The 144,179-nt window shown below is 36.8% G+C and overlaps 1 protein-coding gene across 4 annotated transcripts; it reads left to right on the plus strand.

Annotated features, from left to right (window-relative positions):
• Positions 1–38,102: 38,102 nt before the first annotated feature.
• GABRG2 (gamma-aminobutyric acid type A receptor subunit gamma2) lies at positions 38,103–103,916 on the plus strand (the record flags this gene model as incomplete). Of its 4 annotated transcripts, XM_080353232.1 has the most annotated exons (10): positions 38,103–38,209; positions 60,394–60,542; positions 62,119–62,186; positions 63,227–63,447; positions 67,027–67,109; positions 67,810–67,947; positions 98,090–98,242; positions 100,085–100,290; positions 102,125–102,148; positions 103,641–103,916. In XM_080353232.1, the coding sequence occupies 10 exons, from the start codon at positions 38,103–38,105 to the stop codon at positions 103,914–103,916; spliced, it is 1,425 nt and encodes a 474-aa protein (XP_080209358.1). The 4 variants fall into 4 exon arrangements, with proteins under 4 accessions (XP_080209358.1, XP_080209360.1, XP_080209359.1 ...); XM_080353233.1 differs by lacking the exon at positions 38,103–38,209 and having other exon boundaries at positions 60,407–60,542; positions 98,093–98,242; XM_080353234.1 differs by lacking the exons at positions 38,103–38,209; positions 102,125–102,148 and having other exon boundaries at positions 60,401–60,542.
• Between the last annotated feature and the right edge of the window lie 40,263 nt (positions 103,917–144,179).

The following is a 144,179-nucleotide window of genomic DNA, read 5'->3' on the forward strand; positions in this document are numbered from 1 at the left end:
TATATTTGAAACACCAAAAAACATCAGTTTGTTTTGCCAAATCCAGTCTTGAACTTAATTTGTAAAATAAAACTGGCAAACCTCCTCTAGCTTAAGAAAATGGAAGTAGGATCCGACCAAAAAAACCGAAGATTTGGCAAGAAGAGAAAGTTTTTACTTCGGGGAGGGGGGGATATATATATATATATATAAATAAAACACATATACTCTCTGGCATTATAACAAACTGCCAAAGAACAGATGAGCTTCTAAAATACCAGTCTTTTTGCATCATATTCCCCAAAGCCCCCAGATTAAACCAGGAACTTTACAGTGTAGTACTCCAGAAGGATCTATTGATAGAGTTTGCCAAAGACTTTTTTGAGACACACTTTTGTTTATGTATGCCTCGTTCTTTTGTAAGCCTGTTGTTTCTAAAACTAAGGAAGCTGGTTTGAGAAGGGGTAAATCAATACGATTTGACAATAGCTGCTTTTATTATATAAACAGCAGTATCTGCTAAATCACATGTGAGCTGCTAACTGACATCAGCATCAGAAACAGGTTTGCTCAGGCCAGTGGCACCATGCAGAGCTGTTGGGAATGCCCAAGAACAGGGTCAAGATACAAACGAATGTGACATATTTCAAAATGACAACATTTCATATTTTAACCTAAGGTTCCATCACACTTAATGTAAAACCTTGCTTTGCAATGTATAGCTTTTCTTCCTACTTATTTAAAAGATAATCTTCCCAACATCTAAACAAACAATAGAACAGAATTTGGTATGACCTAACCTTGAGCTTTGTGCACAGCCTGAGTAGCCTACATCTTGCATTACACCGGCTGTACTTGTTCTTCAGTCACAAATTCCTGCTTCATTTATGAAAAACTGAAATCATCATGCTCTCTGTTGCCAGCCAAGCTGCTGGATGTGTGCGGAACTGGCTTTCTGTCAGCCAACTCCCTGATGCTCGTTTGAGCTTTCAAGACAGTCAGCAAGCAAAAAGCCCACAATGTGCCACGAGAGGAATAGACATGCAGTTTGTCTTCAGAGGGTTATAATTTCCCTGTGGGCTCAAGAGGAGACTGACAAAACTTGCTTTAACTGACAAAGCCACTGACTTAGCAGTCTGAATGCGAGTCGGAAGACAAAGATGTATTGGATGGGTGTATGCAAAAATATATGCCTTATACGTATTCTGTCTCATTCCAAGTTCTCCATTTCTAAAAGTTTTGTTCAAGAATCTGATAAAACTCAGTTTGAAAGCCTACACACCTTTTTGGTCATCCCAAGTTGCTCACTGTGAAAGATGAAATCTAGGGACTCCCACTCAGAGCTCTGCCTAAATAGAGTCTTAGCAAAAACACTTTGTCACTAGAACACATCAGTCTTATAGAATTGAGGATTGATAAGATGTTGTGCTGTGGAATAACTGATAGATGTATATGTATCTGGAAATATGAAGACGAGGCATGCTCATGAAAGTCCACCACAAACATTTAGAGAATAAATCAACTCCTAAAAACTAAGGCAAACTAGAATGATGTTGTGCTGCTTTCTAGGCCAACACACAGTTAAAGAGTTCCAGCTTTAGACAGCCTAAATAAGTGGAAGGAAAGGGTAGTGTGTGAACAGATGAACAGAAAACTGAGTGATTAGGACAGGTCTCAACAGATCAAGTGAAATGTAAGAAGTCAGTGCATGGTGCCTTCATCCTCATTCACTGCTCTACAAACTAGATGGTCTTTTACACTGCGGACGAAACCTAGCAATAAAACCAAGAAGTCTGACAGGCTGACTCAAGCAACAAGTTCAGCAGCTTTCCAGTATGCTTTCAGTCCTCTTTTTCAGGCACTATCCACTATGGCAGAAACAAAAATAATCAGCTGACAGTTATGTCAAAAATTTCTGTCCTCACACCTCACATTCAGAGGTTGCGGGTGAATCAGGGCTCCTTTAAAGAGAAGCGGGGTACAAGGGGGAGTCATCTGCAAAATGGATAGAAGTAGAACAAAAATGACATGAAACAAAAGTGCAAATCTAATCACAACAGGAGTAAATGGTAAGCTGCATACTTGTGAAAAGAGCTGACACAGACTTGGAGTCTTTAAAAGGTTCAGTGCTTTTGCTTTTTTTGTATCATTTGTAATGATACAATTATTTCAAGTAAAACTGTTTCTATAGTTATGAAACTTGCAATTTCTTCTATCAGCTTTTTTTTTTTTTTTGGAGAATCACTTGGATCATTTGATCTGTGTTCCTATGTTTAAAACAGTGTATTGTACTGCCTTTTACAACCCAAGCCCACCTCATCTTTTTCTTGCTCACATTTCTAGCATATTAAAAGAGAAAGAAGACAAGTTCAGTAGAAATCACACTGCACAAAATATTTTGGCAAAAGATTTTGTCTGACATACTTGGAGTCAAAGTTTTATTTCCACTACATTGAAAACTGAAACAATGGCCAGCCTGATTCCAGCCACTATTTATAAAATGATACAGCAGTGACATTAAATGTTGTTTATTGTCATGCAGGAAGTGATTATACAGCAGATATGTTGTCCTGACACCACTTGTGGGAATTGGAAGATTTTGCTTGTCTCAGCTCCTTTCCAATTGAATTCTGTTCTTTATAGAACAGAAAAGCCTAGAGCCAGCCTGTCTGCAGTCAGAGTGCTAGTTGAGGAAAGACACCGTTACCTACAGGGTACAATGGAAAAGATAATATTTTATTTAAAGAATGTTAACTGTTGTTGGAATAGTCTTCAACATCCATGTTCTCATGATTGCACAGTTCTAAACGCAAAGCCTGCAGTGACATCTGTGTAAAATAAATCTTTTTTCCCCCAAAACTACCCTGTAAGCTTCTAAGAATCAGTTCTACAAGTGCTTTGAAAATTAGGAGAAATATTAGTAACTGATGCTTGGTGAAGAGGTGACAAAGGGAGAAGAAAGGCAGACTATCAAGTCAAAAGTGCAGACTACAAAAAGGACTTTGGCCAAATGGAGAACAGAATAGCACAAAGGAAACTACACTAATAAGTAATCATAAAACAATATTCCTTTTCATGCTGCTCAGTAGAAGATACAAAGATTGCTGTAGTATGAACTTTCAAATGGTACATGGTAATTAAGTACCAATGATAGTTTGTAAGTAATAGGTCCACTCGATATGATTAGTTTTTTTAAATTAAACTCATCTACTGCTTTATTCTAGAGTTGGTTGAAGTGACCATTTCAGTACTTGAATTGGACATACTAATTGTAGCAAATATTAGTTTAATTCTTTCTTTTAAATTAATAGATGAATTAATTGAACTTACATCTAGGCTATATAAATTTGCTCATTAGAAATTATTTAACTAATGCTTTATGTACCATAATTACACTGAATAAAAAGGTAAATGTTTAAGTTCATCACCTAGACACACCCTAGACATATTGACTCTGTAAAGAGAATGACATAAATGTAACCTAATTCTGTTAGAAGTAGACTTCTCCTAAAATGACTCAAGAGGAAGCTTATGTGCCTTTCAAATTAGGATGATTAAAATCAAATAAATTCTACTGTAAATCATTTCCTCCATGAACAGAGATTGAAGAACAGAGAACCTTTCTCTTTGAGAGATCTAGTAAGCTGTAAAGCCTAAGACTTGCTATGAAAAACCACTAAGGAAATGCGTACTAGTTGTACCACACCCTGGTTCAATGCTAGAAAAATTATACTTCATGACTATCCTTGGCTGCATTTCTGACTCGGATAGCGAAGAATCTATTATCAGTACTTGTCAAAGACCCAGAGTTGTGGTTGCTGAAAAGCAACATGCTGATGGAACAGCATAATCTGCCTTGTCTGGATTTAGTCCTTCCTCCAACTTGTCCTCCAATTTACTTATTAAAATATCAGACCATTAGGGAGCCAACTGGGCGCTAGTATACTGCTGTAACTCACTCAGCTCTCTGGATTTCAAAGAAAGTGAAAATAGAATTGGGACTGCCGTGTCTTAGCCGAAAATTACCAGCTGTCTTCAAACTCTGACGTTAGCAACATATGCCATTTTTATTTATCACGGCCACCCTTCTGGAATATGCAAGAACTAAACATATGTACACATTTTGGCCAGGGAGTTAAAAACATCCATGGAAAAAGTTAGTGAACAGATTTGGCTTGTGTTAAATCTGCTTTTTACATTGCACAGCTCTCAATATGCAAATTAGTTAGTGATTATCTAAATAATGATATACATCACAGAATTCCGAAAGGGGTGGAGTATATCAATATAAAGCCATACACACTTTTTGACAGCCTTCAGCACAGAGACATCAGTATGAGCAGCTTTGTGATGATGTCCATCTGTTAAAATAGCCCCTCAGAGATGCTCACAGCTGGATGGGAAACAGCAGTCCCCAGGGAGCTTTTATTTACACCTGTGATTGAAGTGCCCAGCAGTAACATTGTGATAGAAAACTGCTTTTGCCATAACCACCATCTGTTTGTTTGCCAAGTGTAGTTCCACTGATTCAAACGCCCCCTAAAACTTACCATAATTCTTTTGTACAAAATATGAAAGTCTTTAGTCACAGCTTGTAGAAATCACTAAATGATAATTCATTAGATTACAATAACTATTTATTTTAACAAGCTGTGATTATTTCAAATCTGTTTCAAGGTGATTTTGCTCTATATTAAAAAGAAAGAAAACAAAAAATAGAATACAAGCCTAACAGTCTCTCCCTATCAACCTGCTACAGGCTGCTGTACCCAGCCAGCCCATTATTTTATTGGTGACAGCTCAAATTAAAACACATTCATCTGTTTGTTGAGAACATTTTGTCAGCTTAGATTAAGATTCTGTTTTGTCATTCTTACCCAGACCAGTGAGTAGAGGCATGCATTCAGCTGAGGAGGTGAAATAGGACTGGATCTATAGGACTGCAATCTAGAAGACTTTATTATATGCTAAATATTGAATTTAGCCCAGCCTTCTTTTCATTGTGTAAATGGTCACTGCATACAGATTTGACTCTACAAAACGTGTAGCTTTGCACTTCAATTACTGCATGCTAATGTAGTCAGAAAGAAGATGCATTTGTGGTCAGCTTAGTATGTCTTTCCACTCAGACACCCACTCAAAGGGAAATTGCAACAGCTTTTGCACACACTTCAAGAGCATTAGGACACTTTTTCCCAGGTATCCAAGTACAGATTTCACTCTGTAAAAACATTTGCAGAAGAAACTCGTACTTCTCTCCGAAATCTTCCAAACAAGGTTATTTCAGGTAAACACATACCAAAGCCTTTTGGTAACATGGTGTGACCACTCAAATTAGGAAACACAGAGTAACAAATGCAGGGAAATTCCCCTGTATCCATTTTTTTCCTTCTCCCCTTTTTGCTTCTTTGTCTTTTCTCTCTTTCTGTCGGTTCCATGAGGAGGAGCTCTTGCAGTATTTGGCCTAGATGGGATTCTGGCTTATCTAGTAACATTTAAACTAACAATTATCCAGTAGAAAGGCACATACTCAGCTTTAAAAGTCTGAGTGAATATATTTCAACAAGTGTGACTTCAACTATACAGCTTTCATCAATATTACCCACAGACAATAGTTTGACCAGCAAAAAGCAAAAGCCCACTGCTAATATTCTAATGTTTCATGGCATATGCACCCCTTCAGTCATTCCCACAACATATCAGCCTTGAAGAAGCAACATACATATATATATATATATGCTATGAACATAAATGCTAGATAATAAAATATATGTAGGGTTTCTCATGAGCCACACCCTTCGTGTGACCACAGTGAAAATGTATCTTCGCAAAAAAGTAATGACACATCCTGGCATTGCAACAAATACTCTGGTACTGTATCACCCAGTTCCTGGTGGGTTTGCTAACTCTATTGTATTCCTTGCCTGAATTGGCAAAGTTCAATGGACAACAATATAAAGGTGGTTTTGAGATATGAAATGGAATCCACCCAGCTTTTAAAAAAAAAAAAAAGCACAGGAACATATGTTTAAAGACTAATTCCTGCACACACAAACCATAGCACATGGGATCACTACACACTGGATGTAGTGATAGATGAGACAACATTCAGTATCAGGACAGATGATTTCAGCACTACTGAATTTAGCAGACTTAATTAAGCAATGGGTACCACTACCCAGTATATCATCATCTACTTATTTGACTGACACAAAATCTGATTCTTCATGAAGAAGGAAAAACCCCCAAAATATGTCAGTTCTGACTGACAGGTTATGGAAAAGTTGACTGTAAAGTGAAAGCTTCTTGTATTTGAGCAACCTGGTCTAGTGGAAGGTGTCCCTGCTCATGGCAGGGAGGTTGAAACTAGATGACCTTTAAGGTCCCTTCCAACCCAAACTGTTCTATGATTCTATGATTTGGTGAAACGGAAGAAAAAATAGGTCAAGAAAGGTACAAGATAATGAAAGCAATTTGTGAGGCAAATTAGTTTCTAGTCACGTTCTGGATAACTTGACTAAGTGCTCTGGGTAAAAGATAAAGTAGATTACAGCAACCAGATGCCAGAGGAAGAGAGGGGAGAAGAACCTTACTGATTGCATAGATAAGAAAAGCCTGTCTTATAAATCCTTGTTCAGGATAATCAACATGATACCCTAGATATGAAGGCCTAGATGCAAGTCTGAGCAAAAAAATTATGCACAGGAGACAAATGAAAAAATGGTAGTCTTTGGGAATGGAGACAGCAAAAGGAAAAACATGTAAGTTTTCTTCTATGGAAATGGATTCACCTGCAAGAATGAGACAGAAAAACATGTCATGAATATACATTGAGCAGGTGGAATCATGTCTCACTGTCACTCTAGAGGTGGGTTGAAACCCTTGTGCTTGTAAATAAGAACCTCCAGAAATATGGCACACAGCTAGAAAAATAAAATAGCAAAAATTTGAGGAAATATGAAAAAGATGCCAAGGAAATGAGTGACAGCAGATTGAAAGTCAAGAGAACATGACACTGACAAATAGCATGATAAATTTTTCTTGGAAGGAAACAGAAGTAAATCAAAAAGATGTTTTGCTCTATGACATTCCCAGGCTAATCTACTAGGATGCTTATTTATGCTGACTTTAGGAGAAGTTGCCTTGTAACTGGCTTAATTTTTTTCATGCTCTTTTTAATTTTTGCAGAACAACACTAATCCCAAGCCAGATCATCTAATTTATGCAAAAATCTAATCAAAGACTTTGACTTGAAGTTCTTTTGTGATACCAAACATTTTATGCTGTTCTTTTATAGTAAACAGTGATGTAAATTGTATCATCAGTCCCAGAGTGTACACTGGCAGTATCAGAATTTATTCTGGTAGACCCATGTATGAGCTACTTACATCTATACAAAATGAGCAGACTTGCTCATGATAAATACACAGAAACCTTCAAAGTAATTATCTCAAAATATTTCATTAATCCTAAGCATTTGTAAGAAATAATGGTTTGATTATTCTATCGAGTGCTTGTCCCAAGGGACATTCATTGCACATGAAATGTTAAGGGCTTGCAGTGATAGGCCAAGCTTCAAACAAAAATCTCTTCACCCAAATGGATAGTCACAGAAGTTATTAACATACACTCGTATTTTGTTATCTCACATTCCTGAAAACACAGCAAAAACACCCTATATGGCTGCCTCAGCATTTGGTAGGAAGGTTTCCAGAATATAGTTAATGTTTTAAGTCCAAAATATCCCTGATAAAATTTGCTTCACTAATTCAGTGGGAGATTCCAGAAGGCTAAGCTAATATCAGTGTAAAGACATTATTAGTCAAATTAAACGAGAACTGAAGAACTGAGTTTCATGAATGTCTGTTTGAACACTTGGTCCCTTGAAAAATATTTTGACATCCTGAGAGTGTTTTATAGCAACAAAAGAACATGTCGGTAAATTCAATTTTGGGGTTAAAATAAAAGAGAAAACAATGATACTCCAATAGAATTTTATGAACAATTGAATCCCATTATAACAAAAATCTAGAAAGGCTTAGACACAAACACCTAAAACCACACAACACCTTGAAATCTCTAAAACATCCCATTTATGACATTTAGAATTAGATTTCAAATTGCTGGACTCATTCTTGAAAATGAATGTGAAGTTCTTCAGACATTGAGATGTTTTTATAAAAGCAATGTTAACTGTTCTAGTAGCTATGAAAAATCCTTCATAAAGGAGTTCAGTGGGTTCAGATCAGATTCAGCTAATGAGTTGCTTCTTCAATGGCCAGTATAATCTGTAGCCATGAATGACAGCTCAGGATGAATTCTTTGACCCTGCCTATATTACTGTGTATTTCCCTCAGCCTGAACTTGACCCTTGTGGCAACACGTAAAGTTTTAGACAGTGTAATTCCATGATAATGGCCAGTTTATACACATACTAGATTTAAAACAGCATGATAGAAAAGTTTGGTCTCATATATATATATATATGTTACTGCAGAGTCCAGTAAAGACTATGTGCATGCGGAGACAAAAAGCAGAGTTACGGCATAGACACAAGTAGAAAGCAGTCAAAAAGGAAAACAGGCACCACTTTACACATTTTGAAGACAATCATGATTAAAACATACCCAGAATGCAAGTTTTCAATTGAGAAGATATCATGTACTTTTCAGAAATTCAAAACAAGAATTTTGAATACAAAATACTTATTAAAAATAAGCCAATTTAATTATGTGAATGCATAAAAAGGCCTAATATTTAATCAAATATTCCTAAAACTGTTTGTAATTGGAACATTCCAGTTCCAATTGTTTTCAAATGCCATTCCAACAGATGCATTATTAAACTTTGAAGTGTCTTCCTTCTACCTTGCATAGAGCACTTGGCAAGCCACTTGGATACTGAATTTCCTTCACAGTGAATCTATTTAATTACTGTAGCACTGGTGGGTAATGCTGCTGTTGTAGAGCCTTATAATTATTTTAAAGATTTAAATATGCTTTTCCATGAGGCCTCAGAAAACCCTGGTAAGATAGAGACTGTCACGTCCACTTTACAGATGACTAAGGCAGAAGTAGTTTACTGTTCTATTAAAACTAACCAGTGAGTTCAAGTTGGAACTACACCTGATCTCAGTGATCTTAATCCCACACCTCCACTGCCAACCAGTCTTCCAGGAAAACAACATTAAAACAGCTCAGTATTTCTTGTAGTGCTGCTTCATACAGTAGAATACAATCACTTACAATTCTTTCAAACATCCTACTTAAGAGCTTCTTGCAGTGAAAAGGTTGGACCTTAAACATGTCATGGTGAGATACCTCCCTCAATGAAGTTACACTTGAAAGTGAGTGCAAAACTAGGAGTGGGAGCAGAAAGGGTGTTGATTTAAATGGAAGTTCCACCCATGATGTTTACATCAAGAGTGACAGCAAAATTACTGAGTGATTTCAACATTCATACATTTGAATAGCTTCAGGGTAGTCAGTATAACAGAAACAGCGCTTGTGCTAGACAGTTTGTACGCAGATAGTAGAGTTCAAGTGATTCCTAAATCGACCTCAGACTTATTTTTTCTGTAATTAAATTAATTTTTTTATGTAGAAGAAAATGGATTTGCGATATAATATATTTTACAAGAGCCTGGAAAGGTTGTTAAAACTACAAACCACTATTCTTTGCTCATAATATATTTCAAACAAACTACAGTAAATCAACCACCCATTAAACTCTGAAGTAAAATTTCCCTTATTTTTCTGCTAAATCCTTGAAATAGCATCACAAGCTCAATGTGCATTGGTTTTTCCATTTCCATGATACTTCCATGATATTTTTCCATTTCCCATTTCTTTAACAAATATATTTGCCCATTGTGTTTTTCAAACCACCAGCTACAAAATTCTCCAATATTTTCTTTCTAAGCATTCTTTGATTTGCCATACTAATGCTAAAACTCAGGTTTTTTACTTTAAGATTTATAACTTGTCAGCTGAAAGGGAAAATTATTTTAGAAGTGTTACAGAGGGAGTTCTTAGCCATTATTATCCAACTGGATATTCCTTGCTGAGCAAAGAACTTTCTATTAAAAGTTACCTTAAACTTAGTATTGAGAACCATTTTATTCCCTGAACAAAAAGCTCACTTCTCTCCTTGTCTCCATTATTTTAAAAGCATTTAGCAGTACCAAGTGTAGCTGTCGAGGGTTTGGCTAGACCCATCCCAGGCTGGATCCAGCTGCTCAGCCCCACAGGGCAGCACTGAGCCGATCAGCAGAGCCCCAGGGGACAAGCCAGGCACTGGGGCACTGACAGGAAGGATCGGGCAGTGTTTTAATTGTCTTTCTCACTACCTACATCTCTTTTAATTGGCAAAGCAGACTCAACTTGGGGAAGGCTAATTCATTGCCATCCTATTTCAGGTCCCTTCCAGCTGACAAGGAGAGAGTGAGTGGCTGTGTTGACACATGGCTGCCGGCCACGGTCAGCCTGCCACAGCAGGTCAGACCTTCTGCTGCTGGACTGCACATGGGGCTGTGGCTGCACACCATGGCACAGCCACATCATGTCTTGCTTTATTTGGTCTTTTTAAATTCTGTCAGTGAGTGTAAACTACTGCTCACAACAAGTAATGCTTTAACATACAAAAAGAGTGAGATTTTTTAGGAGGTCAAAATAATTCCACTTGCTTTCTACGAGTCAAAGGAGAGAAAAAGAAAGCAGTCATAAAACCTGCTTTTAAGAGCTGCAGTCAGACTTCTCATATAACATAGAATGAAATGGTTTCAACCAGCTTTATAAGGCTTTTTAACTAATACCTTAACTATAATGCCCGTATGTCTTCTGAATGCACATGCTATCAAGCTTTCCAACATGCAAATCTACTGCTATGATAATGACCACTTCGGTTCAACCTGCTGGCTGCTGCTCAAGTATTATAAGTAGCCCTGAGTAGCCTCAGGTCCATAGGAAAAATGTCACTTTACATAGGAAAAATGTGCTAGTTTCTCAAAATAGCAGTTAAAAGTCTACCAATACCATATTTTGCAAACTAATGCCAAAGAAACAGTAATTCTGCTGGCAGTTTTTTCCAGAGATATGCTACTACTGAACCTGCTCTCATCAACAAGTCACAGTAAACTAGGCGATTTTTTAAAAAAGAAGATTAAAGGCAGGTTTCTGAGAAACTAGTGACAACATATCACTTTCTAGTCCAGATCAGAAATATCAGCTGCACTCTATATAAAGGGAGAGAATAAACCTAAAGAATTAAAAAAGAGAAAACTTCTCACTGTAGCCTCCTGTAGTTTTTCCATTACACAACTACAAATACCATATGAATAGAATGACAACTGACATTTAAACACTTTGTTCTAAGAGCCTCCAGCCAAGTTTCCCAGAGCCCCACACTACATTCACAGCACTCACCTCTCCTCTTGACAGCTACACCCAGATGTCCATTTACTAAGGAGGTTGTTCTGGTACTGGTCTTTTATACACTCTGATGGTTCACCAAAGTGTATGCACCTGAGTATGCTCTCTCTTTCACTGAGGGTACTGTCAACCATTGCAGACATGATCTCCTGATTAGATACTGCTAATTAGAGGACAGCCTCTGCATTTCCCACAACTATTTCTACAAACCAGAACTCGACAGAAAGTAGTTATGTTGCAAATGACCAGAGGCTGCATTTCAAAGGTATTTAGGAGTCTGAACATAGATATGTATTTAGTGCACATTCCAAAGCACTTTTCCCCACCTGCTGCACCATAAACTATGTTACTACTAAAATCAAGGACTGATGTGTGGCTAACTGCAAACAAGTGATACTAATTAAGGGTCCTTTTCAAGACCTCAGAAGCAAAAACAAAGCTCCTTTATTTTATATTGACCATATAATTCAACAATAAGTGGCAAGTACTGATTAAATTCAATTCAATTCAAGTGACAGTGAAAGGGAAGAAGTAGTTACAATGTAACTACTCTCTACTCTCTCTACTTTTCCTTTTGGGGAATTCTATCCTCTCCCTGTTTTGAATCTGAATATCCCTGTCCCCTCTAATGATAGTTTGTCTAGGGAACTTGACTTCTTTTTCTTCTTTAATAAAATCTACATGCAAGAGATTAAAAAGAATTTCAGTTGGTCAAATTCAAGATAGACTTACATGTAGAAAAAGCAACTCTGATTTCACTATAGCTTTATTTGCTTATAGCGCTTCAGCATTTGGCTCACAGTAATGTTTCAGGGTAAAACACACATGGAGAAAGGCCATATTATCCTCTGCAAAACTAAAAATCTCTGTCATCTATGTTTTACGAGAGAATAAAATGAGATGACTGCTATTGATATTTTCAGCATCAGCATCCTCATGGCACGCAGCTAGAGACTTCCAGAGCTAATCTAAGAAGTTGTTAAACTTTCACTGGCAAGAGAATACAAGGAGCAATCTGAAGATAGAGTTCATTTTGGTATTAAGGGAATGCTACCATTGATGTTTCTTTACTGTTTCCACATTAGTACCAAATAAATAAATAAATAGCAATTGTAAATAGAGCAAAACCTATGTACTTCTGAAATGTATTAAGAAATGACTTCTTGGGAAATGTGGTAAAGGCAAAGCCTGATAAAACTAAAAGTAAATATTCAAACTTGCCTTGGCATATAATCTTTAATAAATTTTATTTCAGCAGGTGAGGAGCAAATCAAAAGTGGAAGGCTTGAAAATTTATTCTCAGCACAGCAGATCCAGTGCTGTGTCTTCTAATTTGTGGGTGTTTTATTACAAGCCTTTCAACGGACTCAGATGCAGAAGAGAGTCCACTGTAAGAAGAAAGTTATACCAAACCTATTTGGGTCCAGAATAAGGTTTCTCTTTTCCATGTGCTTAGCATAGCAATAATAACTGAGCAGTATATTTGTCCCATACTGTTCATGACTGGAACTAACCATGAATTGCAATTGTAGACTTTAAAGAATAAATTTTCAAGACAAAATAATTTCTTCCTATAATACTTAATCATTTTTCCCTCCTTGAAGTTTTTAGCATAAAATATTATTTCTTAAATCCTTAAACATAAAAATCCATTTCTTGAATGTTTCTCAGCCTTACTGAACTTATTCCTTAAACAGGACAAAAAAGTATTTTTCCCCCTAAGTCTTTTGATTAAGTTCAGTGAATAATTTCACCTAAAAGACCCTAGAGGACTACTTATGCAAGTTTTCTTATAAATATGTACTATTTAGTTATTAGTACTTGTAACTTTGGTCTATATAAGAATTATTGGGAAAAGTTCCAAAGCACAAGCAGTCACTGGACAAAAACAATTCATCAGGAAGTGACCTTTAATATCTAACTATAATCCCCCCTCGGGAAGCTAAACTTCAGTTTAAAAGTTAAAGAAAAATGGATTAAAATTCAAATAATTGTCTTATTGCATGCATGGCTTTATTCTACCAAGAACATTTTTTGCCAAAGGAATGAATGAATAAGGCAGGCACAGAAATCAAAATGATCTTTTTGTATGTCTGTTATTCAACAGTGTGGAATGTTCTCTCATCAAGGTCACCTAACTGTTGTATATCATTGCTGAAGGGGAACATTAATTAAAATCACTGATGATGAATACTGCATCTTTAGATGTTAATAAATGAAACTAAATGCTTGTTAGATTTTCCAGAAGTCAATCACAGCTTTAAATTAAATATCACACTAAATACCCCAAACTGGCACACAGTGCTTCACTAAGACCAGCACTAGAATACAAATTCAACAGAATGGTAGATTAATGCATCATTCTGAGCAGAATTTTTTTACTTATTTTTCTTTTTTCATTTGGATAACTCTATTTCATTTTTTTCCTTTTATATTATAGATTCATCAGCATTATCAATGTTTTCCATCAATCACGTATCTAATGAATGGTATGTCCCTGTTACCCTTGGGTACAATACTGTCACGTGGGTTATGATATTGCTATGGAACACCATACAGTTTCCATTTATTCCCTCTGCCTTTAGAAAAACTAATTTTAGAGCCAGCACATTTTTCCCTCTTATCTCTTTTTATTAGAGTCAGCGTTGCAGGATTCTTCTGGTTACTCATATTTTTTTTTTTCCTAAGATATGAGACATTCAATGGAGTTAATCTAATTCAACTATTCAGTTTTTCATTTGGTACTTTATTGTGATAAATCCAGGATTTAATTTTCAAGAGTGTAAACAGGTTTCTCGTGCTTACTGTCAGGTGTATGAGCACAACTAGCGTACCAGGGAATGACAACCACACTTAACTAAGCAACATGCTCTAACATAAATAAAACCACCAGACTTGAATACTACAAAGATTTTGAGGTTGTGTCTGTTCCCACCAGTAATATGTAGTGCCTTTCACGCTGGGACTGCTTCACTCCAGTTTTGCTGTCTAGATTCCAGAAGAAAAGGCCAGCAGTTAGGTTATTTAGTTTATACTTTGAGGAGTCTGCTTTCAGCTACGTTCTCTGCTGTTGACTTCCTAGTGGCTGAAGGCAAGACACTGGCTGTAAATATCCAGTATTAGACTGCTGTCTAGCTCCTATCATTTCAACACATCACTAGACTAAGATGATAGTATCTATGATTATGGAGCTAAGCTTGAAAATGTCCTGTTTTTCCTGTGACAGACAGTACATCCCATCTGCACATGCAATTTATTAGTTTTGGAGCACCAGTGAATGTTGCAGGTAGTTACTTTCCCGGTTTGGTGGGTTTTGGGTTTTTATTCCTATGTTATGATAGCATCTGGGACCTAAAGAAAAATCTTAATCCCAAACCCAAAGCAGTGAAAGTGCGTAACAGAAGACAGATTCTGCCTTAACAGGGAGATATCATGCCTTGAAATGCTTTTACCAAGCTTTTAGAGCTTTAACTGCGTCACATTCTTAGATATCCTAAGTAACTTCAAGTGCATCACTTCATTCATTGAGGTTACTATGCAATGAAATAAAAATAGGGTCTATTTCTAATTTCCCTTCCTTCCCAGCTCTAAATAGTGGCTCTAAATCAGGGAGGCTCACCTTCTTCCTTAATGTGCCTTATCTCTTGGCTATTCAGCCTCCCTTCTTATTTTGTTAGTTGCTATTTTTTTCATTTTATCCTGATAATATAATTTTAGCCTTTTATTCCCTCTTCATCTTAATGAGAAAAGGAAGTATCACTTATCTAGTGGTATCAAAGAGCAAACAGTTAATTTACCTGTAATTTAAAGAGCAGAGTAACTAAGTATCTAACTTTACGTTTGCCTTCTTTGTATATCAAGTCCCAAGTTCACACAAGATTGAAGATCCTCTGAGTGCAGTAGAGCTGGGCAGGTACTCAGGCAATTGCTAAAAGAGAGAACAGCTCTATAGGATATAGTGGAACTACACTTTCTATGACCTGGACTTCCTTCAGTGCATTCTCTAAATCATTTCTGTTTCAAAACCCCTAGTTAAAGAAAATTTCAGCTAGAAAACGTCACTAGTGTTCATTACAATAATGAATTGGAATTTTTAAGAAAGTACTCAGGAGTAAACTCTGAGGCAACTGAAGTTAATGAGTTTTGCCAATTCCTTCCATAGCTGTGTTCAATTCTTACAAGTTTGGACAACAGGAGTTGATAAATTAAAAAAAAAAAAAAAAGGCGGCGGGGGGGGGAAGGAGGAACTGAGGGCAGCAAAAATAAGGTCATTTTTCACATAGAGCATTTTTTTTCTCCCTGTCCTATGCATGGTCACCTGGTCCACTTTTTGGGACACTGTAATTGTCCTTGCACATATGTATGTTTTTCTTATTGAACTGCAAACCTCATATCTTGTAAATGTCAGGTGAATTATATGCTACTGAATTTCAGAATCAGTTGGAAAAGACCTTTCAGATCATCAAATCCAACCGTTTACCTAACACTTACAAGTCCAGCACTAAACCATATCCCTAAGAACCACATCTCTGTGTCTTTCAAACTCCTCCAGGGATGGTGACTCCACCACTTCCCTGCGCAGCCTGTTCCAGTGCCTGACAACCCTTTCCATGAAGAGAATTTTCCCAACACCCAATCTAAACCTTCCCTGGCACAACTTGAGGCCACTTCCTCCCCGTCCTGTCACTTGCTACTTGGGAGAAGAGACCAACCACCTCCATGCTACAACCTCCTTTCAGGTAGTTGTAGAGAGTGACAAGGTCTCCCTTCAGCCTCCTTTTCTCCAGGCTGAACAGCCTCAGTTTCCTCAGCTGCTCCTCATCAGACTTGTGCTCCAGACCCCTCACCAGCTTTGCTGTTCTTTTTGAACTCACTCCAGCACCTCAATGTCTTTCTTGTAGTGCGGGGCCCAAAACTGGACACAGGATTTGAAATCTGGCCTCATCAGTGCCAAATACAGGGGAACAATTACTTCCCTAGTCCTGCTGTCGACACTGTTCTTTCCGTGTGCTGGGATGTTGTTTGCCTTCTTGGCCACCAGGACACACACTGGCTCATATTCAGCCATTGTCAGCCAACACCTCCAGGTCCTTTTCCACTAGGTCCTTTTCCACTAGGTCCTTTTCCTTTTCCAGCTGCTCTTCCCTGAGCCTGTAAGCACTGCCTGGGGTTGTTGTGACCCAAGTGCAGGACCCGGCACTTGGTCTTGTTAAATCTCATACAATTGACCTCAGCCTAACAATCCAGCTGGTCCAGATCCCTCTGTATGGCCATCCTAGCCTCCAACAGATCAACGCTCCCACCCAACTTGGTGTCATCTGCAAACTTACTGAGGGTGCACTCAATCCCCTCATCCAGATCATTGATACAGACATTAAACAGAACTGGCCCTAGTACTGAGCCCTGGGGAGCACCACTCGTGACCAGCCACCAAGTGGATTTAACTCCATTCACCGCAAGACTTTGGGCCCAGTCATTCAGCCAGTTTTTTACTCAGTAGACTATGGCCATTCAAGCCAGGAGCAGCTGTGGGATATAGTGTCAAAGGCTTTACTGAAGTCTAAGTAGAAAATAGCCACAGCCTTTTCCTCATGCACTAGGTGGATCACCTTGTCATAGAAGAGATCAGGTTGTACCAGCCAGGCCCAGCTCAACTCCTTTGCTTACTCTCAGCTAGAGGTCTCCTAATGACTCAGAACTGGAAAGTCATTGTACATTTCACATATCCTGTCTTGCCATCTACCAGAAGCTCAAACTATTCCCATGAATTCCTGCCCAAGGACAGGGCAAAGCAATAAGGACACATCAAATCTCTTAATTTACCCACTTACTGCATAGGAAAAAAGAAAGCAAGACAGACCTCAAACTGTTCATAAATAGAAATTTGATAGAGACAAATGAATGTGATTTTCAATAAATTATATAAGCCCCCAGATAAGTCACTGACCATCTGGCACTTGGCAACATAATAACTCATGAAACTACTTTGGTGAATCTGTGGATTGAAATATTACATTCTTTTTCTCTTTTGCTTTTAACTGACTCATGAAGCTGAACAGCTTACAAATTCCGTCACAACAAATGGAATAATGACTCCTATCCTCTTCACCTTCTTAAATTCATTTTTTTAATAGTACTTTTCAGCAATCCACAGTGACATGTTGTAGGTGGGCTAGTAGCTCAGAATAACTTTTACATACCTTCTGATTTCATGATGCATTTGAAATAGAAGCCTGTAGGAGGGAAAACCCTTTGCTGATACATTATTTGCAGGTCATGCTGTATATGCCCCTATATAACTGCAAGATGGCAATGTTAACAGTGCTAAAATTAGGGATAACATTTAGAAAAAAAATCTGCATAAGAGTTTTAGCAGTTTCAGCTTTCCAGAATATCATGTGCTTGGCAGTTGATACCAAGAATACAGAAGATAATTTTAAACATAATCTAAAATTGAATTTGTGCTACAAAAAGAACAATCAAGAAACATACTGCTGTAGACGTCTGAACAATAATACTATGTTCCCAGTGAACAGAACAGAATTTTAAATATGTATATATTTCTCTAATTTGTAAAAGAACTGATGAAGTTAGATATTGTCTAGTCAGTTCTGAAGACAAAGACTTAATAAAGCACTTAGAATTGGTAGAAATTTTCTTTGATGAGTATGACAGCACTTGTCATTTTGGAAATTCCTTCCAACAATTTTGGAGTCTTCCAAAAGCTTTTGTTAAAACACATTCTTAAAAATAACATCAAAGCGTGTGAAAAGAAAAAAGAACAAATGTTGAGGAAGCCACAGAAAAACATATTGTAATTGAAATGTACAAACAAGAATACAGATGTGCAGACTAATAGATAATTTAGGATCATGTGATGTAAAAGAAAAATCTCACTGATAAGTAGAATACATCACTTTTTTCTCTAAATTCATCAATTTTTATGTATTTATAGCATTATATAGTTTTTTCTTTCAATTCTTAATCAGGTGGCTGAATTGCTATCCTGTGTGCAAGCCTTTGACACAGCAAAGCCAGAATTCCTTCCTGCTGTACCGCTGGGCTGGGAGAGCCCTGCTCAGCCTGCCAGTCCTCGCTTGCCTGCTCACAGTCTGGACTTGCCCTTCCCAGGGAGGCATCTCATCCAGCTTCCCTCAAGGATTCACAATATGACACGTAGCCGGCTCCTTGGCCACCACCTGCAGATACTGAAAGTTCATACTGTTGTCAGGATTACAATTGTTTATGTAAATGTTTGTGTAACACGTGGCTGGTATGTTAGAGATCCAGAAAAGGTGTAACAAAGCACATTGAAGTTAAACTCCTGGTAGTGCAAGTAAGGACAGAATGTTACTCCACATGTTCCATTGTGGGTTTTTTTTAGTAGGCAGTACCTCATGTAAGCCTATTATTTTAATATAAATACTGAATGACAGAAACAAACCTAACTTTATGAATACTGCAAATTTTATTGATAGAGGCACAAACATTCAGGATTTAGAGTTCTGAAAACCTAGTACAAACATCTTCCTAGTGTTTTTGTATGTAGCTTGCACTCATATGATAGCAATCAGTTCTCAAATTGACTCGAGAATTCGAAATAACTTCCTTGTATAAAACCAGAAATTCTAGCCTTTCCAGCAAAGAAAATAAACATCTACACAACAGAAATACAGTGCCTAAGGATTATAAAATGTATACCAATGAAGATGTGAATATAGTTCCCTACTAATAAAATGTCTCTGCTTTCCTTCAATGACTAAGTCTCTACCTGTCAACTTAATAAGTAGAATCTATCACTGTAGCAGCTAAAGCCCTATATTTGCAGAAAGTAAAATTCAACACTTGTGCATCAAAGGAAAACAACTCGATCCATGCTTGAAAAGTCCCTCAAACTGAGCTGCAGCCATTTCTTACACAGAGCTATCACTAGGAGGGTTAAGAAACCATCTGTTTTGTGTTTAATGAAAATTAGTTATATAATGTTTCATTAAAGATGTCATAATAACAAATACTTCTTAGGTTTTCTTAATATCTTAAATCACATAGAACAAGAGGAGTAACGAGATAGACTTTCCTTATTGAATGGCATTTAGAGATAGTGTGAATAACATTTGAGTGGGAGGCCTGAGTGAAAAGAATAATGCTATTTGCTCATATGAGGCTTGTAGAATTTCTTCTAAAAACTCAGATACCACCTGATGTCACCATGATAGTTGATAACTTCAAAAGAAACCCACAGGACCAATTGAATCAGCATAGTCACCTTCCTTTTCTTCCCATTTTACTAGCAAAAATACTCATTCATGGTTGTTGTCACGATTGCCTCTGGGAGTAAAATAGTTCCTCAAATAAAAACATGAAGAAAGATATATTACAAGTGATAGAAATATTTAAGCAGCAGATAAAGAAGGAAGTAAAACTCCAGACTAATTTTCTTACACCTGGCACAGATGTACCAAGTACAGAACTTCTGTCCTTATGTCCTGATTTGTATTCTTCATGAAAATCAGAAAATTACGTGCTTGTTGTGAAGATCAGCTCGTTTAATCATCAGGATAACTTGTAAGTGTCACTTAATAATGCTACCAAACTGATAGAGGAAATGATGATTTGATTATAAGTGGCAAATCTGCTACTCCTGTAATGATGTCATAGTTTCATGAAGAGGATCCAGCTTGATTCTGAGCTAAAGAGAGCACTACTGAGATCCTGTGCACAAGAAGAAAACACAATTTGTTGACTAACTTTCTCTAGGACTTAGAAGCCTAATAGATTTAAATTCTTGCTAGTTAATTTATCTGTATTACAATAGCACTCACAGCTGAGAACAGAAATGGCACATGTAGTTTATGCATACCTCAAGAACTGGTTATTTCTTCTGAAATCTTAGAACATACTTTGGAAAAAAAAGAAAAGCATGCTTTAAAGCCATGTTTTACAGACAGGGAAATGAGACATACGAAGTCTATGGCAGAAGAGGCAGCACCCAAGTTATCTACCTACTTGGATATGATTTCCTTCATCTGTTAGTCTTGGATCAAGCCTAGAAGTAGAACATCCTTTCTTCCTATTGATTAGTAAAATAAACTGTTATTTACCAGATACTTTCACAGAAGGTAGATGATCGAAGTTCCATTAATTTTTCTAGTTTTATCTGATTCAGGCTGGGGATTAGAAATAAAGATATTGATGGCAACACTGCACATCTACTCTTCCTTAGTAATTGTTTAAAAGAATATACAACAATCAATAACGTCACACAGGGAAATGGTGAGTGAATGCCATACTCCATGTTACCCACAACGCACAGGTCAGAAAGCTTTCCTAGGGGCTGGAATTTGAGATCCCTTATGCAGTAGCAGGAATTGAACCTAAATGTACTTAGACTTCGTGGTTTGTTTTTGTTTTTCCCCTGAGGGGAGAGGAAGGATCTTCCCTGTGCTTTTGGCAATTTGTGAATCTAACTCTTCATTGCCTTTGCTGTTGCTTCAAATGTTTGATAATTAGAAAAAAAAAAGTCAGGTTAGACTAAGATTTTATTTGGACTAATTCAAATTTTCTTTCATCTAAACTGAAACCATCACTTATTTATATGGTTTTAGTACTAAAACCTGTATACAAAGGAGTTCTCTGTACATTGCTGAAAAACATAAGTCAAAGAGCAGAAACATAATCTGAAAGTAGGATAGATGAACAGGGAAAAAAATACTGTAAATTATTTAGTAGAATAATGTTTTATATCGACTCACATGTTCCTTTGTATTCATTGTGAATGTTTCATGTTCATATTGATTTAAAGTTAGCTCATAAAGTATTCTGATGCCTATAATTCCTACCAATAGTTTGTGCTGGGTTTTTTTGTCTTAAAGCATATGACTTGTCATGAAAATTGCTGTACAGAATTTCTATTCCCAATGCATATAAACTACAAGTTCATTTATATTATTATTTTTTTAAAATTGTGATTCACCTAGGGTACTTTGAAATATTTTGAAACTTTCTGTTCTTACCCTCCTGCATAATATCAGCCATTTACGTCATAATTTCTAAGGGAGCTCAAGTGAGAATGGTAAGTAATAATGAGGAAAAATAGATCAGCTCTTTGCTAAGCTCCATTATACTAGCCCAAAATGAAAAATCCTTGTAGCTGATCCATGTGTCTCCCTTGTTCTCATTATTGAACCTTATTTTGAAAATACTGGAGAATAACTTATTTCTAATGAAACTGAACTAATACAAAGGGAAAATAAAAAATATGGGAGTGAAAATAAAGTTAAAAGTCAGGTAGGAATTCGAAAGCAATTAGAGAAGTAAAATGTTACCAGTGTTATGCTATCAGTATGCAAGAAAATGTAAAGATTTGTTACATTACCCTCACTTTTCTTGCTCATAGTAGACAGACTAATCATCAACTAATACATACAGAGCTATACATGTTTACTGTCATTCTGTTTACAAACCTTAAATGTATTTATACGATAAATACAATAAATATATTTACAGCTGTATGATATACTTTGAGTTGATGCAAGCCCACAAGAAAAGAATAAACAGCTCAATTTGGCAGCAGTGATATTCCTTGCTATAGCAGGTACATGATGTATATGCACACAGCAAAATGTTTGAAAAGTATCCAGAAACACAGAAAGTGCTCAGTAGAAGGAAATGTTCACAGCATGCTTCCTACCTAGTTTTATTTTGCCAGTTTTCTCATAAGGGCTGTTCAATCAAGGCAAAAAAAACCGTAATTAAAATTAAAGAATAGAGAGTATGGCTCCTAAATTTTAAGAAAATTTCTAAAAGATCATTGAATATTATTTTTGTATCATGATAGGAGTGGTCTGTTACAATCAAGCAGTCTTCTCAAAAAGCAAGATAAAACTACAGTAGCTAACACAATTTAGACAGTTACTGTATGGATGATAACTCACCATTTAAAGGCCTTTTTCCACTCAGACCACTTCTAGGTTCAGTAATATATAGGCAGACTCTTCACCTTGCCTTGAGGCTACTTTATTTTATTTCCACAGGAGTTTTTCTCCCTATGATAGGATTAACATACATTGCCAGGTCAGCACAGCCAGAAAGAAGTTGATGGGAACATTTCTATCAAAACCTGTTATATTTAACAGATAGCGTTATTTACAGATGGTTCAATTGCTACGGGAAAATTATCGACTGACTCTTGCCTTCAGCTTTTTCTCTCTGCCACTAGCTTAAATAAGAATTATTTTGCAACAAAATAAAACTGTCATCCCTGGAAATGAGTCATTCACGTTATTGTGAGCAGCTGGATATCAAAGAATAGTTGACTATATGTATTTGTCTTAATTATCTTTCTCCTTCTAGTGTTACAAAACTATATAAAGAATAAAATAAAATAAATATGGCACAAAGCCTAATAAATCAGGTCAGTCATGAAAACACATTTAAGCCCTACACTAGTTCATTTTGGAAATAATTTTTTATAGATTCACCTGGAATTTGTGGAAATGTGATCACTCATTTGATGAGCAGACATCTGGAATTGATACAAGCATTTTTAAGCTAAGGTAAGACAAGTTAATAACAACCTCACTTCCTTTAACCTACTCTGAGACATCACTGGTAAAGAAGAGATCGAAAGAGTACAGTATTGTCCAAGAAACTGAGGGTAAGCATAGAAAGAAAGCTTTCCAAAAAGCTGCAGAGAGGAAGAAAACCCTTTGTTTGAGCCTAGGCAGAACTGTGTACTTTTAAAGGTTAATTTCCTGGGGCTTTTCTTCCTATTATGCCTTGATGCAACATAAATCCCCTCAAAATTACTGGTGTGTTTGATTTTATCAGAGTCACTATTTAAAAAAAAATTCTTGGCTGGTCTTTAAACAACAGAATATTCACAGCAAGATTTAGGAAGTAATTTAGAATTTATTGAAGGAATATAATCCAGTAAGGCTAGAAAAGTCATTGAATGCGTGTGAAAGTATAGCTCTTAAACTGAATTTAGCAGCAGTACTCTGTCAGTGAACAGGCACACAGGCCAACTAAATGTCTACAAGAAAGATTATGGAGACTGTGAAAGATGTCTAAAAACTGCTTGAAAATCTGAAAAATCCTGCCATTACTGTGTCAAAGCTTCTGAACACTAGAGGTTCAGCTCAAGTGAGGATCTGACTGCAGACCAAGTATAACACAGCTTTAATTTATAATGTACTTTATTTTGGTCCTTAATGTATCTATCAAATGAAGCAATGAACTAAACAGCACCTAGATAAACCCCTTTGTCTATGTTTTGTCTGAATCACACTCTCATCAATGTTTGCCTATGGTTTTAAACAAATATCGCTGGCACAAATGGAAGTAAATCCAAAGGAAACAATTGTCATTTTTTTTTTTCCTGGTACAGACAAAGCTGCTAAAAGAAGAGAGACTGTTTCTTCATGCAGCTAAGTCTGTTAATCATGAGCCTCATTCACAGCCCTCTTTAAAATCATGTTATCTAAAGAAATTATGTCATTTAATTATCCATTATCTGTTTGAAGATATACAATAACATTATATTAAACATCATTACAAAAATAAAATATAAAATGACATAAATCAATCATGTATGCATTCATTCTCATTGCACAGATGAACATGACCCACCGTATTTGCTCACAGAAGAGCTCTGATTTCTATGACATTTTGACCAGCATATTGTAAATGACATTCTTTAAATGGCAAAGACATCCAAAGGTAAAGGAAAATGGCTATTTGTAATGTAGGAGAGCATTACTTTGTTCAGAGCTATGAATATAATGAAACTATCTGATTTTCCATATGAAATAAGCACAGTCATAAAGAAGTTTATTACTATATTCTGAACAGCTGCTCAGGGCTTATCTAATTGGAAAGATGCATTGTAGCCAAGCTAAATGGCACAGTGAAAAGTGTTTAATACTTGTATTAAAATTGCTTTAGACAGGCATAGAGAGATACAATGTCTTAAATCAATAAGTAAGAAAAGTTTCTTAGCTAATAAATTTATGAAGAACATCTAAATTCAGTACTAAATTTTACCATCTAAGAATGTAACTCATATTGTGTTTGAGCCTTCAGTATTCAATAAAATGCTCAATCTTTGGTAGGTAAAAGCATATTTTAGAAATTCTTTTCCACTTTACTTTTTCCTCACCCTCTGTTCATAATTATATCTTCAGTGTATTTGTCCAGATTCAGAAAAGGATTCAAGTGCTTGAAGGAGACTTTCATATTAAGTGTAGGTAGATACATTTTGATGTATGACACCAGACACTGAGCCTCTGTGTCACGAGATTCTGTCAGTGAGAGATGCTGATGCTCCTGATTCTGCTTTTACTCCCAGTACCTGTTTTGACCATGTTGATCAGTTCTGTACTCAGTCTTCCTAAAGACCATGAGAAGTTGTACACTTCATGTTCTGCTCCCAGTTTCATCCTGGCTAACCATGCTGGTAAATGTTTTTGGATCATACGTAATGAAGAGTCTTTTGATAAATTTCAGATATGACTTATTTCTCCTTTAACCTAAGCAGACCTGCATTTTTCACTTAAAAACAAACAAACAAACAAACAAACTCTTAAGCATTCATTTCTGTTACAGGTTCAGGGCCCTCTTCTACCTAAATAAATTCAAACCTACATTGCATACCTCCAAAGTGCGTGTCCTAACCAGTTACCTACAAACTAAGTACTTCAAAATACTTAAATGTTTTGGATTGGAAGGTTTTCAGGCATGATACAATGATTAACCGCTATCCCAGACCATTTTGAGAATCAGTGCATTGCTGGTACTACTCTTTACATTTTAAACATGACCTGTGTTCTTTAATCTTATATGTATAGCTGTTTTTTAACACAATGCAAATACAATGAGGATCTGTCCAGTTTCCATATTACATAATGACACCAAAAAACCCTTTTGTCTAGTCCCAAACACTATGTTGAATAACCTCTCATGGTGCAGAATTTGTGAGTTTACTCTGTTTTTCTTATCACACAATAAAATAAGAAGTGCTGCCTGAATTCAATGGGAAGTTTCTTGGCAATGTTACAAAATTTGGGGTAGTAACTGAGCTCCTAAATATAAGAGTTTAATATTGGAAAAATCAAACATGAAGTGTGGTAGACAGCTTCAAGCCAGAAACTAGAGACACTCCTCTTTCCTTTGGAGACATATTGTGGCAGAGTCTCTCTGATGGATATCACTTGAATTTGCAAATGACTCGTGCAGATCTGATCATGTAAAACAATAAATATTTTCTTTCAAATATATGCAAACATCTTAAAAAGCCACAAAGATGAGATACTCATCATTACCGTAGGTATGCTTGCAAATCTCATTTCATGAATTGATCAGTTTCATATAGAAACCAGCACTATTTAGCAGTGTAATTTCAGTTTTCATATCCATACAAGGCAGAGAGAATAACGAGAATTATTAAAGCTATCTATTCACTTTATCACTGTAGATGAGCTTAGATAAGAAAGTATCAACAGAATATTTCCACTTTTTAAAAGGTTGCTATTTACCTTTTATCTTTTTGGTTTCCCTCCTACCACTTTATGTAATATAATATCTAAAAAAGCAGACTTAGGCCATCTGTTCTTATGCCTATTTTCAGCACACTTTTTTGGTTTTTTTCTGTTTCATTCCTCTAGTCTAACTCGTTTTAGCAGTACTGGATCTCATTCTGTAACATTTTGCTACAGGGAAAATCCATGTTTATTTCCATACAAATTAATAGACCAAATCAAACAATGAATATGCAAATTCTGGGAATAGGAAGAGTTTCGAAAAAGAGAGCTGTGAAAAAGAGAAAAGACAAAAAGAAGAAAACTGTCTACTTATAATGACAAAACCGAAATGTTAGAGAGCAGCTGTAATGAATGTGACAATGCGAAACAATTATTATAATTAGCCTCTAGACACTATAAAGGAATATACAAGACACTGCCCAGATCAACAAACAGAATAAAGAAAATATGATTTAATTACACTAAAAAAATGAATGGGGACAGAACTAGAACTCTGTGAAGTTTTCTAGATCAATAGTTTATTCACAGCCAAAAGGAGAACAGAAATGATGAGAAATATTTGCATATATGGACGGAATTTCAAGCAGAAAAAAGGGATAGAAGGACAAGAACAAGTGGTAAGAAAACTAGCCTAAGCTTGGCTGGCATTACCTTTGGGATCCTGACACCAGCAATTTCCCAGCTGCTTAAGCAAATTTCTGTCCTTACTTTGAAGGAATTTAAAAGAACCAGGCTTGTTAGTGTGATCTGACAGAACACATTTCAAAATTCAGTTAAAACATTCATAAATAAAATGGAAGGAAGTAACTAAGCAAACATGTTATTATGTATAAATAACTCTGAGCCCTTGTGCAGTAATTTGTATATTTAAAAGAGCCTAATTTATTTGTTTTCCCAGGATTTCCCTTCACAGATGCTGCAAAGAGATTTGTTTCTCTTCTTTCTGCAGGATTGTGACTGCAATGTCCATTAGGGAGGATTATTTTGAGAAATAGTCTCCCCATCTGTTGCCTCTTTTAAACAGTGTTAAGTAGTATTTTTCCTCCCTGGAAAAACTGTCCACATGTTCCATTAGGGCTGTGCAGCAGCAGCCTGGAATGAGCACCTGGGAAATGCAACTGAGTGGAGCAGTCCCAAAGAACAATGTTTGTTTACATGAAAGTAAGAACGGTCTTACATTCCAGTAGAAAATTACGCTCATAAAAACAACGAGTGCATCCATTAAGACACTGTAACCTGTGGCTTAAATCCCTTCATATCTCAGCAAGGCATTCTGCCTGCAGGAAATGCTGCTTTCTGTTCTCCTCTGCCTGTCTGGGTACTTCCAAGCCAAACTCTGGGCACTAGGGTCACCTTATGCATTTCAAGAGTGGAAAGAAAGAAATTTCACGTGTAAAATAATATTTCAGGGCCAGTAGGATAATCAGTTCTAAACCAAATTAAAATTTCTGAATTTTTATTTCCCACATCTCCACTGAGGTCTGTGAAATTTCAGTTTTGAATCTAGACTTGTGAGTTTTGCCACACCTCTCTATGTTTTTCCTAGAATCTGTTCCATAGACCCCAATTAATAACACATAAGTAAATGTTTTGCTGTTGGTTGTGCAAACATGCTACCTTAGAGTCATAAATGTTGCTTCTGTTATTCCTCAGTATTGCTCGGAAATTATACCAGGCTTAGTTAAGAAGCAATTCTGAAAAAAACCAACAATTTCATTTCCTTTTGAATTCTAGTTTAAATAATGGTGCAGGCACCTGCTTCTCAACACGCAGATGTAAAAGCAGCAGGTCGGCCTTTATTCCTGGATTCGCTCTGGCATCACTGTTGTTGACATCATCTGACAAAGACCAAAGTGTACAGTCTATCAGTTTCTTGGCTTGTTCTTTGAGAAAAGTATGAACAACTAAATCTATATAAGCTGAATGAAAAACATGAAAAGTTTCAGGAAAACAAATCTTCATGTATAGCTTCTGAGACACTATTCTAAAGAAAGAGGAGTGTGAAAGCCCCTTTCTCATGGCTTCTTGAGGTATCAATTCACTAGTGGATTCTCTGCTTCCATAGGCTGAAGGAATGGGCCAGCAGGAATACTGGGAAATTCAGCAAGAACACATATAAAGTGCTGCATACGGGATGAACTAACCCCCCACACAGGTGAGGGCTGAGGACTGACCAGCAGGGAAGCAGGAAGAAACAGGAGTAACTGTGTCCCGGCAGTGATGAATGTAATTAGCAAGAGGTCATCTTGCACCATTACCTAGCCCCCATGAGACCAGAGCAGGAGCAGTGTGTCTTTTTTGGGGACCCCAAGTCAAGAAAGTTATTGCTAAACTTGAGTGAGTCCCCAGAGGGCCATAGTATGGCTGCCCATGGAGCAGCTCCCCAGAACCCCCAGGGAGGTGGTTCAGAAGGCAGAGCCAGAGAAAACAGTCATTAATCAAAATGGGGTAAAAAAATAACTCACTATGAGCGTAATTAAGGATTGCAATTGATTGCCAAGAAAAGTTGTGAAACCTCTATCCTTGAACCTTTTCTAGAGTTGGCCAGCAAAGTCTGGTTTAAAGTGAGTGAGAGTTGACACGGCTTTTGAGGAGGAGGCTGGATGTCAGACCCCATGTGGCCCTTGCCTGCCTGTCCTCTGACTCTCTGAGAACATCCCCACAATGTACTCAGGCCTCAGGGTGCAGCCTGACAATAAGCCACATTTTTCTCTGACAGGTTTTTAGAGAGATTTTCTGTCCTCAGTCCCAGTTCTGAGAGCTTTATAGTGCTGAAAAGAGTCAAATACTAAATTCCTACCATTTCTGTACTTCCTGTCACTATACGGCCACAAAGCAGCTTCTCAAGCTTCATTTCATCTGAGAAAATACACTGTGGTAGGCAGTGAAGGACAAAGATGTGAGTATAAGCCTTCACAGTAGGGGAAATGTTTCTTTCAGTATACATCTAACTTACTAAGTGGTATATTTGTATGATACAGAACTATATGACTTCATTTTCCCTTGATAACACACTGTTCAAAATATATTATGAAGTTTATATTTTGGGGCAATAGGATTCTTAAAACCATAGAGAAACATTGAAACAGAAATCTGTCAACATAGGTAAAAGCTGGGATCTAGTCAGCAACTGAGATCACCACACAATCTCCATTTCAGTGGAGAAGGGATGATTCAGATCTCTCTGTTTGTTGTCACTATATGGTCCATGTCATTTACAGGCACAAAAGAGGACACTATAAGAGAATGATGCTACTCTTTAACGTTTACAAAACAATCACACAAAAAAGACAAGCAGGCAAAAAAACAGGAAAAAAAGGAATAAAAGCCTTACAGGTCTCTTGCAGTCCCAGCAATTTGAAGACATTTTCTATGCAGTTACAGTTTTGAGTATGTTGTAAGTAATACAAGTCCAAATAACATGAAAAGTAATAAGGTTCGAGTTTTTATTAGGAATGTTTTTCTGAAAGTCATTACTTAGCAGTGGACTTTCATGTTGGAAAACTGATCTTGACAGACAGAGATGAAAAGAGTCTATAAACTTATAACATCTTTGGAAGTCACTTTTTTCCCGTCATTTTCTTTTGATCTTATAAGCAATACTCCTAATTTCCCATTACATGTTCTCCATTTGCTTTTTAACTCATATACCTCATTTCTCATCACCTTTAACATGTGTGGTTTTCCTCATTTTTTTTTCTCTAAATAACAAAAAATGCATGCCTTTGTTTTTTTTGTGGCATCAAATATTTTCATTGCCCTTTAACCTATTAAGTGAATGAATTTCTATCAGTTCTTGCAGAAAAAAAAAAAAAAGATATGTAGGAGACCACCTTTTTAACTTTTGTGTTTAACAGCTTAACTGAACAATTGTCTGTTTGGTTTCAGCCCATTATTTAATTTATACATAGCACTTTTCTATCAGCCGTAGAAAGCAACACTGAAGTGACCTCATATACATGATTGACCTCAGCAAGCAGTTCCAGTGCTCTTGGATTCCTACCATAAGTAGGAATTTCGAATTATCCAAAGATAATTAATCTGTGATAAATCTCAATCATCCTTCAAAACAGAAACAGCAGCTATTCCCTTCCTCTTTCCACCAGTACATATTTGAAAAGTTGGCATCATTCATCTCAGACTAAACTGCATTTACTCAGTTTTTTCACTTCTACTTTGAAAACATTTTTCAGGCGTTCTGGCCATTCTTTCTGAACATTCTGAAATTCATCATATTTTATCAGATCCATTTCTATTTTTTTAAGGTCTAACTCTACTTCCTACCATGTCCAACTCCTCTTGCCTCTGGCTTGGCATCCTTAATGAGTATAGTAAGGATTTTATTCATACAGATCATTAATTAATATCTTTAGTAATAAAAGGTCCAGAATAAACACCTGAAGAATCCTACTCAGTACATGCCAGCATTTTAAAAGAAAATTGTTGAAAACAACTGAGAACAAATTTCTAGAACTAAATCATATATCCCTAGTTTGCTCATGAGAATATCATACACAATATCAAAAGTCCAGAGTAAAAAATGTGCATTCCCTGCCTGCAAGCACACGTCGACTGTTACCAGGTAACATTTCCAATGTGTATTTGCATCCACTGTATTGGATGTGATCTTTCAAAACGCTGCAAGTTTGTTTACAGACATCAAAAGAGCTTAAACTGAACAGAAAACAGGGCCATATTATGAGACTTCTTCTTCAGTATTATATAAAGGCAGAAAACATGAACAAAAGATAAGCCCACCTTATAACTCAAACATGAAAAACAGATGTTTAATACTGTATTGATAACTATTTATACTGTCGTGTATCCTTACTCTTGCATAATTGATATAATACTTTAGAAAATTGACTGCGTTTTTCTGCAGGGGAAAAAAAAAAGTTCTTTATGCCTACTACTTCCATTAATGTTTTGGAGGAAGATATCAAAATTCATTTGTAATGGTTATACAGAATGGACATAACATTCTCTTGGCAAGGCTGCCTGTAAGACTTTGCCAGCACAGGCTGCACAGCTCAGCAACTCCACACTCCCTCCTGATGTGGCCATTCCCGCTCCACTCACCTGCACAAAACCTGTGCCCAAACCTGTTCTTACACAAACAGCAGGAAGATTTTCCTCACATTTACTTGGGAGGGAGATGCTGCCGTGCTGATGGAAACAGACTTTGAATCTTGCAGTCACAGGAAATACTGATACATCAAAATAGAACTGAAGATTATGTAAACTGTCTAAAGGAAATACTGAGTCTGGCATGGAAATGCAGAGCTTTTTGCTCTGTATTAGTGAACACTAAGTAAAATGTCAAATCTACATTGTATGTCAAGTCAGATTTTCTATACAAAAGGGATGACAACCACAGAAAAAGTCAATGAGGCTGGGTCTGATAGAAAGAGTGGCATGCTCTGAATGTTTGCTATAATACACATGATGGAGACAGGAGTCTTAAAATACTCTCTGATGAACAAAGTCAGGTTTTCTACTGCTTTTACTTTTAGATCTTACTTTCTTGGTATGAGAGAAAATCAGAAACAGCAAAAATATCTTTACTGAGAAAACATAATTACAATTGTGAAAACTGACTTCCTGAGGTTAAACTATTTTCTGTCAAGGGGTAGCCTTTTCTTGCATTGATTTGCGAAGACCTGGACTTAGGTAACCACGATGTCGAAGACAGCAGTTAAACATGCTCTTAATTATCATAAAAGTTCAGGAGACTGGAGCTCGGGCTTCATTCTAAACACACATTTCAAGTTGCTTCGTGTGGCCTCTTGTCAAGAATTTGCAGACTTTTCTTCTGAAAACTATATACCTATTTGTGTAAAAACTGATAAAATGCTTCCTTCTGAAAGAAGTAATCACTCCTAAGATAGCGGAGATATTTCCTTGTGCAGAAAACAAGTACCTGGTGTTGATGTTGTTCTTGTTGCATTATAGACTGGGGAAAACTAATAAACGAATGAACCATGTTTTTCTAGTCTATGAGAACTTTCATTCTTCCTGTGGGAATAAAACTAATATTATAGATGTGCAGAGAATAAATAAACAGATTTAGCATCTTCAAGAGTGTTACTTTTTTGGTAAGAGTAAATAAGAAAAGTTCTTAAATTTTTAATTTTCCAAAAGCATAAAAAATCATGCTTTATAAAGAACACAAAAAGACAGAACTGAACAACTAAAGGAAAAAAAGTAGGATCCTGTTCCTCACTTTATGACTCAACTATACCTTAACATAAAATAGAGTGATAGTGGACAGTGAACGTTTTCAATATAATTGCAAACTAGCCATTAGCGGTATGAAATAACTGAATGTTGATAGCTCTCTGCTATATATACAGTACTTCAGAAAATTAACAAATCATTTACAGAACACATTAATCCTTCTCATTGTGAGTATACACAAATTAAAATATACTTGCAAGCATACTGGTCCATCAAATGTGCTGCTTCTTAGATGTTTTCAAGAACACCTGTTTGGCTTCATTCCAATACACATATATCCAAGTACCATAACATAGTCATTGGAAAGTATCCTTTCAAAATTATTTCCTCAAATTTCTAATGTGTCTTTCCCTTTGGCACTCAGTGTTGCTTCTGTACACATTTTATTTCTTCCTCTCTCATCAGTAAATAGAGAATATATGTAGTTACACGTTTACTTATGCCATGCAGGTACTGAAAGGTAACTTCCAAAACAAGTATGCAGTGGGTTGAATGATCACTGATCGTAATCGTACTTCAAAACAACTGAACTAAACTTGTCCCACTGAAAGTACATACTATGTGAATAGGGTTCCCTTTTTCCTCCATATGAAGATTCTGGCATCATCCCAGAGGGGACAGCAGCACTGTCTCTCTGCTGTCCCTCACTTTTTACTCTCAGGAGCATGAGGAGGACAACTCTACCATTCTCCTGTCCCCCTATTCAGTGCTGGAATGCAGGATGCAGAACCTGCCTACCTGGGATGCTTTCAAAAGTCATCGATCTTAAACGCAGAGATTTAGCAGAAGGTGTGTGGAGAAAGCTATGGTTTGAACACAGGGTTTTGACATAAGATCTTTATACAGTATCAACACACTCAAAATACTGTGCACAAGAAATCCTGCTAAAGAATTTATAGGAATACATATCAAAATATTGCTCCTGCAAATCATGCCTTTTTGAAACTCCTGTGGAGGAGACATTTCTCATAGGCATTAATAAAACTGCTCAGAAAATAATCATTATTCTGCTCCTCAGAAAGCATCTTAGTGCGGTGATTTAATTACATAAGAGTTCAGTGCAGTGGAAATGGGTCCTCTAGATACTGTTCCAGGATAAGAATGCTTGCTCGGGTCAGGGCAGGGAGATGGGGAATGCAGTTTGCTGAAGGAGGTTTATGAGGAGAGAATCTTAGATGTTTACAGCATAACATCACATTTGTGAAGTCTGTGGCTGGCAGGAGCTTGTACATCTAAGTACAGCAAGAGAGCTCTTAGCCAAAAACTTGTTTTCTTTACTGTTTTAGTGCAAGATCAAAGCATATAAACAAACACAGTATTTTGGGTTTGTGTTTTGGTTGTATTTAGGCTACCAGCTTTTTTTCTGTAAGTCAAATACTCAGAGAGTGCTTGCTTAGAATAGAAACCTGATGAAACTGTTTAAATAAAAATCTTTCTGAAAAAAAAAAAAAGTTCGCTTTGCTTAAAAGCCTGAAATACCACTATATATACTTAGAAAAGAATTTCCATTTTTTCATTGCTAAGCTCTAAGATAATTCTTTAAAAATCATTTCCCAAGCAGCACAAGATTTTGGCTTTTAAAATAATACAGTAGATTGAATCCTCTAAGAAGCTGACTTCAGCTTGATAGATTTCTTGAAAGAATTTTTATTTTCACCTTTTTAGTCTTATTTTTTTTCTTTTATTACGACAGCTCAAGTGAATCATCTGAATTCTAATAAATAGCACCAAAACAATGCTTAAATGATATTTTTTCAGTCAAATAATAAAATCCATCTGGAGTCCTACTTTGCCAATCTAGAACATCCATATTCTACACCAATGATAAGCAATTTGTCTGACTCCTTCACCCAATATGTACAAGGGAAAAATAGCAGTGAGATTCAATATTAAGAAGCAACTATTTTTAGTTATATAACAATAAACAATTAGTTTTAAGTTGCATTTGCCAAAATACACAGATCCGTATTTGGATACATGGTGCACTGTAGTTCATCTACTTAGTACTGATATGAATGTAAAAATATGTGCATTTGCAATAATGTTCAGTTAGACTTGACTAAAAAACTCTTTGACAGGTCCAGACTCCTTGTCCATTAAGAAGTCAATAACAATCTCTAAACTATTATTTTAATCTAGCATTACAGACATAATTTCTATTCAGTCCACCTCCATATCACTCCTTCACAAAATCTCCGTATTTTATGCACATGAATTATCAGAGAACTAGACATCTAGGTCTTCTAACTGGAAAGTCCACCAACAGTCCCATGACTTGTCAGTAAGTAGTCAGACCTGGCAACTCCTGCTCTAGTACAGAATTTATTTATCAGTGAGATAATAAACTAATATGCTAATAGAAAAACACACACCTCCCATACACAGCCACAAAAACATACGTATACTACTAAACATACCAAACCATGAGCTACCTGTCTTCTAGGAGTTTTGGAAGACACTCATTTTTAGCTGTTTCCACTTTAAAAAAAAATAAAATTATACCCTTACTTATGAGCAGAAAATGTATTAGAAGATAGGCCACAGGAAAAGTGCTACATTGTATCAAATCCTAGAATGCCATCTAAGAAATGTTTTATATTGGATGCTATTTTCCTCACAAGTCTAGTATTTGTATATTTCTCCAGGGCTAGAATATGCTAGGACAACACTGGAGGAAAACAAAATGTTATCAATGTCATTACTACTACTATAAAATATATGTTTATGTATAGCTTTAAGCAAGATATTTTTGAAAACACGCAGATTCATGCAGTTCAAAATGCCTTTTTTCATAAGTAAGATATTTTATTTCTGGCTAAAAGTAATTTGATAGATTTAATTTATTTTTCTTAGTACTAAAACAATGCTTGCTATGCAATTAGCAGTCTCCTAAATCATCACTAGGCAATTTAGCTACCTAGGCGTTTCCTTCTTCAGCATTTAAGAAACTGTCCCCAACCCATAAAAAACAGTTACCTCTTATCCAAATCTTATGCCATTTGAGAGATAGTGAAATTAGCATTTTATTTTTGTTTTTTGTCTAAAGCAACATAAGGAATTAGAAGCTGAAACAGAAAGAAGCTCCAGATTACCTGGTGATATACTGACATTGGCAGCGTCCTTTTTTCTACTTTATCTATCCTTTATGATACTTTATTTTTTTTTTGCATTTGCTTTTTTGCCTATATCTTTTGTCTTCATTGTTAATGTATGATGTAAAATTTGATAAACGAGAAAAAGCAATTTTAGAGTAAGGAAAAGCCATCTATTTTGGGGCTTAAAGATCCAGACACATCGGAAAATGAATGGCAGCTGAGAACCTCCTTGTAAATGGACAAGCTGTCTGCCAAAGTACGTAAGATACTCTTGGGAATGTTATTCTGGTCTGATATAGAATGCATGTTTTTGGAACAATCACTTCTGTGTTCAATTATTCTTTATAAGACATTTTTTCCATAAAAAACTGTTAAGTCATTTCTTGTGAAGATACCACATTTGTGCTCAGGGGCAAATTACTACGTGGGATTGGTTTATCACACAAAAGGTGTCAGGAAAACATTTCACACTCGGCAGTGTTCTCATGCAAATTTGGTCCTTTGTGATAATTTATTATGACGGAATTCTAAACCATCACTGTCTGATCTGAGCTTGTGGGCACAAGAAGCAGAACTCTGTGCTTCAAAGACAACATGTGTTCAAATAGAAAACAGCCTATTAGGTTTTTGTTTTCTGTAGCAATTTTATCTGCTACATGTAAACAACTTTTTTTTCCCAGCAAATGTTATCATCATAACCAGAGATTATAACATTAAAACATATTAAGCATAAAACCTGGTTTTGTTTTCTTTTCCTTCAGGCCAAGGTTGCAAAGGACTGCAAGGACAATTTCATATTTGAAATTATTTACAGTCAAAATTGCTATTACTTGAATATTGATGGATAAATTTTATGTATTGTGGTCAAATATTTTGATATCTAAATGATGTTAGCTGTGATATCTACCATCTAGGAACACTGAAAAACTGACCATATCAGAGATCGAAGGCCCTAATTCCCACTACCTTAGTGCCTAAATGTCAACTGCACACATCAGAAAATGAAATTAAGTAGATCTGAAATGAAAAATTGATCATGAAATGATCACGTAATTTTTAATACGCAGAACAAACTACATAATCTTCAGTGTATAGTTGTCCATCAAATCCCATTGATATCCAGTTAACAATGTGAATAGAAGGTGCAGCTAATAAAATACTTACAGGACTAATATTATCAATGGGCTATTATAGTTAAATATGTCATGTTTGGAAACGAAATTTGTTTGATGGCTGAAGGCTGGATGTGGGGTGTTTTTTGAGAATCTGCGACGGCAACTACTTTATCCATTTTGGATGGATAAATTTCATTCTGCATTTGGACACTGATATTTACCAGATTGCTCTGCGTATTGGCAGGTTTGAGCAGGCTCCAGACATCAAATTTGGTTCAGACTAGACTCAGTCCAGAGGGAATTTTTGATGCTTTTATTCTATTAGGAGCATTTCATTTTCTCTCAATTTAAGTGTTCTTTAGAAGAATTATTTCTTTATTTCCCCCTTGAGTTTTAGAAAAGATGAGCTTGGAACTGAAACAGTGTCAGCTCACATGTCCCAGTTCCTGGTAATGATGTTTGCGCACCAATCCCACAGTTTATAAACAGCATTGGGGAGGCTTGATGCTATCTATATTTGCTTTGGTTTTCAGCAGAAAAAATTTGGGAAATAAAAAATTGGTTACTGTAGGTCATGGTGCAAGTATCTATTTTAGACTGAGGTGCTCTTACTTTGGGAAATCATGAGATTCCCTGAATTTTTACTTCACTAGGAGCTGCTAAAGTACAATTTTGGACTAAGGAATTTGGGATTTTGGTTCCAAAATTTGGCTACGTCCAGCTTTTATAGCCATCTAGTGCTTCCCCTCTGGCCAGGAAGTATTTCCTGTGTCTGTGTAGCCTGGTTATATTAGGGGGAGGGGAGATAAAAACCTTGCATGTTCCCCCTAATTCTATCACACTCTAAATCGCCTCATTCATACTGACTCCACCAATGCTGCTTTCCCCATTTCCTGAGTTACTTAGCAACAACCATCCCTCCCTTTTCCACTCCCCCATCCATCCTTTCATTTTTTTTTCCTTTGCAATCACGATTTCCAGGCTGTTTAGAAAAATGAGGATGCTCAGCAGCACAGGGCAAGCTTTTCCTTCCAACCTCCCTTTTTATGCCTGCCAAATCCTTCTTGCCTCCCAAATGAAAAGCAAGGCTGCCTGCATATGTGTAATCAAAGGTTAAAAAGCACCCCGGCTGACACCACGCATGTGTTAATCTGTGCTGCAGCAGAGTGCATCATTTCCACTTTGACCTCAGAGTTAATCTGCATTCAGGCAGAAGATCCATAGCTTTATTCTTTTTCTTTTTCTTTTTTTTTTTTTCTTTTTTTTTTCTCTCCTCTCATTTGCTCTTTCTATTGCTTTATCGGGTTTTGTTGCATGTGTGTGAGTGGTTCTGTAAATGTGTGCATGTATTTCTCCTTTCCTTGACTGTTTTTATTCTCCGAGTGTCTGCGGTTTTGTTGGTTTGGGGTTTTTCCCTTTGTTTTTTTTTTTTTCTCTCCCAATTATATTATTCCCCTAGATTTGGAAGCTGTTGCCTGCTGCCTGAGCTGACGTTTCTGATTATATCTGCAAAGGGCTTGTGCAGATCTAATTTCTGTCCCCCTGCATATTAATTCCCGCAGCTGGGCGCAATGTATCATCCCACTGACGGGACCTGGTAGGGAGTGGGGGAGAACCACTACCAAAAAAAATTAAAGAAGGAGACGGATCCATCTGCAACCCAGAGGAAAGGGGAAAAAAACTGGTGGGGGGGTTGGAGAAAAAGAGATGATTCCTCCAAATCCGACAAGCCTGGGGAGCACTGCATTCTTGAATCCTGCATTTTCTCTCAAAATGATGGTGTGGGCACTTCTGTTCCTCTCGCTCATCCAGTGGTAAGATGTGCTTTCTGATTCTGTTTGGGGGGGTGGGGGGTGAGGGAGGGCTGGGGGGCGAAGAATCTGTTTGCAAATTTGCAGAGCTGCGGTGAGAATGCCGGAGGCTTGGATGGTGGCATTACATTCACCTATCTCCTGGCTGCTGAGATCTTACAATGTTTTATTTCTCTTACGTTGTTGTCGCTCTGAAATGGACAGGGAGGATGAGCAGCGGGTGTGTATGATGGTGGTATATGCCGGGCGTTTCACAGAATTTGATGCCATATTAATGAAGCCTTTTATCTCTGAATTACTGTTTGCTACAGTGCATGGAGTTATAGTACAGCTGTGTTTTGTGGGCAGAATGTCAGTGCATTTGCGCTTGTTTTCACCTCAGCAGCCACATCATGGCTGTGCCCGGGCTACGGGCTCCCCGGTGCCTGAGGTTTGTTCCTCTGTCGGAGCTGGGGAAGGATCGAGGACCAAGGACGGGGCTGCAGGTCCCTGCATAAGGAGGCAGCGAGCTGCTGCCTGCATTTCCCAGCTACCGAAATGCTTTTAATGCCGATGGAACAAGCAAAGGGATGCAATAGTGTTCGCTGAACATACGAGATGAATGTTTACAATGGCATTTACCCCACCTCACTGACACATGTGCTGCTTGAAGACAACCTGTGCATGCTGCGTATGTGTATTGTATTTATAAATGTAAAGAGCTAAAAATCTTAACAGCAAAGGAGGAAGGAGTTTGTATGTGGATGAGTAGAAAGTGGAGGGGAGGAGTGAGTATTGCTGCAGTGCCAAGCATTACGCTGAACCAGACATTCCTGCAAAAATTTGTGGACTGTGCATTTAACAGGTTAGATGAGAAAGTAGTACTGCATTGCAAAGTACCTGGCCTGGCCTTTGGGAACAGCCCCTTCTCACAGCTGCATAAGCCCTGTTGTCATTGATCCATTAAAGAAGTTAGTGAACACTCTCTTTTCTACTATTAGTGCTGCATGCATCCAGCTCCTCATTTAAATTCACCTTCTTTATCTCCCGTTCTTTTACCTGGACACTACCATACTAAAAGGGGGCTCTGTTTGCCTTTTTGATTGTTTGTTTAAGAAAAATCAGACACTGAAGCTGCAGTGGTAGGATTTTAGTTCTAGGCAAAATAAAAGGCAAAAATTATTGGCCAAGGAAATGAAAAGTTGCTGAGTTTTAGAGTAACTTTCTTCTCATAAAAAAAAAGGACTCTGAAGAATTCCTGTGAAAAGAAACTTAAAATGGTTGAAAATGGAGTAGAAAGTGAAATAAAATTTGGTGTACCTACCATGAGGCTTTGTTATTGGGAGTACGACATGTAAGGTATCTCGGATTCTTACAGAATAATTTCACATTACTATGTGAAAACAGTGATGAAAAATGAGCTTTTACAGGATTTCATGAACACAGAGTCTCAGATTATTTTGACATAAAACTTCCACTAAAATAATCCCAGATATCTATCTGAACACTCTTCCTTTTTTTTCACTCATCTTTCAGAATAACATACCCTGGGAAGAATTTTGCCTAAATTATTTCGTAAGTTTTAAAATAAACTCTTAATAATGCAAATTAAAGTTTTATCTCAGCAAAAGGTTCTATTTTCTCTTCAGAGCCATCTCATGGCCAAGATGGTTTCCTGACAGCTTCCTGACTTCACACTTTCAAAGAATAAATAATAGACAGAGAAACAATATTAAAAAGCTACAAGTAGAGCTGAAAGTTATCCTTACTGCTTTATAAAAATATTTTAAATGAGTCAACCTGAAAATATTATTTTAATTCTAATAATCAGGACACTTTTCTCCTCCTGTTGTGGCAGAAACCTTACTATTAGCTTTGGAAACTCATGAACCAAGACAGAGTTATAAAAGTTAAACTTGGATACTGTTTATTTATAGCCAGGATGAAAGATTTTCTTTGTTAAAAACCCATCAAACACTTCAGAAGCAGGGAATATCATTGTATTATGTGTCACCTGTCTCAGACACTGAATTCTTAAAGGCCAATGCATAACTCCATGTTATGCATATGAATAAAGGTGTTGACATCAATCAGAATACACACAAAAGTTTAAGTATTTGCAGAATCTGATCAAAGTAATTGAACACACGAAAACTGATTACCAATACTGTGCAGAAGTTTTCCCCCATTAATAAAAAAAATTATTATGTAGAGAAAAAAAATTGTTGCACAATCATTGATATTTAGAAGAATAGAGAAAGAAGAGGAAAGTTAAGGCATCATTCAGGTATTAATGAAAGCAGCTAAAATTTTGGCATTGACTTCAGCAAACCATGATTTGAACGAATTAAGAACCAATGACCTATTACAGCACTGTGGGATTTTATTTGGACAGTAATTTTATGTCTCAGTTTTATTACATGCACACAGTACACCCTTACAATTGTGCACACTAACATTTTAGGAAGTGCTTTCTTCAAATTTGATTTTTGACATTCAGAACTGCACTGCAAACTTCTTGCATAAAGTTCCCCATCATCACCTGTGTCAGACTAGTGTAACAGCTTTGTGCAGTCCCTCAGACTGACTGACGCCGTGTTTCAGTGAAAATGAATCAAACCAACCCCCAGATTTCTGAAAACTATTCATCAAAATCTTGGGGTTTAGAAACACTTTAAAAATGTAAATAAAATAGTTTAATATTTGCACATCTCAATATGAAGTTTAATCAAAACTATTTTTTTTATTACACTTATTGAACACATAATAGGTAATTAACACATTACATGTAATAGAGCTCACTCACCAGCAAAGTTTCAAATAGATTTAAAGCTATACTCTGCACGCTATTTACATACAGGTTGTATTAGTTAGTTTTGCATAGTCCTTAGCTTTACAAATTGTCAGCAAAAATCACATCAACACAGTGCAAAGTAATGTCCAGATGTCAAATTCTGGACACCAGCTGCTTTTATTTTTTTACTCATTAGTGCCCAAGTAGTGTCATGGCAATGTTTTTATGCTGCAACTAGACACCTAAAACTGGAAACTATCAAGACTGATCAGAAAAAAGCATAAATAAAGCAATCACTTTAGCACCAAGAGAGTTTGGTGCATATGTGAATATATGTATCTTCACTAGTAAATTACTGAATGTGGGAGTAAATAGTTTTTTTTTTTTTCTTGTAAAGCACTATCAGTGTCAGTTGGGTTCTTGCACCATGTGATAAGTGATATAATAACAATGATGAAAAGGGGTATGAATATCCCTGAGCTGAACAGTCATTCAGAACTATGGTAAAGGTTGTTACCATCAGTTTGGTATTAATCCTGCAGCTATAGTTATTAGTACACTCACTTTCAATAGTTTCACACAGTGTATAGCACTAATATTAAGTCAGAGGCCCCATTGAAGTCACTTGGAGTATTATTGGAATAAGGAGTTGCTCAGCAAGAGACAATATCTCAACTAACAAGGAATGGTCCCCTTTAAAGAAGTATCAGAACAGGAGATGTGAATCTAGGTGCTTTAAATGATGACTTTATCCTTTTCTATGATACTATGTAACTGAATATTTAGTGCTGATTGCTCTATACACCATAGTCTTTGTTTCAGCAGGGCTGAGGCTCCATGGACACAGGACCTGCCCTCTACCTGGTCAGGGTTAGTAAGGCCAGTGACACTGCCTCTGAGTTTCCCAGCTGGGATGCTGGGACACAAACTTGGAACAACTACTATTGGAATAAAGAGACTAAAAATCCAGTGATCTAAAGTAGATTTGAACAATTAAAAAAAAAATAAATCACCATCTCATCATTAATAACTTGATGGGGCAAAAAAGATTACAGACACTGTTTCCCTACTTGCAAGCATATAATAATTCAGAGATGTGAATTAAGCCTTTTAACTAACTTCTGCTTTAATGACTATACCACCTAACCATAACCTGCACCACAAAATCCATGTATTCCAAAATACTCCAGCGACTACGCAAAGTCTTTCAGAAAGTCTGAATCCTCAAAAATCTGAGAAGTGAAATTTGTTAATACAAAACTCTAAAAACTAACTACAGTAAAATTAGCCGAGGAAATGAATCTACACTTTGAAGTTAGCATTTCCCATATGATTCCTAATACATTTCTTCTTCATGGCTATCCAAATCATGCTTTTTGGTCTTAAGTTTAAATTGTTCTCGATAGTGCTATCTGGAAAAAAAACTGATTGATTTGGATTGTGGTCACATTGTTTTCATTTTTATGCTACACTTGCTGTGTTGGCACAAGTCAAGAAATTCTGTAACAGTTGCACAAAAATTTAAATGGGAAGAAGTCTTCGATAGAAGTGAACAAGTGAAGGGAAAAGAAGCAAATGTTTGGTCAAAGGAAACTCATCCCAAGTCTCAGTCCCAGTACAATTAAATTCTTATATGCTTAAGTAATGACCACCACTTTCTCCAGCAAATAACTGAATTGTGATTTGAAACCATGACTTATTAAAGGATTAGACAAAGCACTAGACACAGGTGAGCAATAATAGATGAACATGCTCATAGGAAGGTTGATTTTTCTTTCATATTCTGCCTCTTATACCTGTTGAGAGCATATCTGTACTGTACGTGATCCATACACTACCTTCAAGAGTCACATTCAAGTATCTCCAAAGCAGAGGTAGCTCTAAGGTCAATACCTCTGGGTGGCTGTGTCCTGTACTGGAGGCTGCACTGGCTCATTTGAAGCCAGCTCTGTACCCCATAGCCTTTGCCCTGTTATGTTCAATTACTCTACCTATTAAAGTTCTGTATATTCCTAGATATAAAGATTCTATTAGGGTGATTATTAGATTTCTTTTAAACATTCATCAGAATAACTAGAGCGTACTGTGGCTCTCTATTTCATTGGTACAGCCTGAACTGCTGCTTTACAAACTATTGTACCTGCAGCCCCACTCACACTCATATACAGAAAAAGAGGTAGATTATGTGAGAGTGGCAGTGAAGAATACAATGCTAGCTGGAGGATTGCTTCATATGGATTCGGACTTAGAAGATATACACGTAAAAACAATAGTTGGCATAGGGATGGTAGAGCTGAAGTTTTTTTAAAATGTTCATGCTTCATAGCCTATCTAGTATTGTACTTTTTTAATAGACATTTATTGCCAAATAAATTCACTTTAACACAGATGGTAATGTTTGATTGTTCATTTTCCCAGATATGTCTACTAAGAAATCAACATCTTATCCTATACCTAATGAAAATCTCTGCAATTTTAGGACTCTCCTCACATGACAGGCCTAGTTTTATCCTCTCAGTAATCTCCATTCCACTGAAGTCAGTCTGTTGGTGAGGGAAAAGTCAGGACCTATACAGTGTAAATTCTTACAGGCAGTTATGTGTTCATAAGGAAGAGGTAGGAAGGAACCCAAAGTTGAATTGTAACTCAGTAAGAATCTTTAAGTGTTTCTTACACTGCATAATGCTTTTACTTTTTGCAGAAAGCTCTCAACACACATTCCAGCTAGGTTATTTGCAACACCTCTAACCACTTTTTTCTTCATTCCTTCTTTTTTATTCTGTATAGAAGATCAGCTTAAACTTTACACACCACTTCAGCCCACAGACTGTAATGTAAATTGATCTTAAGTACCACATAGGTTTTGTACCGGCCCCCTGGACTTAAAGGAATTTCTCCATTCAAGATCAGGGCTTGTTTTCTGTGAATGGAACAAGAGCTAGGGAGTCTTAGTGGCAGTAAAGGAGACACGTTTATTTACCTCTTTTTAGAAAAGATATGACATCTGACAATAGAAATAGACATCTGGGTAACTTCACTGGAAGTAGAGTTATGCTTCTGGGCTCAAAGGTGGAGTATAATTATTATTAGGTAAGGACAGACCCATTTTATAGAATAAGACTAAAAACGAGCTTGTTGAGCAATAATGAAATTAGGGACTATGATTGCCCCTAGTGAATATATCCAAAGCACAAAAATTGGAATGAAGAGTTATTTTAGCTGAAGGAAAGATGAGAAAGAAACAGCATGAAGTGTCTATCGGTGACTTCCGATGACTTAAAACTGTTTCAGCATTCACTGTATGCTTCCTTTTGATACTGGGTTATGGCCCAAGTGATCTTGAAACTAATAAGAAGCATACCATGAGAATGTGAATTCACCTAGTGTGTACACCTATAGAGGCGTATTGTCTTCACAAGCATGTTATTTAGGTGAGCTCCTGGCTCAGAAGAGCTCTGGTGCAATAAGTAGGAGCTTTCTTATTGTTTAAATTGGGCCCAGTTTTCCATTTGCAATGCCCAGAAGTAACCTGCTTGTTCAATTCTTCCAATTAAGAGAAATTCAGCTTTGCATTAAGCCAGAAGCTGAAGAAAACAGCGTTTAATTTTATCTTCAGAAATAAGAAAATAATGTTACTTGCTTTTAAACTTGTCATATGAAGTGGTTAGAAATTCATTTATATCAGAATGTGTAACCATCTCCTTCAATGTGAGAAATTTACAAAATACTTTTTTTTTTTTTTCATCCATATGAATAAAGAGTGGGAAGAGGGAGATAGTGGGTACATATTTTCACAAGTCCCAGCACCTGCCAACTGGCTGAGACAACCTGAGGTAAAAGAGGGGCGAAGGTGGTAGGTTGAAGAAAGCTATTGAGAGAACAGTGAGGATTACAGCCAGTGTGATTCTGGGCTATTTGTATAGTTGTGACAGGAAATTAATATGTGAGTCTTGTATTGGCTATTCAGTCTGACACACAGTGATATCCTCTTCTTTATATAGCAGGGTAATATTTTTAACACAACTACTGTCAAAAAAAGGAGGCTTTAATGCTGCTGAAAACCAGTGGTGACTATAGAAGCAGAGAGAAATGTAGCAAACACCTTCCCATGTAAATGACTACTCAGCTGCATAATGCTTTTTCATCTGGTGTCCTAAGCAACATGGAAAAAGTTAACTGCAAAAGTATTACTTGTTTTCTTCTATATAAAGGGCATAGGGTAGCAAATGAAATTTTCATTGGCTGCCTGAAAACTTACAAAAATGTTTTGTTTTTCTAATCAGTGAGGTAATGCAAAGCCCAGAGATTTATATAGATTCAAAAAGCACAAAAATACTTCAAAGTCCATTAATCTCAGTGGTAACATTTCTTTACAGGAAATCTCTAGGTGCATGTTTCTGGAAGTGAAGAGATTTTACTAGGGAAGCATCATTATATTAATGCTCTGATCTTTTGCTCTTAGCTTCTGCTGTTGGCATCTGCCAGATGCAAAATACAAGGCACAATAGATAGCTGATGTGACCCAGAGTAATCATCACATTATGATAACTGCAGTGTGATAGCAGGTAATAGAACTTCAGTAATTTATACAAGAATCTCTATGCAACAAATTATTATCATTAAGGAAGAAAATCACTAATGTGTAAGGCAGATTTTCTTATCTACAGGATCAGTTCTATTTTTTCAGATCTAGTGGAAAGACATTTCACACATATTCTGTAAAGTACAACACTATGCGTAGGCCTAGCTGTGAAATCTGGCCATTGTATATGAAACTAAATATTAGTCTTACAAGATAGAACTTTCATCTGTTCACAGCCAGCCAGCACAACATTAAAGAAACAGCATTTTTACAAAACCCCAGACAATTTAAACAGATTACCAGAAATAAAACATTGATATACAGAAAACAAACAATTTAAAAGGAATGAAAGGTCATAATGAGCATTTAAAAGGAATGGAATGAGAAGAAGATGTCTACTTTTTATGCCTGCATTATTTCTTTCCAAATGCTGCAGGCAATCATGTATGAAATTGTATTTTTTACTGAATGTCATCTTGGACTTTGTTGTGAACCCTTAAGAGGAAAGGCTAGCCTTCTTCTGAGCTATTTATCATCTTAAGCTTTTTGAATGCTCCATGTTCTACAGAAAAATACCTATGGTTCTATACATTGATGAGAAATGTATCTTAAAGAGGATCTCATGCATACTTGAAATAAAATTCTGACAGCATTCCCTGAAACGCCGTGGGTTATAGGAGAAAACGAATGCTTTCCTTCAATTGTGATTCGATGTTATATTGTGTAACACAACCAGCATGTCCTGGTCATATGAAGCTTTTGTTAATCTGTAGTAAGATATCTTCTGATCTAAATAGAAATCTGCCTGCTGTGACAGATTGAGGATTATCTACTGAATTCCACTTCCATTTAATTCCCTTAGATTATTTTTCAAGAGACAGAAAAAGAAATAGGAGAAATAATGAGAAAAAGAAAAAATAAGAATAATTAGTAGTAATAAGATAATGCTAGAAAGCACTGCTAAACTAATCAATATGTTGTTGAATATATTATTAAGTGATAACACACTTCTGGGACTTACTGATCCATGTAGATGTTTGATAGAGCTGGAGGAAGCGTGTCACCAATCCAGAATGAATTATAATGGTCAGATATAAAGAGATCAGTCATCTCTTGGCCATTTTGTGTGCATCCTATGAAAGGGTGCTATAGGATGAACTCTGCTTTTCCCCTCCAAAAACTGATGAAGACACAAAAGACTTCACACTGTAGATTAACACTAAAGAGGTTTCAATCAGATGTACAGCAGAAACTGATGCAGGAAAGCAGAACAGTTCATCGAGGCATCTGCAACCATCTTTCCCATTCTGCTATCCTAAACAACATATCTGGTTTCTACTTTTATAGGCCTAAGAGCCATTCTTCCAAAATTTAGGCACCCAAACTGCCTCTGTGTGCAGAAAAGTAATCACCTAATCCCCCAAACCCCAATAGTATAATTCTATATGCTGATGTGTAATTTTTTCAAAACAATTGGAAAACATTTCCCAAACAGATACCACACCAAAGACAGACAAGCACACAAATGTCCGTGAATGAAGAATGCTACCAAATAATTGATATATAATTAAAATTACAGTCTGCTTGACCTTCTACAGATGAATCACTGATATCTCTTAGAGTTACCTAGTACAGAGAGTAGGGACTTTATCTGTGAGCCCAGAAAGGCTTTACAATTACTGTGAACAGGAGGCAGAACTGGAAGAGATAAAGAAGTGAATTATGAAGGCTGGAATTATACAGCATTTTTAACATAGTGACAAGAAGCCTGCTATTACTTCTTACAGAAAACCAGTGCAGGGAGTCAGAAAGATGAGTTCTCATGATCAAATTAAAAAAGAAGAGAAATACAGGGCAACCTTTTGCAAGAATAAAAGATAGCCTGTATATATGTTTTGGAAGTTAGAGGCCAGGGAAATGCCACGCTCAAATAAGAAGACAAGTGAGAAAGCTGGTATTAACTCTCAGTTATGCAAGTAAAAGGAGAGAGAAGGAAAGTACCTCCCTTACTACAGTAAGTAACTTTGGCTGGAGGAGTGCTCATGCAGTAAGATGGCTTGGAAATAAGAGGAGGTGTTTGATCCATTTAATAATATCTACACTGCCACGAGCTGTCTTAGTAGCTGAACTTGACGACTGAAGAGATGCCTTTTGGCTACTGTATGCAGAACAGAAATGGTGCACTTTGATCCTACAGCCTTTGAGGTCTGTGAACCCAAATATGTTTGAGTATTATAGTTTTGTTTTGTAACATAGTAAAGGAGTCATTATTTTCTTGGAAGGTAAGAATTTGGAAGAGGATGAGATTACTAGTGGAAAAATACTTAGAGGACATTGGAATACAATCACAAATATTGCTGCTCTTTTACTGGACCAAAATAACTACCTAGGATCAAAGACTGCATTGTATTGAATAAACATATTGGATATTTGTAAGCTCTTTGAGGCAATGGCAATCAATATTACATTAATAATAGCTCTTTTCATTTTATTTCCCTGGTTTCTAGAGGAAATGTTAAAAAACCCCCTCTAAGCTGATTTAAAGACTTAAAGCATGCACTTAAAATGACTTAAAGCCTTAATAAAGCTCAAATGCAGCATATGAGATTAAAGTCACAACAAATGTTTAAGGCCAAATTCTTGACTCCCAAGCCCAGTACAACCAATGAGGCTCTGGACACATATTTAAAAGGCAATGGTGAGCAACATGAAAATATTAGTCTCTGCCATGGGTTACTGTGATACAGATCCACAACTCTGCCTTCTTGATGTTAACAGGTTGTAAAACTAAGATACCTTTATTCTGCCCAGGTGGGGACAGTGTTTCTTTCCTCTCACAACATGCCACCACTTCTTATAGAGTTCATTTCTCAGAAATTAAATTTAGCAATTCCAAAATATTTATTATTAATATCCAACCACTTTGAAATATTTTTATACTCAACTATTACGTTTTAACCACTTAATATCCAGTCACTTTTGCTCTGGGTATACTTTATAATAAGGATTGTATATATAATGAGTTACAGAATTTACTAGTCAGTCCTCTAGGGATTATATGTGTGAAAACAAACCCTATATAGAGTTTATTTTAAAAGGCAATAGAAACAATTTTAGCCTTACAGATTTCAAAGAGTGGATTTTATTTTAAGCTCTGAAATAAAATTAATCTTTGGCCAGAAACCAAGAATTTTAGCTCACATGGTAACTTTGAAAAATTCTGAGTATGTGAAGGCTTGTAGAGAGTATTAGAGGAGAAAACTGTTTACGGCTTTAATTATACAATTTGTTAAGGAAGAAAAAAAAAAAGGAAATGTACTATATCTGTAAAGTCAACTCTTCTGTTATGGTCTCCAAAGCGCTATGTCTTTTAATCTCCCCATAGCAGATAAGCAGTAGAGGTGATTAAATTCAGCGCAACATATATTCAGATTAAAAAAATAAGAAACATTTGTTTTCTGCAATTGTTATCTGCACATGCGATGTTCTGAGCTCCTCAATAAAACAGTGATGGAAGGATTTAATGAAAAAATAGAAGAAAAGCTTAATAGTCTAAATATGTCCAATCATAAATAGTACATTTTAGTTTACCTGCAAGAATTCCAAACAGCATATAATGAATGCATTCCTTTATCAGAGACTTGTCTGCAATGACACCTTGGGAACCTAGAGGAGGGGCTAAACTAGGGTTCAATTCTGCAAGGTTTTAAGCATTCAAGCCTTCACCTAGGAAAGCACTTTCAGTCATGTTTAAATGTTTAGCAACATGGTTTTCTCCACCAGGATCAGAATACTGAGCAATTGGCAGTATGAAAAGCATAATCCTGGAAAATCTGACAGATATAATCTAAAAAGGTGAACAATGTCAGCAAGTATATTCCAGTTATGTCCTGACTTCTAAATTATTTCACTCATAATATCTCCTGGAAAATTGTAGGGCTTAGAATAGCACCTGTTCTTTAGTTAATGTACTATTTTGATTTGAGATGTGTTTGCCAGATTCCCCATGGATTGAGGAGGATAAAGTTTTGCTTCAGTGGTTTCTTCTCATCAATACTCTGTCAGTTATTCTGCATAAGTCTGTATCTCATAAAAAGCTGTTAGAATTGTGGAAAGAGAAACTGAAGATTAATTTATTCACGTGGGAGACATGCTATGATTAGCAAAACATCTACATCCTTCCTGAGCTTCTGCTCATGTTCCATTAATTTCAGGGGTTCACACTCTTTCCAGGTCTTGAGGTCTCCAACCTCACCTGATGGTCCCATCTGGCATCTGCCCAAGTGATTAAAAGACTCTTCCTGTTTTCAAACATTTCTTGATTATGCACTTTGGATAAGATCCACAAAAGACCAACAAAATCTCTAAAGCATCGTGGTGCCTTCTCTGCACACATAGAAAATGGGGTCTGAAACCATCTGTATTTTGCCAATTAGCTTATTCTTAGTTGCCATGATGCCTTGTGTGATCACCTTTGATAATTTCATGGATCTTGCTTCAGTTCTCACAAACAGTACAATCCCCATAAATGACACCACATGCAGCTGGTGCTCACATCTCTTAAAGGGAGACACCACAGCTGGGAATGGACTAGTTCAAGATGACCAAGTAATGTCAGATGGTAGCAGCTGCCTATCACTGCTTGGTCTTTTATCGATCCACCTTAAAAACTTATATGCCATGGTGGATGCTCCATAGAGGTCCAAGAAGAGGCCAAGGAAACCTGCTGGGAAACTGGACATTTTGACCTTAATATATAGATGTTTTGGTTTACATCTGAAACAGTCTCTGCAGCACATTTAGTGCATCCTTTGATTTAGCCACAGTACAGAGCTGCAGTGAAAATGCGGAGGAAAAAAAAAATCCTCTTATATAATCTTTCAAACTGAAGGAAATATTTTCACCTCTATATGTCTTTCTGTACTTTGTATCATTCTCTGTAATATCTTTTGCACTCTGTATTATGCCATTGCTAAACATATTTTCAAACTCTGCTTACATGAGTCTACATCCTCTAGACCTTAATGTGGTTTCTGCCCTCCAGGAATTTCAGAAATAAATCGGTAATTGTTGTACCTTATAAACTTTGTTCCCAATGCAGTTTTTCAAAATAATATTTTTTAAATATATTTATGGCTACATCTACTGCTATTTCTGACCCTTGCAGCCAGTACCATGCGTTAATCAAACCCACTCTTAGCTTCTGCAAGTACTTGGTTATGGTTCTGATTCTTGCCATCTTTCTCTATACTTGAATACCATCTACTTAGAAGTTTCTAGTAGCTTTCTATTTAAATGTTTTTTGCCTTTTACAGAGACAAACTGCTCTGATCATAATAAGAACAATGACAATTCATACAATAAAATTCTACTATATTTAATGAGAGATATTAAAAAAAAGGTATGCCAAAATATTTCTGGAGGAAAAAGAAAGTCTGGGAGATACGTATTTACATGTGTGTGAAACAGAAATTGGTCTTATTTTCCTGGTGTTTTGACTAGGTTTAATAGTCACATTTAAATATAAGCGATGGGAAGATAGGCTTTGCAGTGATCATTATGTCTAGCCCACTCAAATGTGAAAAAATTTCAGAGCTGGATAGAATTGACATGTTATGTGCCTTACATTTTACTTATTGGAGACCGATAGAAAGGCCAAAAAGAGAGAAATAAAACATGGAGTGAACCCATGCATGGTTTCTTCTCCTTAAAATAAAGTTACAGAATCATCATGTTATTCATTACTTAGTAACATTAAAACAACCATTTTTCAGAAAAAGGTTTTTAAGTTCTTGCATTAAAAGTTTAATATACTTAATAGTGAGATTTTCTTTCTGTGGATATCCATCCAAAGTACATGGTTTACATATTTTCCTGTACCCCAGCACTTCTATTTGAAATTGCATTCCAAAACATTTGTCACAGTGGGACACAAACAGGAAAGGAAGATGTAGCAGCTTTGCATCAATATTTACCTTGGAAGGAACATTTGTGTATTGTAGCATGTAGCCCTGCAAGACAACATTGCCATTGCTAATGACAGGCATAATCTTTGCACCGAGCTTACAAGGCCCCAGGACAGAGGCTTGTCAGACCTGCTGGGTCTGGACATTTCTTGACCTGCCCACAGCTTTGTTTCATTTGGTTTAGCTGCTGCACCAATTTCTCTAATTGCCCTGGCATCTACGGCTAATTTGTTTGACCTTTTGTATGGTACAACCATAATTTTATATAGGCAATAGTAACAAGCTGTGACTCTGTGAATAATGAATTATTTACATAGTTATATAGTGCAGAGAAATACAAGCCTAGGATGACAGCAGAGGTGCTAGCAATCCTTAATCAGAAGCTAGGGTGTTCATATGCTCCACAGAATTAAGAAGCTCCTGACATAAAGCCACCCCAACAGTACCAACCACCAAAGGATTCAACAACAAAACCAGTACAGGCCATTTCAACAAAATAAATCAATTCCATAGAGGAAATTCAGGCACACTTGTTGACAATTTTCCTGCTCAACTGACACAGAGACATTAGCTTGCCACTTACATTCTTACTGTATCACACATCTACCCTCTTATCAGAACTAAATTCCACATCCACCCCTGCACAGTCTGTTTCATGAGCATGAGTGCAAACAGTGTCTTGCATGACATAAGCTGGTTTATGTGGGAACACATGGGTTACTATTGGTTACCATGCATTAAAATGAAGTTAAATCAGAAGCATTGTTTAAAAAAACAAAACAAAACAAAAAAAAAAAAAAACCCACACACCAGCTTCATTTTCACCATTTACTTACAGTCATTTTTTGAATGAGCTAGCTTCACGATGAGTTGATTAAAGACATGCGTATCAAGCAACTATTTTCTGTTCATTCAGCTTTTTCTTCAGGACGCATTTCTATCTAATAAGCATTTCAGTAACAACAGTTCTATGATCTGGAAGAACCAAGAATTAAGAATATACTCAGAACAAAACTATACTGGTTTTAAATCTATTTTTGACTGGCTCCCTAATCATTCAAGGTTTATCTGACCCACTTGGTTTACCAAAGATATGGGCTATAACATGGCTGGTAGGTGTGATGGAATTGTGATGCCCAGCAATGCAGTGCCATTTCCTATGGCATGGTTAGTCGTTGCTGCTTCCTCCGTAATGAGGTGGTTTACCGTCATCCCTAGTCTTCACCAAACACAATTAATAAGGCACATTTATGTGCCTATTTATGTTGTAAAAATGGTATACACTTACATGCAGAGATTATGTAACTTGGCTTATCGCAGCAAGTAGGACACTAGTCCAATGGTCCTGACTCCCAGTCACTGGGAACACCACATTCCAGTGCTTTGTTATGTGCTGGGACACAGAAGATGAGAATGAAAACATTCCCTGAGAGATTTAATTTGAATGAGAATTTATATTCTGTTTAACTTGAATTTTAAATCTCACATCTGTAGACAAAATAAAGGTATTCTAAATCTCAAAAAGCGCTCAGGAGAGTTACTCAATAAGAAAAACTGCTGACATTTCTAGCACCTCACATTTGATTCAAACATTGACAGAGAGTGATATAAAGATGGCTGCATCATGAATGATTGATTCCAAAAGAGGCTTCCTTCTGGGTGGAATTACCATGCTGACAAAATATAGAAAAAAGTTGTGCAAGTATTCTGAAAAGCCACGAAGACGAGTACCTCAGAGGGTATTGCAGTATTACAGAACAAGATTCTTCTTTTTAAAATCTATCTGAGCAATAGGATTGGGGTTTTTGAGCTAGTGTTTAAACAGACAGCTGGAGGGCATCCCTGTTTTCCTAATCTTACTCACAGAGAACAGAATTAAGCTTTTTGCTTCTCTTGTTAATTTATAGTGAGATTTTAGAGCTTTTTTTCCTAAAAGCAATGTGCCTTATTAGGGAAGAGAAATGACAAAAATTAGTAACAGATGACAATTACATACAATAAAACAAAGCCACAGAAAAATAAGAAAGCTCACTCGAAAAAAGACCTAGTAGTATCACACTTCAGTAATGGCCATTAACTCCTCTTGAGCTCTCCCAGTTATAGTGGAAATCTGCAGAAGCTGTGTAATAGCAACAGGCAAAACTCATGGCCCAAGTGCCTTAGATTTGACATACAGAAATGCATAGAACAGTTTTAAAAGAAAGGCAAAAATAGAAGGGGATGGGAGGGCAGAGAAGTGGAGAGAAGAGGAAGGTAAACCAAAAAATAATCCTTCTGAGGTTCACTTAATTCTGAGGTTGCACCTTTTACAATTAGATATAACTAGATAATTTGAAATGAAGTAGATCGACTCAATCTAACCCTATGATGGAGTAGAATATCTGAACCTATTTCTCTCTTTTCTGTCTGTTTCTATCTAATGTTTTCCTTCGCTTGCCACTAAAATGGGTAGACATAACCGCAGTAAAAAGAGATACATGAGTAGATTATATAACCTCTAGGAAACTGAATGTTAGAAAACATATTTGTAAAATATTCCAGCTCAAAAAAAAAATAAAATAACCATCTTAAATTACGAAGCTTGTTGAATCATCTGATCACATCTTAGACTCCTCCAGAGTTCATATAAGTAAAGATGCTGCACTTCAAGCTCAGGCTGTTCAAAGTGTGGTTCATTCTATAATTATCTTTCTTGTTCCATACCGGCTATACAAGTTGGTTTCATTCCTCTATATTTTTGTATCCTCCCTGGGTGCACCATATATCTCCTTTCCCTGCCCACAAGTTTTATACTGTGATGTAATTCAGTTTTTCTCAATTACTTCGGTCTGTTCTGATAGATCTGAAGGTGGAAACCCTTTATTAACTTGTTTAACCAATGTGCCTCAACATTCTGCTGGAGAAACTGATTCTAGACTGGGTGCTACATTTTTGGTTCTTTGCCAGGGCTGCTAACTTGTGTCCCTATTTTGGGCAATTTTGGTGACAAATGGTCATGAGTCCATTTTATAAAGGAAATAATCCTCATACTCCATTATTTGAATCTAATCAATTGCGCAATGCAAAAACTGCACTGCAATTTTTCAGTACAGTGAACTAGAAAATATATTAAATACTACAAACCAGAAGTTTTATTGGTAGCACTCCCATTAAATACACTCCAAAGGGCTTTTTAAAAAAAGGATTTTCACAAGCTTACAGGAAGGAAACAAAACTTAAACAAAGTTAATATTTTTATTTTCAAACTTTCTGTGTAAACGCTTGCCGTAGCCACATTCAGCTGAATCTGCAAATATGGAAAATAGAGGTCATAACTGTAACTACTGTAACTACGAAGGGCTAAAATTTATTATGTGATAAGGTGCAGTAGCTAATGTGAGTGCACATCTTAGGGAGGATGCAGAATTACTGTAAGATGAACCAGTCTGCTATGATTGACAGTTTTACAGTGACTAATACAAAACCATCATTGCCGTGTCATATTTTTTAAGTCTGTGAAGAGGTTTGAGAATTGGACTGCTTTAGGCGAAATGGCTGACAAGGACCACTGAGGATACTGTCAGCTGCTGAATGACTAGAAGGTGGCCGTAAAACCCACAGTATGATACTGTGGTGTATCAGTGCTGTGTTGCCAGGTATCATCTCATTCAGTCGAAAACAGCGTAAATGTTCACAGGAATCTGGCCGGCCTTTTAATCTCGATGTAGACATAGTTTTCAGAAATGGCTGTTAGATGGCTTGCAATCCAGAGCCCCCATGTACTGCAAAGATGACTGAAAAGTCATCTGCTGGGAGCACTCATCTGTGCTACTCGAGTGATTTCTGGGCCTTGAATACCCATTTTGAGACTTGTGTGCTCAGTCCCTACTTAATCTTAGTGTTTCAGCTGTAGCGATTTATTTATGACAACAGCAGTATTATTTTTTTTTTCTTGTACGCTTCAGTACCTCCGTGACTCAAGAATGACAGAAAAACTCAGCTTTGTTTTGTTTTTAAGCAGTGATCGTTTCATGACAAATTTTAAAATACTTTACATGATTTGAATAGTTCATGGAATGATAGCTGTAGCAGTAGCCTAGGAAATAAGTTAACTTCTACAGGTCACCTACCTAAAATCCAACCCACCCAAACCATTAAATAGAGACACAAATTCTTTTCTTTCTCCCTGTGAACTTCCTTAGCCAACAAAGTACCAGAACTGCAGTCTGACCAGCACCAGAGCTCTAGGTGGAGGGAGCACGACAAGACACTTTTAATGTGATTTCTTAGCCCAAATCTCCCTACACAGTCTCCACTTCCTCTTATGGAACTTTTGATAACAGACTGTATCTCTTCTTTTCCTCTCTAAGCAAAGCCTTATTCTGAGTTTCCATCTTTGATGTGGGGATTAACTTGGGATGAGATTAACCTTCACATTACATGATTTGCAAACCTGAGAAAAGTGAACGTTTGGTATTGTGATGAACACTTAGCAGTAAAAGAGGAAATCGGTACCATTGTTACAGTAAAGACAGGAGCACAGTCCTGGGCACAGCCTTAGGATTTAACGAATACAAATGAACAGAAAAGAAGTGTAAACAAGGAGACAGAATTCAGCATACGCCTTTGTGAAAACATTTCCTATTTCAATTGAGATAGCTTTACTTAAAAGTATGATTGGCAGTCAACAAAAGAGAATACAGATACAGCTAGATTTCTACAGACACTGTAATCTCCTGCAAATACGCTATTCTCGACATACTCCTATGTCACATCTACGTACAGCATCTCTGCAACCACAGTGGGAACTTGGAATTTGTCCTTCCCTCACATTGACCGTATTAGCATCATGAACAATGTATGAACCTACAGATTAGGGTATTTTTTTATGCACATCAGAGAATGGATTTAGCTTGACTATTCATTAAGTTAAATAGTGCTGTTAGGTAAAATAGCAAGCCTTAGTCCAGTCCTTCACTGAGAGGCAGAAAACATTGATGCTTTAAGTAGAAGACTCGCTATATTGGTGAGTAGTTTATTAAATCTTTGCTGTAAGCCCTGTAGCTTCTACAGCTTACTTGGTATAAAAGATGAAACTGGTCAGATTTTTTAAAAAAATAAACTTAAGTTTTTAGTTAGAGTTTAACCAGTTGTTGGTTTTTCAGTACTGCCCCAGGTCTTGCTCTTTAGGCACTTTGTGGCTACTTTGATTCTGGTTGCAAACAGCAATGCAATAGCAGGCCGATTCCAGCAGGGATAATTGACTCTTGTGTGAAGTTTCTTAACAGAACACTTAGAAATAGTTAAAATTCATTTTCTATATTTAGAAAAGTAAAAGAACAGAGTCACAGCAGGTACAAATGGGCATATTTTGTGTCACAGCATCATTACCCTTCTACTCGCAACAAGTTGTGTTCTTGTGGATTTGGAAACTGAAACTGGGTAGAGCAGTCTTGCACACATGTTGCAACGGCGTTAACATCAGAAGTGGGAATGCCTCAAACAGTGAGATTTTGTATCAGTGTCTGAAAGATTAACTTTAAAAAAATTATACTGTAATCTGCAAAGAGCTAGACAGGTGTTAGAGCAGTGATTATGCCACTGTATTCAGCACTGGTGAGGCCGCACCTAGAATCCTGTGTTCAGTTTTGGGTTCCTCATCATAAGAAAGACATTGAGGTAGTAGAGAGAGTGCAGAGAAGGGTGATGAGGCTGGTGAGGGGCCTGGAGCACAAGTCTGATGGGGAGTGGTTAAGGACGCTGAGACTGTTCAGCCTGGAGAACAGGAGGCTGAAAGGAGACCTTATCACTGTCTGCAACTACCTGAAAGGAGGTTGTAGCATGGAGAGGGTTTCTCTCTTCTCCCAAGTAGCAAGTAATATGACAAGATGAAATGGCCTCAAGTTGCACCAGGGGAGGTTTATATTAGATGTTAGGAAAAAATTATTCACAGAAGGGTTGTCAGGCATTGGAACAGGCTGCACAGGGAAGAGCTGGAGTCGCCATCCCTGGAGGGGTTTAAAAGGCAATTAGACAAGGTTCTTAAGGACGTGGTTTAGTGCCGGAGTTAGGTTAGGTTATGGTTGGACTCAATGATCCTGAGGGTCTCTTCCAACCAGAATGATTCTATGATTCTTTGCATACCTGTGTTACTAGATTTGAAAACTTCTATCAGTCATAAAGATAAAAATAGATTTCAATATGCATTTGGGTATAATCTGGGCTTTATCGAATTTGTTCTGGACATGAAAAACACTTGCAAAATTTAGGCCATATAATCAGAAGGACTGATCTGAAAGTCTTAAGGAGATGAAAAGGGCTTTGTCATTATAACTTTCATTAATATTAATGGCATCGCACAGCTAAAGCCCTGCTTATGCGGATAGCGATGCACCTCGGATTGTTTGGCTGGTACACAGTTTTATACAGACACACATTTAGACAACTGGATACCCATACTAACTTAAGATCCACTTGGAATTCAGATAAAAGCTGGAATTCAGTGGCCTTTTTTCTCCAGTTATACTGTCTGTGTTCCTTCTCCTCTCTTTTTCACCAATCCCATGAAACCTTTGCTGTTTTGGGAATCCGGTGTGCCAAAATGGTTTGAAATAGCTATTTCTTTCCCACAAATAATTAGCAGGAGGAAATGGAAGTTTTAGTGACTGTGGGCTGCTGTTCAGTAAGGTTGTTCTAGATTTGAGACAAGTCCTACATAAAAATACTTTTGCATCTTGCACTGTCCAGTACACCAGAGTCTACCGACTGGCTTTCTCATCACATTAATATCCAGGAACATGTTGCCTTTCCAAAAGAATGTATTTGATTTACTTTTTCTTTTCCATTCAGAAAACCATTCTTTTTGGAGGATGGATGTTTAAATTGGTTATAATACAGGAGTATGGCTTTTTATACACACATAAAGTTAGGTTTTTTCATTCACTCTGCACAGACGGAAAGCATATAATCTAGTGCCTTCTGTGTGCAACTACTTTATTTAGATGTATTTCCTTTCCTCCAGGAGAGAGAACCTTGCTTCAGTTACGTTCCTTTGAATTACAATTAGATCTTTGAACTCCAGACAGCTGAATAAACAAATTTCCCCCACCAATTCAATTATCCTGGCCTGTTTGTCAGTATCAGCAGAATACTATGTAGAACATTGCCAATTAAAACCCTGCCTCTGATGGTGAGTAAAACTACAGGTTCAGGCCTGTGTAACCAGAGGGAGAAGACTGAGTTGCCTATTCTTGATCTGGGGAAGCTCCCAAATGCAAATTGCTGGCACAGAGTGGGTTAGGTGGTACCTGGTGGTACTCAGTGCATGTGATGAAGGTATAGATTAACCTGTCTTCACTAGCAGCTTCCAAGCTCAATCCAATGCAATTCAGGACTGGCTCTCTTGGGCGTGCTATGCATTCCTGGTCATTACAGCCCTAGTACTGTCTCAGGCTGCTTCAAATCTCACTGTACTTTCAGCACCTCCTGGGAAGCAGACTCTTATACAGAGACAGGTGTGCTGTGGCTCTTTCCTGTTGGGTTACGCCCACGGGAAATGAAGAAGCTAAAGCCTCTTGCATAGTTAAGTTGTATTTGTGTAGCTGGTTTACAGCTCCCAAATGCCCAATGTGGGAAAGCCTTCAGGCCATCCAGTCTGGGTGGGTATGAGCAGATGCAGCAGGAGAGAGCTGTAGGGAGGAGTGGGCAAGAGCTCAGCTGGGCAAAGATTTTGTGAAGGTAATGGCTCTCTGAGGCTCTGGGACTAGTCATCCCTTCACCGTTGCACCCCGAGCATGGTCAGCTGTGTCTGCTCTCAACCTTGTGTGCCAAGCATGAGTTCCAGCCCTCATGAGAATCTACTTCTCTGTGCTCCTTCCCACTTCTGTACAGATCCTGGCTGAAACTGGAAAGTAATTAAATTCTCTGCTTTTGACCCATTTGTATCCGAACTCCACCCACGGGCTTAAGATATTTGTAGTATCATTAAGATTTTTCATATCAAGCAGTGTCCAAACTTTGTCACAGAAGCAGGTTAGGAAAGAAGGGCACTTGCACATTATGCAAAAAACTTACAGTTGCTTAACACCATTCAGTTGATTATGACTGACATTCTGAAATGAAAATATCTGATGATGTCATATTCTAAAGTAGTTTCTATTTTCTCCTCTAGAATTGGAGGCACAGATTTAAAAAAAAACAAAACAAAACATCCATTAAGGCTAGTCTACACAGTTCTGATTCCTGACTTGTCCCTTTTACTGCACTAAGCAGGTTGAATTATACTAAATCTGCTGTCATACTGCTCAGCAGTAGACAGACTTTTTATCCTCTCTGGATTCTGTCTGGCAAAAGTGAAAACGAAAACCACTGGCAAAAAATAGTGCTGAAGTTTCCAAATGCACAATAAGCTCAAGTTCATCAGAGTGGAGAAAAGCTGTGTTTGAATGAATCTAATTATTGGTCTTGTCAGGAATGAGTTGCATCAAATTGTTCTCTCAAAGAGAAGTAATGCAACAACACTGTGTACATACTGAGTGATATTTTGGTGGAGAGTTGCATAAGCTAAGCGACAATTAGATTTGTTTTATAACGTGTCCCACCTGAGTCAGTGAGAGAAAAACAGGCATGCCAAAGGTGATAAGCACTGATGTTCCTTCGAATAGACGGAATATGATCTCAACTGTACTAAAAGGAAATGTTGCTAAAGTGAATTGTAACCTCAGCTGTTACGTGACTTCTTTACTGTGAGTCTCCTCCTCTAAAGAAAGCAAATTTTCAATGTTTCGTACAGTGCTATTAAAACCTGAGTTATTTATGCATTGTTTCCAAAGAGGAAATTTCCTATTTTTCCAGGCTTTCAATTTCTTAATTTTTATTTCTTTAACAGCTCCACCCAAAAGGGAGATGATGATTATGAAGATTACACTTCAAATAAAACTTGGGTTTTGACTCCCAAAGTCCATGAGAGTGATGTCACTCTTATTTTAAATGGCTTGCTGGAAGGATATGACAACAAACTAAGACCTGACATAGGAGGTATGTTGGTTTTCTTTTCAGACCACTTTTGATTAAGTGATGAAAAGAAAAAAAATTCATGTCATGTTATGCTACACAGGAAGCAGAATCCATTCAAAATAGTTATAAAAACAAAATACAATGTAATAAAACATGAGTGCCACAAAAAGTAGTCATGGTTCTGGAAGCTGACATGAATTAAGATTGCCAAATCTATCCCATGATCCCTAAAAAGGCTTGTGTGAGTTGCCGAATCAGACTGCTTGTAATGATGCACCTGCAAAGGAAGTTTGGAAATTTTGGGGAATGAAAAAACAAGTTTTTGTCTTCTCTGTATATCTAAGTGAAGGTGCTAGAAAAATCACAAGCAATATTTTTGTAATGAAGGCCAAAATGAGGATAACACAGCCTGATCCTTGATGGACACAGAGCCTCTAACAGCAGCAGGTCTGCACTGATTGATGCAGCACAGCAGGGCAAGAAGTGACTGGGGAACAGGGCACAGACGCTCACAAGGGATAACTGCAGCCACCCAAGGCCAGCCTCTCTAGACTTCCCCCACAGCCAACACAAGCACATAGACTCAAGCCTGGTCTTATTTGACTGAATCACCTTTCGCAGGAATATTCCTCTCCACTGATTTGAGGGAGCTTGAAGAGATTAATCTCCCTGCGATGCTGCAAATCAGTTTGTGAAGGCCCCATGTGTGCACCAAGCAGGCAGACAACACCCCTGTAGGAGAGGATACAGCAGTAACAAGATTATAGAAAAATACAAAGAGAATTCATGGATGAGGCAGGCAGAGGAAAGCAGAGAGCAACAACGTTAAAGAAGGAAGCTGTTTCTAACAAGTTTATAGCGGCTGGTAAACTAAGGATTTTTTACAGTGATGGATAACACGAGTGTTTAACCTTCTATATATGCATATAGTGTAAATTAGCAGAGGAATTTGTCTTATTCTCCCAAACCAAGACTTTAGAGAACAGAAAGGAATTAAGCATTCACAAAAGTATCCGGGGAAAAAAAACCAACAAACACGTTTTAGTCAAGATGTATAAGAATAAAAAAGCTACAATAGAGTAATTTCAATATAAATTAATCCGGGTTTAGAGCCTCAAGTATTATTTTTGCTTTGGGCTCATGAAATTGTTACTTACCTACAGCAATCTCTGAAGGTAACAGCAGTCATGTTGCATTTGGCATTGTAATGTAAAATGAGTTACACAAGACATCATAAGAATAAGTTTGCTTTTGTTGATAGTGTTTTGTCAGATGTGTTGCTGTGACCTGACACAAAATATACGTACTCTCAGTCAAATATGACTCGCTCTGAGGTAACAACACTGGTTTCAGTATTTGTTCTCAGAGGATTTGCTCTGACAGAATAAACAATGTAACAATTTGTCTCAAAGTGTCTCCAACTAATTGCAAACTGAAGTCATCACTGCAAATTAGTATTTATTGTATATGCACATTTAAATGTGAGGCAACCATAAGGATACAAGAGAGGTACTATAATAATAATTTGCTTGTGTTTGACTTTCATGTAGTTGATTCTGACTTTCACTCATGCTACTGATTCTTGTTTCTCTTACAGTTAAACCAACAGTCATTCATACTGACATGTATGTAAATAGCATTGGGCCTGTGAACGCTATCAACATGGTAAGTAAATGATTGCCAGTTTTCCTACAATGTTCAGTTTGTTACAAATCTCTCATCATTTTTAATATTAAGAAGCTTCTATTAGTTTTAATGTTGTGCTGTCATTCTATTATTTAAAAAAATCTTATTATTATTATTATGGATGTGAGGACTATATGAGCTATGAATCTCTACAGGACAGGGAAACTGAGTTCTATGCAGAAAAAAATGTTGGTTGGACTAGATGATCTCCAGAGGTCCCTTCCAACCCTAACCATTCTGTGATTCTGTAACAGTTTTAACATATCCTCACACTTCAACATGCTCTAATTTCAAGTGTTTTGTGACAGCTTAACTCCTGTAAAACTGAGCTTCCAGATTGCTACAAAATAAGGAAAACCATTCAGCAGTGATATTACCATTCTTGCCACCAAGAGATAAAAGGTGTCTATATCCTCTCTTCACTCCCTTTTCCAAGTTTCCTATAGAAAAAATTACTTATATCTTCACATAGGTGAGGGAAAGCAGTCTAGCCTTAGCATGTCTACTTTATTCTTGTATTTTTCATGTGTAGAAAGAAACCTCAGATTGCTCTTTTCCATTCTATAATACCCTTTGCAGCTTCTTGCTGCCCAGTAGTGCCAGGGAAAGTGAGACTTCACCCCTTCTGCTAGTAACTGGAGGGCAGAATCAACAGGCGATTAAGGCAGCCAAGTCAGCTCAAATTTTTCCTCTCCAAGACCCAAAAGAATAAGTAATTGTTGTCTGAGCTGATCAAGTGTTGGTTGAGGTGTGGAGGCACAGAATTAGAAAGATGAATATACCACTCAGTTGCACCTTAGTTTCAATTGTCAGTGGAAAAATAACAGAATAAATTGGTTTTAAACAATAAGCTTTGTTAAACCAGACCCTCAAAAACTGACAAAAACTGTTTTTACCAGTTTCTAACATCATCTTCTGTAGCTCACATTTTTAAAATATTAAATTAAGGAAAGCATATCAGGAGTTAATTGAAATGCTGAGTGCTCTGTTTTCATCAGTATTTCTGGTTAACACAACAGGAATATACAATTGATATATTTTTCGCCCAAACGTGGTATGACAGACGTCTGAAGTTCAACAGCACTATAAAAGTGCTCAGATTAAACAGCAACATGGTTGGGAAGATCTGGATACCAGATACATTTTTCCGAAATTCCAAGAAAGCTGATGCTCATTGGATAACAACTCCTAATAGGATGCTCAGGATCTGGAATGACGGCAGAGTCTTGTACACATTGAGGTATTTATACCTAACTTTAATTTCAATTTCTCTAAGGAAATCTAAAGAAACATGTCCTGTGAATTTTAGTCATTTGACATTAACCCAAAGTAAAAACCATTGTTTTTTCCTATTTATGCATACAATCCTGAAAGCAGGAAATATCTCGAAGAAATTACTTGCATGCAATTTATTTTATATTGTCAGAGTGAAGAGTTTTATTTCTTCCTATAAATTGTACTGTCTTGCTCCACAATAGTAACATCCCTATACTAAAATGAATATAAGCCTTGCTATAGTAATTCACCTTCATTTGCAGGTACGTTTTATAGTTTGCCACTGGTTTGGTCCATATTGCCTGTTACCTTTTTATTGGGCTAAACTGATGAATGTGAAATATCCTTGAACTAAGCAGACAATATAAAAGGAGGTATTACATAGATCAAAGGTCCCTTATTCTGAATTGATTACAATTTAGCTTGATGAACTCTACCCTGCAAAAGCATTTCATTCCTCAAATATCTTGTGAAAATAAAGATTATCATTTCAGCCTTAGTCATTTAAGTTTTAATCCAAAAACCTACAGATATGCCTCTAAAATTTTCATGAATCTGAACTTGGTATGCTAATTTCCAGATGTCTCAGTCACACGTATAGCTTTTCTTTTGAGACAGATTACCTTTTCAATAATTCAGTTATGAATATGCCTACATGTAAGTATAACATATGCAGTATGTAACAACTCAAATATCACACTTCAAATGACCCTAAGATACTTCCTACATGCAAAAAATTCTAAGTCTTTTTTTTTTTTTCACTTTTTCTTATGTGTTATAGTATTCAGTTCTATGCAAAATGTGGAGGGTGTCTAAAAAAGATGGACCCAATTTGAAATCACTATATCTCTGCAACAACGAACTGCTTGAGAGTGAAACTCTTACAGTCCATGCACCAGATGCAGGGAATATAGAACATTTATGAAAAGTTTACTAAAACTTGATAACTCATTAAAATGTTTGTAAATTTTTATGTAATTGTCACATGTTGGGTCCATCTTTTTGAAACACCCTGTAGATAAAGACAACATTTGTTCAAGAGAATCTATAATTTAAAGTGAGAATACAGAATCAAAGAACTTGGATATAAGACCATCTGAAGTTTGGACTGCATTTTTTTTCAAAGTGTTATTTCAGCTTTTGTTTAACTGGGTGCCAAAAATAAAGTTTTGAAGAAAAGTACACTCATTATAATTTTAATGAACAGATCTGAAGGCTTGGTTATGACAACCTTTTAATGTTGCAACTCTCTGAATTACAAAAAGGAGGTTTATTTCATAGCTATTTTACGTTCATGGCACATTGCATCACCAGAGGAGATAAGAGAATGATCAGAATTGAAATCCAGTGCAAATCAAAGTCAGTCTGATAAAGAAGATACTAAGTTCACTTTTGAAATGTTAAATTTGGACTTAGCTACACTAGTGTCTCTTTGGATTTCATTACCTTTCTCTTCAAACCCCTCAGTTTCTTTCATCACACAAAGACAGAACTGATAGAACTTAGAAAGAGTTATTGGGTATTAACGTATAGTTAGCTGTTTTAGTGAGTCACAGCAAGCACCAGTAAAGATTCTGCCTGGATTAGAGCAGAAGCGAAATGTGATAGTATAATATCATCACAGATCTGGGATTCTGCCCTGAAGAGAACAGGGGGTCCAGAAGAGCTGGTTGATTTTCTCTATCACCTCCCCCTCTTGCTCAAGAACAGTCCATCCTGCCCAGCAGGAAATGGAGTGAAGTTATCAGGCAGCCTGCACAGATCAACACAAATCTCCCGACAAAATTCACATGCAAAAAGAAAATCTACTAGAGGTGGAAGCAGGGACAGGTGGCCTAGGAGGAATACAGAGAGCACTCAGAGACAGGGTTACAACAGCCAAAGTTCATCTGGAGTTGAATCTGACCAGGGACATGAAAACAAGAAGGATTTTCTACACATACATTCTCGCAAAAGAAAGCCTAGAGAAAATGTGGGCACACTGCTTAACGGAAATGGGGACCTTGTCCCAAAGAACACAGAAAAGGCCAAAGTACACAATGCCTCCTTTGCCTCACTAAGATGCTAAAGGGATGAGAGCATCTGATGTGAAGGGAGAGGCTGAGTGAGCTGGGACTGTTCAGCTAGAGAAGCTTGGGGGATCTTACTGGTGTTTGTAATGTGGGTGTGGGTAACGGGATGGAAGGAGTAAAGAAGACAGAGACATAATCTTCTCGGTATCCAGTGACAGGACAGGAGGCAATGGGCACAAACTGAAGTACAGGAAATTCTGTTTAGACATAAGAAGAATTTTTTTTTAAAGTGAAAATAGTCAAACAGTGGAACAGATTGCCCAGAAAACTCCAAACTTGTGGAAGTTCAAAGCCTGGGTTATGCGTTGTGCTGGGGAATTAAATCTACTCCATTCCACAAGAGAAAACAAATAAAAACCAGCAGTAAATCTGAGCCTTTCCCAAATCTAAACAGCGTTAAATAAATTCACCAAAGAAAAGGCAATATCAAAGAAAAAACTTAATAATTTTTGGATCCATATTATTATTATCTTGAAATGAAACTGAAGATGATGGAAATGAGAAGAGAAAGAAAGGGCAATAACATTAGCACACAGAATCAGCTGTCCTTCTGAGTCACAAACAGAACTTCTTTTAGTTTCAAAGGAAATTAGATTTGTTCCTAAATCCCTAATGCAGAAAAGTTTCCTTTTGATTTCATTAACTTGGGGGCTAGTGGTCACAGCATCCCCCCCCAAGCCCACAGGATGAGATTCAGGGCCAGCAACAATTAAGGGACTGAATGAAAAATGGGAGAGTTTGTAGCAGGCACATGAGGGGATTCACCTCATCTGATTTTGGATTTCTAAAAGCACATATCTGTATTTGAACTATAGCACTTACACCACCTGACTTATCATGGAAACTCTCCTAATATTCAGTGGAGAGAAACACCTTCTCATTCTTTCTTCTACTGATTTAATTTAAATGTCTGATTTTGCAATGAAATGAAGTGTATCCTTAGAGTGCTGTTCCTCTAGCTATAAAGGCAGTCTAGATGGCTGTCTTGGATGCAGATGTCTAAATTTGGCCTCACAGCTATCATCTGTGAAATAGATTTTTTTTGTCACGTAAAATACATTTCCCTAGTGCATTATGGCATGTAGTGACAGACATTTGTCAACGCTCATGAGATGGCATGTATATCTACTTATGGATTTTCTGGTCATGAGTAATGCTGCCATTTCAGATGCATAGGAACAGAACTTTAATACCTTATTCTATTACACAGTTCAGAAAGTAGATGATCAGGGCCCATGTGACCAAAAAGAAACATTGCTTATTGGTGACTATGTCTTCCTGTGCTTGGAATATTCAAATTAATGCATACATACCAATAGTTTGCTTTTGCTTTCTCTATATAGATGTAGTATATTTACATATTTCATTGTCAGGTTCCATCTTAGTAAGGATCTCCTTTTGCTTGTCATGCTATAGCTTTCAGGACATACTTCTCAAGTGCGTTCTGTATATCCTGATCTCTTTCTCCTCAGGCTGACAATTGATGCCGAGTGTCAGCTACAGTTACACAACTTCCCAATGGATGCTCATTCCTGCCCTCTGGAATTTTCAAGCTGTAAGTAACATACTTAGAAGTATCCCTTTTCTGATCCACACTGAACCACTTATGATAAATCTATATTTACATACTTAGAGTCAGTGAGGGTTATGTGCTTTACTGCATATAGCCCAATGAGTTACAGTTTTATTTTGACCTTATTTTCAAGTACATGAATCATACATGTTCACAAATACAATTGAGGAATGCTGTATAAAAAAATGATACAATATCTGGGACACGTGATTAATTTAAGCTTATATCTTAGCACAATTGTAGAAATGTTTACTTTCAGCATCAAAGTCTCATGGGCTGATACTTTCTCTGTATGTGGCTGTTTTTCTATTGCAATTGTTGGAGTCAAGAGTTTGACATTTTTCAGTCAAGTCAAGGTATGAATTCCTAGTCCAGCTGCAGACTTTTTGGACATAATTGAAGGATGGGTAAAATTGCATCCTATTGGGTCCACAAAAGTGGAAAATTCATTTTTGAAAAATTTCTCTCAAGTGCTATTTTAATTTATAATAAATAAACCAAAATGTGACAGTAAGTAAAAGGCGCTACTAAGTAATTTGAGGAAAACTTATCTATAATGTACTTGCATATGCTTCTCCAGCTTTTTCCAGAAATAGAAAATAGTATTTTTACTCCCCAAAGTACACTAATATCCTAGCAATGACTATGAAACAAAGCATTCTGTATTTTCCATTGCAATAAGATGGCTACCCAAGAGAAGAGATCATTTACCAATGGAAGCGCAGCTCTGTGGAGGTGGGGGACACCAGGTCCTGGAGGCTTTACCAGTTCTCCTTTACAGGATTAAGAAATACAACTGAGGTGGTGAAGACTACTTCAGGTAAGACAACTGATCTGTTTACCTTCGGATTCATTTAGGATTGTATTAACAGAAAGAAAAAAAAATAATATATCCTTGTTTAGACCTTAACATTGGCACTTCACTAAACAATTACAGGCTTTTAAATACCTGTGGAAGCACCCAGGCATTAGTGTTTCTGAAAAAGAACTCACAGGAAGAAAATGAAGTTTTTATCTACTGTCCACCTTGTCCTCCAAGAAATACCTAGAACTGTTAGAAGAAAGGCACTTCTGCAAGGGGGGGGGGGGGGTGGGTGGGTAAAAGAACTTCCTATCCTGCTTCAGAGTACAAAGCAGCACAGCTGAGCCACTAAATGATAATCTGAATATTTTACAATCCCCTTCCAACTTCCAGAAGCAGAAAGTAGGCCTGCACAGAAACAAAATTTGAAGTCCCAATCTCTTTACTACAGCAGCTCCACGTTTATTTTGTTCCTTAAAACAGGCACATTCAACACTCATTGAAGTGAACAGCCCTACAAATCAGCATCTCAGATTATTTTCCTGCATATTTCTGTCTCCTTGGAAACAAGTAATGGATTTTTAAATGATAAATGAGGATGTACTCAGCTTTTAATAAAAATAGTAATTTTAACCCTACTAACGAAGCAAGAAACTACATTCTTTGAGACATATATTTTGGTTTATTTATTATTAGAAATAAAATCAGTGAATATGGGAAAGGTTGTAAAGAGAAATTGAATATTAATATTCTTGTATGTGCATGATATCCCTTGTTTTGATTTCTTACTTTCAAAAAGAACAGTGAAATGAAAACAGTTTTTCTTTTCAGGTTGCTTTTGATTTCTAACTTATTTTATTGTTATGGCAAATATATGGATTTAAATTCAGACATCTGAGTAAATTCTAATCACAAATATCCCCATCCATTTTATTTGTAAAAGGTCAGCATTGCTGTTATATTCAAAAAGAGAGTGAGAGATGCTAGAGTTGAGAGGAGCCTGCTGTGCATTACACTGAAGTACAAACAAAGAGGTTGAGAATTAATTCCAGTTCCAACTCTGGAATCACTGGACATTAAGCACTAATGATGTGATTAGTCTTATGCAGGGCAAAAATTGAATGAAGACTTCCAGCTGTAGCCACATTTGCCTTATAGCATCTTCTGCCATTTTAGCTGAGGAAGATATTTAGTCAGCTATTCAAGAAAGTATTTGACCTTTCTCATTTTCCCAGGAATATAAAAATAAATGTGCAAAAGAGGACAAGAGAGCAGCATGTGTGAGAGCCATAGCTGCTAATAACCACCATTACACGTGACATGGTGGAATTGCTCTCAAAGCAAAAATATAAAGAGCAAAACATCTCACCTCAGACTGCCCCTGAAACACAAAGCACAAAAGGCAGCAGTGTACCCAAGTGTGGTCTAAAGTCTCATCCTGCCCATGTTGAAAACTAACTCTATTTCAGCCTTAATTAAAGTTTCTTCTATTTTCTTTCATTTGTTCTTTTTCTTTCCTTTTCTGCTTGAGCCATTTGCTAATAAACTTTAATTTCAGCCAGAGACAGAAAGTAATAGAAGTCTTATACTATGAGCTTCAGATCCAGTGATTCAGATGCACTGATGAATCAAAAGCACTCTCTAATGTTCTGTTAACATGAAGAAAGTGCATACTGGGAAACACACAGCAAAACACAGAAGCAAAAAGATACCTTCCCATGCAAAGAAAACCTTTTATTTTCTCGGGGGATATCCATTTAGGCTGGTAGTACTCACGAGGAATACTACCATGATGTTGCATCAATAGTTTTTAATAAGATGACCCACACCAGCCCTTTTAATTTGCATTTAAAAAAAAAAAAAGTAAACAGCAGCTAGCGTGCACTTTAAAGCAGCAAAGAATCATTCTAGTCATCATTCACTTCCTAAGAAGAAATGCTCATGAAAGCTACTCAGCCTGCTGAGCTGCTTTCAAGGACCTGCTGAGTATATAAACTTGGAAAAATGTCCTGCGCATGTATTTTTTCTGCTGCGGTTATCTCATATTTGATTTTTCTTACTCTTCATGTTATTATGAGTACAGATATGCAAGAAAATTAGACTTGATTTTGATCTAGGTGCAGTATTTAAATAATTAGAAGGTAAAAACCAAACCAAAACAAAACAAATCACCAAGAGATTGTCATGCATCTGGTCTCCTACAAATATTTTGCTATAGCTGGCAGAGCTTGAAGAGTCTTCACTGCTTACCTAAGTACCTTACTAGCAAGCTGGGAACTACTTTAAGTCCAACATTCCACATCCAGATCCATATTCTACCTATGATTACTCTCTTACATGCACACAGTTTCAATACTTTCCCCAAAAGAAAAGAAAAATATTCCAAACATATAGATTTATTATAAACTTATGTGCAGCCTGAGTACAGAAGTAAAATATTTGAGTGCCCATATAGCCAAAATCTTGAGACTTTATGCAAGTAATGACAGTACCACATATAACAGAATTTAGTTACAAACTAAGGACAGTACCACTGCCAGTGCTTCAGTGGGGATATGAATCACACACTGTTTGGGGTTGGAAGGGACCTCTGGAGATCATCTAGTCCAACGCACCTGTTAAAGCAGGTTCACCTAGACTGGATTGCACAGGAATGTGTCCAGGCAGGTTTTGAACGTCTCCAGAGGAGACTCCACAACCTCTCTGGGCAGCATGTTCCAGTGCTCTGTCACCTTCAAAGTAAAGAAGTTTCTCCTCATATTCAGATGGAACCTCCCGTGCTTGAGTCTGTGCCCATTGCCCCTCATTCTATTGTTGAGTACCATGGAAAAGAGCCTGGACCCATCCTCTTGACACCCACACCCTTGAGATATTTATAAACATTGACGAGATCCTCTCTCAGCTTCTCTTCTCCAGGCTGAACAGACCCAGCTCTCCCAGTCTCTCCTTATAAGAAAGATGCTCCAGACCTCTCATCATCTTTTTAGCTCTATATGAACTGAGGTAGAGTGGAGAAAGAAATGGAAAGACTAATGAGATGTTGGAAAGCAGACTAGACTATACTTCCAAGAACTCCGCCCCAAACTAAATTTAAATGACAATTAAAAGAAGGAGGCATTCGCAAATATGAGATTGAACAGTTACAAAACAGAGGAGCCTGGGACCAGCATTAAGGTATTTGAAACTAGAGTAAACTTTCCATAGCTGCATTTACTCCGTTTCAAAACCAACTCATTTTCAGCTTCATGCCTCACAGTGACTACCACACTCTAGTCCTTGAGGACTATGCTTGCCTGGTGACTGGAGCAGAGAAGAGAATCAGAAAGGATGTCTTGGTCATTACAAACTCCATTACCTCTTTCTGTCATGCTGTAGCTGAACATTTGAGATCTGGGCTGAGTTATGGGCAGAACAGGACAAGGACTATTTGAGTGTAAGCTTCATGAGAGCTGATGGACTTGCTGAAGTGACTACATTTATCTGCTGCTTTTCTTTTGCATGCGCTGCAGAAATATAAGATCAACTGAAAGGGCCACATGTCAGAATTCTGTTCCTGATCAGTTAATGAATCCCAGTAACAGCAGAAAAAAAGCAAGGGCAACATTACAAACCATCCTGTTTCTCTTGGCTGAAGTGAGTCATCCTGAACTGTCAGCTCACTACTCTTCAAACTGAACATTCATATGTGAGACTAATTTTCTTCGAAAGTCACAGACCAAGCAATAAGAAATGACTTAGCTAATGCAATCCACCACCCATTATTAGCTGGGTCTGTTAAGAAAAGTAAACTCCTAACCTTCTGCCTAAGAACATTTTATTAAATGGACTAAATAGTCTGTACATTAAATAGTATATCACCTGCATATACTTTTTGCTTTTTCACTACAACCTATGCTGTGTAAACAGCAGTGGTTTAGTTCAGATTACTAGCAATAAAGTGCATATTAAGACCTAACATCATCTGAGTTATACAAACTACTACAGTTGAGCTCACGCACTTATAAATGGAGATGGGTTTAAGATCTATTGTATTATTGTGTGTCGATAATCACGGCTCAAACAGTGCATATCTTGGTCATTTATTAAGAAACTACCATTTCTCTTCTGTGAATTTTTGCTCACAGCGTAAAGCCTCATCCGCTGAATAGTAGTGATATTCTCCAATAAAAAGGGATTAACTACTAGAAAAGTCTAAAGAATAAAAATCCTCCAACATCTGATACATGAATAGACACTGCAATGGGTAGTCCTTACAATGAAAGCATCAGATTTACAAAATTCTACTTCCAGACTAATGCTGAGGTTGCATAGGAAAGCCAGTTGCTTTACTAATATTCAGAGTTCATGCTGTACTTACAACGTCTTTAGTTACTTAAGAGTGTGTGATTTATTAGACATATGGTCCATACATAGGATAAATGTAAAATTGGCTGGCAAATGTGGCAGAAAATGGACACAGCATAAAAAGAGAGAGTTGTATCATAAAATAAGCAGCAATAATAAAGAGAACAAAAAATGCCTGCTCTAGCATAGGATGTACTTTTCCATCCCTCGTATTCTCATTTAGGATTGTACAATGCATTTAACTCAAATGAATGTCAGGTGTTCTTTTTTGTTTTAAAAACTATTCTGTACCTAATTTCCAGCCTCTTATATCTACTGTGTGTTAAAACTGAGAAGCAGATTAGGTGAGAAAATAGTCAAGGAAGTCCACCACTTGTGAATCATATCAGCAAATGTTGCCATTCTTCACTTTTTGGATGTTAAAACAAAAATAGTATAGAGCTTAGCTAGAATCATATCACAGAACAAAAGGTGCCTATTGCTTAAGAGGGACTTCAAGGAAGTTTATCAAGAGAACTCTCTCAACTCAGATTTGAGTAGCAGGAAAGATAAGTTTTTGTTTTTCTGATTGTTACTGCAATGCAATGAATGATACCCAAGTATAAGATTTGCAAAATATAACACACAAATGGATGACACCAATAAGGGACACGTTGCCCTTTGGGAAAAGAAAAACATGAAAATTCCCAGATTTGTAATTTGTTACTTTAAATAAAAAGTTAAAGACTGTAGGCAGGAAATAATAAAATGTACAAATATAAAAAGATCAGTAGTTGTGTGAACAACTTCTGGGGCCTGTAACAGTCCACAAACACACAAGGATAGAGAATGTGATACTGTTGCAAAAAACCCCACCTTTTCTAAGATGCATTACTCAGCTTGTCATGTGTAAACTTGTGTTCTAGTCTGTGCAAAACTGATGGCAAATGGTTGCTGCATTCTGCTTGATTAAATAAAAAGTTCCCTTTCAAGTGCAACATTTTAAGAAAGACAGGGGAGTGCAGGAGAGTGTAATAGGTAAAGATTTTACAAAACATGACCTATGGAAGTATTTGGAAGTACGGAACTGGTCTGGAAGAAAATATAACTGGTGACCAAAGGAGTAAAACAAATACACTGTTTTTAAACTGTAACTATAATCAGCACTGGCACATACTCTTTAGTGAGATTGTAGCAATTCTAAGATCAGAAGTTTTACGACATCATACCTCAGACCAGAAGGAAAGGACTAGCTTACATCTTGAAATTCTTTCCATCAATATGTTTCTATGAATTTCATAAAATCACTAGGCAAACTGCATTTCTACTCACTCTTCCAGTGCTTTTGAGCATACAAAATACTGTACTAAATGAAAGGGTTTGTGAATGTGTAATTATTGAGGACAGATGGAGCTTTTGGTATTTCCAGTTCATTTCTGTGACTGGGTAGTTCCTTTTTTAGACCAGACATTGCCTATTGCTTATTCACAGAGCCTGTCCTGAATTTTTAGTTAGATACAAAGTTAGATAGAAAGACTAATCAGTAAACTGCAATTTAACAAGCTGCACAGTATCCACGAGACTGGTGAGCTAATACCTGTGAATCCCTTTTTATTTTCTGCCTGTGCTGTGTTTTACAAAGCTAATCGGAGCACTGCACTGGAGTGCTTTGCTCATAACTGATAAACAGTGTCAAATTGGTTTTATTAGAAAAACATGGTCAAGACTATTATTTCGTGGAAGAGGACATATTGGTAGAATTTCATACTTTATTTTAACGCTGTATCAGAATGAACTGAACTGTTGGCAGGCAGGCAGTTCCCAGAGGTTTCATAATGCTCAAAAAAAATGGGAGTCTTCTCCCTATGCTTCTTTGTTAAGTCAAAAAATGATATGACAGGTGCATATCGTATTTGAAGATCTGTGTTGGGAAACAGGCCTGACATTAAAAAATGGCCATAGGTGGATTGCCACTGTGCCTAGAAATCCCTGACAGCCCCACACACAGCTCTAGATTCTACTATGGGTTAATTATAGCACATGGCATTGTCAGAGGGATCCTTCTGAGAACTGAACACATTGCCTGTCTGAAGATTTTGATGCAGTGAATACATACAAGATACTAGTACCTGCACTTTGCTTTTGGCAGTTTAAACATACTTTATACCCACTTTGCAGAACAGCAAATGATGCCATAAGCTTTAAATCAGAAAACCCAGCCTACTATTAAATTGTTCTGTGTATCTTTATTGTTCTCTTTATGGCTTAGGAGGGTATTTATCTCAATATCCTTGGTTTTTGAAAGTCTTTATTAAATTATTACCTTAAACATACTTGCTAAAGAATACTGTCTCTGTAGGACAGCAAAACATCTAAAGCAATAGGCAAACACAACAACTGAAAGCCTATTCTTATGTTTGCTGCTTCAAAGGAAAGCTTCAGCTCTAGGATAATATCCTTAAGGTAGCCCTAAAATATCTTAATAGCTATACATTAAGATTTTACTCCTAATACAGATATCCTTGTCATCTGTTGAGAAAGGGAGCACCAGGGAATATTTTTGCTTATAAATAATTGGGAGGTTTTTGTTTGTGGTTTTTTTGTTGTTGTTGTTTCTTTGTTTTCATCTAGACTCTTTCTTATTTGAACTCACATGAACCACTGTTTAACATTACTGTACCCAACAGGTTAGTATTTGAAAAAAAAAATACAGGAGGAATTGAGTTATTTAGCTTTCATATACCACCATTATGAATGACTATAGACAATTCTGTGAGCAGAAATAGGATTTTTATTATGGTGAGAGCTTACAACAGTTCGATATTGCTGTCAGGGAATAAAACCAGTCTAAGCCAACTACTCCTGAATATTTTTTGAAGGACAATGAATAACACACATGTATTGAATGTGAATAAAAAACTATTCTCAAATAATCCAGATACTCATATCTGTTCAGTCATTCATTGAACCATAGCGATTAATGAACATTTGCTAAAGTTATAACTGTTGAAATGTTCATTCATTGAAGAGAATTAGTCTGTGTTTCAGGATCATGTTTTCAAGGAGTAAAGATGTATTAATAGTACAATTCCCTCCCTCCCATACCTGTTGTATACTTCACATTTTCTCATCCAAGTTGGTTAATTGTGTGGCAAATGAGTATTTATAGATGAGTTCACATGATTGCATAAATGAACTAATTCAGTAAGCAGGCCTTTTGGTTCCTCCATGCCATGCAAACACCCAAGACCAATGTACATATGTTTTTTCAGAATTGCAAAATCAGAACACTTTAGAACTATTTATCCTTATATAATCTCCACAAGGCAGATGAGATGACAGGGACAAGCTGACAGCTTTCTGAGAAACTGGACAATAAGTTGCAGACAAGAGGGACAGAGGCCTCCCCTGGAATGGCTGGGAAGGACTCGAGTCAACTGCATTCACGTCTCTTCTGTACTGACTGTTCAGCCCTTGGCAGCATCCCAAAAGACCTGGGAAAGTCTGCACAGCTGCCTTGCCACTTTCTTTATTCATCCAAACAGCTCTCTTCTCAACACCTGGTCTGTAGCTGGTTTTGAAACCACTGTGGACCCATTCTTGTGACAGCAGAGCAATAGGAAAATCCATGTCACCTTAACAGTATAGGCTGAGGAGTAGGGAATTTAACACAAATGACAGATCCAACAAGAAAGCCTGTGGATTCAAGTAATATATATAATTAATAGCTAGCTTTGGCCTGTTTATCTGCTCTGTGCTCAGTTATGACCACAATAAAAAGGATCTTTCAGTTTATGTGTCAAGTGCAGTTGCAGCCATGTGAAATACGTTTCCACAATGTCGTGAGCTGCTGTAAGACTCCCTGGAAAGAGCTTGATGAGGAGCCCTGGGAGCCACCAAGCCATGGCAGCAGCGATGGAGCCAGGACTGAGGACCAAAGGGCCATCAACCCTTTGGTGTTAATACAAAAAAACATCCAGAGCACAAAGATTCCTTAACTTTGCTGTCTCTTTCACAGTCATGGGCTAGATCGTAGTGGTTTAACGGGCAGCAAGAAACCTCACTGTTCCTGTGGAATCAATATGTTTAAAATTCTTACAGATTGAAAGAACCTGATTTTTCTGTTCAGGTTTGTATCTGTATAGCTTCAAGTTTAGGCATTCAAGTTCACCTTTTCTAACTAATCATATAAAGAGTTGAAAGGCTCTTTGATGATTATTTTTTATCTTTTGAGAGGGGTTAAGGGCTTTCTTAAAATTCCAGTGACAGTAATTCAGCCCTTTTTTACTCCCTGCTTTTCTTAGACTCTGACAACTGAGTCACCCCAGCAAAGTGAAATCATGACTGTCCCTGAAGAAAAGGGCTGTTGGGGCCTGAAGCCCCTTTCAACCCACCCCAGTATGACTTCTGAATTGAACAGGAAAACTGGGGATTGAGTTTATTTTTCTGAATTTGTCTTTCTGAAGGTTTACCATATCTGAAAACATGGCATGCTACCATTTAAATTGAGCTTTAGAAAGGTCAAGTAAGGATAGAAAGGATTAATACCCAAGTAACAAGAGAATAAGGGATAATGTGGCATACTACAAGCATTTCCACTGAACCTAATGCAGGGTAATTGCAAAAGCACAGATGTTAAAGGCAAGGTTGGTTTTCTAATAAATATAGTTTTGTGGATATAACAGAACAGTGGCTTTAAGAAATATTTGTTCTTTTCATATCAAGAAAATAATTAGATCTTTAAGGAAAATTAAATTATTTTAAAAATAAAGGAAAACATTATATTGAATGTTCTTATTTTTACAATAAAAAAAAAAATCAGCAAATTAAATGATTCTGAGTTTTAAAGCCTTTCTTTCTAATAACTAAGCATACAATTTTTTTTTGTGATGCCTCTAGTGCCCCTACAAATATACTTTCCTAAGTACTGATGAGTCTTTGAGGCACAAAGCATGCTATCATCCCAAGTCCCTCTTCTAACTCCTGTTTGATAATGAAATCATCATGCTCCATCCATTGACTGACTTTCACAGAAATTGTTGAAATATCACAAGAGAAAATCACTGTAATTCTACCCTTTGCAACTGGAGCTAGATCTAATTACAATGAATTATAGTGAGAAATCTTTGGTTCAAAAGAATTAGACACAATGGCTAGTAGTTAAAGAACACACCTATTTTAGCATTAAAATAACTCTGAATATTAAGCATCTTTAGAGGAGTTTTCTTCATAGTGAATAAGTATGTTTAAAATATTTATTTATTTATTGTGCTGTTCTTACACAGTTAAATCCCTTCGGTTTACAAGTACAATTTCTAGCTTCTCAATCTCATGTCATTACACAGAATTTTTAGTAACCTACTTATTTAAGATGCTGTTTTGTTGGGGGAGGTTGTCACTGTATTTGAATAGATGTAATTGAAAGGCTGAGTGGAAGTAAGACATACAAGTCTACATAAAAAGAGTATCTCAGTCAGGCGGCATTGATGGGAGCTAATAATACCAAAATTCAGCCAAATATCCCACGTAAAAAGCAAATGAAACTAATTTAACACCACTAAGTTTAGAGAGACCTTCCAAGTGAGCTTTGATCTTTATTTTTTTATATAAAATGAAATAGGAGAAACAAAAAGAAAACAGACTAGGATGTTCACTGGAAATGTGTACAATAGGTATGAACTTCTAAAACTCTCTGCAGGACCTATACCTTGTGATTATAAAGTGTTCTACTTCTCTTTTAGATGTGCATTATCTACAATTCCATAGAACTGTCCTATAATGCTGTCAACACATTCTCACTGAGGAATATAGTGGCATAGTGTTAAGCGTGGTAGTAAAGTTCAAATATTTGTCATTATCAGTTTATGTTTCACAAACATTAACTCCCTCATTTTTTACTGTTAAAACAAATTCTTAATTGTAAATAGTGAGTGTTTTAACATTGCCTTTTTAAACAAGGCAGAATCGTCCTCATTTTGATGTACATTATAGAAGCTATAAATATGCCACATCTCAAAAAGTGATACAGTCTATTAAGTGAGTTCTTTGCTGCTCTCAAGAAGACTGCATAATTAAGGCTAAAGAGCTGCAGGATAAAATTTATGTAATAATACTTTCTTGTATCATGCCCTACATAAGAGAATTTTTAAATATTTTTCAAGATTTAATGCATAAAGTACCACAACACCCTTTGCGTGTCTTAATGCGAGTGACTAGAAATGATCATTAAGCTAGTCAGCAAATTGCTATTTGAGAAAATGATTTCAAAAACTTGAGTATCACAAATAATTTGTTCTTGTTGATTGTAGCTTGATTTCTTCTCTTTTGATCTTGAGAATATGAGTTTGAAGAAGTAGAATCATACTGTGTAGGTACAATCCAATCGTACAAGGTTGCTTCTGTTTAGTGACTGTATAGGTTAAAAAAAATCCCAAGCAACTCTCTTCCCTTGCTCCCCTCCAAAAACCCTAAAATGAGTTCACACCCTGTCCATCCAAATTACAGACAGTAATAACTATTTGACCTTAATTAATATCCTTTCTGTAGTTATGCAAAATAAAAAATATAGAGTCAATAAAGAACTAGTAGTGATTTCTGGGATTATTTTCTGCTGTTATCTAGCATCATTTATTTAAAAAAAATAAAACTATTTTGAATACTACCAAACACCTTTGTAGTTCACAAAAATTCAATTTCTTATATCACTGTAGCAAACTTCTGGTCTAGAACAGAGCTATTAAATTGCTCCACTTGCAAAATCATAAAGTGAAACAGCAATGTCTTGGAACTGCATATCTTAACTTGTTTATACAAGTGCAATAGCAATAACTGGGGCAATTCATGGCAGCATGCTGTCACTCTGGCTAGGTTTTCTCTAGTCCTAAGGATTCGGCTATGAACTGAGAGTTCTTGAATAACTCTTGCCATTTGTTGTCATCCTGGGAAAAGCAAGAATATTGTTGAATACGAAGAAAATAAACTACTTTGTCCTATTATTAGTTTTTTAAAAAACAAGGGTTGTCAAGAAGTGTATGACTTGATTTAGTAATAGCGCAGAAAAAAAGAAGTAGACTTTGAAGTTTAGGCACAGGAAATCTATGATAACCTTCAGTTCTGAGAGAGATATTTTATCTCTGTTGACAACAAAAACAAATAATTTCACCGGGAAAATTTATTACCAGTGAATTGTGCAAATATTAAAATTCCACTATGACCCTAAGTCAGAGAAGAAAAGTGAAAGAGGAAAAGATCAACCCTTTGAATAATGGAATATGGAAACACGACATTTCTCTGAACTCATGAACTGGTTCATTTAACGTGCCAAGAGCAAATCCCAACAGCTCTCCAGAGAGGAAAGGTCCCACCATATCCACACACCACAGAGGGAATGTCAGTTTGAGTCAGAGCACAGTCCTGTCAGTGGTGGCAGCGTTATTTCAGGGCTTTGTAATGACTAAGATGTTGAACTTCCTATCAGCCAGCTGACCTAAGATAACCCAGCAGGCAGGTCATTATATGCCTAGTGCCCACTCTGTGCAGGAGGATGAATCATTTTCTCCTTGTAACAGTTACCACAGCTCAGGATACGCCCTGAAACAAGTCACTAGAAAAGCAACCACAAGCAGACAGTCCCCTGCTGAGCTTGCCAGATTTGGTGCCCACCTCTTCTTCATTAGGCAGCTTTACAAATAACCATACCTCCTAAACATAATGCTGTGCTGATGAGGCTGATGACTAGGAGGAAAAAAAACCTCTACCCCTCAACTCTCTCTCTCTGGCCCACCTCTTTCCTAGGGAGTGCCACGTCCTTAAAGTTTAAAATTGATTTTTGTTTCTTGGTGTCATAAGAGATTTTCTCTAGAGACAATTAAGTAAGGAAAATGAAACATTCCGTGAGCAGAGGGGCTGATTTCTTACAGATTTGCATCTCGTGGCAGAATTCCCTACTATCTAATAATCATGTAAATGCCAATGTAAGCTTTTTCAGCAGCTGAAGCATTCCTCACAGGTGTTCGCTACTTCATTTCTCTGCAGTCTAACAAGAACCAAAATTCACGCCTTAACCTTTCTTGGGAGGAAGAACGTATAGAGTGGCTGATGTTGTGGAAAGCAGTAGGGCAGCATTATGTGACAGTCCCTCAAATCTCTCTGTCTTTTTGTCATTTTGCAACTTCTGTCTTAACAGTTATAACTGACCAGTATTTTCAGAATTATAAACAAGGAGGACATGAGATAATATAACCTTGATCTTAGAGGAAGGGGATAAAAAGCAATATGCTTCTCTAAGTTTTAACAAAAGCTTCAACAGTACCAGTTTTTAGGCGGATAAAAAGGGGCTGTTCATTATTACTTTCATTTTTAATTACCTTCCACAAGCTATTGTGATTCCAAGCTCGAGATGGTTCTCAAGTTCTATGAGACAAATATCTCAATGAGAATATTAGGAATTCAACTGAAATAAAGAAAAAACTGAAATAATCTGAGAAGTGTTCAGCCTAATATTTGAAGGGTGAAGAATGGCAATTATTTTATGTACAGTTCTGCTAAATAGTTTGGATTTGGTGTGTGTTATTAAAAGGACAGTAATTTTCTAATATACATAAACTTGTGCATGAAGATTCCCTATCAGACTTGAAAATAAATACTTTAAATAGAAATTATATTGAACTATAAAAATAAATTTAAAGGGAAAAGTAGCCTTTCAGAAAAGGGCAACAAGAAATATTAGTTTTGTCACAGCAAAGTTGTAATTCTATAATTTGCTTACTTGGAGAATGTAAACTTGGGTGATACAAACTCTTTTTTTCTTCTAGATACAATTTCTATGATACTGGAATTTTAGTCCAAGATCAAGGTTGCTAGCTCAGAGTAATATAACCGAAGAACAAATCAACTGTTTCATGTTGAGAGCTGCTAGGAGAAGTTTGTTTACACCTGTGTTCATATTTTCAAACATTCACTTTGCTTAACAAGGTGTTCACATAGAGTTGTTAGGATCAAGAAACAGGGAGGAAACTACATCAGTAAAACATGTATTTTTCAAAAACTACTATCAGTCATCTTCTTTTGAACTCATTCTGCTTCTAGAAATAATAAAATGTTTAAAATTCATCTGGCTGGGAACTGTTGGGATGCAATTTGAGAACACTGCTGTCATTTCCACAGCAAAAAGTGGAAGTCATGAGAAAAAAACCAAACCTACGACTTCTTCACTCTACTGAAGTATTTGAAATGCTCACCTGGCTCTGGCTACTCTTTCCCTCCCAGCTGCTGTCCGTGCAGGGACTGGCACAGCACTTGCTGGGCAGCAGGACCAGCAGAGCTGAATGAAGGGTGGCAGCTGCTGGGCACAGCACCGCACAGGAGCCCAATGGGAATGTCAGTTTCTTGAAGGAAATTGGATGGCATTTCCATATCCACGTCCCTTCTAGGAAATTCATGAGCCACTTCAAAGCAAATATTGTTTTGTTGGATGTACGAAGTTATTGCTTGTAATTTTGTTGCTTTACCTCTTGGGCTTTGACTATCCTTCTCTCTTATGGCATCTCAGGTGACATCATGACCGACTTTGTCTCATAGAAAACCTCTATAACAAACTACACCTGTGAGATATGAATGACCACTGCACTATTTCTGCATCCAACCTATCATCTCAACTCTTCAGTCTTTTATGATAGCAACTTCCACAGAAAGATAAATGCAAAAATCATTGGATGACTCTTTTGAGCATGTTAACATTCTCTGGTGCCTGGCATCAGCTGCAGCCTTTTCTCTCTGTGAGGCACAAACACAGCAGATGAACTTGTGAAAAATAATGTAAGCGGTCTCACAGAGATCTAGTTTCTAGTGACTTCACATTATACCACCAATGTGCAGGGTACACTCTACATGGTAAAGCTTAGTCCACAGTTCCCTCACCACTGTCCCGTGGGACTCGAAATGCATCCTTCTCTGTATGCAACACAGTGTTCCAGATCCAGAATTGCCAGTTCATTTTTAAAAGCTTTCCAGGACATCACATTTTCAAATGTTAAAAGAAGAAAGTCTTAAAAGACATAACCCATGGGATTCACAGTGTTATAACCTCACTTTTAAGAAAAGATTAAGAGGTTGCACTTCCTGGCCTGAAAACTTACAACTTGACGGTATTCACACTGCAACGTGGGATGGAGACTCCCAGGGGAACCTGTTTTGTAGTAGCTGTGAATGTTATCCTGAATATGTCTATTTGAGAAATAAATAGTTCTTCAAAGGTCTCCTCTTGAAAAGGGCAAGCCATTTAAATACCTTGTAGGATTTGGACTAGGGTGATTACATACACCTAGGAGCTCTACCTTTATTCCTGTGAAGCCTGTAACCGAAACTTCAAGATGGTATCTGTAGTCTTTAAAGATTTTTCACTCCTAAGCTTGATCTGTTTGACTTCAAATGGCAGTACTGGTTATAAATTATTCATGATTCATAGCTGTTTCTTCTGAGACATGATCTTCACACTAAGCATCTTCTTCATCTCTGTTCTTGCCTTCAGGCCTGTTGCATGCATGCCTCTGGCCTGTCTTTTGCTCTTGGTATTACATAGAATTTCAGAACATCATTTCATTGTTTGCCATTTTTCATATTTTCTCTCTTTCTCTCTCACTATCCCAATCTCCACATTTATTTACTATTTTAGCCATAACCTAGTTCCTTCAGTTTCTTTATTTCTTTATTTCATTTTGTTCTCTGACTTTAAAAATCATTCTCCCCCACTTTCTAACAGCTAAAGAGATTCTGGGTTTAACAGCATCTTTTTCTTTCCTTCAACAATTGTACTTTGGACTTGATGTCGATAATATCCTGCTAGAAAGTTCAAGAGCTTAAAATACACCCAAATACACTTACCATCTCCTTTGTTATCATATAAATAACTCTTTATTAGCGCTAGTTTTTTCCATTTCATTTCCTCACCAATCACACCTTAGACTATTTTGCAACACCTACTTTTGCCAGCGGATGTTTCTGCTGTTACATGTTAGCTATGATTGTGAGCAAGATTAATCTGCACATTGCTGAAGGTTTTCACCTGGTTTCTGCTAGACAAAATGCTTAGGAAACCAGAAACAGTTTGGAATTTGCACACAGAGCAGGCACTGTCCTCAAGCAAACCGATAGCAGGAGAATAAATATACTATTTACCTCTCAAATGCTAGTCTTTTCTAGAGCAATATCTCAAATTGGAAAACAAACGTTTGTGATATTTTTATTTAGAGTTGTTCTAAGCAGTTATAAAAACCCACAAGTACTATTCAGGACAAGCTTTTAAAAGTCAGGTGTGTGTCACTGTATGCAATATAGTTACGTAATATAGTTACGTAATATATTACTTGTATATGTAATATACGTAACCACATCCTGTATATTACATAAAGAAATTATCTTTATTAAGCTCAGTTTGTGGAAAACTGTAACTTTAGAGCTCTAAGTAGCAGTAGTCTCCAACTATCTTGAGGCAGATGTGAACCTTCCTGAAACACATTAACAGGAGTAACCTGGTCCAATTCAGCCACCTGCATGTACAGCAGGAGAGAAGTACAGCTCATGTGGCAGAGAATGGAGCTGTGTGAGACAGCACGTACTGCTCAGGAAGTAGGTGGGCAACAGATATACATTCATAGGAAAAGAGAAGGCTGTTTTTGCCATGCCTTGAACAGACCATAGAAGATAACGAAAACTGTGTTGTTATTTTAAGGAATGTAGATCTCCGTAATAGCCAAATACAGCACTTTTTCAGGTTTTCTGTATTTCAGATTACAAAACTGATTTCTTTTGAGTTGCACTCATAGATCAAAAGGTGTTTTTCCAACCAGTCCAAACTGGGTTTACTCTGCTATGGAAGAATTTTACAAACCAAAATTCTGGTTAGGACCTATGAAATGAGCTTAAACAGATACACGCAGACTTGTATAAATCAGCAAAACAGAATATGTGTTCTCCAAAACAACTAAACTCTGAGCATGGACTAAGCATAGGTTATTTTAATTTCTGGTTTTATTTCTGAGAGTTAAATGCAACTGAACTCTATTTGTAGAAGTTCAATGCAACTATCTCAATTTCAATTCTAGGCAGCCACATCTTAACAATTAGAGGAAAAAAGACAAGCACAATTTCATCCTCCTTTAAAAAGACCCTAACACAATGTACGTAGACCTATCACCGTTGTGACTGCAAATATCTTGGGGAGGATTCAAAACTCAAGTGGCTTTATAGGTTACAGGCATAGGTGGGAAGCTTCATTATATTTGATAGTCTAAGAAACCAGTAATTCTTCCAGGCAAGTGTTTTAGACAGTAACATGACATCACATATAAGTAGAACAGAAAAATGACCAGCCCATAAATGCATAGTACTGATGCTGGAAACCCTGAGAGCAGCTACGTTTGGCTGCAGGTTCAGTAAGGTGCTGTACAACGCCAGCAGAAAGAGCACAGGGTCACTTTACTTTCCCAGTGTACAGACAGACCACACATTGCTACATGCAGATAGGGAGATTACCACGGTAATCACTATTATAATTTAAAAATATACATATCAATTAACACTAAAACTTCCCAAATAGTTATAAAAGTGTATTATTCTCCTCCCTTCTTCCTTTCACCTTATGGATGATACCCGTACACAGACATGTTCAAGACTCATTCAAACAGCAGCTCCGCCTGGTGTAATCACTTTCCATGTTCATCAGATAGTGTAGATGAATACTAAGATATGCACTGGAATTCCTACACAAATACTAGCAAATCTTAAACAAGAAGCTAATGTTAGAGCTCAGTTTAACAAGGTGTATGAACTTCCTCTCTTCCTACCTTCGTATCCGGGTAAACAACAGGTTTCAGAAGAACCGAATATGTCAAAAGAGTAAAGTGGAAAGATGATTGAGAGGATTCCATGCAGAATTCTGCAAGCTTTCTAACATTAAAAGACTTTATGATAAAAACCTGGAGTCTTACGCAACAGAATTATATTTTGCTGTGTAATTTCATTTTAAGTCAATACTCAACAGAGGCAAATAACAGAAGTTTAAAATGCACTTATGTATTGCTGCCAGCTGTGTCTGTCATTGATAAAAGAAACAGAAAATTGTGGGCTGTCTCTCTTAATGGCATAATCACTACCTGCTTTATGTACTTACTTACATTTTAATTAACTACTAAATGAATGATTTGGTTATCCTTCAACTACATAAGGGTATACTGTAAGCATCAGGAAGTTCAGAATTACCATAATCATTCAAGAACCCTTATCATTTAGTGGTTAGCCAGATTCTGAATATGGACAAGTTTTCCAGAGGACATTCCAGGGATCCAATCCTAGATGACAATGAAATAATTTAAATCTCATGCATGTGTCACCTTTAATACGCTTATTTTTTTGTAAGCATGAGGGTTTTTATTCCTTGCCAAAATTCTGTTTTCTTAATTTTCTTATAATCTGTAGGTGTCAGCTTGCTTCCATGGTGTATAAAAAACTTTATCAAAGCATACAGTTTGCTTTCTTCTGGTAACCCAGAAACGTGACAAGACATGAACATGACAAAACCTAATGAAGTTTGTTTGGTTTGTAATTTAAGAAAAAAATGTTTGGGAAAGTGCTGAAAGTTTCAGAATAATTCTTATAGCACTGATCACAGGCTCTGATTTTAAATAGGAATATTTGAGAGTTTATTTCGTTTTGCTTCTTTGCATGACTATGCTTACATGATTAACTTCTAGTATCACCAGAAACAGAATAATAATAATGATCAAACATTTTTGACTTGTGTGTGAGAAGCCAAATAAGAATTATTCTATAGTAAGTTAAAATCCAAACCATTAATTTTATGTAATTACATTGTATATTTTTTTTCTTTTTTGACCACTCCCATTAAATATTTCTATGTAAGTTTAGAGCAGAATCTGCCAGACATTGTTGAAGCACATAGTGTGAACGTGTCCCAGAGAACCTCCACAGATGGAAAGATGGGTTCAGATAAGAGAAACACCCATCCTACCACCCTACAGCTGCTCAGTGAGAAAGCTGGGACCACACCTGAGATATCTTGCCTGCTGCCTCACTGTCCCAATCAATAATCCACACTGCTGCTTTGAGATTTTTTTGGGGGGCTATGTTGTTTTCCAACAAGCCACTTTACTTTTTACTATATAATTTCATTGGGTTTTTGTGCTCAAAGTTGTCTTTTATTACTGAGCTGCCCCCTAGCTCTCTAAAGCCCATGACGTTTAGTAGATGATCACACTGAGCTCTAAAGAAAGTTGGGTTTGATCTCTACTACTCTTACTCCTTGATATTTTGCCTGCCAGGATCTCACACCTGGGTGAGTTTTAGTCTTTTCTTGGTTAATTAGACTGGTTTTCTGGGGGGATAAAAAATATTTGCTGATGAAATCTTCTAAAATTTTTAAAATAATAAAAAAATAAATGGAATTGAAGTACTAAAAAATAAAATAAAATAGTGCTGGAAGTCAAGCAACAAAGCATGTTATATTCCTCCCAGCATCCCTCGGGCTCCTTGTTTATGTACTATCTTTCTAGTAATCTCCCTGTGCACTCAGTGGAAGCGAGATGCTGGTGTTCAAGTGGTACTTTCTTGTATAAATATTTCTTCTGCTGGGGGCTTCAGACAGAATGAATGTGAAATCAGTAGCTCCCCTGCAGAACTTTGCCTTCATGCAGTCATGTCTTCTCTCCTCAGGAGAGGAAGAAGAAGAAAACATCAAGTTTTATTGCAGCCTCAGGTTATGCAATACTGTCTCCTGGCTCTGAAAATAACTGAAAACATCAAGATCAAAGATTGAATGTACTTTATCCTCATATTCCCCTTCTCTCAGAATAAAGGCTTTCAGAGGAATTCTAGAATGACCTTTGCCATGCAAGACAACGTATAAAGATGTAAAAGCAAATCCGAGAAGTCACGTTTTATGAACTGCATTAGTGCTGTGCAGTCATTTCAGCAACCAGGACATGCACAAAGCTCATTAAAAAGTACTAATTTCAAGGGAGTTTTCTAACATGTCTATAAGCCTTTTGTTATTTAGACCAAAAATATTAAATACTTCCTTTTCTTCTATTGTTGTGTTCACCAAGTAGGCCTGTATCTAATTTTAAACCAGTTCTGAAACATTAGGAAGCCTACAGTCAAGTACAGAGATGGCATGTGGGTCTCTTGTTCAGTCTGTACAGGAGCGTTTCTGACCACAGACTCATCCACTGACCACAGTCAGAGCCCTCACGTCTAATATCAGATTAGCTAAGATGACATCATGAAGGTAATTGGTTCACCTAAGATCTGACTCCCTTTGGGAGTTGCCTGTCACTGTTGACTGACCATTTGCTTTGAACTTTGTTATTTTGGGTACTTAATGTTAGCAGCTTTTAACCCAGGCCTCAAAGTGTCACCTTTAACTACATTCCCATTTTTACATCTTACATTTATCTTATTATCCCACAGTCCATTTTCACACAAATCCTTTGCACAGTTGTCTAGGAAATCTAAACATGTAGACCCATGATATGGTATAAATGTTGTGCTTTAGCACCCTGTAAAACAAGAACAGCCACCATTTTGTGCTTTTTACCTTGATGGAAACTACTGAAAATTTCAACAGGATAAAATTTACATAGCTTTGATAATTCTTATTTCATCATCCTGATAATGCATTTAATCTGGAGTACCACGGATGTGATGTACTTCACATTCTGAACTACAGATTCGAACCAGTTATTTCCATTTCTCACTGTATGTAAGAGCAGGCAGGGTTGGATGTTGCCAGGAAATGGATATACCATCTGGATACCTTGAAATGAATGAACTATAATAAAACATATTTCTTATTTGCTCGCGTTGGTGATTTCACCATATCTCAAACCCCTTATTATTATAAAAATAATAGGCCAGATACTTCAAATTAATCAAATCATTGTTCTAAACATGCACAGAACCCTTGGTTATAATGTGTCATTTTTTTGAAGCAGATAGCCTTTCCTTAGGTATTTAGATAACAAGCAGACATTCTAAAGAGCCAAGGACACGGGATGCCTGACTGTGTCAGGCACAGCAAGATTTCTAACAGAACAGCATCCCAACTGGTTATGTTGCCTGGAAATTGTGGCTCTCTACTTTCTCATGTTACTTGAGATTTCTGTCAAACTCATATTATCTCTTTGCTCCAATTTTCTATCACAGTAAGTCAAACAGGCTATTTAGAGACCTAACCCCTCCTAACCATTCCGAGATGAGACACTGAGCTTCCATCCTGGGTTGATGGTTCCTAGGCAGGAGGAGAGTGGGAAAGCGAGCAGAAGGTTCTATAATTTGCAGATTATTTACACACCGGAGCATAATGGTTCACTCACAGCAGTTGCAACCTATTACATCACGCTGCTGACACATCTGAACACTAATCCTGCACAATCAAAATCCTCCTGTGTTTGCTAATGCTAATGTAGTAGTTTAGCTGTCTTCAAAACCAAAAAGATCAGTTGTTTTTAATTATGTCCTAAACTAGGAAAAAACCATACGTAAACATGTAACATTCATTTGCCCTCCAAACTTCTAGTATTCACAGATGGAACCTTAGAAACACACCCAAGTTTACCTTCAATTCCTCAATACATTTCCACATACTGACATTTTTCAGCAACAGAAAATTCTTAGGGTGAATCTTGTCTCTGTGAATTCAAAGGGAAGGTTGGAACAACAATAATAGATTTTAATTACTGTCTAGTGCCATTACATTCTTTCCTCCTATAATTAGAAACTAATGAGAAGTGGAACACATTCTGTCAAATGAACTGAGAAAACAGCACTTCAAGTGAAATGAGTGGCCAAGGACCAAACAAAATCAGAATTGTCAGGCAGAAAGTCATGTCATACATAAAGAAATTGCATTTGCTTGGATGGCTGTAATGATTCATCTCATTTTGCAGGAATTTCATCAGCTGGGGTTGTCATTTCACACAAACATAAACTAATTCCAGTTTTCTTCTCCCTGTTCCCGCAGGAAATCAAGGTGTTTGATGTCAGATACATTCACATGGAGGGATACACCTTACTCCTTAAAAACAGGAAAAAATCAAATTTCCTCCTATCCCCAGCCCTCCTCCCTGCTGTGCAATGCAGTTAGGATTCATCCTTTGGAATGTAAATTGAAAACCAGGCTTGCAGCTATCTGAATCCCAGAGATAATCTTATATAAGTGGACTATAGTGCAAGCTTTGTCAAAGACTTAATATTGTTTTACCTCATTACATAATCAAGCTATAATCATGGCTTAGAAACACATATATAGAATTGAGGTGAAATCACTCAGTACAGTTGCTGTGTGGTATCAGCACTAACCATGAATTGCCCCATTCTTTCTGTGAAGCCCAGGCAGAGCGAGTGCCAGCAGTCAGGTGGAGAACTGCACCGTGCTTCAGGTCTGTTGCACGCAAATATCTACAATGCCACGGCAGATTTTCTTTCTTTCTCTGCCCTAAAGGCTAAATATTCACTGCATTTTATTTCACATCATGACTTCCCAGTGACACAATAGTGGTATTTTGCTGCTAAACCTCAGAGGGAAAGAGATTGTCGAGCATTTTTTAAAAGGAAGAGACTTAATTATATTTTGAAACTGTCTAGTCCTTCTGCAGTCTAAATGAGTGAATGAGAGAACAAAACACTGTGAAGGAGAGAAACAATGAAAAGGGCATTAGGCAAAGCATGAGCTTATGGGAAGGTCTCATGGTCAAATATCTGGGGGACAGCGTTCTTTCTGATTTTGCCTTTTCCCTAGACTTTTCATTTCTGGCTGTGGACACAAATAAATCTCATAAATATCAGCTTGTGCTCAGGACTGTGATCAAATTTCTGTCCTGTCTTTACGGAAACTCACTCATGGGCCCAGTGATCAAATACTTCAGTCAAAATTATTTTCTTGTGATATATGTAAAAACATATTGTGCTGGAGGAGCTAATATCATCTCTCATATGATGAATGACCCATTTTAGAAATATTGTTTCATTAGTACTGAACTAGACAGACTTAAGAACTTTCTGATTTGTTGGAAGAAGAAAAAAATTATCAAAAATAGGTCACCTTAGGTTTTTTATGAGATAACAATTTGAATAGGTTAAATCTGAATCCTCATAGAAAATTGTGTGTTTTGAAAAAAAAAAAAAAATATTACATTTTTCTCATATTATCGCAGCAGTGCAAGGGATCTCACTGAAGCACATTGCAGGCTCTGTACCCTCACTAAGACAGTCAATGCCATACAGGCACTGTCAAGGCAAGAAGAGAGATGGGGACAAGAGCCAAATGAAGATGCATCAGGACAAATAAACTAATCTTAACCTATTTATATGATTTTTCATCCACAATTGAAGCTGCATTGTGCAACATAGTCCACAGCCTGACAGTGGCCTGGTTTGGGACAGAGAGGCCTGATTCTACTCTCCCTTTCTCCCACTGTCCCTTTATCTTTTATCCTTTAAATATGGTTAATTCAGACTGAGAGTTTACTTTGAGTACTGACAACAGTGAACTTACAACAAAGCTCCTACCTTTAAGGAGGTATTTATAGAAATCATCTTATTATTTTAATGGTTTCCATGTACCATAACTAAAACCACAAAACCAAATATTTTCCATTAAACTAATATGTAGCTGTTCATTCTTAAAAAAAAAAAAAAAAAGAGTAAATAATAATAATAATAAAAAAAAAAAAGAGCAGTGTGGTCTTTGCCTAACTGAAAATGTTGGCCATGTTAACAGTAAAAGAGAGAGAGAACGAGGATGTATCTATTAGTTATTTATGAGGAAAAGAAGATAAATTCTGCTGCCACAGTTGTTCTTCATTAACAATTTATGCAGTTTATACTCATCACTTGTACCACAAAGTTATTGTTACTTGAGTAATTTCTCTTTAGTTCTTAGAAGTGCTGTTCTATTAACAGAGCCATAGTTTATAGTCAGTTATGCCATTGGAGTGTTTGTATAAGCAGTTAACAGGAGAACATAGAGAGATTTTCAGGACTGGGTTTTCCACTGGCAAACTTGCAATTGCTTCTCATTTCTATTCCGAGGTGACGGTGCCCTCGTGTGGCATGATATTTTCTTTTTTTCTTCTCCCCCCCCCCCAATATGTATTCAATCTAGAGAGACGAACTGGATTGGGTTTTCCATACATAAACAAGTTATTCATTTATGTACTTGTTTACATGAGTTAATTTTGAGAAAATGTTCTACTTTCTACCTATATTTTCATATGGCTCTGCAAACAAATATTTTAAAAGTTCTTGCTCTTTTCTGTATGGTTCCTGTGAAAAATCAGGAGAGAAAAACCCACTGGAAATCTGGAGAGCTGGTGCATGTCTGGGTCTGCATGAACCATGTGGCTGCTATTGGCTGTGCTAAAAAAATTGTGCCTATTAGTTACCATAAAAGCAGTGACCTACAGTAATCCTAGTTGCTAGTCATTCCATCAGTCCTGAAAGCAAAAATGGTGGCCTGAAATTTGAGTATAGTTTAGCTCATACATTACTCTTCTCCTGTCTGTTTTTTGTTCGGTTGGTTTGGGGTTTTTTATTGTGTGTGGGGTTTTGTTGTTGTTTTTGTTTTTTCCTCAGCAGTTTCACAGATCCACCTAGTAGAGGAAAACTTGGAAGAGTTTTGGAAAGATATGATACAGATACTTCGTAGAGTTGTTTTGCCATGTATCAATTCACCATCAATATTCTCCTATATAATTTATTTTCTCCACAGTATTTTACATTTTATGCATAAAAAGCACTAAGTTACAAACATTATTAGGATTACTGAACACACATTTATTTTCCTACTACTAAACACAAGCAAACATATTTAAGGTAACCAAATACTCAAGGAAAATCCTGTTCAGACTTTGGAATAGCACATAATCCAGTTGCTGGGGGAGAAGAGCTCCACAATGAAGCTCCTTGACCCCACGGAGGCAGCAGGAGGTAAGGAGCTCATGTGCTGTGCACTTCCAGCACACAGAGAAATTCTGGAGATATTAGGTAGTGAACTGTATGATGGAACAAATAAAGTTTAAGAAGAACTGAGACACACCTACCATTCATCTGGCTTTGCTGTGCCCTTCAGAGTGGTGCAAAGCTTTGTAAGAAACAGCAATAGTACGGCGCTACTCAGAATAATGTCTTCTTACAAGCTCTCAAAAACTGCCTTAATATCTGTGGACATGTCTATGTACGTATTGATTGTTTTCCAAAACTTTTAACTTAGCCATGAAAGAACATTAACAGAAACGCCCACATGTTCAAAGGCTAGCCCTTCACCTAATTGAATTTCCCTGTTCAAAACTCCATATATTTAACAGATGAAACACTGAATTTTCTACACTCCAAAACTATCTAATGAGAATGAACTGAAATGATACATACAAGTAGCTTGACGAGGTGGCCAACATACTATTTTTTGAAACTCTTCTGCAGTTATTTTAATTATTTAAATCTAGCAGTGTTTTAAAGAGAAAACAGAATCCTACAGTACTTAGTATGAGGCAATCTCAGCTGCAAGTTTTGCTACCTGAACTATAATTAAGACACCAATTTCTTGTGATGTTAGAAAGCTGTTCTTTTCTCTAGCATTTGTACTAGCTTCCAAATCACTTCTGAGTACAAATTAGAGGCCTGTTTCCCCAGTACCTTACACTTTGCACAGTCACTTAAACATGCATAAAGAGAGTACTAATGGGTATAATTTCCCATTCACTTCGCACAGGTATAAATGATTCCACAAGCAGCAAGCAATGAAGGATCACACCCACCGTGCTGATTAAATCGGTTAAGTGCAGTGTACATTCCCCCTGGCTATGCTTCCTGGCACAACTAATTCCTTCTATTGAACCTCTGGGACTTAGGCCAGGACTATGCACAGATGGTTCTTCAGATCAGGAATTGACTTTCTCTACTGCCTAACAGAGCCTGAATCCTGGTATTAAAGTTACCATATCACATGAGTGTGCGGTAGGAGGAGCTTCCCAGTTTCCAAAGTTGGCACAGGCTGCTTTCAGTCTGGGTAAATTAGGATGACACAGGAGTGTTAGAAATAAAATATTTTGTTAAGTCCTACTAAAGGCATGATCACTGGATACCAATGGTATGCATCTCCTTGTTCAAAATATCTCCTCCTCTAGAAGTGACTTTCTCTGTGTGCAGCAGGGATTATTGCTACCAAGAAAAATCTTCAGCTTCCCATTCAGAATTCAGCATGAAGATGCTGTGGCTCTAGTCAGAACCCGGCCCTATGTCTTGTGATCTTCCAAACACAATTGGCAGGAATATTAATTTAGTAGAAACAGTATATATTTGTACATGAGGACAAACGTGATCTGGACAGCATTTTCCCAAGGGACTGCATTCCAGTTTAAACATGCATCAATGAAGAAACTATAGATAGACAGACAGAAGCGGTTATCATATCTTCAGATGAAGACGACTACGTCTGTCTGTCTGTATACACAAGCATAGATGAATACAGAGGAGTAAGAGAAATACATATATTCAATACAGAGAGAGACAGATTATGTCTAAATATATTAAGGATGACTTATGTTCTTCAGTGTAATAAAATTATTTTTTTCCAGGGAAATTTAGTATTTCTTTAGAAGTTGAAAATTATCTATGTACTATTTTCTAGACATATGTAATAGTTATATGTACACCTTAGAATGGGCAGCGGGACTGTAAGGTCTCTGGTGAAAGCCTAAGTAATCCAAAATCTTTTAATTAAGATGCCAAATATCAAGCACATAAATACGTTATCTTACAAAGATACTGCCAGGTTGCATTATCATTAATTTCTAAAGGAATCCAAAAGCATATTAGGCCTCCAAACAGCAATCTGGCAGCAACCTGAGAAGCTTTCTTGTTACAGTACAGAATATTGGATAAACAAGAGCCAGAGTTGAGGGAAAGAGGATGAAGTAATAATGAAAAGATTATCAATATGTCAAGTGACAGCTAATGAATGACCCTGTGCTAAGGATCAACTCTGGCCTTTTTTTACTAAAACAACGTCTTAGTTTGACAGCTTCATGCAGGCAACACCCCAGGGGTGAAAAATCACCTCAGACACAGAGATAATCTGAAAATAACAGAGTATTTAAGCTGGTCCTGGCTGAAGAACAGAGAAGTCCATGAACAGAGGCAGAAAAAAACATACGTGGGTAAAAACAGGGCTGGGGCAAGATTCCTTCACATAAGGTTTTATTAAAGCAAGCACTGCAAAGTTCATGTTCCACAGAGAACTTAATACATTTTATGTTTCGGATGTATATGTTACGACAGCTGATACAACATTTCTTATTCAAAATCTCAGAAGGCTTGCTGTTTTGTCACAAGGATGGAGCCAGGCTCTTCTCGGTGACAACCAATGATAGGACAAGGGGTAATGGGTTCAAACTGGAAGACAAGAGGTTCCACTTAAATTTGAGAAGAAACTTCTCAGTGAAGGTAACAGAGCACTGGCCCAGACTGCCAAGGGGGGTTGTGGAGTCTCCTACTCTGGAGACATTCAAACCTGCCTGGACGCCTTCCTGTGTAACCTCATCTGTGTGTTCCTGCTCCGGCAGGGGGATTGGACTGGATGGTGTTTTGAGGTCACTTCCAATCCCTGACATTCTGTGAAGATTCTCTGAAATAGTGGAATTTTCTCCATAATGCAAGAGTGTCTGCAGCACCAGCAGGCTTTCAGATTGGAAAGCAATATGCAATTTAAATGAAGTTATGCATCCTTGAATCATTCTTCAGATAGTCAACTCCACATTGCCTAATGAGTTACAGTTAACACTGAAGTTTTTACTTCCTCTGATTTAACTTCTCCATGAGTAGAAACCTTGAAGTTTATATAAATATGTATTGTCTCTTATTTCCTTAAGCTTTCAGTAAAATGTTTCCAGTTCTGCAAGGCATGAGAAATAAGATCTGCCAGAATAATTTTGTGGACTCTGTCTACAACTATTAGCTGATATGGTGTTTCCTTCGCATATCATTCTGGAGTGTTTTGAACTTGTTACATGTGTATCCATTAAGGAAAAAAGCCTTTGCATAAAGGAAGGTGCAATAACAATTGTGAGAGCTGAACAAAATCTAAAAGAACTACATCACTTTTTAACTTTTTGGAACATGTTAGCAGAGATATATAATTTCTAAATGTAATTGGTTAAGAATTCCAGTATAAAAAAAAAAAAGAATGCAGAGGAAATTGTGTTCAATTGTGTTCAATTACATATAAAACACTTCCACCTGGAGTGTTTCCAGCTTGTGGAGCAAATTCTGTGTGACAGGACATTGTTGTCGGTCTATGGAAATGGACTGTCCTCAGAAGTGCATCTTTGAGACAACAGAGAATTCAAAGCAATGCTTCACAGCTGCTGAACGGACTAAGGCCTTTGCAAGTTAGTTAACATTATAAAAGCTTTTATGCATCACAATTTGAAGAACAACCAAAAAAATAAAGCATAAGATATTGTAAAAATATTATTGTCATGGTTTACTGTATAAAAAGCACTCCTTGTGCTAAAGGAAAAATCCGGACAAGTCTCCATGGAGACCAGGTTATCACCACCAAGCTTTCTAAAGAAAACATTATAAAACAACATATGTGGAAACAGTTCATAAAATGGAAGGACTGAGGCTACTCTCTCTCTATACACATGTATGTATATCCAGGTGTTATCCACACAGCTATTGGGCTTGGTTCGCATGCACTGTTATTGAGCAACAACAATGCATGAAGTGTTTTCAGTATGCCTTGGTCTAGGTCACCTGGATTTATCTGTTTGTATTAATTTCAGCACAGGTGCAGAGTTTTGAATTTGGCTCTATGACCTGTAACAAAGTCCTGGCTTACTTACTAGATTCTGATATTTTCTCTTCTTTTGAATAAAAGGTCCTACAAGGCAAGAGTGCTAGAACTACCAAAACAGTTGTGCAAAAAAAGACCTGTTTAAGTACAAGACAAAAAATATGGAGAAAGAAGTTATCTGATATATCTGTTCAGCTACTACGAAAGTGCAGCTTCAAAAAAAAAAAAAAGGCAGTAACAGAAGAAGAGATCTGATTTTTTAATTTCAATTCAGGGCTGATCCTTTGTACCTTTTAATGCTCTCATCTATGTTTGGGTTTATATTTCATGTCTTTCTGGTAATTTCTTGTCTCATTAAAGTAATACAAGAACACTAAGCATGAGAACAGCCTTAAAATGGTTTGCATGAAAGTGATACAGCTACTGATTAAATTAATCTCTACCATAGTATAGTAGGAAAAAATACCCAATTTTGAAATACCAATGCTATTAATAGCCTATATTAAGGTAAAAAAAAAATAATCCCAGAACTGACAAAATAATAACTTATTGAGAAGTTAATACATTATTCAGAGAGATGAAGAGTGAGTCATGCTGTAATTTCATGGCTTCACTTTTACAGTATTCCGGATCAGTGGTAGTTTTTCAGTATACAAAGGATATGAATATACAATGTAAACTTATCTGTGAATTAAACTTATCTGTGAATTATTAAAATGGTTGCTTATATTCAGCCATATCTCCTTGTAAACCACACATACATAATTTGGGTTTTCAGTTTTTGGTTTAATGATAACATAATATAATTAAATTAAAACCAGTTAATTCCTTGGATATGGACATTTACTTTGAAAAAAAAAAATAACATAACAAAGAAGCACCAGCAGAAAAGTGATCTCTGAAGTTTCTTCTGTGACCAGGTTCAAAGGGATTATTCTGGGGGAAATTAGAATTTTAATTAAGCCTGAAAACAGAGACCTCAATGTTAACTAAAGGTACTGATCTAAGCAGAATACACATTAGCCACAGAGTCTCTTTGATAATGCTGGAAAACTATCTCACTGTGAATTTGCAAATCCTATTCTGTTGCAGTTTGAGACTTCTCTGGACTGCATTTCACTGAACTGCAATGAAGTCTTTTGTAGCCTGGGGTTCTGTAGTTCTTTTGCAATCAAGATTTTCCAGGAGAGTTGTAAACTGAAGTAAAGATGATAACTAAGTTTTTTTAGTTTAGAAAAAATACATTAAAAGCTGAAGCTTTGCTGTTTTGCTGAACCCAGATGTAATTTATTCAATAGTTTGAGAGGGGAAAAACCTGGAAAAAAAGGTTCACAAAAACTATTGACTGGGAATATGTTATGTACAACTGAGTAAAATACAGCCTCAAGTTTTTGGGCACTTAGGAGCTGTGGGTTCAAATCCTTCTAGAGGAGATAATACAACAGAAGATCTACAGGCAAATAAGAAATTAATTATTGACACAACCTAGCCCTGAAGAACAGTTGAGAACATGAATAATTTAACAAGTACATCTGAAAGCACCCATTACCAGAGAGTAGAGCTGAGAGCATGCTCATAGGGGCAGCATGGTGACCGGAGCTTTGCTGGACCACCACTCACCCAGCTGCTGTGCATTTGCAAGTTGTGAGGAATGACCTGGGTAGAAAGAAGCTTCCTGTGCTATGCAAGTGAGGTTACTCTTGAAATCTTTAAGTACAAGTTACATAAGTGAACCTGCAAGACTGTTTACTTTCATAGTGTGGAAAATCCAACAGCTCTGGAGTTATACCAGTGCTGAAGAAGAGATATGCATGTATTTGGGATCAGTATATCTGGTAAATCAGTTATATATATATATATATATATAGACACCCCAGACATAGAACAGGAAAACCCTAGCTGTTATATAGAAATTGTATGTTGGGTTTTCAACCTAACATTCTATCTTGGTATGCTTTTATTTTACAGGAGACTATGTAGTCATGTCTGTTTACTTTAACCTGAGCAGGAGAATGGGTTATTTCACTATTCAGACCTATATTCCCTGCACACTTATTGTTGTACTGTCCTGGGTCTCTTTCTGGATTAATAAGGATGCAGTTCCAGCCAGAACATCACTGGGTGAGTTGGTTTTTATTCCTGCTTTTATTCAAGTGTTCTAATGTTTAATTGACACCTTTGCAGATCACAGATCTCTCATATAAGATGAGAGACAATTTCACATGAGCTCTCCTCATTTAGAGGGATGTAGTCATTTCCAAGAAATAATGGCTTAAACCATATTTGCATCTCTTCCTTTTTACTATCCCAGATCCTAACTCTGAGTATTGTAGATAACATAAAATAAAAACTTTTGCATATTTTTTTTATGACAGCAGTATTTTTGTAAACATCAAAAGGATGGGGAACAATGCTGGATTAGAGGCAGGGACACATTTTTATTTGCTCTGCTTCCATATCACAGTGACTAGCAATACAAATGCAATAAAAACCAAGAAGGAAGCAATTGTTCTGGTTGTCTGTATGCCATGGTGGTAAAAAAGGGAGAAAGTGGTCCTGTGATTTCTACTTTAGGGACCAAAAGTCAAATCTAGTTTTCTGGCCACAAAATCAACTGAATTTGGTCGTATCTAAAATCCTATACATGAAAATGTGGTATGTAATTTATAAGAATTAGCAATTTCTACACATTTAGCAACTGTTCCACAAATAAACTAAAAGAAAGACCAAATTAACCTTGCTTGTGCAAAGCAGCTGTAGCTGTAAGAATTATCGAAGTATAAACATTCAACTTCTGCATGAATTCCACACAAGAGAGAATCATTTTAGTTTTTCCTTCTGCATTTTCACTTATTCACAGAACTACAGCACAGAGCACTGCAGTGCAAACCAAGGGACCACATTTTCATTCCAGAGCTCCATTGAAAGAAACACAGGAAGAGAGGATGGGTGGTTACCATAACAGAAATTTTTAGGCATTTTATTGCCTTTTCCACATCTTCTCTAAAAGGAGGTTTAAAATCTGCTTTAAATAAATAAAAAAAATAAAGGCATTCAGCTGTTATTTAAAATTTCCGTTAGCTATAGAAACCAGATAGGTTCCTCTGTAGAGAATTATCCTATTAGTACCACTGAGGAGGTAAAATCTACAGAATGGAATTTGCCATATAAAATGTGATGAATGGTAACTGTTCTGATGCACTGTTGATCACTGTTGATGCACTTCACATCATAGTACAGGGAACACTGTTTCGAAAGGAGAAGGGGTGGTCAGGCATGTCACCGTACTTCTCAGTTACAGACCACAGTCACTTCTGAAGGCCAGAAGAGATTCTGCTCTGGGACAGAGAGAAATCTGACCTCAGTGGTACAGTTACAAGGAGACCTGAGAGACTCCCCCTTCCCACTTTATATGCAAGAAATCTCCTAAATAATGAGCAGCAGATAATTTGTGTGGGGCTAGCATGTTTTGCATACAACTAGAATGCATCAAGGAAAGAGAAAGGAAACATTTATTCCTCCATGTAGCGCACATAAAAATCTACACATTTAGTCCTGAGGTTCCTTCTTGATCACATGCTTTCTTAAGAATTTTCATTAATTTCTACCTCATGTAATGGCTGCAGTTGTGTCTCTTACTGACACTGGTATCATTACCGTGCCAGTAAAAGAAGCAAAAAACAAACTAAAAATAACCTAAATTTCTTAGAATCAGGATACATCTAAGCAAAGTATTCTGCAGAGCAGCACTTGCAGTGACCCTGCAAAAATGTTTCATACCCCATGTTAATCCTTGAAGCTCTCACTGAATCTACATTTCACTGCTGGGATGTGCCCTTTAATACCATTGCTATATGTTTGAACTTCAGACATACTTTAGAACCAGTCGAAGAGAGATAACTGGTAAAGTCAATTTGTTACTTGAAATAATAATAATTCTGTTATTTTCTATCTACCTACCAGGTATTACAACTGTCCTGACAATGACCACCCTAAGTACCATTGCTCGTAAATCTCTTCCCAAGGTTTCCTACGTGACAGCAATGGATCTTTTTGTGTCAGTCTGCTTTATTTTTGTTTTCTCTGCACTGGTGGAATATGGAACTTTGCACTACTTTGTCAGCAACAGAAAGCCAAGCAAGGATAAAGACAAAAAGAAGAAAAATCCAGTATGTACCTTTTTACCAGCAGGGTCTAAACTTCAATCAGGTTTTCTGAGAGAGCATTTAAATCCTTCTTTATGCTTGTACATTTTTTTAAGACTCTGCTATTACATATTTACTCTTCCTTTGTATTGACAGGAATGCAAACATTCACCTTGAGATGAAAAGCTCATATATTAAAGTTGTCTGGATGCCAGAGAAACTCATTCCTTAGAATAAGCACCCTTTTAAGCACAGCGTTCTGCAGATCACAACTCTCACCAAAACCCATTACTTACGTTGTAGGCAGAGCTCTTGCTGTGACCTTTATGGAAGAACTCCCAGTTTCTCTGTCTTAGCTCTAGCAAGGTTTTCTGCCATTAACTTATGCCCGTATTATTGACATAACTGTTTTTCTTATTATCAGGACTACAGTTAACTTTTAGACTCAAACTATGGAGTGTGCTTTTCCTTATTTCCCCTTAAGCATCTGTTTCCTTTTCATTGTTTTCTTACATTCTTTTTATTGTATTTCTTACCTCTTTTACCTACTTCTCTCCCTTAGAAAGTGATTTGGTTAGCACTTTACAATTTACTTACGGATGTATACTCCACAATAATATAAAAAGTACCTAACAGTCAAAATTAAAAAATTCTGTAAGTATCCTCAGTAGGGATTTGGGATTTTTCCCAAATAGGGAAAAAATTGTCGCTTATTTTGTCCAGGATAGATTTCTCCCTGCCTTTTGCAAGTCAGCTGAAAAATCTGTTGTCTGGATTCTCTGAGTTGAAAAGAATGAGTGTAAAATCCTAGAGGGAAAAGTAATTTAATCATCTTCAAAAAACACCAAATATGCCTTTGAAAAATGTGAACAACAAGTTTTCTACATTTATAGAGAATATTTTCAAATCCACTTCAAGCACCTAGGAAACAATGAAGTCACTTGGATTTGCTCTGCTAAAAACTTCCATGACTTTTGAAAATATTCTCTTTTAGTTATGAAACACAGCACAAGAGAAATATAGAAAAAATAGTAATGAAACCCCCTTTTATTACATATTATTGCTATACTTTTGACTTTAAATGCTGTTGAGAAGTAGACTCTAAATATATGTATATATGTACTCTGTAGTGGATAAACAGCCAGAAAAGCATTTATAAGACTCCAGAGGAAAAATTCTCTCCTAACTTTAGCTATGCTGAAGATGGATTTGATCATAGACCTCTCTTTTGGTCAAAAGAAACAAAGAGGCATTTCTGGAGGGTGTTGCCTCCTGCCTTAAGCTGAAATAAATGTCTCTCTATGTGCAGGTGTGTCTTTCATGTGCAATTAAAGGAGCAAAGATAAACTACTTCAAATTTAGTTGTCTCACTTCAAGATATCCATATAGGGGCAGTTTATTTGTTCTTGACTCCTCTGTGAGCATTTGTTGACAAACAGAACTATAAATGATTGCCTGGATCCTAATCACAGAGTCTAAAAACCCTTAAAAGCAGTGTGTTCAAGACCCAGTCTGCAGGTAAAAGGAGTATTTTTATAAGCTGTGAATGGTCTCTTTCAAAACAGTTCAACATGAAAAACTGGAATGCCCTGGGAATATGAAAAGATCTAAATGGAGTTTGATACGTTTTTGGCCCAGATGTAGCTACAAGACAGTGACAAGTGAAAAATGTGGGGGTTTTATACTGCAGATACTTGTTTAAATTGCTATTATCCCAACATCTCTATAAATTTAGTTCTTTTTGACTTACTATGTTTTAGAAACATATTTTTAATTTACATTATTTTTGTCTCTTTCTTTCCTTTCTTTAATTTAAAACAAACCCCTCTGATTCTCTTTTCTGTCTACAAAATGAAAGCTTCTTCGGATGTTTTCCTTCAAGGTATAATGTTTTTTGGAATGGAAATTCACTGCATGCGACTGCTGAATTTAACTATTAGAGCTTATATGACGGTGGTGATTTGTTGGTATTTTTTTAGTGAGACATCTAAGCATTCTACTCAAGGTAACTTCCTAATTAAGTAGAATGGTTACCTATTTCTCAACTATTTGTAGAGTTGATTCAGCAGCCCAAATACTGATTCACTATGGTTCTGAACTTACCTAAGTTCAAGAGTGAGCAACATTATTGGATCGCATGAGTTAAGATAGTTTAATGTTAAAACATTTCTGCTCCTCTCTTTCTCAATTTGCCATGGGATCCAATAGTACTGGCTACACCAGAAACCTGCACTACACCCTTTTAAAACTCAGCTCTGATCCTGCCTTTTTAACCTTAGTGATTTCACTCAATTATAAAACCAAATCTGTTCACATTTGACTTGACCAAAATTCAATGTCATCATTTATTCAAATGCTGTTCCTCATGTAAAAAAGTCAGAGTTTTGAAAGGGTTTAAGATGCAAATGTATTTTTAATGCTGTCATTGGATCAACATGCTTTTAGCAAATTAGCAAATATATCTAGCCATGTTCCACATCTACACCTTATCTTCATCCAGAAATGCGGAGATTTCATTTAAAAAAAAAAAAAAAAAAGAAAAAAAGAAAAAAAGAAAAAAAGAATCTACATAATCTACATAAAACCCAAGAAATTTCCATACTTCTGGAATGAAACTGTGGTTATTTTACCCTAATAACTGTCAGCAGGAAATTCCAATGCCTGCCATCCTGTTTGCCAAGAGCTCAAATGTGTTTTAAGCGCTTAATTTGCTCAATTCATTCCAAATATATATGTGTGTATATGTAGAGAGAGCTACTATGTAGAAATTGGAATATATTGAACCTTACAATTGGTGAACATTAGTAGATGGTGAACTGCATATATTCAAACAATTGAAGAGTCTTACGGAGATTCTCCTAACCTTATTCAAAAGACACAGATTTTGCATTTTTTCCTGTATGTATATTTGCTACTATCTCAACATGAACCAACTCTATATTAAAATCCTGCATTTCCAATTGATTATTTCAGTTCCTTCCATGTGCAATACACAAATTGCCCTCAAATATCAAGGAGCTACGTAAAAATATAAACACAAAAAGAAACTTAAAATGCCATCAATTGCATTCTTGAATGTTTCCTTTAACCTCTAATCTTTACTTAGTTTGACTTTAATGCTAGTTGTCCACAGCTGTTAACTTTATATTGACTTGCACTGCTTTCCTGTAAAGTTAAAGTGTGTGATGCAACTGATATTAATAATTTCCAGGGTAACACTACCTTTAGAACTCCTCAGCAATTTCCCATGTACCCCATGCAGAACCATTATTCAGATGTTGACCATTAGTTTCTATCCTCCTGTTGTTCTGGTGATAATAACAGAGTCTCTCCCTCTTGCCTCCTTTTTCTTTTTTTTTGCCACTCCATCTTAGGCACCTACAATTGACATCCGCCCTCGATCAGCTACTATTCAAATGAACAATGCTACACACCTCCAAGAAAGGGATGAAGAATACGGGTATGAGTGTCTTGATGGCAAGGACTGTGCCAGTTTTTTTTGCTGCTTTGAGGATTGTCGAACAGGAGCGTGGAGGCACGGAAGGATACACATCCGCATTGCCAAAATGGACTCCTATGCCCGCATCTTCTTTCCAACTGCCTTCTGTTTGTTTAACCTGGTGTATTGGGTATCATATCTTTACCTTTAAAAGCAGAGGGAAATCAGTGATATGAGCCTTACTCACTGAAGTTCTTAGAGAGATGGTTTCCTAAGTCCACTTGAAGTATACACAATGCGCTTTATAGCGGTCTGAATTCTTTAGTGCCATAACCTGGTAAATATCAATCACGTAATTTGTCCAAAAGTTGCTGTCAGGTTATTGTGAATTAAATGTCCATTCAACATGCCAAAATAAGTTGAAATAAAAGTCACATAAACAGGTAATATACAGCTAAACCTGCTGGAATAGAGAGAAACAGAGCAGATAGGCCAAGGGGAACACTGCGACATCACTTCATAGGTGGTACTGCTGCTTCAAACAGGAGTGAGAGAAAGGAGAATTCCCAGGTAAAGTGCTGTACAGTTTGTTAACATTGGCTATAATTATGCTATAGCTTTATTCTATGCGGACTTTTCTTTTTGGAAGAGTCATCTCTCACTTTGAATAGGTATTATTAAGCTACGAAAGTAACTTCTACTCCCACCAAGATAAAAATAGATCTTTTCCTTTGCCATCCCTTTAAGAGCACATGTACAATGCTGTAAATATTTCAATACCTTGTAGTATATAAAGTCTAGTGCATGCGTCTTTCAGGGGCCAAAATAAATGAAACAAAGGTACCATAAAGTTTTGTCTTTTATTTTGTGTCTCTGGATGTGCTATTGTAATTGAAATGTGGACAATTTTTTTTTCCTTCAAAAATGACCCCTTTCCCTCATGCATGGAAGATCCAAGCAGATAGCACTTTCATGTAAGACATTAGAGAAGCCTTAAGGATTCAAATAAATAACACATAGACAAATCTGTACGGCCAATATAATAGCTCATAAATTATACTGTTGTATGTGTCTGCTGCAGTTGTAGACTTCATTTTCCATTGATAATGTTGCTATATTTCAACTGAATTTTCAGTAATTATACCTTGCGAGACCAGCTTCTGAATTTAATCCATGTGCTTCTATTGTTCTTTTCCCATGCTGAGCTCTACTTTTTCCTTACACAAGTGTTTGTGGCAGCTTTTTTTATGCTTTAATCCAGTCCAGGAAATAGCTTTTATTCTAGACATTATTTTTACATAAAAGCTTCAAGTTCATTTTGAAACATTAGATTTTGTATTATATATACACATACAATTCTCTGCCCATTCATGTCCTTGATCAGCAATAGTTGTTGTCAGTGCTGCTTTTACTCGATGAGTACCTTTACTAAAACAAACCTTTACCATGGCTAGCACACAGTTTATAAATAGCCTTGAAAATAAAAGGGAATAAAGGGTGTCTTGGCTACTGAATCACATGTATGCAGTTTATGTGTATTTAAAACCTTCGACCCACCTGGGTGAATCTTAAAAACCATTTATCCACTGGTTTCCAGAACCTGTATGATGCTCAGTTATGCAACCTTAAGCACATGTAAATATGACTGACCTTTTTTTTTAATTGTCAAAGACGTAAAATGTCACCTCCAGGAAAGTGGGCTTGCAGATTGAAAAAGGAGATATATAACTTATCACTACAGAACTATTAATAGCTAAAATGGAAGCAAAGGAATGTTTTCCCATGTTTGTATAGTTTTGGAAATAAAAATGTACAAAAAAGGAATATCTCTTGATCATGAATTGCTCCTTGTCCAATGTATTTGAAAACATTTTAATAAAGGAATTGCACACACCTGTGGACTTTTTCAATAAAACTGCTGCACTCAATTCCAGTTTTCTTGTGATTAGTTTGTTAATAGCATGCTTCAAGGACTAGACTGCTTGACTAGTTTGACTCATCAGCTGCCTAAATATAGGTGATTATAACCCTCTCGATGTCTCGTTTTGTAGTCAAATGGCTCACTCACATACCTTTCAAGGATGGAGACTAAATCTTTAAAACCATTCTGAACATTATCTCTCAAGAAAAAAAAAAAAAATTTAAAAAAAAATCACTGAATTGGAAGTATCCTAATGAAGAGAAATAACCTTTCTTTATGTACTTAAACTAGAGTACCTCCACTCTGAATGAGAGTCAATCATCTTTTACACATAATTTTAGCCTCTGTACAATACAAAATGCTAAAGGTGCAGTTCCCAGCACAGATTATATGCCCACACCCTCTAATTTCTAGCTCACTTTCCCACAGTCACATATATCTATCTAGCATGAATGATGAACGCACTGGTCAAACATACTACATGTATTAGTATCAATGGCGCAGCCATAGCAGCAAATATTGGCAGTCCAAATATTTGGATCACCTTCCTCCAGTGGCCCCAAAGCCTTTCAGTCTAAAAACACAGGTAGAAAAGGGAAAAAAAAAGGAGTTAAATAACACTCAAGCAAATGAATAATGTGCAAAAAGGAACAAGAAAGCTTTGTTAACTGTGTGAATTTGAGTAGATAGGATCACTTTACATGGAACCAAAAAAAGAATTTGGAAAATATAGTTTTAGATTATCTGCATTACCCCAAAATCTGGGTTTTGTAGGATCAAGGTAGAGATGGGTTGAGATTTGGGATTTGAAAGAGGATAAGCAAGGATTTTCTTCAGGTTTGCAGAAGTATTTCTCATGCTAAAGAAGAAAGGCAGGACTAAGAAAGAAAGACTTTGTGGGCAGTTGAGAAAAGAAACTGAGACATGACTATAGCATAGAGGCTGCATCCAATATCGAGCTGATTTGCTCTACCCAGCCTGCAGCTGAGAACTGAATTAAAGCAGCAAACAAGAGAATTTGTCGAATTACACAAAAATTATCTATGTTAATGGACTAAAGAGGCAGCCCAAAGCAACAAGCTAAGAAGATAATTCAGAGGCAATACAATCCAGAGAAAACAGAATAATTGTTATGGCCAGAACATTGGAGGTTCCAGTTCTGAGCTCAACAGAACACGTTTAGGCTTCAGCCTTCATCCATGTGGATGAAGAACCAGATTTTGGTGATATTCTAGCAGAAAGGTAATGTTATTTGGAAATGAATAGCTAGGTCCAAGAGAAGGACTTAGTGAAAAATTAAGCCTGTTCATGGGCTTCCGCTGCTGGAAAAACAACGCCTGTTATTTTAAGCTGAGGGATCCCAAGGCAGAATCCAAGTGTAAGTTATGAACACAAGAAGAAAAATAAAAAATATAAAGGAGCCAGCTAAATGAAATTAATTACAGCCCAGGGGAAAAAGTGACATTTTAAATCCAAGTGTTGTCTTTCAAACTAAATTTTAGTTGCTTTGCAAAGATAATGTAATTAAATCCTATAAAAAGCTTCACAGGTAAATAAATCAGTTTATTATACCCATGAGAGATCTATTGTTCCATTTATAGAAATTAAAAGCCAAAGCACTTTCCCTCCTAATTTAGAAGGATTCTGTGGATGAAAAGATTTAGACTACCTACTTGCACATTACTGTGGATTTTTTTAAAGGCAAGATTTACAATGAAAAACTTATCTGTTGCATATGTAAAAGAAAGTTCATGACCTTCAAAATATCACAGAATCACAGACATGAATTAAAAGCTTTGCTTCCAAGTCAGCAAACCATTTGAATAATTCATTATAGAATATTGAATTAGTTCAGAAAAACAAAGAAAAAAAAAAAAGTTGCCTTTCTTTTAGGGGAAAAAAAAAACAAAACAAAACAGCACACTATGACAAGACTGAATAAGATTTTCCCATTTGGACTCAGATAAAATTCATATTGATTATCAAAATTAGAAAAAGGAAAATAAGAAATGAGAAAATATTAAGATAGCTCTAATTCAATGAGTATGAAGAACATTAGAAACATTGATCTTTCCACCAGAGATGTGCTTTTTGATACCAGCATATTGAAATCTCTATCTGATGAAGTTTAATTAGCCATGACTCCGCTAGAATTTTCAGGTATGTGCTATAAGTCTAACTATAGATTCAATCATTCTGCTGTGAGAAACCCAACCTTAATTTACCCACAGGAACAAAACAAAGCACACACACACCGCCCCCCCAAAAAACCCAAAATAAACAAAAAACCCAAACAACAACAACCCCCCACAACTACAAAACCACCACACACAACCAACAAACCACAACACCAACACCCTCCCTCAAAACAACTGCAGACTAGGACTTATTTCATTCCTAAAATAAGACACAAGCACATAGAGACATCTGTCCAGCTAATACATTTACAAATGTCTATAAAAACAGCAGATGAGGCTACAGACTACTTGAAATTCAGACTTGCTAGAGAGGATTTAGCATAGTTGGATACTTTGCTGTATTCAAGAAAAAAAGAGTAAATTTACCATGCCTTTCCTAAAGAAAAAGAAGTCTGCATGTTTGTATTGACAAACCAATGTATATTCATAAGTTCTCAGAATTCATCTCGGTGTTTCACTTAAGGCTAGAAGTGAAAGACCAGACTGACAATTTTGGGAATTCTATAATCTCATAAATCTATTCGGGTTTCACAGATTTTGCTGCTTCTCATTCTAGTTCTATCGATGCTCTTTAATCTGCTGCCACAGTGAGATTTATTGTAGAAAAAGAAATTTTCCTTTTGCTCTTTCCAATTCCTTTGCCCTCACTGAACATTCACCTGAATTTGATAGCTATCCTGCTGATCTGGCAGCTCTGCATCTTACTCACATGTGTGATGTTTCTGTCCGATAAATCACCATCCCCACAGCTTCAGCAGGATTTCTGATTGCATTTCAACTCTGAAAAACTATAGTAATTCGAAAACTATCACTTTTAAAGAAAGGCGAAGTAGTAAAGCTAATGGACTCAATACTAGGAAGTTAAAAAGCAATAAGACAGACCTACTTCTAACTTCATGCTTGCCTTTGTTTTCAGGAATGCTGGTGCCAGCTCTCATTAAGTCCAGATCTTTGTACCCTGGATTGTAACCGCCCAGAGAGTGTCCATATTTGCGCGATCTGCAGATCCTGACAACATCCAGGTGTGGCACAAATATCACCAAAGCTGTGCCTTCACCACATAGCAGCACTCCTGCTGATGTCAAGCACCTAAGGATGCTGTCTACAGATGGTGAAGCTCCTGGGATATTTCTGGAAAGCAAAGACGATGGCCACACCAAATGAACTATCACTAATTCCTTCAAACCCTATGTAACACTTCATGAGTGTTTTTTGGCTGCCCTCTTTGGTTCCAGTAGCTGTGCTGCTAGTTTCTTAGGAGCCCTCAACAGCTCTTTAGGAAAGATAAACACCAGCTGAGCACACCATGAATAGCCCCTGGGAGAGTCTCAGTGTCAGAGAATCACAGGTACAGACCAGAAAGGGTTTGTTTACTAAATGTTACAATGTTTGAATAAAAATCAAACACTTGGTATATACAAGAAATACCGAGTCTAAACAATAAAAATACTCAATGAAATGAAACTGCAAGAGCAGCTTAGAAAACAGTCATTTAGTTATAAAAGCATTCTTCTGCCTTTTTTTCCTACAGATTATTTTGCAAAAATACCACAGCAAAAACAAAAAAAGAAATCTGTGTTAAAACAAACTACAAAGAATATCAAGTACACCTCTAATTTTGATTTGTCAGAATAATTTGGTTACTTTTATGTTTACTGTAGAAACATCCTAAGTTAGACTTTGTTACAAAGATGAGGGAACAACAAGGAGTGTGACTGTTTGTTGTACTCCTCTCTAGGTCATCACACAGCACTTGGACAAACAGGTCCAAACACCAAAACAGGTGGTTTCACTGAGAGAAGCTACGTTGGGAAACACATAAGCACAAATTACAGCCTGTCCAAAATCTGTACAGTAGAAAGCAAAACTGTGTCAAAGAAAGCACCTTGCAAACTCCTAATACACATGAAGAGCTCTGTTTCAAACTATTCTGTGTGACCTGCCGTAGTTGATCAGAACTTTCCCTATTTGAAGAGTCATCTTGTTCTAGTACATTAGTCTTTGTTTTAATAAAATACCATTTTTAGGCATTGGAAGCCTTTTCTGTCCTTTGCAGCATTCACTTTACAGACAAGGTAGGGCAGTTCCTCCTTCCAGCAGTCATTGACCTCGTACCCTATCACTTGTGTGCACAGAAATAAGCCCAAGTCCCAAGTATATCTAAGAGCAGGCCTGAACAGAGCTCTCAAAAAAATTGTGAAATTTTTTTAAGGAAAATCATAACTTTCTTCTGAAATCCTCTATAAAGCCTTCTCACCTGCCCACAAAGTCATTGATACCATAGAAAAATGGTTCTCATTAAGTGTGCTGCAGCTTGTGTCAGCAGCTGTGTGTCCCACTAGCACATCCTGTCTGTGGCCTTGTTGATTAATTACTCAGGTGCTGCTGGTGCCTTGTCACCTGTGTCTGCTGGCCCAGTATTCCTCAGCCAATGCACTGACACGTGTTCTGAGCACCATGTAAAAGCATAATGTGGGAAAAGATACATGATTATAATAGAATGGTTCGTCATCAATCATAACCAGGAGAATTTATTAAGGATTCATTTTTATTATCTAGAAATAGTTATTTGTAAACTGATGTTAGTTTCTACACATACTTTTAAGAATCGTAAGTCTGTGTTAATTAATCTGCATGACTCCTGTTTAGCTTCTGGCTGCTTCCTTTAGTGATGGCATCAGTTGTGACCAAAAACTGCCAAAGTGCAAATGGTAGCATACATCTACTCTGTAATTGCATATTTCAGAGCTATTGTCAAATGAACAAAATACAGGATGCCTGCCTAGTAAATTTTCAGTGGTTAGCTCTGCTCAAGATCTCTGACATTTGAGAGTGATTCGATCCACTTTTGTGTGTGTGATTTTGTCCTTTGCAGGGAATTTAAGGATAAAACACTGATCTTTCTGAGAAGTCTTAAAATTAATCCTCAACCTGAAATAAGATATGCTATGGTAAAATTTCAGAGAGGAAGCAGCTGGATAGAAGCTCATTGTATGAGCATAGATTTTTAGCCTCCAAGGTTCATTTTTCCTCCATGTACGAAAAGGAAAAAACAGTATTGCTGAGCAGTTAATGCAGACACACAGGCTCCCATTCTGTAAGTGGGTTGAAGTTCACATCCCATGCACATTTGAGGTAATTGTAAAAATTCTTCTGAGGACTGCGCCAAGTAATGCTAAGTATCATGATATTGCTACTTCTACCTTCCCTCCCACTCTCCCTAGCACGTGGGTACGGAAGGGCCAGCGCTCAGTACACTTGAATTCCTATCTGGTGCAAAGGGAGAGTACAATGCAGAAGATACTCCTTTTCAAAATGCCCTTATTTTATCCTGTCTTTTAGGGAAGGGAAAAAAACCCAACAACCTCTTCTTGCTTCTCTTTTTCCATTCTTTTGGTTGATTCTTTTCCTCTTTTTTACAGGCCCTTGATGAAGCAAAAAGTCAGCATGAGACACCACTCTCCCTTCCTATAGGTGTTCAAATTTTAAGCACATGATATCAGGTGGCTTTCAAGGAGCCATTTGAGGCTGCTTAATGAGTAATTAAATCCCAGCTTGCTAGTTTCATGAGTTGGAAAAGGAAACAAACACACCCCACCAACAAAACCAACCAACCAAACACGACACCAAAAAAACCCTCACTCATTTGTTCGCCAAACCATCACAAGTTCACTTTTTTACTGGTGCAGAAATCTTCACTTGACTAATACTGTAAAGTCTAGAAGACTGAACACCATGTGTGTGCTTGCATAGCTTCCCAATGCATAAAAAATAGTCTAAAATAAAACAAGGTGTATTACTCTTAGCTGAAAAGGAACCTGGTTTCATGATGTGTTGAACAACATAAAAGTCAGATGAGATATAGAGCCACAACAACTGAATGTGAACAACATAAAAATAATTTGTCTTTATGTCAGATAACATGAGTAAAAAATAATAGATTCCAATAAGAGTATTTTAAAATGTCGACACGCATTTCAAATTCTACTGAAGTTGCGCTTGAAATATCCACTGTTGCTTGTGTGACAGCAAAGAGATGAATATTCATTTGCTTTTATAGTTCAGAGTTGGCAACACACTGAAACATAAACATCTCCCTATCCTTCTCACATCACGGAAGAGAATTGTGCTTAATGTTTGTACTATGTGGATTTCATATTGCTAACAGACCCATTGTTTGGTACATTTCATTTCTCGGAAAACTCTTGTATGTTTTCCTTCTCCAGCAGCAGTTCAGGTGAGTGTGTGGACACATACTGAGTATGCTCTCAGTCTGACTTTCCAAAGAGACTGGGCACACACACAACTGCATCCATGAACTGGAGTTATTGTACAACATTTATCAGGCCTAAATTTCAGATTATAACAAAGTTAACAGCTCCGGTGCAAAAGACAACATTTCTGAGATTACAACATCTAAATAGACAGAGGAATGTTATCCATACAGAGAGGAGGAAAAGAAAGAAAAGATACAGGCAATGTGAAGCCTAAAACGACAACCGTACAAAGTTTATATCAAAAGATGTAAACTGAACTAGAATCCTTTGAAACCCAATCTATGCCTTAATCACAAATCTGTCCTTTCTATGCCATAAAATGAAAATTCTCTCCACCTGCCTGTCAGCCACTGACAACATTATAAGAGGATTAAAGATGAAAGGTTTTACAGAGGTTTTTAAACTGCAGATCTTACAGATTCTTTGCTTTCTCTCTCATGAAGATTTTATATTTGTTCTCACTTTGTATTTCAGTTTTCCTAATCTAAAATGAAAGTCATTGAGACCGAAATGTATGTTGGGCTCTTTATGCACCAAAAACACAGCAAAAAAAAAGCTGTCAGTGTAGATCAAACTGTGAAAAACAACAAACGGCTTAGAGAGAGCAAAGAGAAGGTGTGAAAAAGATTCTTGCATAAGAAATAGAAATAATTAAAAAGAGCAAAAAGAGTATGCAAAGGCAAGCAAGCGAACCAGTCTATTATGCAAAGATGGAAGTTTTCAGTTTAATTAAAAATATGTGAAAAAATCTTGTTATCCCTCACAGAGGAGCAGTTAATATTTTCTGCAAATGCTCCTGAATAAATGAGTGTTTCTTAACAGATTCTGCAGCCCTTGTAATTTTCCCTGCGACTACTCATGGAGTAAAGAACGACACAGTGTGAGTCCTTACATTTTTCACAGTGATATCAAATAGGCAGTGCAAGTCCAGCTTAGATCATATGTTCACCAGCCAAAATCCAGAGAAAGGAAGACGGTTGATACCTTACTTCCTTCTCTACCCTAGAAAGAAGTCATTAATGTTTTCGTTAGAAACTTTGGAAATACTAAAAGTTATCTAGACTAGAGAACAGCGTATTCCAATACAGAAATACAGTACCTATTAAATTCAGGATTAGAACTTCACTATCCATCCCCAAACTGTACTTCAAGTATCAACTCTCCTAGTCCCCCTATTGCAACAGCCTTTTGGAAACACAAGAACAAGAGGTCTGGCTGTAGGGACATCTCGAAATAACAAAAAAAATCTTATTTTTTAGCATTTAATTTTTAAAGAAGAGCAAAGAAAGTTTCTTAAAAGTCAACAGGGAACGTTTCGCAACTTTTGAAACAAAGTAGTTTGTCCGAATATCAAAGATGATTTTTTTTTTCTTATGATTATTCAGTATGAAAGTATACTAATTGTATTCCCAGCCAAATGCAACAGGTAGACAAGTATTGTTTCTCCATGATCTGTCAATTATTTACAGAAGGTTGTTTTACATCATGTGTAACCCTAGATCTCTGGTATGTTTAAGTATTAAATATCTTGTGTACATATTTTAGCTGTTTCAATGCACTAATGGAAATAAACAAATTTTAAGGTTCATTTAATATGTCTTCAGAATAAAAATTCATGATGTTTCATTTTGACAGTGTTGATGTTTTTCCATTTTGTATATATTTTTAGTTTTCTTAAGCCAGATCAATAAAATACCTTTTTTCTTTCTTATTTTTTAAACTCTTTACGAAATTGTTATCCAAAATTTATTCATGGATTAATTTAGAAGAAGCATCTGATCTCATTCATAGGCTCACTGTAGTCCACTCTGCTCTTAAAATCTACTCATCTTGAATTAATTGGAAAAAAATAAATAAATCAGGGATTGATTTAGAGTGGAGAAGTGCAAGACATGGGTTTACTGAGAATTCATAATTCAAGGCCTCACAGTAGCAGCATTTACTTACACCAAATTATAAGGTTACTCAAGGATTTTAGTCATCAGTGAGGAAAAGCTTAACCTGGGAAATCTCCCTCTCTGTCTCCCTCTATCTCTGCCTCCCTATCTCTGAAAATTTCTTTTTGCCTCTGCAGAGACTTCTGAGCTGTTTATGAAGCAACTGTTGAATCACCACATAGTAGCCAGGCACTGACTCGGGCTACGTTAATGAGCTGCTCTGCAACAGTGGCATCTCTTACACACAGGGGAGTCCCCTCAGTACAATGGAGATGGGAATCTTGGCAGGGAAGTGGAAATGTTGTGCAAGACAAAACAGTCTTACAGCCATCATAAAATGATCCATCACTGCATGTAATACTGAGCTCCCTCTAGAAGCAAGCAGGCTCTGATGGGTTATGACTTTTACCAAAACTTGTGGTTTAGAAACTCACTTTGATTTCTGTTGATGTCAGAGAAAAATCTTCCCAGAATTTCAAGAAGAAAAATGATCAGATTTCTCAGCTGTGTCACCATATTCCCAGTCCCATGAAAGTGCATTGAGAGCCTGCCATAAGTCTCTGAAAGGCTTATTGCTGAAAATATGATCAATAGTTATACTCCTGTCAGAAGCCTCAGTGAACTGGCATTATGTTTAAACAAAAAATAAATTGTAGGGAGTAGCCAGTTCAGTCTTCTCTCTCCATAATGATATGATGAAAGTAAATACAACTGAACACAAATCTACTATGCCTTTCTCAGCCATTTTCAAGCCAAAAATTATACTAAAACAGTTTTAACAATATTCTCTCCTTAATTCCTACTACAGACAAAGTATTTTGGTGATGCAAAACATGTCTCTATAGTATCTCTGCTAGCCCAAAGTTGCCTTACATAGTGTGAATATTTCAAACTTGAAGGCTGCTTTTCACTAGAAAATAGAATAAGTCTAGCTGAATTGCACAGTCTGGCTTTTAGACTTCTGAAAGATAATGGAGATACACGGTAAATGCTGCTGCAAGAAAGTTGGCTTTATTCAAATTTGCAGTGAGACTAAATCAGCACTATCATTAGAAGAAGTAGGATTCAAAAGCATAAGACATTTAATTAACCCTTCATTCCAAAGGACAGATGCTCCATGTCAGGGTTCATGTAAGTTGGTCCTATAGAAATGGGCACTGCTACCATCTGCTCTGTGGATGAAGAGCAAACTTCACAGTCCTCACCTTTTGAGAGCAAAAAGTTCAGATACATATAGAAAAGTGGCTTTCAGAAAGCTTGATATTCTGGCTGCAGTCCACGAAAAAGGCCCTTTGTAATTAACTGTGTGTGACCCCATTAGAGAGGGACTGAAAATCACAAGTCACTGGGCTGTCAGTGACCTAGAAAGGTCAGGAGGGTATTGACAGGGCTGCTGGTGCCTTGCCAGGAACTTGCCCTACAAAATGGGCCATAGTCAGAAAGACAAGTCATTGCAGTGCGTTTTGGAGGCAAAACAGATATTCTTTTTGCAGATGAAAGCCTAAGACGACCATGTTCAAGATAGCTAATTTTGTCTTCCTTTTCACAGTGTGTGAGCCCCACAGCTTCTACTGCCTTCAGATTTGAAATTCAGGTCACTGTAAGTGACCAAAAGAACTTCTGGGCCAAATGCCCAGCAATAGTTAGGTATTAAACATTATTGCTGATTCAGGAGGGAAGAAAGGGACCTGCTGGAGGAATTATCACTAATAAGCACTGTCAAATTAAAAACAAACAAACAAACAACTATGAAAGATTTCTGGAAATTTGCCTAAAATACTTGCACAATGGAATGGATAGGAGTGAAAAACTATTGGATGAAAATAATCGAGTGTGACCTAGGAAGAAAAGAAGCAATGAGATAAGTTAAAGAAAAACACTCAAAAATAACAGAAGATTAAGGTTTAAATAATGTTGCCTTAACCGATTAAGTATAATGCCCCTACACATGAGCACAAACACACCAAAGATTATACATTACTGACAGGAGAAGCAGTTGTAGGTCTAAATGGAAGCTCAGTAAAATATACTGGATTAATAAATAAAGTTTTCACATTTGCTTCTCTGCAGTCAGAACTACTGCAAATAACACAATAAGTCAGTTTTCTAACTTGTTTTTCAAATTCTCTTTTGTTATCCATTTTCCCAGAAGAGGCACAAGCAAATGAAACAGAGATTTTAAATTGAGTTCTGTGAAGTATGTGGTTTTTAATGTTTCATTTTGAGGAAGGAGGCATATATATTTCAATGTCTCCCTCATTGCACTGCTACTGTATTTTCAGTTCAAGCATCACTTCTTAATTCTACTTTCACAGACAAAAATATTGTGACATGACCCCCAAATTATACTAAGCTCAATACCATGATGAAAAGTCTGAGGGTTTTACTAGAGCTACTTTCAAGCAATGTAGTTTGCTGTTCTTGAACAGTTCCTACCAGTTTTGTTGCCCACTTATGTCTCCTCTGTTTTTGAAGTCTAAGAAACAACAAATAGGACACCAGCTTCCCATCTCCAGAACTTCATTCCTTATTACTTTTCCTGACACATGAAAAGACTTTATTCTCTTGAAAGTGACAAAATATACAAGCTTTTCTAATTCTCAAAAGGTATTTTCAAAGAAATTCATTAAAATCAGCAATAAATAGAGAGAAAGTGGCAGCTATGTAGGAGGAATGGCTGACCGAAAATATCAATTCTGAAACCTTTCTATGAGAAAGCATTTAGTAAAGCAACAACTGAATTCTAGAAAGAGATGTCCACCCTCAAACAGAATTTTTTTTTGGAAATTATCTGTTAGACTGTCATTCTCTTCCATTCTTGCCACGCTCCTGCTCCTCTATGTGCCCAAACCTATTTTTCAAACACCTTGTCAGGGATTTAGATCCTTTGATGTGCCTGGCTTGTTTTCAGTCCAGACATTTCCACAGAAAGGCATTTTCCCAAGCTGTTACACTTCATTATCCTAAGCGATAGCTTTTGGCTGGCCCACTCACACCCCTTCCACACAGGGCTAGATGACCATTGTGTACAGTATATGGACAGACAGATGTAGCTGCCAACTTCAGAGCAGTTCTGTTCACACTAAAAATCACTTATGAGCAAACAGACATATCAAGAAAAAAGCCTAAGCATCTTTACTCCCATTGCCTCATAAATATTACTACCCATTTCGGATAAAGAGGGTCTTTGGGAATGATAATTGTCTCCTTTCAAACCATCTGCATCTCCATACAATATATAACCTGTTCAGTGGCATGCATTGGAAAACTGTATGTTTGAACAAATACATATTTTCATAACTCTCTGTAAAGTTATCCTGTAATATTAGATAACTTCTGCTGACAGATACCAAAGCTCTGTTAAAGTTTATTAGAAACGTGCCTCCTTTAAGGCACAGAAAATATTTCATTGTTTCGATACAGAATAAAGCAAAGCTAAGTAGGAAAATGACCCAGTGTCTTTCTCCCCATTTGGGCTGACCAGAACAACGACAATAATATCAGCATAAGAGTTATAGTATAGTAAAAAAAAGTAAGGGAAAAAAGGGTTCCTTTAAGCTATACAGTCTATTCTTCTGCCCCGAAGCAGGCTCAGCTATGCCCAACTAGACACTTCCAAGACATTCTTATCTAATTTGTTCTTAAAGACTGACAGTGATGGGAAATCTAAATACAACACATTTCTATGCATTATTCTTTTGGTTTAAAAATAAATAAATTAATAAATAAATCTCATTGACTCTGAAACTCCACGTCCATGTTTTAAGCTTATAAATTTTTGTGACTTTGGACAATTTTTCATCTTAATCTCTACATTGGAAAAATTTCCTACTCTTTCATTTAGTCTCTCCCTATCGCAGGGGTGAGGATTTCAGCTTTTGGTGCTCTTGAGGTCTAAGATCTCTCCTTGATCTCTGCACTTGCTTGGTGTCTTCCCTGATGGACAGCAGCTAAATGTGGATATGACCCTCCAACTTGGAGCATGACAGCTAGACACAGGCTGCCCTGACACAGGAAAGACCAACTCTTCCCTATCCCTAATCACAGGTCAAATTCCAAATCAGTTCTCAGAGCTTCAATCATAAGGTTAGAAAAAACGAATAGCAGAAGAACTAGAATGAAATTTTTAAAAAAATACATATTTTTTTTTTAAAAAAAGAAGGTTATTTTGCTAACTACCAAGAGCAAAAGAGTGGCTTCTGCTTGTCTACTTTCTTATCTAGTGCCTAACAATAGAAAAACAAACAAACAAAAAGCTGCTAGCAGGAACCCCAGCATAATGTGGGTTTGAAGTCCTATTGCAATTTTATTTTGATGTTTGCTGTTTTCCTATGGAAGAAGCATAGCGAGCCAACATTTAGCTTGTAAATTCTTCATCATTTTATCAATAATTGTTAAGAACTATAGTCAGTTACTTTTTCTTCTTTTCCTTCTCAAGCTGCCTGTGATGCCCTTTATCAACTGAAATGCTCAAACCTATCCCTTAGCAAACAATTCTGAGTCCATGAATCTCTTTTGGAGTAGTTATCACAAGTGCTTCATGTTCAAAATATGTATGAGGTGTTAATAAACTATGTAATGCAATGTCGTTTTTTCAAATTTCTGATTAGGTGTTTCATATAAATAACGAATGCTGCTTAAAGTGAGAGCATTCTCTTTGCTGCAAATTACATTTCAATTGCAAATGCAGTTCTGTGGTCTTTTGGCTTAGCATTTAAATCTAATGAGTATATATTAAGTAAGTTTCTTATCTTGAACATTAGAGAAAAGTTAAAAAAAGAAACAGTAGACAAGCAATGAAATAAAATCAAAGTATTTCTGGTTTTGTTTCTCTTTCAAGGTAAATTTACAGTTCTTATTCATGAACACAAAATGGTTAAAATCCAATAGTTTGTTTCTTAACATTCAGTTAACTTACTGGCAGGGCTGCAATGGCTCAGTGCCGGCTGTGACAATGCCCCGGATCTCCTTGTAGGCACTGCCACTATATGCTGGGGCAAAGTTTTGGGCAACCTCTGTTAACACAAAGTAACACTGAAACAAAGAGTTTTGTGGCAAATTCCCAGTTACTAATACCTGCTCAGTCACAGCCTTCAGTACTGACTCATCTCTGCCACTCGTAACTTCTGTTACCCAAGTAGATAGAAGTAATTCCAGAGAGCAATTATTTTGCCTTTAGAAAATGTCATGTGTCGGGCAATTTCCCAGGGAGAATGCTATTAACTTGTAGAAGTTGAGCCAGGACTTTAGTTTCCAATAACAAATCATGAACATTTCTAGCAAGTAGAAACTAATATTAGTTTAAATGCCAACTGGTGCACCTTCACTTTAATTTTTGGTTATGAGAAAGCATATTTGGGAAGTCAAATCAAACTGAGTTTCCAGTTGCCCTGTCATAATATAAACTCCTATTCCATTACAAGAGAGATTAAGATTGCCTGAAGAGATGTTCCAGCCAGGAATCTCCTGTTTAAATGTGAACAGTACCAACAATACTACTGAGGTGCTAAGTTGAGCAGTGCAGAGCACTATTCAAAAGCTTGTATTATTAAAAGCCATATAAATGTCTCTTCAACCTACTGTTTCACGTCCTTCAGTTTTCATTCTCTTTTAGTGCAGCGATTCTGCATTTCTCCCTTCCCACTACCTGCTCCATTACCTTCAGCCCAGTGACAAAGACGTGTTTTTCAGTCTTCTGTAACCTCTAAATGTTTATTAATGCACTATGGTGACCCAGGACACCTCTGTACTCTCCTCTAGAGACTGGTACCATGGATGGACTTCAGCAGCTTCCTACCCTGAGTATTTGAAGAATTTCAGGAAATTTCTTTTACTCTGGAAGGACCTATATGAAAATATCAATGAGAATATCTGCCTTTTCTATAAACCAATTCATTAAATGCAATAAAATAAAGCATTATGTACTAACTACTGTATTAGTGTAACATCAGTATAATCCCAAGTCCCAGACAGGACTACATTATTATGTCATGTGATTTATTTCTCTTCCTCCTTTCATTAGTCATAGTTGCTGGTTGTTATACTTTTACCATAGTGGTGCAACAGCCTTCCAATGAAATTATTGCTTTGCTGTGTTTTCTAGCCTACAGGTGCTCACAGATCTGATTTCTATCTTGGCTTGCATAAGCAGCATGACACTATCTCTGAATCATAAAATTGCTTCTTTCTCCTACATATGTATGTTACTAAGAGACTCCGATCCCTCTGTCATAATACTCTCTCTAGGATGTGGTCTGTGTTGATTTTTTTTTTTTTTTTGGGGGTGGGAGTTGGTTGTTTGTGGGATTTTTGTTATTTTGTTTATTTGTTTGTCATCTTTTTCGCAGTCAGAAACCTCCTTCCACTTGAAACCCAGGTGTACAGCAGCCCCATCACATTCTTACTGCACATCATTGTGTTCTGTCTATTTATCCTTTTCACTTACTCTGCTTTTTCCTTCTACTCTGCAGTTTATGGATCAGCTCAAATTTTGAAAATGAGGAAGAAATTAGTTCCTTTACTTCAGAATACTCCTCAGCACCATGCTATGAAAATACTGGACTTTGTCCACAACTATTACTGATACCCACTATGAAAAGAACTTTTTGGCATGTTTAGTTATTCCTATCCTCATAAAACACATGTTCTCGAGAACTGTTTTATGGTTAAATAGACAGGTGCTGATATTAAAGGACTTTTAGAAAAGCTGCCCTGAAAATGTCCGCAGGATCTAAAACACAACGAACATTTGGAATGCAGCAACTTCAGATATAAAAATACTTTTCTGTAACTTGGTTTAACGTTTCTCTTGGATCAAATCAAACCATAATACTTAAGTGTTTTTATGTACTGTCCCCTATTTAATAAAAATTAGGATAGAAAACTTAGCACGGATTTAGTGCTTCTTATATGTAAGTAGATTTTGTCCAAATCTACTTAATATTTTACATCCACTTCACATTAAGTCTTCTTGGATATTCTTTGTGTGTGTTTTTACTTCTGAGCTGCCTTGCAACAATCTGGCCCATGTGGCCTAATAAGCCGCTGCATAAAATCTTTTTCCTGGGTCATTTGGAAAATAATATTAGAAAAGTAGTTAGTGCATTGTATCTGTATTATCATATTCTATAAAGCTTCATACTTCCTCAGTACCTTCACTTCTAGCTCACTGTTTCTGTGTTTCTTCCCCTCTCTTTGCTTTGCTGAACATTAGGAAGAATATTTGCTGAATACTAGAAAAAAAAACAAAACAGCTCTTTCAAAGTATATATAAATATCTAAGTATTGCTGCTTCAACAGCTAGTACAGGTTGGACTCCACTTGTAGAAATGTTCTACTTTTCCGTTCTCTTCTCAGCTTCATTACTGAGCTGCAGCTTTTACCCTGTTGACAAATTACGGTTTTCTTCACAGCTGTAGTTCAGTTTGTTCCATAACATTTCCCTAACAACTCAGACTGTAATAGCAAGTAGAAGAAAACTCTGGGAACAAAAAAACAACTCTATTGTCACACACAGAAATATTGTGTTTGGCAAATAGATGGGTAAAATTTAAATGCCAGAATTTTCTTGCATTTTATAAATCATAAACCTTAAATACAACATTTTGTTGAATCCCTGTAGTGCCATTCTTTCATATAATAAGGAAGAAAATACACAAGAGCTGTGCAAGTAAAGAGATATCTACCCTATGTCGGGCAGGAGCTAATGTTTATTTTTAATGAAAAATGATTGCTAGAACTGACATGTAGTTCCAATTGTTCCAGTTTTCATTATTCTTCGTAAATTTCCATAGTTTGCACTTCAGCAAACTAAAGTTTACAGAACTTTGTATTCTTGTGAATAAAAGTAGTCAGAAAGACACACATGTATATGTGTCAAAAATCATGACATTTGCTGTGAAGCTGTATTCACAAATTTTCTAATTACTTAATTCCAAATATTTTCAAAAATTCCTGAATTTACAGGAATATTGAATAAAGCTACTAAAAAGACCTACTGATACTAAAACATCTTCAATCTTTGAGGTAATAGACAACCCCTCTGCAAGACTTTTTTTTTTTTTTACAAACAAATATCAATCTATTGGTAAGTCCTTGAAGGTGCCTTTAACCATTCTAGGAGCAGGCAACGTTAAAAGCAGAAAATGAGCCAGAGAGAAGATAAGTTTCATGAGGCAATAGCAACCCTACTGATTCCAGATGACCACCCAATTCTTGCCTTAGTAGACTAGTAATGTAAGGGTGTTTCTGGACTGCTGTGAAATGGCACCTTCTCTGTGAGTATGTACTTTTGTTTAGTTTTATGCTTCTTATTCAACATGATTTATTTAATAAAGCCTTTGATCTGAATAACTAAATGAAAGGTATCTATTTCCAGTGTTTAAAAATGCAATATTAAGTCCAACAGCATTTCTGGCTTGTTTTTCTTCAGGTGGTACACAAGAGAAAGCGCCTTTGTTGCCTTCCCAGTCTGTACACACTTTATAGATAATCGAACTACGAACAGATAAATGAGAAAAAAAAAATGTATGCATTAATATATTTCAAATCTGGAAGTCAGAGCAACCTAGATAATCACAATAAATTTCCAACTAGAGGGAAACTACTAAAGTTTGCTGACCTTCACAGTCATAAATCCTGTTTGGTCAGGGCCATGCCTATTTTATAATATATCTGTCACATTAAAACTACCGTGCAATTTCAGACGACTTATGTCCCAGCCCATTACTTCTGCAAATAATCTTTTAAATTTTACTCCATACAAATATAAGAATCTTATTTTTAAAATAAAATACAGTTGAGAATATGTTTCCTCTGTGTATTAGTAAAGACCTGTCTATTTAAGCATATATACACCACTTATAAGTAACCCAACAGACCTGCTGTCACTACTGATAGTATGTACCTTTTCTTCCTCAGCTTCCTTAGAGAGGGTTTTAATTTTGGTTTATTTTTGACATTACAAGCTTTACAGCCTTTTTTTTTTAAACTTCTGTGAACAAATACAAGCTTCAGTCAGTTTTCTAGCACCTTACACTAACACAACTTAAAAAATGTTTATGTTGTATTTTCTAGTTTAGCTTACACATCTGCCATTCTTAGTTCTGTGATGGGGCAGATGGAACGGAGTTCATCTAAAACTGTGCCTCATGTAGTACTCATAGCCATAACAAATTGGAAAGTAACCTTACTGTAAGTCTTACTTGTAAGACTCATCTGTGTTGTAAGTATGTTAAACTCAAACGTCTCACAATCAAATTAAAAAATAAAAAAAAAAAAAAAAAAGGAATGATAGAATGTCCTGAGTTGGAAGGGACCCACAAGGATTATCAAGTCCAACCTCTCCCTCTGCATAAGACAACCCCCAAATTCACACCATGTGTCTGAGGACATTGTCCAAATGCTTCTTGAATATTGTCAGGCTTGGGGCCGTGACACCTCCCTGGGGAGCCTGTTCCAGAGCTCCAGCACCCGCTGGGTGAAGAACCTTTTCCTAATACCCAACCTAAACCTCGCCTGGCACATTTTACTGCCATTGCCTCAGGTCCTATTGCTGTTTGCCAGAGGGAAGAGATCAGCGCCTGTCCCTCCTCCTCCCTTTGTGATGAAGCCCTGACTACTACATTTCACCTTGAATTAAAAACAAAACAAACAAAAAACCCCACACCTATTTGTTTAAAACCAATAGATACTTCGGAATATTTTGAAATACATTGATGCATATATATATATTTTTTTAATCATCTATCTGTTCATAGTCCAATTATCTATAAAGCACGTACAGACAAAGCTGCGTACTTCCAGCTGTGAGTCTTCTTACAAGTTGAAGTTATTTCATTATGTGCACAGGAGAATGCAGATAACTTGCTCACAGACCATGCTGTTCATAGCAGAACAGTACAGTTCTTGCTGGTGTGTTTTCTCATCTACACCTAGTTTACATTTTCAAATGTACTTGCTGCTATCAATGTTGTATCTCAGTATTTGACTATTTAGGTGAGTCACTAGTCATTCCAATTCACACTCCTACTTATTTGCAAGGCACAGTACACCTTATTCTCTGTCAGGTCTCTTCCAGGTAAAACCATGTACCTACCATCAAATGATGGAAAGTACATATATAAAAAAATGCAGTTGATCTCTTAATTGGCAATCTAACCTCACACAAGCATGATGTTGCCATCCACATACTATTTATTAACGTATTAAGTCAATTTGATTCAGTTCTGGGCTGCTCTTTATGTCAAGGGTCTTACTTTACTACACATAACAAGCTACCAAAAATGATGCAGCCCAGGAAAACAAAAAAATTTGACAGAATTCTTTCTAGTCTTTCTCAGCTGTAACAACTATGAGATTTTTGCAACAGTACAAATGCAAATTGGCAAGTGAATCACAGTACACAGCACTCCCCCCCACCCCTCCCTGCCCTCCCCCCCAAGACGATTGCAAACTGTGGGCCTGGGGAAAATAGCGAGTTCTATAAAATGCCTTTCACCAGTGTAAAATAAATATGCTAGTTCATTGGTTACACTTCATTGGTTATGCACTTAGCATACTTTTGAGTTCGTATCAAAAGCAAGATTGATTACTGAATCACTGTATCCAGTAATGCTGATAACCACCTTCATCAGTCCTCACACACAACCAGACACTTTGATTCCAGCTGACGATTTTTCATACCTACCTGAATTGTATCTTTGTGGGGTTTTTCTGCTACTTTTAGCAGGAAAAAGCAAAAAAAACAAAAACAAAAACAAACAAACAAAAAAACCAAACAAAAGAAACATAGGCAACAATTGTTGCCACTCAAGACAGGAAAAAAAAAAGGCAATTAAACACATCCTAAGGGTTACCTGAAATGAAAACTAATTCTGTGGATATACTGGAAACTGGGAACAGCAGTCTGTCTTGCAAAAAGGAATTTTTGGCTCATAATATCTTTTAATTCTCCTTAATTCCCTTATTCCCTTTTGCCAGTTTATTCAAATACTCAGTATTGGCAGGCAGATATGAGTACCTGGTACAAGTACACCTGAAGCGGTGCACTTTGGGAGCCAGTGAATGCCCATTTTGTAGTCACTGCATAATAAAACAGCTGGGAAATATTTACAGACACTAAAAGCAAATGAAAATTGTAGCTTTCAGACATCTTCAGAAGAGAAAATCCAGTTAGTTTTCAGAAAACAAATGATAATAATAGCCCTAACCCCAAACTCAATCTTCTATATATGCTATAGAAGTTTGAAATGTATTGGTGGGTCTTCAAACAGCCTCCAGCAACAAAAAGCTACAGCCATAGAGCTAAGCCACTAGCTCTGCATCTGAAAATTTGAATTTGTTTGGGAGCAAACATAGACAAGGGAGTTGAAAGGTCTGGTATTAAATTTGTTCAGTTGAGAGGAATTGTCACAGACTATCAGTGTGCTTCCTTGAAAAACAAACTCCAGGCTCCTATGCAGAAGAGAAGGTACTCAGAAGGCTTTAAGTCAATTTTCTTCCAGTTGTGTGAGAAATTGTACAAAAAGGTCATAAGCTGTGAGCACAGTGAGGTGGTTAATATCCTGAATTAAATAGCCAGTTGAAAAGGTCAAGGTTAGAGTGAAAGGACAGCAACAAATACATAATGAAGGTCTGCTTTGTAGGAAAGAAGTTACAGCTTAGAAATAGTAGCTATGCCTCCTCTGTTGCCCATTCTTACGACTTTCTAGAGTTACCATAAAACATCAAACTATTTTTCAAAGACACACTGGAGAAACAAAGTCAATACAGATTCATGGGTGCTCCAGTGAATCTCAGGAGTACAAACTGAACTATCTGTGATTTAACTTTGTAATCCAAGCTACAGTATTTCTAAACTAAAAAGTTCAGAGCATAGGCATTAGCTAAAAGAATATGCCAGAATACTAGAGCAAGGAAAGAATTCTTGACAATTTTGAAAGGCCTTTATTCCTAATTTCAAATAGAACAATATACCATTAATTACTTAGTAATATCTTATTGTGCATAATGCACTGAGTAACAGGCCAGTAAGTATTTAAATTGGCCTATTTAAAGGAATTTTTCTCTTCGTGTAAGACAAAGATGTTTTCAAACATATGTTGACTGAAATACTGTTACTTAAAACAGTAAATTTCAATGTAGAATGACTCTGAGATTAGCAGATGCTGATACATCTCAGATTGCCACTTAAACACTCATCAGAACGTGACTGCTTTCAGGAGCTGAATTTTTGCAATGAATAACAGCTATTTATAGACACTGAGCTATATTTGCCAACTCAGGAGGCAGGAACCAGCAGGGGGTAAACACAGCAACAGTAATAGCAGTGGTAACAAAATAAATATTGGAAGAAGTGCCAGTCATTCTGCAAGAGCAGTTTAAGAAGAGCGTTACAATCCTCCAAAACAGTTCCCATGTTGAATGTGAATGCATTGCTCCCTTCTCAAAGACAACATAACTATCCAAACCTTAACCAAATACATTTCCTGGCTGAGTATTTTCATTGTGTTAAAAATCTGGCATTGTGCAGTTGAATTTGAACAGTTTAATAAAACTACTAGGATCTGTAGTCCCCACTCTATGTGTGACCTTGTCCCCGTTTGAAGTACTATGTTTTGCCTTCAGGATGCAAAAAATTGTCTACCTATAGTTGACTCTGTGAGGCAGTGTTTCAGTGAAGCATTGTTCACTCATAACCTTTATTCATTTCTACACTATAACTCTTTTCCTTGACAGCTTGCTATAAATTTAGGACATAGTGTATTGGTTGCTGGGTTCAAAACCTACTCAGGAGCACACCAACACAGATTGATTACATTAGGGTTCATTGTAACTATTAAGTGAAGAGATTTTTCCTGGTGGCCTAAAATTAACCCTGGATTAACTGGCAATCATCCTTCTTGAAAAAGTAATTCATAAAGGCTTTTGAACCATTACCTTTTCTATTAGATACTGGTACCTGATTTTGAACAGGCACAAGAAGACAGCTTAAATTTCTACTTTCTCATACTTGTAGAGCTCCAGAAAGGATCCATCTCTCACTACGTTCCTAATGCTATATGCTGGATACTGAAGTAAGAGTACTTGTGTGAACTTTGCCAGATACCTTTACATCTCATTTATAAGCACTGTTGTTGTGGTTCAGCTTTTATTGTTGTTTGTTTTTCTTATGACAAAAACCAGAAAGTTAATATGCAAATAATTTCTTATGTAAGAAAGTTTAAATGAACATGTACCCAGAAGCAGCTCTGTATGACAGTTATATTGTTGTGTACATCATTAGCAGCTCCTTTCCTTGCAGAGTTCAAAACAATTATGTCACTTAAAGCTAATGGAAAATCCTCAAACAAGACAGATTCTTGTCACCAAAATACTGATTTTTTTAATGTATTGAATTATTAAATAATTCCTGCATTATTCTCTCCTGTCTTGCCTCCTGCAATCCTGAAATATTTCTTTCAGGTACACTTATGTTCCAAAAAGTCTACTTTAAGTTCTTCCCAGGGCGCTACACAGCTGAGGTTTTTTGATCACAGCCTGCACAGCAGCAGTTGAAGGAACAGGCCCTAAATTCAGAATGGTGACAAGAAGACACCAACATAACTAAAGAAAACACATGTAAGTGATGCTATGGACATTACTATTCAAATCCTGCTGGCAGAATCGGATGAAGAGCTTTCAGTAGTGCCTTGTTCCTGCTCCTGCCTGGTGCCATGTGGACAGCTGCTGGGACAAGCCACCCTCCAGCTCTGGGCCTGGCTCTGTCCTGCACCACCAGGACATGGGCAGGAGCTGGACACTGTCTGTTTGGGCACATTATACTGCTGGAAAAGTGGAGCTCATTCTACATAGGCAAAGTCAGGTGGAAAGCCATAATTCCCTCTGGCAGACTGCCACTCTCAATAGCCACTGCCTTTATCTAGCACTTTCTTTTTTAAAATCTATGCTAAAGGTGTACATTTTGAGAGGTCAGAGAACTCAGTTTGCAAAGAACTGTGCATCCTACCTGCATGATTAAAGCTGAAAGGGCCATGAATCATATTTTGTGTGTTCACTGAAATCTTTAGAAGCCATCCTTCCCAGTAAATAAGACAACACAAATCGACCCTCTAGCCTCATGATATTGTGATACTGTGACTTAATTGAACACTATCTTGTTTTGTATTTTTTGTTAAAATTAGGCCACAGTTATTTGCCTTTTCCTCAAATGACTATATGAGACCTACATTTTTCCTAAATTCATATCAGGTTTTGAAAGATTTTCTGTGAAAGGAGTTAAATGGTCCGTTTTTTCCCCCAATTATTTTAACTAAATTTGTGCTGTTGCAACATTGAATACAATTTGGTATTAATGAATTTCGTCTGTAAGTGGCCAACTGCATTTGGTATCACATTTAAAAAGTCACAAGCAAACATGTCTCTCCTTCAACCTCTCACCATCTTCTTCTCCTTTTATCAGCATATAAGTGATTGTTTCATTATAAATCAAATATCTAGCACATTGTTTCTGAGATTGCTGAAGTTACTGTATCTTTTTCTCTATTTCAAATATTCAAAGGCACAGATTTTTTTTTTTCCTCCCAATTTCCCTCCCCCTTCAGAGTGGCAATCTGATATTCTGATAACTCCTCCGGAAGACTGAATGCAAGATTCTGGAAGGTCCTTCAACTATATACAGTAACACTGAAACTGAACAGCTGAGAGCTTGCAGTATAGCTGTCTCTTGGCAGCAATCATTTATTCCGGCTGAATGCTAACAGCAATCATTTACTCTAACTGAATGCTAACAATTCTTTCTTGAGACACAGGGCCATTATCCTTCTACCTATTGCCTGCAGCAAAGTCAATACTGTGCTTCTAAAAATAATAATAATAAACCTTTCTAATTTTAAAAATTACATGCTGCAAGCTAGTTTAAAGTTGTACATTTGGGAGGTTAGAGAATATAGTGTGTGAAGGATTATGCACTCACATGCACCTGTTCTGCAGGACAGTGAGAATGAGTCGATAAACCTGAATTCAGTTCAGTGGCCTGTGGCACTGACAAAACCCATGGCTACAGTAGTAAGTCTGCATCGGCACCAAGGCCTGACTGTGCCATTGCCTGTTGCCATATTCTCTGGTTAGCGTAGGAAGATTTACTCTCAAGGACAAGACTGCACTGATCAGCTGCACCGACCTCTACTGTCTGGTTGGTTTGGAACCAAGATCTCAAAGCTTAAATATATGCTAGCTATACTAACAGGTCAGAGTTTGTTTTAATTTTCTTTTAAAACAAATACATCTTCAGAGCTATTTTTTTAGGTGAATTTCCAGCTTTTAAGCAGTAAATTCACCAGAATAAACATGTGAACTTCTCATGCCGGTATGCATCTCACATAGCATATTCTCAGATTAAATGATGCACTCATTTTCAACATCATATTCTGTCAATTCAGGAAATAAATACATTATTGAAATATCTTTTAGTCACCATCATTACCCAGGAAGATTCAAATTAGAGCTGTGCTGTGGAAAGAGTCAGACCAGCAAAGAAATAAAGAAATCCTTTCACATGAGCAAACTAGGATTTTATACAACTGGTGAAGCAGCAGTTTACCCAACTTCCAATCTGAGTCACAGGTGCTGTAATGCAGTTATAATACATACAACAAGACCATCCATACATACTGGTGGATTACGAGTGACCCTTAATCAACCAACTTATTTACCAGGTGGAACAGGTGTTTTCTGTCCAAAAACAAGACATGCTGTGCTCTGCACCTGCCCGAAGCTTAAGCAAAGTTTAGCTTGTGTTGGCCACATCAATTAATTTATTTCTGCTATTGCCAGCTATAAATTACATTCTGTAATACATGAGAGAGAAATACATTTGTTCTTATGCCTTTCAAAATATAGTATGTTCCACACCAGAGTGATGAAGAGCTCATTGCCTAGTTAACCATCCATGAACACCGGTATTTGTCAGCATTCCAGGCAGCCAGGCATGCCCGATTCAGGGCTCTTTAGAAAAGATTTCGAATAACATTAAGCAAATAAATGCAGCATTTCATAAAACATTAATGATTGTCATAAGCAATAGAAAACATTATTACACAGAACAAAACAGTGGGTTTAAAATGCGCACAGAGAGAGATACAATACCAGTTTTGTTTGAAAATGAATATGCTTTGGAGATTTATCTCACGGTGGTCAATAAAGAGGTTTGACAGGCAGCCAAGTTGAGGCAGCCTTTTTGCAAGTTCTGTCTGACTGTGAGCCAGGTAGGGAATAGCCTGCTTCATGGATGGGCACTAACTCGCAAGGATTTTCCCTATAAATGTGAGTTATTGGTCAATAACAGGAATAAGAGTTTCATAGTCATGGATTAAGGTAAATAGACTTGATGGTATATTCTGATTTCAAGAGAAATAATGGCATTTTCCATTCTTTTTTGCCAGTTGAATCTATTTAAAGAAGTAACTCTTGTTCTGTAGCTCAATTAGCAATATCAGTTTAAAATCTGTTCCCTAGAAAAGGGAAAAAAAAAAATGGGATCCATCATAAAAAGAAAAAAAAAGCAGCTGTACTGGGTCACTGCAAACAACAACATCATAGCATTGTTATTAATAAGCATACTTTTAATTTTATTTGTTGATGACTCAAAAATAATGACACAGAATATATAAAGGATGCGTAAATCCCTCTCAATCGACTTTATAGTCTAAATTAAACAGACAACAGAGCTACAATTTCTAACAGAATAACTGAAAATCGCCAAATAAGTAAGACTGATACAATCAACTAAACACTAATGCCACTCAGCATCTCGCATGAATTGGTGGGGCATGCAGAAGGAAGGCTCTTCTCAGATGCAAGAGGCAATACAGAAGATTTCCCAGTGACTTGTTTTACAACCAACCAATTTTGCCAAAAAGCAGATGAGACACAGACAACTTGTGAGGCAAGAGATGTGCCAAGTAGAAAACAAATACTAGGGGGAAATAATATGAGAAATGTAGTCAGTAATATATTTTAATGTGCTTTACAATGTAAGCAACCAAATGGTGATGGATAAGGTGGTAGCAACAGAACAATGGAAGAAAGTGAACTGACGATGGATTTAGATGTGTTAATGCTGCAAATCTGGACTTGTGTTCTGCCTGTACTGAAAAACTTCTCTCAGCCTTGAGCCACATCCCATGCCCTACTCTAGAGATAAAGGCAGTTGTTCTTCGTTACCCTCAAGTGCCAACTGAAAAGTAATGCTTTATTTTCTTGCTTTCCTTCTTCTAGATCTTGAACTCTCTGGTAACATATAAGTTAGAAAATCCAGGGAAAGATTTCACAAGTGCAGCCAGTCTCTATTTCCCTCAAAATTTTATCATTTAGGGAAAACAAAACAGAACAAACCCACAACATACTACACACACTTCTATTTCTTGAGAGGTTTCTCACCTCATTCCCCAATGGTTAATAGACATACTGTGCTATAAAGCGCTACAAGAAAATTAACTGCCTTTCATTAGTTACAGCACTTGTACCCAAAAGAGAGTTCGGTGTTTCCGCATAAAAAAAAAGGGTAAAGTTTTGACATGGAGAGCTTCTTCTGCACTTAATGTGTTCAGATTGGAAAAAGAAGCCCCACACAACTTACATTTGAAGCAATGAGGATAAAAGCATCTATATTTTTAAATTCAGGTATTATCTTTAACTCTACCTTATTTTTCCAAAAAGAAGTTGTAAAAAGCTGCAAAACAGACAACAGGAATACAAATAAATTTTAGAGAGTTTAGACTGTACTCAAAATACAGCACGAGAGCCACTAGAAAGAGGGCACTTTTCTCAAGAGCAGGCGGTGATGTTCCTCTGTGTCTGAGAGCATTATCATCAGGAAGCACTCCATGCCACAGAGTTGTGTAATACCGCTATGTATTCAGACACCCTCCTCTATGCTCTTTATTACGAATTGTTAAAAACTATGAGTCATTTCCTCATCAATATTCATCTGTCAAGGACAGCGTCCTATTTACTTTATCATATCTAGTAACTAAGAATCTAAATGGTCAATAGGTGAGCAAGAGGTATGGTGAGTTGATAAACTAGGTCTTGTCCTCTTCACATTCAAATCACCAGACCGACAGGCTACATTTCATACATGCTTCTTTTTTTAGGTCCTCATATTTATCTACCATGGGGCTAATTCAGCACACATTCAAATAAATAATCATGACTTTGTCAAGGTCAGTAGGTTTCAGACTGTGGCCTCAAAGCTCAATTTCTTGTCATTGTTTTCCCTATTAAAATCAGAGTTTAAATAGAAGCTCAGCATTTCAGACACTTGAGTCATGACCAATTTTATTCCCCTCAAGGGTGGATCATCAACTTTTCCCTTTGGCAAGCACTGACTCATTCTGTACTTCTGTCATTCCTATTTTTTTCCCTTCTGTGAAAAACATTAACTGAATGGAAAGATTGGTTAGGTGGAGGTTTTAGCTCTAAGAATGTCCTCATGAAGCTACACATCTAATTTTTATATCGATTTTTTTTTCTTCTGCTTTATTTATTGTACTCGCTTTTATGGTTTAAATATAAGCGTCAAGTACTCCAAGCTTTTTCCTTCTTACAGCTCATTTCTACAGTACCATCCAACTTACCAACTGCTCTGGTTGCTAACACAATAGACGCAATAACCACGCAAAACTCCTCATGCAGTAGCACGTATTTTGGGTCGAAACGTATAAAAAAGAGATTTGTTGAATAGAATCTTTATTTCTAGGCATCTCCCCAAACCTCCACCTGCTAGCTTATTTCAGATAATTTAGCTTAGCATTTGCCTCTGACCACTCTGACATTTCTTGCAAGTTTCCTACCTGAGAAGTAGAGAGGTGTGAAAAAATAGTGACATCTTGCTGGTGATGTTTAGCCTCCCACTGTATGACTTACTGCCTCTGCAGTATTTGCTCCTGTTCAAAACTGAACATTTTCCTTCTTGCGCATATATTGTTTGATCTCATCTACTTGGGGCACACATATTATTCTAGTGAAGACATACAGGCGTCAGAGGGTCAATTGCCCAAATATTATTCAGGCAATAGAAATCTAAAATGTGGACCTCATCTCAATGTAATAAGTCACTGCTGAAGCATGGTGAAAAGGGAAGATACCTTGAGGACAGGGACACAAGGCTGCAGGGGGGTTGGACAAGATGACTTTGGAAGGTCCCTTCCAACCTAAACTATTCTATGATTCTAATCAAGAGGAGGCACAGTTACTGGGAAGTGCAATGAAATACACAGTCTAGAAAAATAAATCAATGTCAAAGTTACAGTGGCCTGAACCTATTATGACATGTTCTTGGAATAGGTAAAGCTAGAAGGCACATGCTAATAGCACAGTGATAATCACACGCTAAGGCTAGAATGTGTCACAGCTATCAAATTGTATTAACTGCTTAGACTTTTAAGTATGCAGTCCTGTAAGCACTGGCAAGAAAAGTTCTGGTTTTCAATCATCTGTATCTTCTGACTAACTGCCTTTTCTAAACTGAATTGTTCTAATGCTGTAGTGGGAGTGCACACTTGATTACACAGAGTCCATACATTGTGAAAATCCCAGTCATGGTGGGTTTGATCACCGTTCATGTCACGTCAGCGTTTCTTATGCTTCATTGTTTTACCTAGAAAATATTATTCTTTAAGACCTCTTCTCTCATACTCAGACGGAATTAGCTGGTTACTTCACCATGTCTATGATATGGATTAGATGGATACACAGGATATAAAGTACAGGGTGTTTAACAAAGCTGGACCCAATGTCGGCACAGCGGCGGGGTCACCATCTCGTGGATGCCCGAGGCCGGGGCTGTGTGTGAACTGGCAGGGGCAGCCACTGGAATCACTGGGAACTCTGTGCCCCGGCCTTTCCAGTGGCCAGAGTTGCATTCATGGGCTGTTTGTGGTTGCAGAGAGATAGCGATTTCAATTGGGTCCATCCTGTATATAGGCATTACTCACTTCAGAAGCAAGAGTTAAAAGGATCCTAGACCATGAGTAGCTGACTAAGCTCCTAAAGACTCTCAGCACTGCCCTCACTGTGAGTGATTTACTCCTATGAACCACTGCTAAATTTATCACATTTTTAACGGACAACTTCCCCGCTTGTAAAATAATTTCACTTTTGATAAGGACAGTACCTGAAGTTTAATTTTGGATCTTATCAGTGCACATTTTATAGATTATTTTTTCCGGTCATACAGGTGATTTTTCCCACAATTATTTTTATGCTAATTGTGATACATATCACCCTGAATCTCATAAGAGTACTGAATTTTTTTAAAAAAAGGCAATAATTTCAAATTTATAGATCTATAAATAACTACTTGTAATTACAATTTTGTATCAAAGACTTCCCGAGCAGAAGTCACAAAAGTTACTGCACATACTCATTTTCCATCAGATCATATTCCCTTTTGGAGTATGTAAGCTTGGCGACAGCTGCCCTCACTTCAATCCTGCCTACATCCACATGAAAAGGAAGTACCAGAAATGAAGTTTTCTAACTTGAAGTTACCCCACCCTTGGAATATTAACAGTTGTCTCTGAAATCTTATTGTTCTGAAAGGTGTTATAACTGATCCTGGTCCTGCCATGTTTATCACAAATTGGCATATTCCAGAGGAAGAATTTTAATAGCTATCAAGAGATTATATTTTCATTGCTCATTTCACAATGCAAGTACAGTATCATTTGTGGCTGACCAAAGGAAGAAAAAAAGGACTAAGGGAAAGACCTGCTAGCTCCTCTCTTCCTGCCCAGTGTCAGAGCAATTAAGCAAGTCTAATTCATCATAGTAAAATCAATTAAAGATCTTCTAATGACTCAGATCTCCTATTTACCACCTCAATGCCATAGATGGGAAAAAAATAATCAAAACAAACAAAATCCAAAACCAAAAACTACTAAAATAATCAAAATTAACCTTTCTTTAAAAAAAGAGCAGATTATTTTTCTCAGGAACTTAAACACTGGCTAAAATATGCCAGAGCCTTAAACAGTAATCCACAATAATACAAGCTGCCTATTTGTGACGACAGAAACACAGAAACCATTGTTTAAACATTTGGCTCAATCCTTTCAAGTTGATCAATAGCAGATTCATTAAAAACTACAGCTTTGTCTCTAATGGAGCTAGACTTCATTCTAAAGAAATCATAGTGGCACCATTTAAATTATAAAAAGCATTTAGGGAAATTGCTCTGTATCACCTGTGGTATTTAGAATTATTCCACTTTTACATCCAAGTGATTTATAGCTTTTGTTAATGTATGGCTATAAAGGCCACAAATCTAGGCTTCTCCTTCTTCCTCTTTGATTGCCATTCCCTGGTTGGAGCTTTAATACTTTAGCAAACAAAAATAATTTTTATAAAAACATTGTCGAACTTTTTACAATAACAAATAGACCTTAAATTTCTTCTTGCTAATATATCTTTATTCCCCTTCTAAAAATAATGGCAGTGTGCATACAGTCTGATAGATTTTACATAGATAAGACCAGTGAAAGCTTCTCCTGATAATTAAATGTGATGTAATAGCTTCCTAATTAAGTTTAACCTTCTCAGTATCCAAGAGAAGCGATTTTCATTATTTAATAACCAAATGAAAACAATTCTAGTGTATGCTATCATGAAAATTTTACACACTTTAAGTGCTGAAATTTTACAAAGAGAAGCTTGAATAAGCAAATACAATCTACCTACATCATTTTTTTTTTTTTTTCTATGAATAAAAATTTGGTCTTTATTAAGAACTTGACATTCCTTATTGGGATGAATGGCACTTTGCTTTTGATTTTAATTTTTGTAATATCTCCCTGTAGACTCCTTAGTATATGATTTAGTTACATCTTACTAGTAGACAATTTTGCACTGCAGTTTGATGCATCTTAAAACTCTAACTTGTATTTATTAGACTGATTGTTTCTGAAATGATGATACTTTCATTAAGTTCACAATTAGTGCAATATATTATATAGGCTTGTGAGCTACTGAATTTTATATGGTACTCTGCACTTTCTCTGACTAAATTGCTTTTCAGCCATTATTTTTTATCCCTCACAGATAAATTCTCTATAAGTCTGGGCATTTTCCACACTTGAATTCCTGCTTCCATGACCTCTACTGGTATTTGCCTTGTATTGCACCACATACTCAGCTTACTGAATGAACTGACATTGTACAGGACATGACAAGCACTTACACATTAGTCTTGTTATTGAGAGTTTTTGTGTTCAAGGCTCCCCACACCACACATCCCTTTTACTCAAATTGTCATTCATAAGGTGGCAAAACTGATGGCACCTCTCTGTTCTTTGTGATTATTCTATATTACCTGTTCCTCACCTAATTCTTAAGGCATTTTAACTGTATAAGCACTAACCATCAATAAAAATGGATACTTCCATACATATCATGCTCACCTCTTTTACAATAGTGTAAAGCAAAATTCTGATTTTGGCTTTCTACCAGGTTTCTGATGAACTACCAGTTATGTTCTGATCTCTCCCTTAGCCCTGCTCAGACTTGCTAAAGTAACACTAATACTTCATACCCAGGGAAATCCCAAAGCATTACTATACTGGGGAGTAAGTAATCTTTGATGGTGTCTCATCAGTGATGAAGCAAACCACTGATAGAACAGACAAAGGCTCCTTTATACAAGAGAGAAATATTATAACAGATAGAGACACTGCACGACCTTGAAGAAACAGAAAAAAACAAACAAAAGAAAAGAAACATTTCTGAAAATGCAGTGCTAATTACATAATTCCAAAATACTGTTCTGCTTGCTTATTTACTGTGTACACATACACAGGCACGTCATAAGGAGAGCCAGAGGCCACGAATGCATTGCAAAGAGCAAGTGTTATTTTAGTTACCTCTCTACTGGGGGATCTCCGAAGTAGCACCCGAGCTCCCAGGCAGAGGTGACAGAAGCGGGGACGCAGGCGCTGGTCAGTTCAGCCCTGCTGGAAGATCCCTGGGCCTGCTGAGCTCACCTGTATTTCAAGACTTCAGGCAGGTTCAGCCTCCCTCTCTTTCTCACAAGAAAGCAGGAATCTCAGACATAGTGATAAGATGCTGAGAGTTTCTCACAGGCCTATGTTATCTAACACAGGTTCTACTCATCAAGCACACAAGGTCAGTAAAACAATTGGTGTCATGTGTGTGCTTTTTCTACAGACAGGTGCAAGTCACTTGAGCATATTTACATTTAACCAACCTCCTCACCAAATCTTCCGCTACATTCCCATACATTTACATTTATAAAATCTAATGGTATAGAAACACCTAGTCTATCAAAAAGCTGCTGAATAAGATTTCAAGACCACTAGGTCCCATTTTACTGCTCAAATGCTTTAGATGTGCCATTTCTTGTTGCTATTCTTTATCCCATTTTAAAAATGCCTGTGTGATTTCCAGTTGCCTGCTTTTCACCTAAATTGCAAGGTTCAGGGGAACTCAATCTTTCATGTACTTCACCCTGAAACACACTAAAATTTTCCATGAGCAAAATTCAGGGGAGCTAAAGTATTGACCTTTTAAAATCAAACTGAATTTTGTTGGAAGGTTACCAGTTAGCTACGTCCACAAGTTGTAATTATCCATCCACATGCAGTTGTCTTTTTACACACAGATTTTCTGTAGGATCTCTTAAAACTCACTTCATGCAGACTTTCTAAAATGGATGATAGCAATACTGGTTTTTATTATTTGAAGTCAATCTTGCTGTCAGATCTGCCCTGCCACTAGGTGACTTCTCAGCATCTTGTCCAGTTGGATTCAGCAGTATTTGAGGTGATAAGAAACAATAGTAATAATCAGCAGTTTGAGAATCAAGTACATCAAGTTTAAAGGAAGATTTAATGATCATTTACTCCAGCAAGAAAAATACTATCTCATTTGAAGGAATGGTTTATCAATACTCTAAGAGTAGTATGTAAAGAATAAGCACAATTTTAGTGCTTAGGTTACAAAGCAAATTTCATTTCCTAATTTAAGTGATAACCACACCTGGAAAAATTGCTGTATGACAAAACCAGGCTTTAATATGTGAGCTTTCAGTCAGTGGAAACTAAAAGAGAGTTATCGTGTAACAAGATAACACTAGTAGTCACACACATAGAATTAACCTAACAATAACCACAGTAAAAGTATAAAAACTTTTAAGCATTCAGAAATCTACTTGAAAACAGTACAAAGTTGCTATTTTTGGATCCTAGCTTAGATTAGCCTTTTTTTCTTGCTTGAATTGCAACTGTAGAATTTTCTGCTCTGTTCTGCCATGTACATACACACATCTGCTATGTGTCTGCTAACATATGGTGTTTCACTAATTAATTGCTAGCTATCAGCCAGGCTCCTACTGCTCATATCAAATGTGAGTACCCTCCAGAATGTTTCACAATACTGATCATTTCACAGATTCACTGCAGTAACCACTCCATGGTCAGAAAGCAGCTTTCCATGAGAGAAATGCAGTAAGTATGTCACCATTTAAAAACTGGGTCTGTTCTAATATCGCAGGTTCACTGTCACAGGAAACATCAGAATCAGTGCACACTATTGAACACCTACAAACAGAAAAGATGAAGAAGTTGAGCAGCCTGGTTCCTCTGAAAGTGGAAGTACGGACAATGCTGGGACAAGTCCCATAAACTTTCAAGACAGCTTTTTAAAAGCAATATGGCTTAGTGCTAAGCTACTGAATTGCTAATTTTTTTTTATCATTAGACATAAAAGCTGTTTCTTATTAAGATTTTGCAGCTCTGTCTAACATGTTAAAGGATCTGCGTGAAACTAAGCGGGCAGTACAGAATTAATCTTCCTATATGCAAACATTTCAGACAACTGACAAAGTAGTCACTGACAAATCGAAAAGAAAAAGCAATATGTCACCTTGATAAGGGTTATCAGGAGTAAGTCAAGAAATATATGGTACTGAAGTCTGTCAAGCCATTATTCTATAGAATACCAGAGATTGGTATGAAATTAAAAACAACAACAACGAAGACAAACAAACAAAAAACCACACATACACAGACACACAAAAAACCCCAAACAAAAAACCCACCCCTGTTTCAAAGTACTTCAAAGGAAAATACATACCGAGCTTTAATGAGGAAAGAAAAAAAATAACTCTGTAAGAAAGAATCTTCCTGCTCATATACTGTATCAATTCTTCATGCTCAATCATAGAAAGTGTGGTATTCCCAAACATGAAGGGCAATGAATAGTAGGGAGTAATGACCACAATACTGACACATTACGGAACTGTAAAACTACATGTTGGTGTAATCCAGCCCATAAAGAACTTCAGCAGATGCTGATGGTGGCATTTGACGAAGTAATTATCCATAGACTTTGGAGTCCAGAGTGAGCAAAACTTGCCAGTCACAAGGTCAAAATAGAAAGACTTTCCAAAAGTGGGACTGAATTCCAACATGAAACTTACAAAACTGAAGGATTTTTGTCCCTAAGGAAATACCATACTTTTTATGAGAAAAACTATTCAATTCTACTGTCTGCTCCTCAATGTATAACTGACATGGTTATAGGATAAAGTTGAATTATGAAAAAGATTTGGCATTATTTTTTAATATAAAGCATTTATCATTGCATCTGTATCTTATTACGACAAATTCTAGCTGAATATAAGTTTTACCTAGTTGCAATTCATGATTTTATTAATAGAAGCATTAACATGACTTTAATTGTAGCATCAAGGTTATAATTACGGATATTTTATGATTAAACATTTTTCAGAGGGATAATAAAATAACCAAAAATATTATTCAAGGAGAAGCAGTGAGTTACTGACAAGTAGGAAATCTGCCTTTAGAATTGGAATATAGTTACTGGATATAATTAATAAGTCACAATAGTCTCAAAGAAGCTTTGAGATTTGCATTGTTTTCCTTCAAAAGATGTGAATCCTTTGGCAGCTCAGTAACAGAACACACATATAAGAAGTGTGACACAAAGAACTGCCACCTTCAGACAGGGCTTAAGAATTGAATATGGAGGTGCTGCTTAGACTGTAGGAAGGTGAGCATGCTCTTTTCCAAAGATCACACTTACTCTGAGTCTAGCTGCATCAAAGACAGCACATTAGGGAGGTTGAAGAAAAAGAATTAAAAAGAGAAACACCAGCCTACCAACTAAGGCCAATTCACTATGGTAAAACAACAAGTGATTGTCTGAGGAAGAACAATAATGCCCACAATCAGAAGAGCAAGTTCAAGCAAATTATCAAGTCACAATGAACTGCAGTTCTTTCAATTCCAGGTGATTCAGGCTGGAGTTTTCAAAGAAGCCTTGGGGTCATACAGTTCAATGCAAACTCCCATTGTAAAACCCTTTTAGGCTGATCCATGACTCTCATTGGTCCTCAAATTTTGACACTGATATCCTGAGTAGTCTGGCTGTTTGATCTTACTCTGAGTTTGAGGATTAACACACTCATCTTCCCAGAATCTGCAAATTGTTCAACATACACTAGGATTCATTAATACTACAGGACTAAATATGAATTCAACCACACCAGTTGTAGAAAGAAGCTTCTCAAACACTGTGTATGAAGCCCGTCTCCTAGAATTCCAAGGCAGCCATCTCTTAATAAAACCGTTTGATTTTGAAAACCTACTGTTTGTTCCTGTTTCTAGCTCCACCTATTGACATCCCATGAAAAAGTTCTATCTAAAATCCTTTCTAGCCTTTGACAACAAAGAGTTCTACCTTTCATGGTACAGTATGAGTAGCTGCTCTGAAACAGAGGAAAGACAATATAAGATTAAAATAGATTGGTACTCTGTTTCTATGACTGGGTTGTTAGCCCCTGATGATATGACCATGATAATACGGGAAAACATACATACAGCATTAGCAAAAAGCACTGGCTGCTATACACACAAATAGTAACAGACCTTCAAGTGCACTGCTTTGTTCTCAAAGAGGGAATTACAGCACAAAACCAGAGTTTTCAAAATTATTCATTACTTAGTCCAACAGATAACAAGGTCCATTGTTAATGAGGGAAAATTTACTAACATTTTAAAAATTCCACTCAAAGATGGATGGCATAGCAAAGAAACTGTTATAAATGTGTTTGCTTATCATTTTTAATCAGTGTTTTAAAAATATAGACTAACCTCTTCTGTTTAGGGAACAGTCAGTTTCAAGGAAAACAATGACATCAACATCTTTTGCTAAATGGACTAACTTTGGACATATGCATACATGTTGATTTTGTAGCAGCAGAAGCACACTTTGTCTTCATAGAAGAATACCAACCGTGCTTAAAAATCAATATACCAAAAAAAACCCCAAACAAACAAAAAAAACAAACCAAACCAAACAACAACAAAAAAACCCAGCTGTTTTTTCCCTCTATTTCAAGTAACTAGTTTCAGTGGAGACAGTGAACAGTAAGTGAGGAAAGCCATACTGCTCCCCTTGCTGAATATCAGAGGTTAAACTAAAGCAATGAACTGCAGCTGAAGTTGCCTTGGGATAAAGGGTTATTGAACAGAGACATAGACAGACAGTTCCCTATTCCCATCACAATGACATGAAGAAGTGCTCATGAAACAAGCTCACCCAACAACAACCTGAAGGTAGTAGTTCTGCTAACAGCACAGCCAAACACCAAAATGTGAGTTGCAAATATAGACCAGGAAATATCCTTTAACAATCACTGCAGCCATCTGCTAAGTTGTGGTTCTTTTTAGCTTGAGTGAGGATTTGGTCTGGTAGTTTGGTTATACAAAGTCTATTTAATGTTCAACAGGACACAACGAGCATCACATTTGTCCATCCTCCCTTGTCAAATAGACACTGAAACATGAGCAAAACTTCATGAGTTAGTAACTAAAAGAAAAAAGAAAACCAAACTCACAGGCACAGTATGACATGGCTGTACTCTCAGTAGAGTTTTACTCCATTTGTCCACTTACTTATATTTAAATAGTGGGGGGAAAAGCCTATGCATTTTCTGGGCAAGCTGCCATTTGCATTTATACTGTAGTAATGCCTCCAGAGGCAATGCAAAGTAACCATTCATAGAGTAACAATAATTCAGCCAGAAAGCTCCCCTTTATTCAGTGTTGTGCAGATGTATCTTCAACTCTCTCCAAAAAGCTTATCAAACTGATGGCTTTGTCGTGCTGGAAGTTACCAGATACAATCTGTTTCAAACCAGGTAAGGGAATGAATTTCAGAACCCCATTGAGTTTGTAAGAACAACTACCTTTCAAACCCATCTAGTCTATAGCAAACTGATTAGATTACAATACCTCATCTGAGACACAGCAAAAAATACAGCTTAAGAAGAAAGGTTGTCTGAAGTGGATTCAATAGAACGGGCACTGAATTCCTAAAAAGCCTGAAATTTGATGAGAAATACATGTCCTTATGTTCCTTCAGAAAATCCTAACTCATGCAGCTGCTGTACTTCCCTGCAGGAGTGCAGAACGAACATGAGTCTGAGGCCTCACTAACTTTATAACTTAACTCTATATATTCCCACAAGGTACTGTAGTCCCCCAAACTGCCCTGCTAAAATACCAGTAGGATGTTTTTCCCGTTCTGACTTTGAAAACCTTCTAAGAGGAAAAGTACATCAGATTTATTTGTGCAAGATCAGCAGTATGACTGTACTGCAAGTGCAGAGGCAGGCAGATGAAGCCTAATACCTGTGTCCCTTATTTATGCAAAAAGGTGGTGTGCATAATCTCTCCCTAAGTTTGAGCAAAGGCCCACAAGCTGCAGTTCAAACACATGTCCATGCTCAAAATACAGTGCTGATGAGCCCTCCCTAAAAGAGAAGAATAATCTTATTTCCTATGCAGACAAAGAAAATAATATTCCCTTCAGGCAGACATGGATGATTTACTTCACAGGAAATGAGACAAAGCTCAGTCTTGGAAGGTAGAAGACTGTCTTGCATGCAGTCCTTGTCCGTCCTTGGAAAAAAGGCCCCATAGTATTTCAGTTTCCTAGTATATAAACTACGAAAAACACAATTCTATCACAAGTATGGACTGTCAACCCTATGATACTAACAGGTTGCTGAGAAATCCCAAATTGGAAATTTCTTCATAAGTAAAGGGCATTGAATATAAAAATTTCCAGTTCCATATGAATCCCATGTGTATTACGGCAAGTGTTTTAGCATCTTTTCCAATACTTATTTAGATAGGTCTGTAGCAAAAGATTATGCACATTAGTTCCTGGAAAGGAGTTATGGCTGCAAAATATTCACTCATATGCCCTCACTGAACAAGGTATATATGTTTTGTGGTCTTAATTTGCCAAATGGACCGTCAACACAGAGTGCCTTTTTTTTTTACTGAAAAATAACAAGCAGATTTACATGCTTTAGATGTCTTACTGTCCTTGTGAACAAGTTTAAGGCAATTAATAAATAACAAAGAGCCACTCTTCGGTTATCTTCCAAATATAGCATTTTTCTCCATATTATGCTACCTCCCATCCAGTTTCTATTAACATACTTTCAGAGTACTGGCATAAGGAAAAAACAGTAAGTGCAAATGCTCTAATTGCAGGTCAGCCAAGTGCTACAATGTACTTCTGGTGGTAGTCAGAGTTTTAAATTTGTTATACTTCCAGAGCTCCATTGAAATTCATCAAGGAGAGGGGCTCCAGATTTGAAAGCTCCACGTCCAGAAGTTCAACAATATCTTCTGCAAGCAGCAAAGGAAGTCTCCATTGGATTTGCTGAAGTTGAACTGAACTCAGAGAAAATAGAAGCTGGAGTGATATGGGATGATTAACTTCTTTGTACCTCATTCTTTCCTGGTAAGTACATCATCATACTCTTATACCTCCAGTTTCAGCAGAAACGCTCATCATCACAATGATATACAACTTTATTTAGTTTTTGTCTGACATTTTACAGCTGTTGAAGGGATGCTGAATATTAGAAATTATACAGTGATACAAGAGAGCTGAGAAGACTGAGGCTGCATGGTATGAATTTAGCACATGACAAATTCAGGAAACACAAAAGGCAGAAAGAAAAAAACAATCCAAAGGACTATGAAAGATGGAAAGAAAAAAAGAAATACTGGTCTCTGAGTT

This window comes from Nesoenas mayeri (assembly GCF_963082525.1).
Source record: "Nesoenas mayeri genome assembly, chromosome: 14".
Lineage (NCBI taxonomy): Eukaryota > Metazoa > Chordata > Aves > Columbiformes > Columbidae > Nesoenas > Nesoenas mayeri.